The sequence below is a fragment of the Loxodonta africana genome, chromosome 10 (assembly GCF_030014295.1).
Source record: "Loxodonta africana isolate mLoxAfr1 chromosome 10, mLoxAfr1.hap2, whole genome shotgun sequence".
Lineage (NCBI taxonomy): Eukaryota > Metazoa > Chordata > Mammalia > Proboscidea > Elephantidae > Loxodonta > Loxodonta africana.
Window position 1 is genome coordinate 43,997,436 of NC_087351.1, and position 144,179 is coordinate 44,141,614.

At 37.8% G+C, this 144,179-nt stretch overlaps 2 protein-coding genes across 5 annotated transcripts; one reads left to right on the forward strand and one right to left on the reverse strand.

Moving 5' to 3' along the window:
* Positions 1-20,546: 20,546 nt before the first annotated feature.
* On the forward strand, positions 20,547-87,133 carry ARHGAP5 (Rho GTPase activating protein 5). Of its 4 annotated transcripts, none has more exons than XM_010588577.3 (7): positions 20,547-20,602; positions 32,615-36,502; positions 59,747-59,894; positions 75,530-75,607; positions 79,228-79,359; positions 79,750-79,855; positions 85,197-87,133. In XM_010588577.3, exons 2-7 carry the CDS (start codon positions 32,783-32,785, stop codon positions 85,522-85,524), a joined length of 4,512 nt encoding a protein of 1,503 aa, XP_010586879.1. In that variant the 5' UTR covers positions 20,547-20,602; positions 32,615-32,782; the 3' UTR covers positions 85,525-87,133. The 4 variants fall into 4 exon arrangements, with proteins under 4 accessions (XP_010586879.1, XP_003408794.1, XP_023401869.1 ...); XM_003408746.4 differs by lacking the exon at positions 20,547-20,602 and adding an exon at positions 20,865-20,981; XM_023546101.2 differs by lacking the exon at positions 20,547-20,602 and adding an exon at positions 20,865-20,981 and having other exon boundaries at positions 59,750-59,894.
* Positions 20,751-27,438, reverse strand: LOC104845781 (uncharacterized). The gene is made up of 2 exons (XM_010588889.2): positions 27,293-27,438; positions 20,751-21,417 (listed from the first exon to the last, which is right to left on the reverse strand). Exons 1-2 carry the CDS (start codon positions 27,436-27,438, stop codon positions 20,751-20,753), a joined length of 813 nt encoding a protein of 270 aa, XP_010587191.2.
* Positions 87,134-144,179: the final 57,046 nt, after the last annotated feature.

The following is a 144,179-nucleotide window of genomic DNA, read 5'->3' on the forward strand; positions in this document are numbered from 1 at the left end:
ATTATTGAATGAAAATTGCTTGTCAAAAATGCAATGTATGTAAGATGGGGCCGTGATTTTGATGGCATGTGTGATTTATGTCAGCAAAATGAGACGCGAATCACCATGTTTCAGAGCTCTCATGTGGCACTTAGAGAATTCTGCCGTCTGCAGTCTACTCACCCTGTGACCTAGTAAAGGTGATTTATCCCAGGTAGAAAGCATGTGTATCATGGCTTTTTAGTGACAAGCTTGACAGATATTATGAAATGATACAATCTGTACAGCATAAAGATGCAATGCATACCAATCAGAGATGTTGTGCTTTTGGGTTACATATTTCCGTGTTCGAAAATATCTGATACTGAGAAAGGAACAAGAAGCTGCTACCAATATAGTTTTAAGCCTTCAAACAGCCTTCCTTCTATTACCCCTTCTCCAATGTTCTATGGCCCCCAATTTTCTTAATTTTGGGTTTTTGCTGCTGTTGTTCTTTTCTCTTGGTTAACAATTGATGCATACTGTTTTTTTTTTTTTAATTTTTGAGAAGTTTTAATCATAAAAATTTAAACAACATAAAAGCATGAGAAGTAATGCATTCCTCTTTGCCATCTCCTTACCCCCTTCCCTTGCACTCCACCCACTTGCCTCCTCAGGTATGCACCCATCCAAACCTTCTCTCGTATAGTAGATTACAGATACGTGTGCATGTACATGCATCTATATTTTTTCATGTAAATGGGATCGAACTGTATGCATTATTAAGTAAATACTGTTTTCACTTAATCACTTAATAATACATCTTGAATATCTTTTCATATTCGTACACATGGATGAACCTCATTCTTTCTAAAGGTTGCATAGCATTCCGTGCCGTGGTTCTAATATAAAGTAGTTAACCATTTCCCTTTTAATCAGCATTAAGTTCGTTTTCCTTTTTTCACTAATATAAACAGTGTAGCAATGGAATGGACATGCTTGTATATTTACCTTTCCATAGGATAGAGTCCTAGTAGTGGAATTGCTACATTAAACAGCATATACCATTTTTTAGTGCCATTTAGAATGATCTATTAGAAAGCTTAGTAATCATTCCTCTTTGGTTATTCTTCCCTGTTAAACTCGGTCCAGTTTAACTGATCCTTTTTTCAGATACGTTGAGATGTCAGTATAAAGAAACGTTAACTTCTCAAATAGAGGGGAGGGAGAGGGGGGAAAAAAATAGTGTCCCACTTAATTTAATGAGAAAATATTAATAATGTCTTAATATTTGGGTTCTCACCATAACAAGATATTTTTTTAAGTTTAGTTCTGTTTAAATTTTATAGTTATTCCCTTTTGAACTGCATCCAAGGGGAAATTTAACTATTTAAATGGGGTAGTCCTTTAAAAAATTATCTCACAGCTCAGATTTGAGGGGGCAGACAGACTCACAAGGCAAATATGTAATGGAATGCTTCTAAGTGGATTAAACAATTATACTCTAGTTCTAGTGAAGCACCATAAAATTTCCTGATAGCTTCTAGATTTAATGTACATTTTCTGATTGTTCTTTTTTTTTTTTTTTCCTTCAGCAAACATTTCCATTAGTTCCTCGGTATTGAAGGAAGGGAGGCATCCACAAATTCTGAATTTTCAGCATTAAAAATAAGAAATTTAGGCTAGAACTATAAGAGTCATGTCATGATTTACATTGTTAAGTGACCACAGGGATTTCTAAGAACAGGAATATATCACAGCCTCTTAGACAGAAAGTTACAACTTCTAGAACAGTGGATTAAAGTTTAAAGCAGGCTGAGGAACCAGGGCTGTAGAGTTTTGGAAGACTATCAAATGATGGCTTAAGTTACAGGCCATTTGGCCATGCCTCTTAGACTCCCTCCTGTGTTCTCCCCTTAGGCTCCCACACTTATCATTTCTACCATGATGAAAAGTGAAAGTTGGTTTGTTTATCAACTTTGTCATTAAACCTATGCCGCAACTTCAAAAATCAGAAAATTCTAAAATTGAAAAGGGCTACTTAGAGACCACTGACTCCCTTCCCTTGTCCTCAAGCAATAAAACTATGAGTTGGGTTCTACTGTAATCACAGGTCATCTGTCTTTCCCAAATGATTCCTATTGACTTTCTCTTACCTTTTTTTCTTTTTTTTTTTTTCATTTAAAAAAAATTGATGGATAATGACAGCATGAAATGAAAAAAACTCAAATCCTAATCAATTTCCCCCCTCTATACACCCTCTGTGCATGTACTCCCTGTACCCCCGACTCCATCCCGTACTGTAGCTCCTTCTTCAAGACCCTGGTTAGTCATCAACTCCTCAAAGAAGCCTTCCCTTACACAGCTTCACTCCCATAAAGTCTTCTGCATTCTTTTATCATATTTATCACTACAATTTGATTTTTTTTTCCTGTTTGTCTCTCCCTTTAAGTGAGGGTAGGAGATTTGAGTTGTCTTTTATTTTCGTATCTTCAGTACGAAGCACATCTAAACCAAAAAAAAAAAAAAACACCAAACCTGTTGCTGTTGAGGAAACCCTGGTGGCGTAGTGGTTAAGTGCCTCGGCTGCCAAAAGGTTGGCAGTTCGAGTCCTCCAGGCGCTCCTTGGGAACTCTATGGAGCAGTTCTACTCTGTCCTATACTGTCACTATGAGTCGGAATCGACTCGACGGCAGTGGGTTTGGTTTTTGGTTTGGGTTGCTGTTGAGTCGATTCCTACTCAGAGAGACCCTATGGGACAGAGTAAAACTGCCCCATAGAGTTTCCAAGGAGCACTTGGTGGATTCAAATTGCCAACCTTTTGGTTAGCAGCTGTAGCTCTTAACCACCACTCCACCAGGGTTTCCAAGCACATCTAGCACTATGTAAATGTTTGGTTAAATGAATGGATAAATGAACAATTGACTGAATAAATCAGTTGGACAAACGGTCCTCTCAGATGTCGTAAGTGTATTTCAATCTAGAGGAAGAAGTTTGGATCAGAGGTTCCTTTCAACTTTATGAGTCCATAGAGTCATTTTACTTAGACTCTTTAAAATCTGTGTGTAAGGATGATAACTACTTGCTTTGGCAAATGAGTACTATGTGATCTGGTAGTTGTTGCTATGCCAAAAGGCATCATGACAGCAATTGTCCATCTATTATTTGGTAATTCACTGGATTCAGACTGAGCTCATGGAAGTGATTCTAGAGATTTGTTGCAGGACCCTCTGCTCAACTGGACTAGATCAAACTGATTTGTAAAACTTTGGATTTTTCTGGGACGATTGTACCAAGAAGCATTCCAAAATTCATATGTTACTGTGTTTCAGTTTAATTGCCTTTTTTGTTGTTGTTGTTAGGATAAGAGCAAGAATAAGACCTGTATCAAAACAAAATATGCTGTGAAAACTGTTAAACATTGGCATTTGGGAAACATAGTTAAGTGTACGTGCTTCTGTAAAAGTGATTAAACTGAAACAGGATTAGCAAAAATTTAGGGTTCAAGATTAGCATAGAAATTAATTTCTGAACAAGCAGATTGTCTTGTTTCATTTAATTGCTTGCTGTGTGATTATGTAAAGCTGAAATTAATTTCTGGGCTTTTTTTTTTTTTTAGCGTTGAAAACTATAGTAGCACTTCTCAACTTTTTGTTTGTGGCTGTGTCTAGAATTCCATTTGGTGTCCCCCATCATGCAGTGACAAATTAAGGGGCTGTTTATACTTTTGTGAGTTTCTGACTTGTTCCTACTGACGCTACTAATCCTATGCAGCACTTTGCAGTTTTTGTCTGAACCATTCCTGACTCAGGATGTTTTTGAGGAAGATTTTCCCCTTCTGCTCCTTCCCCACCCCCAAGCAATCCTGGAAAAGCCTCATCAAGAGACTACTCAGCAACCTTGAACCTGCAAGTGCTTACTCAGGGTACAAAAGCCTGCTCTGGCTTGGCGAGTCAGTTTCCATGAATGCATTTATATCCACACAGCATAGAGACTGTGAAAGGGACTGTGATAGCTAAGATTGTGTGTCAACTTGGCTGGGCCTTGATTCTCAGTGTTTATATGTGCTTGCTCTGATGATGGGATCGTCTATGAGTAGGCAATCAGTTGAAAGGGAGTTTCCTTGAGGGTATGGCCTGCATCTGAATTTATGCAGTTGTTCTGGCTTTTTGCTCTCTCTGGATCCTGCGGCTCCTCCTGTTCATCTAACCTCTGATTCTTGGGACTTGAGCTATCAGCTTGCCAGCCAGTCTTGGGATTTGTTGATCTTCATAGCCTGTGAGCAAGAGCCCTGCTCTCCAACCTGCCAGTCCTGGGTTCGCCAGCCTCTCAGCTACATGAACTGGGAGAAGCCTCTATTCTGATCCATGGACTTGAGAAGTTCCAGCCTCTACAATCACATGAGCTGTTTCCTTGATATAAATCTCTCAATATATATATTTATATGCTTTACGGGTTTTGCTTCTCTAGAGAACCCAGCCTAAGACAGGGGCCAACCCCTTATTGACATCTGCAGTGTAGCCCACTCATTCCTACTTCATTCAGCAATGAGACAAATGAAAAAGAAGAAATAGTTGAGGTGATGAGGTCTAGATGCTATATTCCTTGGCTCTGTGGAAATTTTCTGGGCTTAAGCTCCCTGTGTTTCAGGTTCTATTTTTCTCCTTGCTGCTGACAGCTAAACCATTGGACCTCTATTACGCTTATCTTGCCTTGACATGACTCCTCTTAGATCAATGTAATTTTTTATACTTGGGAGAAATGTGAACATACTAACCCATAAACTCATTGCCATCAAGTCAATTCCAACTCATAGTGACCGTATAGGACAGGGTAGAATAGGGTTTCCAAGGAGCAACTGGTGGATTCGAATTGCCGACCTTTTAGTTAGCAGCCACAGCTCTTAACCACTGCACCACCAGGGCTCTCTTGTTAAACTGGTATTGGTGTGTCCTGGACAGTAGTTCCGTTGCCCCCAAACTGAAAGCTACTCTTCTTGCCAGTATATCAGGTGCGTAGTTGCTCTGCAAACATTAGCTATCCCAAGTTTCTTAGAGTAGAAATTTCTCTATTTCTAGACTTTCAGTATTTAAAAACAAAAATGTTTTCCTATAACTAGGTTTTAAAATGATGATATACTACGAATAAATGTTATTCCTACAGTCACCTGAAATATTCATTAAAGTTTAAAATGGTCAAGAAAAGGAAGAGATATACTCATAGCATTTAAAGATTTTATGTGTGTGCATGCGTACGTATGTGTGTGTACAAAGTTATGGTAGCTTTGTACATAAACTCACTTTTGGGAAAATGTGCTCAGAAATGTAAGATAGTAGAGTCTGGGGTCTTAAAGCTTGTGAGCAGCCATCTAAGATACATCTACTGGCCTCACCCTGTCTGGAGCACGGGAGAATAAAGAAAACCAAATACACAAGGGAAAGATTAGTCCAAAGGACTAATGGACAACAATTACCACAGCCTCCACCAGACTGAGTCCAACACAACTAGATGGTACACAGCTACCACCAACAACTGCTCTGACAGGGATCACAAAAGAGGGTTCCAGACAGAGCGGGTCTGGGAGAAAAATGTAGAACAAAATTCCAACTCTCAGAAAAAGATCAGACTTACTGGTCTGACAGAGACTGGAGAAATCCTGAGAGTATGGCCCCCAGACACCCTTTTAAGTCACTTCTGAGGTTCACCCTTCATCCAAAGGTTAGGCAGGCCTGTAAAACAAACAATATCACAAGTAGTTAGCCATGAGAAACTAAATGGGCATACCAGCCCAGGGGCAAGGACAGGAAGGCAGGAGGGGACAGGAAAACTGGATGAATGGAAACGGGGAATCCAAGGTCAAGAAGGGAAGATTGTTGACATGTTGTGGGTTGGCAACAAATGTCACAAAACAATATGTGTATTAGTTGTTTAATGAGAAACTAATTTGCTCTATAAACTTGCACCTAAAGAAAAAAAAAAGGAAAAAACTGTAAAATAAATGGTGTAGATTATGCTAGAATCAGATTACTGAAGAATAAGCATATCAAATAGATCTAAACTATGAAAGTTAAAATGTGACTTGATATTTTAGAATTAAGCAACACAATTTATTGAAATTTACTAAGAATAGCACTTATTAGAATTTTACTAACTCATTCACTCTAAAAAGTTTCCTGAAAATGCTAATTACATAAGCAATAATATTATAATAATGTTAATATTAAATATTTTAAAGTATAGTTCAACTTCAACATTTAAAAACATACACAAACACTGATATGGCAGCATTATAATCTTTTAATCATTAAAATCAAACCACATAAACTAGAAAAATGCAGAGTTAATAGTCATCAGTAATTAGGAGAGTGATAATTTTGGAGAAGGAAATCACCTACACTGATTAATTATTTCAATAGCTTACTCATTACTATGAAGAGAACATAAACAGATTCTTTTATATTCTTTGCAGAAATCATCTCCTAATGAGAGCTCCATTCTAAACTCTGTCACTAACTTACTATGTGACCCTTGTGACCCTTTGGACAGACTTATCAGGGTAAAAATGTTGAGACCTAATGTTTAAAATAAATTGACTAAGTGAAATACAGAAGATAAAACATTGCTTAAGAATGCCCATGACAGATATTTATAATGGGTTTACTAAACATAAAGGAGCCCAAATGGTGCAGTGGTTAAGGGCTCGGCTGCTAACCCAAAGGTTGGTGGTTTGAACCCACCAGACGCTCTGCAGGAGAAAGATGTGGCAGCCTACTTCCGTAAAGACTACAACCTTGGAAGCCCTGTGGGGCAATTCTACTCTGTCCTACAGGGTTGCTGTGAGTTGCAGTCATCTCGATGGCAGTGGGTACTAAACACAAATGTATAGGAATATTGACAAATTTTTATAAGAACAACTTTCCTAGCATGAAAAGCATATTAATATTGCCACACATATGACATTTAAATCCAGTTGTGTTATGGTTGCTAGGTAAAGAACCCGATATAATCAAAGAAGTTTTAGAGCTCAAAGGATTTTCAGAAAGTACCTAGTCTAACCACCTTATTTTATGGATGATAAAATTAAGGTTCAAAAAAGAGAAGTCATTTGCCCATGCATTTAATGCGTTACTGCAGATCCAGGTCTCCTGGGCCTCAGCCAATGTTTCCAACTTGTGGGCCCAAATCCATCGGAGGGTTGACTTTGTTGTTGTTGTTGAGAATATACACAGCAAAATATACACCAATTCAACAGTTTCTACATGTACCATTTAGTGACGTTGATTATATTCTTCGAGTTGTGGAAACATTCTCACCCTTCTCTTCTGAGTTGTTCCTCCTCCATTAATACAAACTCACTGCTCCCTGAAGTTCCTACCTAAACTTTCAAGTTGCTGTTATCAATTTGATCCCATATAGATAGTTCTTAAAAGAGCATAATGCTCAAGGCAGAAATTTTTTACTAGTTAATCTAAACTATTGTTTGGTTTTAAGAAGAATCTTGGTTTAAGGTTTAAAGATCATCTCAGGGCAATACTCTCAGGGGTTCTTCCAACCCTCATGGCTCCAGGAAGTCTGGAGTCCATGAGAATTTGAAATTCTGTTCTGCACTTCCCCCCTTGTATCAGAAGTCTTCTATAGAATCTTCACACAAAATGTTCAGTAATGGTAGCCAGGGAACCATCCAGTTCTTCTGGTCTCATGGCAAAAGTGGCAGTTATTCATGGGGGCAATTAGCCACACATCCATATCCTCCTTCTACTCCTGACCCTGAGAGGGTCGATTTTTGCTGGAGACCCTTGAGTTTGCATATCAAGCATTGTTTGGAGGCTTAATACATAATGTGTCACACAGTATTTTTCAAATGTTTATATAAATGTCACTGGAATTAACAAAATATATGCATTTTAAAATGATAAGAATTTCACGGTAGTTTTTTTTCTTTTTTTAGTATTTTCAATTTGTCCTGTTGTTGTTAGTTGCTGTTGAGTCGATTCCAACACATGGTGACCCCATGTGTGCAGAGTAGAACTGTTCCACAGGGTTTTCAAGGCTGTGACCTTTTGGAAGTGGATCACCAGGCCTGTCTTCCAAGTTGTCTCTGGGTGGGTTTGAACTGCCAACCTATCGGCTAGTAGCCAAGCGCTTAACCATCTGGACCACGCAGGGACTCCACATTTGTCCTAGAGTCTCAAAATACAAAATATCACGTGAAAAAACACTGAGATATTTTCAAGTGAATATGAAGAGCCTGGGAACCATGGCACAATATCACTTCTCCAGCTATCCATTTAGTAAAACTTTGGATGATTCAAAATGCCACAAATATTGGAAAGAGATGATGATTTAAGCCCTCATGTATTATTATTGGAAACCCTGGTGGCATAGTGGTTAAGTGCTACAACTGCTAACCAAAAGGTCGGCAGTTTGAATCTACCAAGTGCTTCTTGGAAACTCTATGGGGCAGTTCTACTCTGTCCTATAGGGTCACTATGAGTCTGAATCGACTGAAGGGCAATGGGTTTGGTTTTGGTATTATTATTATTATTAACTATGGCCCGGTTTGGGATGGGAACAGAGGGCCAATAGTACTCGTGCAAGAACCCAAATAAGTAATCTGATGATAGCAATACAACACGGTGAGTGTTCTGATAGTGGGATGTACAATATGCCACTGGACTGTTACTTATCATGTGCTTATACCAAAAGAAAGGTAATCTCCTTGCTTTGTAGGCATATTAGGAAACATGAAATGTTTTATTTTAATGGCATTTTTTTCACTTAACAAGAAAGGTATCACAAGAACAGCTACTACCTAGTTCTCTACCTTGTCTTAGCAGCAGCACACCTAACTCTGTCTGTTTTTTAAACACCTCTGGAGAAGACCACAAAATCTATGATACCTAATTTTTAAAACTAGCACTGTCGGGACATCCGTCCGTTTTACTAACCTTACAGCAGTTTAAGCTTATTTCCTTTTGTTCGTTCTTCGCTGTATCCCTTTATTTGCTTAAAAATAGTTTTCCTTTTCCCAAGCAAAAGAATCCAAGTCGCTTCAGCTCTTATGAAGCTTATTTCCCGTAGATTAGCGTGCTCAGACATATTTGTATTAAATTGCGCTCCGTGAGTAGACAGTGAGCAGCGTATCACTAGAACAAAACATTCTGCCATGAATCTGCACAAAGACAGGGTTTGGAGAAATGTGCAGAGGCTTTCCCAAATGAAATGAGGGCCTGGAACACAACCCTTATTACCATTCAACAAACCAACCAACCAGTCAGAACATCCTTAGTATCTCCTCTGCTATTAAATTCTGTGGGTTCTGTGCGCTCCTTGATGTATGCGCCTCATCCCCATTAACTTTAATGAGTTTTACCTGCACGTCAGAAGAAATTGACCCTGTGTGTTGGGGAACTGCCATTTGCTGTATTTCCCAGGAAACCAGATGCCACAGGAGTATTCTTACATCAGAATACAGCCAAGTTCTTCCTTAAGGCCTTGTCTCCCTAGCAGAATCTCTCCCTCTCAATTTCTCTTTGCATTTAAAATGCTTGGCGTCCAGACAAATTTTACGTGTCAATGAAAAACGAAAACTTTTGGGCTAAAAGTGTGGCGACCCCTAAAACCTATTTTTGTTCAAGCAATGTGGGAAATAGTACACGTTGCTTAAGAATTGTGAAAACTATTTGTGTTGAATACAACTAATACTGGTATAAAATGCTGATGTTTTTAATTCTGGAATTTTCTGAATTTGTTTAGTTAATGTTGTGTTTAGCTATATTGTTTTCTGTACGGCTATTACTAGTGCTTCCGCTGCTACTACTATTAATACAGCCAAGAGGACTTACTAAGAGCTGTGTTTTGCTTTTCTTTAAACACCTCCCTTCATCACTTTTCTTGGAATGCCCTGCTAAAATTTAGTTACACTGAAGGAAATGGAAACAGTATATGAAAACGGGATGGCTTTTATGAGATGGAATTTGTGGAATGTCCTTATTTTGGATGAGTTGCAGACTTCCAAATTCCACACAAACCCAAATAAAAACAGTTATATGCCAGTTAAAACAAGAGTTCATTTGGTCTCAGAATGGCTTTTGTGTCATTTGGTGGCATGGAGCTAATCTAATGCCTACAAAAAACAAAACCACCAGACTAAAAATTGTACAAAAGAAGGGTGAAATGAGTGAGTTGATTCAAAATGCCTTTAACAGTCAGAATGTGAGTTCTGAAAATACCCTGCTCACAAAAGTAATTCAAGCAAGTTCCTTGGTTAGTTTGATTAAGAAGAAATTATAGTGACTTAAATTTGTCCCTCTCCAAAAGACACACACATACACACAAATTTTATCAGGATTGTCATGTTTAAAACGAGAAATTGTAAATGAAGAAGCTAGTGTAGTATAACAGTAATGGGAAGACTTATTTGCTCTTCACTAAAAGATGTTTTTTTTAAAAAAGATGGAATCTGTGGGCCCACTTCTTGGTTAAGACTGAGTCGTGAACCCGTCGCCATAGAGTTGATTCCGAGTCATAGGGACCCCACAGGACAGAGTAGAACTGACTCATAGTTTCCAAGGAGCACCCGGTAGATTCGAACTGCCGACGTTTGGTTAGCAGCCATAGCGCTTAACTATTACACCACCAGGATTTCTGATTCAATTGTAGGAAATGAAAATGAGCTCGTTGCAAGCAGGAACCATACCTTTCATCTTTATATTTCTGACTTAAGGACAGCTTTTGGCACACAGTGGGTGCAAATTCGTAGTTGTTGAATGAGTAAGTGTCTCAAAGTAGTGCTCCAAAGGAATAGCCTACCTAAGATTCAAAACACTTGTTGATTGTACTGTGCCAATCAGTGTAACTTTAAGGAATGTTGGGAATGAGAAGACACGATTAGTATGTGCAGCTTTAAGAAATCTTCTTTTTTAAATTTTAAGAAAGGATTAGGTACATAAGAAAGTATATAATATGAATATATAAAAAAGCATATAAGATGAATATATAAGAAAGTATATAAGATGAATATACAAGAAAGTATATGAGATGAATATACTGTATAATCGTATTACTCAGAGATAGCCATTTTAATATTTTGACATATTTCCTTCTAGGCTATTTAACTATTCATATTTTTTTATTTGTACAAATTTGGTATTATATTGAATTTTCAGAACATATAAACCCCAAATAGATCTCATATCTAAAACATCCAGAGTAAATTAAAAATAATTAACCCTATAACCAGCTTATTGTTAAGGCATATATCACTTTTAAGCAGCGAGAGTTTGGAACAAATTAAATTAAAAACAGAAACTAATCAAGATTTGCATCAATATAGGAGAAGTCCCACTCAAGGACTTGGAGACTGAGAAGAATTCCTGAGTCTCTAGGTTGTCAGAATTCCTGAAGTGTTTCTACTCTGTAGGAAGATTCTTTACATTTTCAAATGATGACTCTTCCCCCTAGCAACTTAAAAAAAAAAAAAGCTAAATCAAACCCATAGTCATAGAGCTGATTCCGACTCGTCGCAACCTTAGTAACTTAAAAAAAAGAAAAAACTACAGAGTATTTATTCTCTATGTCATAAGAGACTGATACACCAATGTTCCCTGTAAACTGCAGATGTACATAGGGGCACCTGATCATAATATGCCTTTGCGAATACCTATTATTGTGAACACCTAAACTTAACATTGTGATGATTTAGCTAAAACTGTTTATCTGAGTGGTGGGCTCTGGGCAGCTGACTGTAGTGAGTCAGCCATGAAATGACTGAAGAGGGTGAAGAGTTTTACCCTCAGGTAAATTCAAAGAGTTGTCAGCAGCTTGTTCAGTTACAAGGCAAACATACAGAACACTGTCAAACCTGGAGCTCCCTTATTAGAATTAGGATGACACTTGGGACGCATACCACAGTAACATGAACCCACAGGCCACCCAGTGGATGTACACACCGTAAATCAGAAGTGAATATCCAACCTGCAGCAGCTTCTTTTTTTCCTAATCCCTAAATCACTGTGGCACTTGATTTCTTTAGGGCCAGGAAGTTGCCTTGCACTGTAAAATATTAAAATGCATTTTGAGGTATCAAATGAAAAGATCACTTTGAAGTGCTCTGAAATTGTACTCCCTTGGCTTAAAAGAGTTAACTCACTTTACAGAACACTTACCAACCAAAAATCAATTTAGGCACCAAGGAGAAGAAGGTTGGTTGTAGTCACTCGCTTTTGATTGATACACCGCCAAAGTTCTGCTCAAGGCTCATGTTATTGACACACACACACACACACACACACAAAACCCGCTGCAGTTGAGTGGTTAACAGCCAAGTGCTTTAACCACTGTACCGCCAGGGCTCCTGTTATTGAAATAGAGATCCTAATTGTTGTAGATCGGGGAGCATATTGCTCACTTTCACCCAGATTTGCTGATAGAATGAGTGTTCTGTTTCTACTACAAAATCAAATAGTGTATCTGGCATAAAGCTATCCTGTTTGAGCAATGAGAAATGATGAAAATCAGTCCAAACTAGGCATTGCCAGTAAATTAGACCGGCTGTAAGAAGGTCAAAAGCAGAAGAGAAAGAGAGTACATTACTCAATGGCATTGTCTTTTACAAATTTGTTCAAGTGTGGAAAAAGAAGTGCTATAAATATGCAAGGAAATGAAGTATTTCTACTCTGTAAAAAGATTCTTTTCATGGGAGGTGTTGCAGGGAAAATAGTAAAAATGAAAGCCATCACTGCATTAAGAAAAATTTTTAAGAATTTTTTTCCAAAATTTGTTTTGAAAATTTCAAATCCAATGAGGCTCAACTCAATTATAAGAAGACTATTGGCCCCATTAAATAATGGGCAAAAGATCTGAATAGATCTTACTGAAGAAGAGATCCAAATGGCTAGCAAGCACTGCAAAGATGCTTAACATCATAGTCACTGGGGAACTGTAAATTCAAAGTACGATGAGATACCACTTTGAATCCACTAGAATGGCTATAATAAAAAAAGACAGACCATGACAAGTGTTGGTCAGGACGTGAAGAAACTAGAACCCTCACAAGTTTCTGGTGGGAATGTAAAATAGCACAGCCATTTGGAAAGTCGGTTTGACAGTTGCTTGTAAGGTTAAATATAAATTTACCGTATGACCCATCAGTTCTTCCCACAGGTGTCTACTCCAGAGAAATGAAAACATATGTCCACACAAAGGCTTGCATGTGGATGTTCATAGAAGGATTATCAATAATAGCTAAAAAAAGGGAAACAATCTAAATGTCAGGTGGTGAATGGATAAACAAAATGTGGCATAGAATACTATTCAGCAATAAAAGGGAGAAGCTACTGATACGTGCTAAAAGATAGATGAACCTCAAAAATATTATGCTAAGTAAAAGAAACCAGACACACAAGAAAACACTGTATGATCCTCTTTATATGAAATGTCCAGAATAGGTAAATCCTTAGAGGCAGAAAGTGGATTAGTGGTTGTCTGGGCTGAGGGTGGAAATGGGACTGACTGTAAATCGGTACAAGGATGAAAAGACATGGGGGAAGCTATGAATAGATTACTAAATAGGTAATTCTGAAAAGTTACCAACCAGGATCATGGGGGTTCCAGACAGACTCTGGATGTACTGCTCAATGGGCAAAGTGATGAATAAATTTTGGGAGTATAGAGAACTTAGGAAGCATAAAGCAACCTTTTGTAAAGAAGAATCAGAGCAGCTGACATAACAAGGATAGGGTCGACTTGTTCTGGGAAAGCCACAGGTCCAAACTTAACAAAATAGATTTCAGTGTGTGGGCTTGGAAAAGTGCAAATCAACTTAGTTTCAGAAGGATGAAAAATTTTTTTCTTCTCTCTTAGGGGTTTGGAGGGGAGAGGTGGTAAGGGCCCCAGATAAAACCAACAGAAAAGCTGAGAGAAACTGCTTGGTTGTGGATATGGTGGCGGGCATGGGTAGGTATCAAATTAAGTGTGAGCCAGGAAGAAATGAAGCCCGCTGTATGTGCTAACCCTGCAAAATAACTTCAAAATAAATAATGCTACAGTGGCACAGGGACCATTTTATGGGGGAGGAAACAAGCTCAAAGAGATTCAATGACTTCTTAAAGTCACACTGTAAGCAGAACCTGAGGAAAAAAATCAGGTCTCTTGATTCCTAGCTCAGTGGTCTTTCCACCACAGACTATTTAATTTGAACATAATTTGTGCTCCAGCATTCCTTTGCATTGTTGTAAGATCATTTTTACCTTTTCTTTAAACTGGTGATTGATTGTGCTGTTCTGAGGAGGATATAATGGAGGAAGAGCTGTACAACAGAAATGCCCCAGCTTGGAAAAGCAGCCCCCAGTTCCGTGGGGTAGTGGAAGCCAACAGTAACCCAAGTGTCAGCAAATTCAGATGAGAAACGATCCAAATGGAACACATTTTATCATAAACCTTGTGGCCCCAAAGGGAAAGACCAGAGCACGTGGAAAGCTCAGCTCAGCTTTATCAGCCTTAGAGAAAGGCTCTATTGTCCATACCTGAAAGCTTTTGAACAGCAGAGTCATAGTGCAGAAACAGAGTTTAAAAATAGAATCAGTGCTATAAGACCAGCAGCAATATAGGCAATGGTACTGGCAGATTGACATAATTAAAAATAAAAAGAGAGTCATTGATATAAAAAGTATATATTCTTTGCTTGACATGGTGCCTCAAGTCTGATCCTTAAGAACTTTAAAAAAATGTCACCAAAGACAATACAATCCAGCGGTGGCAATAATATGTTTGCTTAGACTGTTTCATTCCATTACATCAGAGATTGCTACCTGCGGAACCAGGCAATGCCCAAGGTGGCCTGTAAAAGGCCCAAGAGATAACTGAGAGAATAAACAGAAGATGGAGCATAAGTAAAAAGAAAGAAATGAGGACGAAACATCTAAACTAAAAGTAATTATGAAAAAAAGGAGAAAAGAAAAGGGATGAGAAAAAAAAGAAAGAAATATGTAGTAGGCAGTTCAATTGCTTTAAGATGGTTTACTTTATCCTGTTGCACACAATTGTCTCTCAATTTTCAACCCCACTATAATTCAAATTTCTATTGCACAAGAAATTATATGTTCATAGCAGAAAAAATACAGAAAAGTAGAAAAATAAACATTAGCTTAATCCTACCATCTAGATTAAATCTCTGTTAACATGTTCCTCAGTAATAGTATGTTTTAAAAAATTTTGTTTTTACGAAAATGGAATCATACAGCTTTTACTGCTTTATAAACTAATTTTTTTCTATATTTAAAATATTACATATATTTTTTCTTACTTAATAAGGAGCCCTGGTCACACAGTGGTTAAGAGCCCAGCTGCTAATTCAAAGGTTGGCAGTTCGAATCCAATAGCTGCTCCTTGGAAACCTTATGGGGCAGTTCGACCTTGCTTTGTAGGGTGGCTATGAGTTGAAATCAACTTCTACGGCAGTGGGTTTGGTTTTGGTTTGGGTCTACCTAAATAAATATACTTACAAAATATCATTGAAAATAATTGACTACATTTAAATTTCATTTTATAAGAATTTGATTTGTAGGATGTATGTATATATATACATAATATATGTATTATATATATATATCTTCACTTTTACTTAGCTAACATGTTTTTAAAATATCAGAATTCCTAATGTAAATACTTTTTTTGGGAAAGGACAAAAAATAGTTATTTAATTTCTATTCCTGTAGGAACTAGAGCTAGAAACAAATGAAGTGTATGATACAGCTCTGCCCTGGTCTGTGCTGAAGAAGGTTGGGAAGTCTAGTTGGGGAAAGACAATGAATATTATTAGACCTTAGATGTGTGTGAAGGAAGCTGTGTGTTCATTAGAAAAACCAACTTATGTGAGAAGTTTTTTGAGGAAAATGCAGAAGCATTTACCATCTATTGTACTTCATAATAATAGGGAAAACTGATAAAGCCTTAACTGTGAAGTGATTAGCCAACTTATTATTAATTTTCAGAAACTCTTTTGACATACCAGTTCTTTAGAATGTTCCCTGATATTCCAGACCCATACTTACTTGTTGTTAGTAACTCACATTTACTTATTAGAGATGCTATATGAGAAGAGTGGGTTGTATTTGGAAAGGATATCTAACTCAACTTTCACGGGACAGTTTGTATTTTCTAAAGTGATTACCTCAGCCAGCACTTCAAAATATAATCTAGAGCCTTCTGTTACCAATAAATCCACAGAAGTCCATAAAACCTAGTTTCATATTAGTATCAAACATTTACTGGTATTTCTACTAATGATCTTCTAGTTATTGCACAGGGCCAAAGATTCATTTGGCCCTGTGCAATAACTAGAGGGGCTCTCCATCTAAATAGGGCCCAAAGAGATGGAAAATTCAGAACAAATTATATTCATGTGGTTAAATAGTCAAGCAGTACAAGTTCCTGTTTCCCATTGTAATGATTTGCAAATGTCACTGGTAACAATCTCAAAGAGAGAATCCAAATCCTTCATTTAGCAACCTTTACAATTATTTTTTAGCTTTATGGGGTTAACCTTATCGGTGCTGATTAAATCCAAGCTGTGATCTTTCATAAAAACTCAATGGAGGGTCCAGATGGCCCAACAATACCTCCTTTTGTGAGAGGAAAAAACTTGAAGATTTTTGCCTAATTAAAGTATTTGTGCTGGTGGGACCTGAATGGTTATTCCTTTAAAAAGAGTCTGCATTACAATCTTTATAAAATACTAATTATTCAAAAATAAAGTGCTATTTTCACTATCCCGTTATGTCCTAGGGCTGGAGCGTCAACAGCATGAGATTTTGAAGTGAGACTCTGACACCATCTTTGGGATTTTCGCCTGAAAATACAATTCTGGAAAATCAACAGAACAAGGCTCTGTGGAAGAAAATGCCAGGAAGGTCAATGGATTACTCTCCTCCTGTTCCAGTCCCATGCTCACAATTACCTTAACTCTTGTCAAAATATTTTCTGTGGTAACAGCCAAGACATAATGAGCAACTTTTCATCACACTGAAAATATCAGTGATAGTCATAAAACAAATTTGGGGAAAGCCCTCAAGCACCTTAAGTTAACTCAGCAAATGGTTACTGTGGCTATCGATGTGCCATATTTGCCTATTAGCTGAAATACCACCCAATCTTACCTCCCCCCACATCCTACGGCTAAGAGTCATAGCTGTATGAAATAGGGAGAAAGTGGGAAGGGAGGGTGAGGCAGGGGATGAGGGGAGTTGGAAAGGAGTTGCAAAATTCAGTGGGAAATTAGACAATAAACTATCTTTTGGTGCCGTGGTTAGTTATTTGCCGTCGATATTCTCCAGCTTGCTTGTGTACTTTGTCTGTAATCAAGGTGAAATTCTAAGGTAGTTTGTTCTGCAAAAGCCTGTCTTGTATCAGGCAGGCAAAGGTACTGGTCAATTTTGTCCTGAGGGGAAAGGCTCTTTATTTGGCTTTTCATGTGTTCTTGTTTAAGGCTACAAAACCAAAGTTGTCATGATCAGAGATTTCCAGCAGGGGGTGCAGCTGCTTCTACAGGGTAAGTTCTTTTGAAGCCACAGCACATCCAGCATCCGATGGTAGAAGCTGAAATTATGATAACATTTTTCAGGACTGTCATCTCTTTTGATCCTAAAAAGACCATACAAATTAATATTTCATTAGGATGTGTTGAAGAACTACAATTTGTGGAGAAGAATATTTAAATAAAAAACCTAAAATGCCTGACTGAAATCTTATTCTGCTAATTTTCTCCCAAAGTAAGTGAAGAACAAAGCTTTGGGTGGTTTTAATTATCCAGCGCAGCAGAACAAGGGCTTAAATTTTTTATGTTAGATAAGAAAACTGGTTGATCTGAGTGGGCTTGGTAATATGTATTATATCTTTTTCATATATATATATAAATATAAGTTCCTTATTTTCTCAAAATTTCCACTTTTGGGTGGGGAGGGTCGGTGTGTAAAGAGTTTCTCTGAAGGATGGCTCCTGATCAGTTTCTAAAAGATGCCATCTCATCCTTTAGTTTTTGTTTTATTTTCTATTCTTTATTGCCTTTTATTTGTAGGTATCTAATCGTTTTTTTAACCTTTTCAACCACAGAGTTTTAGCCCTCAATTCTCATTTTTAGATTTCTTTTTGTATGGCAAACTATGTATTTTATTTTTTAAGAAGAGCAAATAACATAAAAACAGTAAAAGTGGTTACTTAATTGTCCTGGCAAGCAGTTTGAGACTATTGGTATTAATAAAGAACAAAGTCCTAAAATTCCAGAATTCCTAAATCAAAATGCCTGATGTAAAACTAAAAATAATGTCAGCTATGAATATAATAATAATGAATATTATCATTTGATAATCATGGCTTTTTTCCATTTTCTGGTGTGAAAATGAAATTTCAATTTTTTTTTTTAATATAGCATCCCGTAACTGAAAATCATACCTTCTTCACATTAATATTTCCCTTAAAAACCCTAATTTATTTGACTTTGGCTTATGTTAACATATTCCTTTCCCTATAAAATTTCTGATTATTCAGGAAAATAATTTTTAAGTATCTTCAGGGTGGACACCGTATAGTACATAAACATTTCACTCAATAAATAGGACTTTAAAGTAACTGTGTATTTTTAAGGGCTTTTAGTACAAAGATGAAGAAATGCATTTAAATGCGTGAACTTTCCAATCTATACAAGTGGTGTTAGTATCTGCGGCATTAGTACCACATTTTAATGGTTCCACCCCCTCTTCCCCAATTTTCTTTTTTCCTCCTTTGCCCTCCTTCTGTGCTTACTTCCTTTGCAAATTTCCACAATATCCTTCTTCCCTGCCTATGGTTTGTAACTGAGAGAAAGAAGTACCTACAGATCTTACTTAACCTCCTTGGTAGCATTCAGGTGTAAGGAAGTGGATGGGGTAAGGAATTTTAGTCATACTCCTTTTTTTAAAATGAGTAAGAGACATACAGAGAAATTAGAAATGTCTCTTTTGCTTTTGTATACTAAGCTTACTTTTGAGAAATGTGGAAAGTAGAGGGGCAGGAGGATGGAACAAACGAACAGAACTTCTGCTGGAATATTGTGACAGATCTACTGACAAATATTTTCCAACAGATTTCTACCAACAGGCAGTTTTTGTTTTTCTTTACTGACAGACCGTAAATGTACTTCTGGTTGGCAGCAGCTGCATCATTCTAAGTCTAAAAAGCAACCCTGGCTAACTTCAGTACCTTATGTAACATAAGAAATAAAAAAACAACTTGAATTTAGAAGGCTTTTTATATGTCTACTGATGAACTGTTTTCAATGCAGGAAATAAATCTTTTCCCAGAAAAGAAATTCTCTCCAAATTATTATTATTTTTTTAGACTTAACAAATTGGAATAGATTTGTGTTTTGCTCATGCTTTTTTCTACTGGCAACTATTTTAAGGCCTTTATATAAGACTGATTCTGGTGACCTTGGGAAAATCACAGGACATCAGGCTCCTCAACTGTAAAACGAAAGGCAGTGGTTTCTCCGGTCCTTTCTAGCTCCACCATTCAATGTCAAATGCTCAGATGAGAAACACACCAGAAGCCCAGTGTACCCCCAAACTTGGGAAATTTCTAGAATTTCCAAAAATACTGAGTATATTTAAAGCAGCAAAATAAAACTGAAGTGGCCGATGGTTCCTAAAGTTTGGCTCGTAGCGTTGAGAGCAGGGGTCTTTGGGGCCGCCCTAAAATCCTTCCCGAGTCTTGCCATCTTGTTTAACTTCCATAAAAACGGACTGAATCAAGAGCCTGTGTCCCGGTGCTGTGTCCACGGAGAAATGGACTCCTTTTAGCTCCCCGGTGGAGTTTTGCCTTCTGGGTGAGTATGGCACCACGTCCCGGGCAGGTGATGCCTGTAGCTGGCGAGCGATCCCCAGGCAGAAAACTGGCTGCACACCCACGTTCCTGCTAACAAGCCTGGGCGCGTATTTTCCTCCCTTGAATTCTTTAATGCTCAGAGGTCGTAGGGGGTTTATCGAGAAGCAGTGAGCGCCCATGCCGTTTTGCAACGGCTAACACAATATTAGGCTCCTTTGCAGTATTGTCGGTTGCTCTGAGTTGCGGCCAGAAACAGGAACAGAAGGAAAGGGAAGGCTCGGAGATAACCGTGCTCCGCGCTGCACGGTATGCAGCTTCCAAAGCGTGGAGGATGGGACCGAGAAGCAGCAAAATACGGAGAAAGGAGAAAGCGGAGGAAAAATACTCACGCCAATGGGTAAAAGGGAAAAGGTGAGAAGGAATGGAGTAGGAGAGAGAACCAATAGATGGAAGAGGGGAAGGAAGAGAGGGGAGGGGCAAAAACCAATGAGGGAGCGGCGACGCGGGCGAGGACGCGGCCCCGCGCGCTCGCTTCGCTCCCTCTGGCTGGAACGCTCGCTCCTTCCCATGCTCCTGGGAGACGAGAGCAGGGGCGGGGCCGAGCCGGGCGCGCGGCGAGGGAGGCGTCGCGAGGTGAGGGCGGTGGGGGCGGGGGATTGTGGGACGGGCAGCGCGGGGACGCGCGCGCGCCCCCGCCGAGGCTGCGCCGCCGCTCCGCCCCCGGCCGGGTGTGTGGCTGTGCGCGCGCACGTGCGTTCCGGCGGTGCGCGCCCGGGGAGATGCTGAGGTAAAGTTCGGGAGAGAGGGAGAGAGATCCGTCAGCGCGAGGGAGCTTGAGTGGCCGCCATTACTGAGCCCGGCACCGCGGCGGCGGGAGTAGGGGAAGGGGGGAGGGACGGGGCCGCCGCTGGTGGCGGGGAGGGAGGGAGGGTGGGTTACCAAGCAGCGGGCGCCGTAGGGCTTGAGGTTTCGGGGCGTGTGTGTTGGGGGTGGGGGGAGGCGGCTGAAGGGACGCGGAGCTCGGTGAGCGCGCCGGGGAAGACAGGCGAGCAGAGAGTGGAGGAGGAGGCGGCGGCGGCGGGAGCGCTCCCCAGGAATGTCGCTGCCGCCGCCACCGCCGGGGCCGCTGCCGTTGAGGAGGAGACGGAGGAGACCGACGGTGTTAGGTAGGACCTTGCGACCCCCTGCAGTTCCGGGCCTGCCTGCTCGCCCCCTCTCCTCACTGTTAGAGACCCTCCCTCCGCCGGCTGCCCCGCTCGGTCGCAGCCGCGGTTAGTAACCAGTTCAAGGGGGCTGGGGCCCCGCGGCCGCCGAGGGGAACCTGGCGCCGTGCTCCATCCTCCTCGCAGGCCGGGCGGGGAGCGGCTGGGGCGGGGTGGGGGGGATACGGTCGGCTTGAAGGGCACAGAGGCCGGGGGAGGGGGCGTTTTCGCCACAGGTGATGGGGCCGGGGTCGGAGGAGGCCTAGTGGCGGGCGATCGCGTCGGCCCGGGCCGGCGTTCGCACTCGTTCGCTGCCCTCACTTGCCCTGGTCTGGGGTGGTAAGTGGGGGAAGGAAGGTTGCGGTGTGTTTGCTGGGTTGCTGCTGTTAACGAGTTCCACCTGGAAGGGGGAGACAGGGTGGGTGCATATTCGCAGAAACACTATCTCGGTTGCAAACTTAAATGCCTTTCAAGAGGATCGGCCCTTTCACTTTTTCCATATCTCCCTTGCTTCTCCGGGGGTTCTCTTCACCAGTTTCCCATCTGCTGCTAAAGCTCGGCGTAGGGTGAGAGAAGTTGCACTGCGCAACCAGAACACGAGCCTTTTATCGGTTGACTGCGACTGGGGTGAGGCTTTGATACTGAGTTTTCGCTAGAATAACCTCTAGATTTTCCCTGTTGCCTCTAAAGAAAAGTCTCTCGGGGTGGGGGTGGGGAACCGCGCGGGAGCGCGCGCTCACTTATCCACACACAAATACGCTCACTCCCTCACACCCTGCCTCTACAGTTTTATTAGAAATGTAAGGGAGGTGGAGGCTCTTGGTGTAGCTCAGGCTGAAAGATGCTCAAAGTAAAACCAAACTTAGGACGGTTAGTGAAATTCCAATAAAGTTGTGGGGGAGACGCTTATACTTTTAGCATATGATAAAAATCTAGTTTGAGGGGATGCTTAATAAATAGAAATTTAAATGTTTTAAATTTACACCAGAATAGGCATATAGGTGCGTGTATGCGCGCGTTTTTGAGTTTGAATTCTCATCGATAATTCGCTTTTTCTTTTGTGATAGGTGAGAAACAATATGCTCAGGAATAAAACAGTGAAATGCGTCGCTGCATTTACTAATGTTTGCTTGTGATACTTTCTACAGGTGTTCGTGGTTGGAGTGGGGAGTGCTAGCTCCACTTAAAAGAGAAATCTAAAACCAGTATTCAGTTTGTACAGCATATTAAGGAGTGCTAGATATCTGAATTAAGGATCTCATTCACGTCAGGGAAGTGAAGATTTATCCGTATATAAAATGGTTCTTTTTACAAAAATTTCAAGTGCAGCTATTCAGAAAAAAAATTAACATAAGATCTATTACTTGGAAATGTTTTATTGTCATTTCCAGTGTGTTTCTACTTTAATATGATAGAACGATACTCTTATTTAGTCTTTATACATACACATACTAACCATAACTGTAGCCTACTAGACATTTTCCAGATTAAGGTTTTGCTTCCATTTTAAATTACTCTCTTAGTTTCGCTCTTTATTCTTTGTAATTGACTCAAGTTTCTTGTGTCTGTAGTACATAGAGCAGAGGAAGAGAGTGCTAAGTGTCTGTCACAAAAAAAAACCCTGAAAATATATATCTCCAAGAGCACCAAAATGGTTACTGTATGATTGAATAAACTGGATTAAAAGACTGTACACCTATACTTTTAACTTCCAAGAAATAGGGTTATTGATCTGATTGACTCAAAGCAGAATCAGTTAGAACAATATTGATGATTAAGGTAACAGTGCATTTGGTTGTCATGTGTAAGCTACTTTTTTTTTTTTTTAAGTCCAGGTCATCAAGTCTTATTTTGCTATTCCTTGTGCTTTAATTATTAAGCCTGTAGGCAAGTGGAGTATGTCACTTTGACGTAAGAAAGAATTTTCAGAAAATTCTGGTGTTTTTATCCATTTTTAAATTTCTCTCTCCCTCTCCATGTCTAAAATACTTTAGTAATTTAAAGTATGTATTGCAGAATTTTTATCTTAATTGTGTCACATGGTACTTATCCCAAATGTTTTGAAAACTGTTCTGTCCCCTCCCCCCCCCTTTTTTTTGCTTGAAAGTCAGATTTAGTATACATATTGTTTTGGAGAATGTGACTTATTTTGACCTTAGAAGTTAAGATTTTTAAGGAATAAAATATTTTATTTGCATTAGTTGTTTGGAGTTGAAATTGTGTACAGTTTAGCATAATAGTTTTGTAATTTCACTTTTTTAGTTAGGGAAAAAGTCACATCTCATGAAGACTGTACAAAACATTTACTTTTTCAACCTTAGCAAGGCTTTAGGTAAGTGTTGCCTTTGGTATTCACTTCTTAAATACGAAATAGCACAAGAGAAAATTTCTTGGTAGCTACAGAATAAGTTTTAATTGTCACGACTTTAGTTTCCATAGACACTATTTTTAAGAACTATTTGGCCTGTAAGATCCATGATGATTTCTTGCACACCAAGAAGATATATAGATAATGATATAATTGACTCAAAAAACATTGTGTAGTATTCTGTTTTAGTAATAGCTATGTTCCTAAAACTTGAACATATACCAAGGGCATTTGATTTCTAAAAGAACTGTCAAGAAACTTTGATAAAGTGAATAATCATTTGGTAACTTGAGTAATCAGGCTTTAATTTGTTTAAGTGAAGGCTTTGCCCATTTGATCAAACTAGGGAAAACCATATTAGAAGTTAAAAAAAAAAAAACAACTTGACACTGAGAATTTTAAATATGAATTTTGAGTTAGTTTTCAAACTCTGTTCCTTGGGTATTTTTCCTAGATGCCTTGAGATGTACTCTGACAGCGCACCCTCCCAAACCAGGGCAGCTTTTATTTTTATCTGTTAAATGTATTGTACTTAAATATAAAATTTCTTTGGGAAAAGGGATCATTTTCATAGAAAAATTGAAAACCTCTGATTGGTTATTCATTAACTCAGATTACCCTTATTTAGTGCCTACCATGTACCTGGCCTTGGGGATACCAAGATAATAAGACCTGGTGTATGTCATACTTTAGTTGGAGAGGTAGTCACAAAGGTAGTAACTATAAAGGAGTAAATAGTTACAATTCATAAGCAATGCAGAAAAAGTGAACAAACATTTCTGTCAGTCTCTTTGGGAATCCTTTTCAGAGGAAAAAGTATTTTAATTTGGGTGTTTTAACTGCAAGTATAAGTTTGAATGTAAGAGAGACCGTAAGCAAAGGTGGTTATTTTTTCACTGTTTTAGAGGTTGACTGTCCATACTGCCTTAAATTTGTAGTGAAATGAAACTAGTTGTTTTCGTTTGATTGTGTCTGTGTATTTTACTCCTTAGAGTTAAAATTTACTTGGGAAAAGAAGAGTTACGTGTAACTTAGATTTCGGGGTTAAAATATGACTAGTATGTGTCAGTTACCTAGATTCTCAAGCTTTTCATCTTGAAGAGGTAATGGTGAAAGTGAATTTTCATTTTTTTTTTTAGCTTCGCATTAGATTTAGCCTGTTTTATTATCCCTAACCACTATTTTTATTGAGCCAGGTAGGTACTTAGTGATACAAGGAAGTATATAAAATATTGCTTCCTGCTTTAGAAAAGGTTATAGCTTTGATGGGGAGAGGAGCCCTGGTGGCACCCTGGTTAAGAGATCAGCTGCTAAGCAAAAGGTCAGCAGTTTGAATCTACCAGCTGCCCCTTGGAAACCTTATGGGGCACTTCTACTCTGTCCTGTAGGGTCACTATGACTTGGAAACCACTCAACGGCAACGGTTTTTTAACAAATAGTTAAATGCCAGATGAAGACAGAATAGAAAAGCTATATACAAGGTAGTACAAACTGATGTTAAAAAATCTGTTTGGGGAATTTAGGTAAAGGAGATATCACTTGAAAGTTCAGTAGAATTGGGATAAGTGAGGCAAGAAGACATTTAGGTAAGCTAATGGCAGTGTGGAGAGTCCCTGGATGTGTCAAATGGTTAAGCACTTCACTACTTGCTGAAAGGTTGATGGTTCGAACCCACCCAGAGGTGCCTTGGAAGACAGGTCTGGTGATCTGCTTCCAAAAGATCACAGACTTGAAAACCCTGTGGAGCAGTTCTGCTCTGCACGCGTGGGATTACCATGATTCAGAATCAACTCGATAGCAACTAGCAACAATAGTGACAGTGTAGACCAAGAGCATAGGGATGTGCTAGGTGGATTGATGGGTGAGGAGGAAATTAAAGGTAAAAATATGAAAGTATCCATTTGTACCTTATGAGCCAAATTGAAAGATTTGGGGAAAAGTATTAATGCTAGAGTAATAGAAAGGATTATGGGGAAATAAAAATGAATACGTTGGAATTGCTGTTTATCATAACTGCTGCGTTTGACATTATTAAACAGCCTTGGAAAAACTTTTAGTTTAACTTCTGATATGATACAGTTTGTTCATCTTCTTCCTGTTGATCATGTCCTGTTTCTGATCCAAAATTCTATATTTACCTTTTCAGGGCCAAGATAACACTTTTCTTTTTTGGTTCACTGTTAAGAGAACTAGTAGAAAATTAATCTTCCTATGGCCTGGGGACTCGAAAGGCCCGGATTTCTTTTCTCTATTAACTATATTTCTTTATAAAATATGTAAGTATAAAAATATAAAATAAGTATTAAATGATCTCTTAGATGATTTTCTAAAGTTCTATGCTTGTTTGATCTTAAAAATTATATTAGTGATCTTGGGCTTGCTTCATTTCATTACTGAATATTCGTTTGTTTTTGGAAATGGTTCAGGTGAAACTCAGGTGATAACACCATCTGCTGCTGAAACTGGCTAGTTTTTTGTCTATCGTAGGGGTCTGCAAACTGTGGTCCATGGGCCAAATGAAGCATGCTACCTCTCTTTTGTATAATGACTTTTTATGCTTTGAAATGGAAAAAAATGAAAGAAATTTCTGTAATATGTAGAAATTATATGAAATTCAAATTTCAGGGTCCGTAAATAACGTTTTATTGGAACACAGCCATTATCATTCAAGTATTGTCTATGGCTTCTTTTGTGCTATAATGGCATAGTTGAGTAGTTGCAACAGAGACCATATGGTCCATGAATCCTATATTTACTATCTGGCTCTTTTCAGAAAAAGTTTGCCAAATTCTGATCTATTCTAACTTCTACTGATCTTTTATTTATTTGAATTCCTGTTGCATTTATTAGTTCCGTGGTATAGCATATTGTCTTTTTCTCCTCAGCTATAGTGCTATGTTGTTATTAGTTGACATCAAGTCAGTTATATGGTACTATAATGCTGGTTAGAAGTGGCGGGGACAGTGTTTTTAGCCTTCTGTTTTATTTTAATCCATTCCTTCTTTTAAGTCTGTACCTTTCCTAAGACCCTTAATTCTATTAATGTCTGTATTACCAAGTGTTTCCAACACTAAGAAAATTGTTAAACATTACCTATTGCAGTTTATATGATGAAAATAGTGGTTCCCCTCTTGTATAAAAACCAAAAACCAAACCCAGTTGCTGTCAAGTTGGTTCCGACTTGTAGCGACCCAATAAGACAGAGTAGAACTGCACCAAGGAGCGGCTGGTGAGTTCAAACTGCCAACCTTTTGGTTAGTAGTCGAGCTCTTAACCACTACGTTATCAGAGCTCTCGCGTCCTGTAATGAGTGTCAGATTACACCTTTCTCCCAACTTCTCTCCAGTTTTTGATAATGGGAAGACATATACAGGAAGGGAGGTGAGCATATCAGTAGTAGCACTAGCTTAGTGAACTTCCCTATACATACCTTTGTACCTTCAAAACCTTGACATAAAGCTAAACAGAGTAGCTAAGCACAGTAAATACTAGCTTGGTGTAAATGAGATGACCTTTGATTCTGTTTTCACCACAGAATAAGGAAATGGACTGAGAAGATATTAGAATAACTTTCAGCCATGACTTCAGCGACATAATATGTTGGGGAAGAGTTGTAGATTAAATAGTAGAGTAGGCAATCAGCTTGTTTGAAGTAGTTTAGATCATAGTTTACAAATAATTTCAGCAGTGAAACTTTTTTCAAACAATAATTACTTGAAATATCAAAAAATAAAAATGGGTAAACGTAGAATTACCATTACTAAGAGCATTTAGGGAGTTCCCAGACTAATGCCTACTTGGGCCGTTTTGGAAGTGTATCCATCAAACCTTCAGGTTTACTGTTTTAAAACCCAAGCACATGTGAAAAAAACTGAATTTTTTGGTATACCAGAGTATTCTGCTATACCAGACTTCATGGGCCCACAGCAGTATGGGAGTTTTGTACATTATGACAGCAAAAGTAGCTTCAGGATTGCCTAGTGGTTTTTGAGCTGAATGTTCTGAGTCTGGAGATTGATTCATTTTTTCACGAAATATTAATCGAGAACTCATGTCCCAGGCACATAGTAATTCTGGTTGCTGGAATTACGGTAAAGAACAGAACAAATAGAAAATCCCTGTCCAAACAGTGTAATTCTGAGTCCTGCCAAGGTATGCTTCCAGAGTATTTCTCTATCACTGCATAAATTGTTGAAATTTTTAACAAGTTCTCTTTTCGTTCACCTGATTATATCTTGTGTAAAGATGAATTCATAGGAATGATGGCTCTGTAGGGACTTATATGGTAGAAAACTTAGTTCAAAGGTAAAATAAATTAGTACGGAATATGACTGGCTCTCGAACAGGTCTAATTATTTAGCTATCTTATTATATGTTAAAAATTGCTTTTTCATTTTTTCTTCTAACTTTCCATCTTGCTGATGAGTTTGTAATTGAGAATTAACAACCTCAAGAAAAGTAACATCAATATTATACTCTATTCCTCTTTACCCAGATATGCAGTTTTTTTAATTTTTAAACTGTTGTGGACAAATTTGCCTAAGATGGTAGAGTACATGACAATCTTTGGACTTGGATTTGTCTTCTCTTTTGAATATTTGGAAACCCTGGTAGCATAGTGGTTAAGTGCTAAGGCTGCTAACCAAAAGGTGTAGGCAGTTCGAATCTGCCAGGTGCTCCTTGGAAACTGTTGGGCAGTTCTACTCTGTCCTATACAGTCTCTATGAGTCAGAATCGACTCGCCGGCAGTGGGTTTTTTGAATATTTGTTGATATAAAGGGTATTTTATTTATTTAACATAAGATGGAGCACTTAAAATTTCAAAGCTCCTATGTAATTAGGTTTTGAAAATGTAATTTTCTGTAAGAAATAATTGTGATTGTAAAATGTTTTAAAGTCTTTAAGCAACCAGATATTATTTTGAATCTACTCTATATTTGGGATTATACTCTTCATTTTTTAAAATTAGTGTTTTAAATGTCATAAAATTAGGTTACTCTGGCTGAATACATTATTATAGATCACAGTTAGCGTTCATTCTGGTGGCTTAATTTTTGATTAAATTGTTGGAACATTGAAATACATATTTCCCCCATAAGTAGCTTTAGAAAAGCTTTCAATGAATAAATTACAGCATTTACTTAGTAGACATGATATGCTTTATTTCCTTATGCCAAAGAGTTAAAAACATTTTTATTTTAATATTTGTTAAGATTTGTGCATTTATCAAGTATTTTACTGAGTAGTTATTTTGTGGGAGACACTATTCTAGTGTCTTGGAATATATTGGTGAAGTAAACAAAGGTCTTTTTCCTTGTGATTCCTTTATTAAACCTGGAGTGGGTTGGGGAGAGAGATTATGTTAATGACAGATAATAAGAGAAGTTGTATAGTAAGTTAGGAGGTAATACGTTAGCAATGGGTTTTTCTTTTTTTGAGAATTGGAAAAACTAAGTGCAAAGGCAGAAGCATGCTTAGCATGTTGAGGGACAGTTCAGTGTTCCTAAGTGTAGCTGGAGCAGAATGAGGAGAATAGGTAGTATTTAGGCCATTGAAAGAACTTGGCTTTTTTACTTTTAGGAGCCACTGGAGAGTTTTCAGTAGAATAATGGGAGACTCTGACTTAAATTGAAAAGTAACACCCTGACTGGTATTAGTAGACTGGGGAAGGGGAGCAGGAATGGAAGCAGGGACACTAGTTTAGAAAACTTTGGTGTAGTAGTCTAGAGTCAGAGATGTTGGTGGATGGAATCAGGGTTATAGGAGTAAAGATAGTGAGTAGTAGTAAATTCTAGATATAAATTTGAAGGCCAGCAGGAATTTCCTGATATAATACAATTATTTAAAAGCATAAAATATTTTTTAATTATACCTTTTATTAATGAATGCAGTATAGAAAGGTATAAAACTAAAAAATTTTAGTTCTGTAGAATTTTTTTTCACATTTCATGTTACTATAAATCCATTAAAAGAAGCATGTTTGTGTTTACATGGCTTAGTAAAATTTCTTAGAAACTTATTTTTACAGGTAGCTTCATTTTGACATACAATTAATTGGGGGATAGTTTCACCCAAATACATGTATTATTAACTTCTATAAACATGCTTATCTAAGTATTTCCTTGAAACAAAATACAAGTTTATAAGAATCGTAAAGGCAAATGAGAGACTGTGTTGCAGACTATTAAAAGCAGCACTGTTGTGTGGGAAGAAAGCAAAAGATTGGGCAAGAGACTTTTGTCCTAACCCTATAACTTCGAGTAGGTCATTGCTGCTTTTATCTTGACTTGTTCATCAGTAAATACAAGCATGGTGATGGATGTTATGAGAAAATGAGAACAAGTTACATGAAAATAAGGTTATATCAAAAGTAGAAAAGATATTCTTGGGCTGATAATCAAATATTCCCTTTGAACATATTTGAAAGGAAAAAATTCTCAGATTAGATCAAACAGCCCACATGTAGTTGAGGACATCGGCCATTAGCTTATTAGTAGAAGCAAGAAAACAGATTATTTTCTCACCACTGGGTGGGGGTGGTGGGAGTAACCACCTTGGTTATTTGTTAATAGAAGACAGTTTTGACCTGGATGTCGGGGGTCAGTGGATAACTCATGTTTATATAAACTATCCTAGTGTGTGAAGTTCCCTTGTAACTTGTTAAGCCAACGTCATGAGATTTATCCTACGCCCACCCCACCCCAATAAAGTGGTAATACCATACTCACCCAAATAAAAGACAAAATCCTTTTGGGAGCAGATGATGACAATTTTTTTTTCTAGCCCAGAGTTTCTAGGACTTTTTTTTAAATCTGCAAACACTTTTTTTTCAAACAAAGGCTTATGAATTTAAAAACAACAACAAAAACCCCATACCTATTGCCTTCGAGTTCATTCCGACTTAAATATTGCAGAGTAGAACTCCGTAGAGTTTTCTTGGCTGTAACCTTGATGGAAGCAGTTCACCAGGCCTTTCTTCCGTAGACCCACTAGGTGGGTTCAAACCCAGCCTTTAGGTTAGCAATCGATTACAAACAACTTGTGCCCCTGGAGGCACTGCTCTGGTAAGAGAGAAGGAGAGGGCAACTATTTGCCCACCACCCTTCTTCCTCACCTCTAGGTCAAAAACTTCCCCCGTAGTTTGAAAATCACTGTACGATGACTCCTGACATAAGCTTTGGAGCTGACTTCAAAATACCAGTAGGTAACTTGCCTGAGAGCATTATTAGAAAGAAGGACGTGGATGTTCCTCGCTGTATCTAATTGGCATGTTTACTGTAAATTAGTGTGAAAACCAGAAGTGTCACGTGAGACTATTTTTAATTTAAGCTTTAATATTCATTATTCAGAGATGGTCACTATCAAATTAATTAGGATGTATTGAAGCCTCAGTATTAAAACTTAAACTCAGTGTAATAATAGAGTTTTATTTCTAATATAGATAAAAAGCTTTCCTGTTTTTAGTGACCATTGAAGGGTGGTGACTTCGTGCCTCCATTCGTCCTCATTTAATTCTAAGACCTTTTTCTTGAAACTCTAAAACTTTTAAGTGGATTTTATGTTAGGGTGTTTTCATTTCTGCTCTTTTTATGTCGTGATATAGAGTGTATCTCAGTATTTTGGGGTTTATGCTCTAGGAGAGTAGAAGTGATTCTCTTAATGTATAATGGTATCTAGAATTACATTATGTTTGCGTAAACCTATAGGAAATATTAATAAAGATGTGACTGTTATGATGAGAATTAGGTTTGTAGTTGATAATTTTCTATAATAACTCAGGTCCTGTTAACCAGTTTGTCTCTTCAAGTGGAGAGGGGGGTACAGTCTTCCACATCTTTGAATTACTCTTAATTTTCAGAGTAGTATTTGTCACATAGTACTGGATTCAATAAATGTTTAATAAAGAGCTGTATTTTATTATGTAGCTCTAGCAGTGTTCATACTGCTGAAAGTAAAAATTCCCCAAAGCAATCACTAGATAAATTTTCTCTTGATGTGCATTTTAAAGTAAGTTCTTTTCAGTTTTTTCCTTGTTAGCTATGGAATTAATGTATTTGATTTTTTATTCTACAGTTTTTCTCCTGCTCTGTCCAGGTCCTGATTTAGTTCTTAAATGAGTTCTATTTACTAATGGTTTCTACTTCTTGTGTTGCTGCCTCAACACAATAATATTTTATTTTTGTTGAAGTGAAGCTAATACACATTTGTTTTGAATATCAGATGGCTGGTTGTTAAAAGTAATACTTAGTTGAGACTAGAACTGAATAGTACCATGATAGAATAAACTTATATAATTCAAAAATAAATCTGAAATTTTATTTCTAAGAATTACTATAATTTTACCAGAATTAATAGTCAAAAGTTTATAAGAATAATTTCTTAGCACCATTTAACTGCTGGTATAGCAAATGTGTAGTATAATCTAAATGCATATTTACTTGAAACTAAGGTCAGTGGAGAAGCCAGGTATTTGAGGTAGGGATAGGGGAGATTCTCATTTTTGTTACCTTTTTTTCCTTCATGTTTCGTATGGTCTTTATTGTGTCTGGAGTGAAGATAATTTTCACATATGTTGATGTACCACTTTGGATTTTTTTCCCCCAATCTTGTGGAATTTTGAGGGAGTTTTGGAAAACTTTTTGAAAACTTGAAAATATTTTTAAATTCATATGAAATTCTATTTCAGGGAACAAGTTTTGAGGAACCATGTAATAGAAGGCAGGTCGTTTTATATATTTTAAAAGTTATGAGGGAGTTGCTAAAGCAGCTGGTACATTTTAGTTATCACCAAACATAGCCTCCAGTCATAGAAGGCAGAAAAGTAAGAAGAGGAAAGAACAAGTTGTTTCTTGTAACTCACAGGAAGCAGTAATTAGAAGCAGAGTGCACATTTGGTTGGTAGGGATTTATTTTAAAGTTTGTGAAACATTCATTTTATATTTAATTATTGTAATTTTTATAGTTAATTGTAAACATTCATTAGGTTTGCCTTAAGTTTTGAGGTGATTTGTAATGATAAATCATAAATTTATGGTGATTTCTTAAAATACGTGTAGCATAGTAAGGTCATTTATAATGATAAATCAAACTTAATAGTGATCTCTTAAAATACATGTAACATAGAAAGTTATTAACTTATATAGTACTTTGATATGAGCATCTTTAATATGTGTAATTCAGTGTGTATAATTCATGATTAAGATTTGTCCTTTTTTTTCCCCTTTTCTAGGAAGATGATGCATATGATTTTGAAGACCTTTCTGCACAGAAATGAGGGAAATACAAAGAACCAAATACAGTTCTGAAATTTGGGATCTGTATGTTGAGGTGATTTTATCTTCAGAATGAGAAGCATATCTGGTTATACTTATGAATGTAGAGACATGAGAAGAGAGTTATGATGGCAAAAAACAGAGAGCCTCGTCCCCCATCCTATACTATCAGTGTAGTTGGACTTTCTGGGACTGAAAAAGACAAAGGTAACTGTGGAGTTGGAAAATCTTGTTTGTGCAATAGATTTGTACGCTCAAAGGCAGATGAGTATTATCCAGAGCATACTTCTGTGCTTAGCACGATTGACTTTGGAGGACGAGTAGTGAACAATGACCACTTTTTGTACTGGGGTGACATAACACAAAATGGTGAAGATGGAATAGAATGCAAAATTCATGTCGTTGAACAGACAGAGTTCATTGATGACCAGACTTTCTTGCCTCATCGGAGTACGAATTTGCAACCATATATAAAACGTGCAGCTGCCACTAAATTGCAGTCAGCTGAAAAACTGATGTACATTTGCACTGATCAACTAGGCTTGGAACAAGACTTTGAACAGAAGCAAATGCCTGAAGGAAAGCTCAATGTGGATGGATTTTTATTGTGCATTGATGTAAGTCAGGGATGCAATAGGAAGTTTGATGATCAACTTAAATTTGTGAATAACCTTTTTGTCCAGCTATCAAAATCAAAAAAACCTGTAATAATAGCAGCAACTAAATGTGATGAATGTGTGGATCATTATCTGAGAGAAGTTCAGGCATTTGCTTCCAACAAAAAGAACCTTCTTGTTGTGGAAACATCAGCACGATTTAATGTCAACGTTGAGACGTGTTTCACTGCACTGGTACAAATGTTGGATAAAACTCGTGGCAAGCCTAAAATTATTCCTTATCTGGATGCTTATAAAACACAGAGACAACTTGTTGTTACAGCAACAGATAAGTTTGAAAAACTTGTGCAAACTGTGAGAGATTATCATGCAACTTGGAAAACTGTTAGTAATAAATTAAAAAATCATCCTGACTATGAAGAATACATCAACTTAGAGGGAACTAAAAAGGCCAGAAATACATTTTCAAAACATATAGAGCAACTTAAACAGGAACATATAAGAAAAAGGAGAGAAGAATATATAAATACTTTACCAAGAGCTTTTAACACCCTTTTGCCAAATCTAGAAGAGATTGAACATTTAAATTGGTCAGAAGCTTTGAAGTTAATGGAAAAGAGAGCAGATTTCCAGTTATGTTTTGTGGTGCTAGAAAAAACACCTTGGGATGAAACTGACCATATAGACAAAATTAATGATAGACGGATTCCATTTGACCTCCTGAGCACTTTAGAAGCTGAAAAAGTCTATCAGAACCATGTTCAACATCTAATATCGGAGAAGAGGAGGGTAGAAATGAAGGAAAAATTCAAAAAGACTTTGGAAAAAATTCAGTTCATTTCACCTGGACAGCCATGGGAGGAAGTTATGTGCTTTGTTATGGAGGATGAAGCCTTTAAATATATCACTGAGGCTGATAGTAAAGAGGTATATGGTAGGCATCAGCGAGAAATAGTTGAAAAAGCCAAAGAAGAGTTTCAGGAAATGCTTTTTGAGCATTCTGAACTTTTTTACGATTTAGATCTTAATGCAACACCTAGTTCAGATAAAATGAGTGAAATTCATACAGTTCTGAGTGAAGAACCTAGATATAAAGCTTTACAGAAACTTGCACCTGATAGGGAATCTCTTCTACTTAAGCACATAGGGTTTGTTTATCACCCAACTAAAGAAACATGTCTTAGTGTCCAAAATTGCACTGACATTAAAGTGGAGCAGTTACTTGCCCGTAGTCTTTTGCAGTTGGATCATGGCCGCTTACGGTTGTATCATGATAGTACCAATATAGATAAAGTTAACCTTTTCATTTTAGGAAAAGATGGCCTTGCCCAAGAACTAGCAAATGAGATAAGGACACAGTCTACTGATGATGAGTATGCCTTAGATGGAAAAATTTATGAACTTGATCTTCTGCCAGTTGATGCCAAATCGCCTTACTTTTTAAGTCAGTTATGGACTGCCGCCTTTAAACCACATGGGTGCTTCTGTGTATTTAATTCCATTGAGTCACTGAATTTTATTGGGGAATTTATTGGAAAAATAAGAACTGAAGCTTCTCAGATCAGAAAAGATAAATATATGGCTAATCTTCCATTTACATTAATTCTGGCTAATCAGAGAGATTCTATTTGTAAGAATCTACCAATTCTCAGGCACCAAGGGCAGCAATTGGCAAATAAATTACAGTGTCCTTTTGTAGATGTACCGGCTGGTACATACCCTCGTAAATTTAATGAAACCCAAATAAAGCAAGCGCTAAGAGGAGTACTGGAATCAGTTAAACATAATTTAGATGTGGTGAACCCAGTTCCCACCAACAAGGATGTATCAGAAGCTGACTTGAGAATTGTCATGTGTGCCATGTGCGGTGATCCATTTAGCGTGGATCTTATTCTTTCACCTTTCCTTGATTCTCATTCTTGCAGCGCTGCTCAAGCTGGACAGAATAATTCCCTAATGCTTGATAAAATTATTGGTGAAAAAAGGAGGCGAATACAGATCACAATATTATCGTATCATTCCTCAATTGGGGTAAGGAAAGATGAACTGGTTCATGGTTATATATTAGTTTACTCTGCCAGGCGGAAAGCATCAATGGGAATGCTTCGAGCATTTCTATCAGAAGTTCAGGATACCATTCCTGTACAGCTGGTGGCAGTTACCGACAGCCAAGCAGATTTTTTTGAGAATGAGGCCATCAAGGAGTTAATGACTGAAGGAGAACACATAGCAACTGAGATCACTGCTAAGTTTACTGCGTTGTATTCTTTATCTCAGTACCATCGGCAGACTGAGGTCTTTACTCTGTTTTTCAGCGATGTTCTAGAGAAAAAAAATATGATAGAAAATTCCTATTTGTCTGATAATACAAGGGAGTCAACACATCAAAGTGAAGATGTTTTTCTACCATCTCCCAGGGACTGTTTTCCGTATAACAACTACCCTGATTCAGATGATGACACAGAAGCACCTCCTCCTTATAGTCCAATTGGGGATGATGTGCAGTTGCTCCCACCAGCTCCTGACCGATCGAGATATAGATTAGATTTGGAAGGAAATGAATATCCTATTCATAGCACCCCAAACTGTCATGACCATGAACGCAACCATAAAGTGCCTCCACCTATTAAACCTAAACCAGTTGTACCTAAGACAAATGTGAAGAAACTGGATCCAAACCTTCTGAAAACAATCGAAGCTGGTATTGGTAAAAATCCAAGAAAGCAGACTTCCCGGGTGCCCTTGGCACATCCAGAAGAGACGGATCCTTCAGATAACTATGCGGAACCCATGGACACGATTTTCAAACAGAAGGGCTATTCTGATGACATTTATGTTGTTCCAGATGATAGTCAGAATCGTATTATTAAAATCCAAAACTCATTTGTCAATAACACCCAAGGAGATGAAGAAAACGGATTTTCTGATAGAACCTCAAAAAGCCATGGGGAGCGGAGGCCTTCGAAATACAAATATAAATCTAAAACTTTGTTTAGCAAAGCCAAATCATACTATAGAAGAACACATTCAGATGCAAGTGATGATGAGGCTTTCACTACTTCTAAAACAAAAAGAAAAGGAAGACATCGTGGAAGTGAAGAAGATCCACTTCTCTCTCCTGTTGAAACTTGGAAAGGTGGTATTGATAATCCTGCAATCACTTCAGACCAGGAGTTGGATGATAAGAAAATGAAGAAGAAAACCCACAAAATAAAAGAAGATAAAAAGGTAAGTTAAATTTGTGGACAGTGATGTTTATAAAGATGTTTGTTTTTGCCTTTTTAAATTTTTACTGATAGTGGATCATCAGTGAGAACTTAAGCTGTCTTATGTCTAGTTTAATAAAAATAATTGGCAGTTCCTTTTTGACTTATCTGATAATTTTGTGAGGACAAATTATTTTTGGTTGCTCATTGACTTACTTATACTTTATGTTATTTGGGGTAGAAGCTGATTTCACATTCTTTAGCATAAAAATTTGAGTTGTATGTGTTTATTCTTTTTACAGAAAACCAGTATGGATTTTTTTTCTGTTTGTCTAAAAGCATCCTTTTGCCTATTTTTCTCTTTTTACCTACCGGTTTTGCAATATTAATTTGCTGTGCCTGTCTTACTCAAGGTTATTAATAATAGCAATAAAGCGGTAATAATTTGTAGCCCTGGAAATGTCATAGGTTTTCTAGGCATTATCTTTGTGGTTGGTGGTATACTGCCTGAAGACATGCAGAAAGGTTTCTAAAATTTATAGAATTCTGACAAAATAGCAAGATTTCATCTTTTACACTTCAAACATTTATTTATCCGATGATAATTAAGCATTAGGAACCTAAATATATATGCTAAATGAATATGTATTAAAGTTCTATTTAATAATTTTTATTTAATCTTTTTCACGGTGGCATCTTAGCAATTTGACTTATAATACCTTTTGGCACATGATTGTACAGAAGCTTTTATTCAAAGATTTTATTATCGTAAGAGAGCATCCAGTAGGCTTTTATTCTAATATTGATAATTTCTTCATCAGTTAATTCCATAGTTTTATAAATTATCAATGTCTTTGCTACAGCTGACTGCTGTTGATCAAACCTAATTAAAGATCTGGATATTTTGAGTAAGCTTAGTATAGATAATTTTCCTATGTATAGCCAGTGTCTGCCTATATTATTGTCTAAGTCTAAGCTGAAGATTTCCTTATTTTATCATTAACTATTAAGCATTGGCATGTACGCTGTGTTTAAATAAGACTCATCTAGATTTATAACACATTCTTAACTCACTACACATGCTACTCATAGTAAGTATCTGTGGCATGTTTTCTCACTTACCCTGTTATCACCAGTCCCATCTATACATGTTACCACTGCCCGAAGACTTTGTCTTAGTATGTTTATAACATTAAAACTACCTGACACCTAGCACTTAATAACAAAACAACCACAGTCCTTTAAGTTGCTTTTGTTTTTTTTGTGTTATCTTCCCATTTCTGTCACAGATCTACCTAATTGTTTGGTAAGTTTTTATTTTTATATAATCAGAAGAATAATAAAAGGAACTGTATTCTTTACCCACATTTATCATTGTTTACATTTTGCCCCATTTGCTTTAGCAGGGTTGTGCGCGTGTATTGTTTGCTTTTGTCCGAGCCTTTTGAGAATGATCTGGAGGCCTTGAACTTTTTTTTTTTTTTTTTGCCACTGAGTACTCCACTGTGTATTTTTTAAGAACAAGAACATTCTGTTACATAGCCACATTACAGTTACCAAAATTAGAAAATGTAAGTTTTTACGTTATTTAAATCCACAGACCGTGTTCAAATTTTGTCATTTGTTCCAATGATGTCCTTTAAATGTTTGTTTGTTGTTTATTGTATTTGAGGTGAGAGTTTACACGGCCAATTAGGTTCCCATTTAACAATTTCTACACAGATTATTCAGTGATAATGGTTACATTTTTCACAGCGTGTTGTCATTTTCATTCATTCTGTTCTTGTTGTACCTTTTCCAGTGCTCTAGTTTCCCCACCCCCTTACCTTCTCATCTTTAGAGTAATTTTTGACAATTTGGCCTCCTATAGATGATTTTTTAAAAGAGTTCATTACTCCTGGGTGGTATTCTTTATTTTATAAGCCAGCTGTTATTTAGCTAGTAGGTAATCTCAAAGAATAATTTTGGTTTAAGATTTAGAGTATCTCGGGGTGATAGTCTCAGGAAGTCCTATAGTCTCAACCAGTCTGGACTTTATAAGAATTTGAGTTTTGTTCCACATTTTTCTCCCCTTCTGTCAGAATCCGTCTATTGTGGTCCTGATCAGAATGGTCAGTAGTGGTAGCTGCGTACCATCTAGTTCTTCTGGCCTCAGGATAGGTGAGCTGTGGTGCATGTAGACTGTTAGACCTATAGGCTCTTTTCTCCTGAGTCTTTGGTTTCCTTCTTTCTCTTTTGCTCCAGACAAGTAGAGACCAATAGTTTTATCTTAGATGGCTGCTCTTCAGCTTTTAAGACCCCAGATACTACTTATCACATTGAGATGTAGAACGTATACTTTATGAACTATATTATTCCAATTAGCTGAGTTACCCCATGAGACTGTGGTCCTAAGCCTTCAAACCCAGAAAACTAATCTTGTGAGGTATTTGGTCATATCTAGGAAGTATGCATAACTGTGTCCCCGTATGGTTTATTACATATATGAATATACATACATGTACACACATATCTGTATGTACATATGCTTATAGATATGTCTGTGCACACATTTGTATCCACACATTCATACTCATAATCATATGTGCCTGTATACGTATTTTTATAACCACACACATTTTTTTGGTTATCGTTGATGTGTCCTTTAAATCTTCACCCCAGTTTTACCTAAGTTTTTATTTCGTGCCCTGGTGCTGCAACAGTTAAGCTCTCAACTGCTATCCAAAAGGTTGGCTGTTGGATCCTACCCAGAGACTCCACAAGAAAAAGACCTGACAGTGTGCACCTGTAAAGATTGTTGTTGTGTGCCGTTGAGACCATTCTGTCTCAGCGACTCTGTAGAACAGAGTAGAACTGTCCCATAGGGTTTCCTAGACAGCAGTCTTTATGGGAGCAGATCACCAGGTCTTTTCCCCTGTGGAGCTGCTTGTTGAGTTCAAACTGCAGACCTTTCCGTTAGCAGCTGAGTACTGAACCATTGTGCCACCAGGGCTCCTAGAAACCCCTTTCAGACAGTTCTACTCTCACATGAGGTCGCTATGAGTCAAAAATTGACTTGCTGGCACCTAACAACAGTAATGCACATATATTTCTTCTGTATTTTTTTACAGTCAAGCATTTTTCTGTATTGCTACATAGTCTTCCAAATAAAATTTTAGCTATCACGTAGTTTACCGTTTAGCAAATATATCAAAATTGGATGATTAGGTTTCCAAGTTTTTAATTCTGCTGTCATTTTACTGCAGTGACCAATTTGCATTAAAGTTTGTTCCTTTTGGGTTGTTTGTGATTAATGTACAACAATGGAATAACTTGATTCAAAAGGCAGAGTATTTCAGCGACTCAGTATTTACTATTTCTACTGCTCTTTTAGTGTTAAGCTCTTGACTATCAGCACCTTAAGGGAAAGGAAAATGCCAAATTTATACTTTGAAATTTTCGCATAGTCCCTAATTCCAGTTGGGTTGTTAATGATAATGCTGCCTGTATTAAACATTAATCGTGCTAGAATTGAATTCAATTTCCTCACCCCTGGTTTGTCCTACCTAGTCACTTACTATATTTCATTGATTCTAAATTCATTTTTTAGCTCTTATTTCTGAAATCTGGATGTGTCTGACAATAGATGGCATATCATAACTTAAGTGGCAGAGTGTTTTTTTTTTTCTTCCAGTGGTTCAGAAAATACTGATGCCTTTTGTTATCACTGGTATCTTAGATTCACTGAAATATAGTAATTTGTCTTCTATTTTTAGTATTCCTAGCCGCAGAGACAAGTGGGAATTAAACCAGACCTAGATTCTCTTTCTCCATGCTAATATATTTGATTCCGCTCTACACTGTGTACTCACACAGTCATACTTCGTTTGATGTCAGTCTTTCTTCATTTGCACTAAAGTCAGTTGCCTTTGAGTCATATGCTTTTTAATCTTTCAGTTGATTTAACTCACAGTAGTCTGATAGTTCTATGGGGCAGTTCTACTCTGTCCTGTAGGGTCGCTATGAGGCAGAATCAACTCGATGGCACTGGGTTTTTTTTTTTTTTTTCAGTCTGATAACTGTGTTTTAGAGCTGCTTCAGAATTGCCTTGCTTTATAGAACATTGTTTTGATTATTGGATCCACGCTTTATGATGTTTGAACTCTGCAAGAAAATTGGAGAAATGGTATTTTAGAAGCTTTTAGATCTGTATGTAGCTTTTCAATCTGGCGTTATTCAAATGTTTGATTTCTAGACCTATTAAAAAGATTCATAGGTATAGTTTTATATCAGAGTTACAGTTTAGGGCTTTGTATTTATGTATGCACAGTGAAATGCCTTGGATCTCTTCAGGGCTAATTGTTTATAGAACAATTATCCATGATTTAATTTTTTAAGCAGTGCAGGATGACTGGAACACTCTATGTAGCTTAGTTCGCCTAAAAATTCTTTTCATAGCGTAAGCTAGGCTTGAGCCATTGAAGTTGTCTTACATTTCAGTTAAATAAGATTCAGTAAGAACCTGCTACATGTTTAAGTCTGTACAAAAAGCTACGGAAGAGTATAGGAATTTGAAGACTTTGTATCCCTTAAAGAACTTAAATGTTAGTCTGGGAAAGAAACAATACCTTGTGGGACAGAGTTAAGAAAAGTAGTATTACTAGAGCAGTTGAAGGAAGCGTAATGTATTATAGAGCATTACATGGTCTAGAGCCAGACTTCTGGGGTTTGAATCTAGACTCTGCTACTTACTAGCTGTGTAACTAATATATACCTTGATTTCCTCATCTGTAAAATGAAGATAATAATCATACTACTCAACGCTGTTTTGATAAATAGGTAAGTATTTATTTGGAACAGTGCCTGGCACATGGTGAGTTTGTTCAGTAAAAAATAAGCATGTACACTATTTTGTGATAAACCAAAAAAAACCAAACCTGTTGGCCATCGAGTCCTTTCTGACTCATAGCGACCCTACAGGACAGAGTAGAACTGCCCCACAGGGTTTCCAGGGAGTGCCTGATAGATTCGAACTGCCGACCTTTTGGTTAGCAGCAGCAGCAGCACTTAACCACTACACCACCAGGGTATCATTTTGTTTTAGTATACTTCAAATATAAATGTTAAGGGAATATTTTTAGGTTGGGAAAATAAGTTGTACAGAGTTAGTACATACAAGTAACTAAAAAAAAAAAAAAACTATAAGCAAGGTGTAAAATATAAGCTGTCTAAATGAGGGAATATTGTAAAATAGCATTACATTGGTAAGGGTGTTTGCTAAACTGAAGAGCTAGTTTAAATCCAAAAGTAGTTAGTTAAGCAGGGTCTGAGCAGAAAGGAAAATTATATTGGACTTCAGATTGCAAATAGGGAAGGGATGGGCATCAGATAGTCTGGTTGGCAGGCAGATGTTAGACATTCAGTTGTCAAGTAATACAGTACAAAAACCAAATGAGAAATCAACAAAACTAAAAGTTAATTCTCTAAAAAGAGGGAAATACATAAGCCTCTGGCAAGATTGATCACAAACAAAAGGCATAAACGTTGTGACGAAAAAGGGAGACATAACTACAGATAAAAATTTAAAGGCAATAGAGAATACTGTCAACAATTTTATGCCAACAAGTCTGAAAATTTAAACAAAATTAACAGATTCCTAGAAAAATGTAATTTACCTAGATAAGAAAGCCTGGAATAGTCTTCTAAACGAACTATAGTTAAATCTTCCCACAAAGAAAATACCAGACCCAGATAATTTTATAGATTTTTCAAGGAACGGTTCATGCTAATCTTATAAAAACTGTTCTAGAGAATAGAAAGCAGGGGAATATGCTTTTCAATTCATTCTCTCAAGTTTTTTATTCTTAATTTCAGAACCAGACAAGGATGGTATAAGAAAAGAAAAATTTTGTCCCTTTCTATTCATGGAGTATACAATCAGAAATCCTAAATAAAATGCAAGGATTTCAGGATCCACAGATCATTAACTACAATTTTGAAATCCAGTAATCTCCAAAAATGAAAAGCTTTTTTAGAATTTGTCAGCAAAACTGATCTGACGTGTAAGTGGCAGAACGTGACCTGAACTGATGTGGCAGTATTTATAATCATTATTTATCCGGCTCAGAGTGAATATTCATAAATTTCATTGCAGAAATATTAAAATGTTTGAGAACAGGGTGCTGTTCATTGTGCCCCACGATCTGGTGGGGTTGTTAAATAGCTTTTGTGTCATATGTTATTGCTGTCAACTAAAACTTGCTGAATTATAAAACATTCTGCTCCAAGGGTTTTAGATAAGCTATTGTGAATCTGTAATAACCAAATACATACATACATGTCCAACAGTGTATAAAAGAAAAATCATATTCAAGTTGGGTTTATACCAGATATGCCAGAATGGCTTACTATCAGAAAATTTACCCATGTAGTTCCCTCCATGAACAGATTAAAAGAGAAAAAAAAAATCATAATGCAATAGATGTAGAAAAAGCACTTGTTTAAAAATTTAACAAATTCATGGGGGAAAACTAGTAAATTAGGAACACATGAGAACCTCTTTTAACTTAAAATCTATGATAAAACATCATCCCTAATCCTAAATGGGGAATGTTAGAAGTATTCCCTTTTTAATGAGGAACAAGGCAAAATGTACACACTATCACCACTTCCATTAAGTATTATACAGTGGTCCTAGCCAAAGCAATAAGGTAAGAACAAGAAATTAAAAGCATGAGTATTGGAGAAGAAAAAACAAAATTGTCATTATCGGCTGTTAGAATTGCCTACATAAAAAACCAAAAAGGATCTGCAAGTAAATTATTAGTATTAAAGAGTTTAGCAGAGTAGCTTGACACAAGATTGGTAATCAAATTTAATTGCATTTCTTATGCATAAGCAGTAAAAAACCAGAAACAGTAATTAAAGAGAAGAGTCCATTTGCAAAAGCATGGCAGATTATCAAGTCTCAGGGAATAATTATAGCATCATATGTACAAACCGCTGTGGAGGGAAGTATAAAAATTTTTGAAAGACATTGAAGAAGACCTAAATAAATGGGTGAGGTATGCTTTCCCTTCCATGAGTATGTCATATTCTAAAGAGGTTAGTGTTCTCCAGACTGATCTCTAGAGTTACTGCTGTTTTATTCAGAACCTCAAAGGTTTTCAAGGAATTTCACAAGGCAATTCTAATACGTGGAAATACAAGCGAAAATTATGTAGAATAGCCAGGATGCTTCTGAAGAAGAAAAGTGGTGCTGGTGGTGGTAGTATGCGTATTCTGTCAGATAATAGAAAACTTTAATGTTCAAGACAGTGATATTGGTATAGAAATAGGCACACTGACCAACAGATAGTTGAACACAGACCCTTGATTTAGAGCCGTCTGTCCAACATGGTAGTCAGTAGCCACATGAGGCTACTCAGCATTTGAAATGCGACTATGCTGAATTAAGATGTACTGGCTAGAAGGTAAGGAAAGACCTCCTCGAGAAGTGTCTTTTACAGTCAAATCTGATAAATGAATTGGAGTTCACTAGGGGGAGGATGTGTTGGACAGTAGAGTATTTAATGCTGAGTGAATTTCTGTGCATGTGGTGGAAGGGAGCATAGAATGTTCTTAAAGGAGGTCACTATGGCTGGTTTCTTACTGATTTAGGGCAGGAATTGTCAAACTTTGCCAAACAGATAGTATATATTTTAGGCTTTGAGGGCCACGGAGCCTCTGTTGTAACTGCTCAGCTATGTTATAGTGCAAAAGCAGTCACTTCTGCTACAATATGTAAATGAATAGGTTTGGCTGTGTTCTAATAAAACTATTTTGAAAAACTGGTGGTAGGCTACATTCGGTTCACATGCTATAGGTTGTTACTACCACTCTCCCCCTTCCCCCACAACTAAGGAAGACTTAAGAGCAGAGACCGGACTCTATGAGACCTTGTAGGCAATGTTATGAATTTTGGTATTTAGCCTTAGAGTAATTTGAAACTGGAGAGTGGCTGGATTTGTTCTTTGAGATCACCAGGCTGCTGTATGGAGAATGGGTTGGTACTGAGAGCTGGAGAGGATGTGGAAGACCAGTTAGAGTATTACAGTAATCTAATGCTAACCATAGTGAAGACTTGGAGTAATTGGGGTGGGGAGGGAAAGTGGTGGCAGTGGAAAGCGTGGAATGGATTTGAGACATACTTAGGGTCACTCTGAGTCGGAATCAACACAACGGCAACCGGTTTGGTTTTTTGGTTAGGACGTAAAATCCCTTGGATTTGATGATGTATTGGTGGGGAGCGGGGGGGAGGCGGTGTGAGGGTAATGATAGGAAAGATACCAGATAGATTTCTAGCTTAGGCAACTTCATCAACAGTAATGCTATTCATGAGGTAGGACATTAGAAGTTTACCAGGTATGGATTTTGGGGGGTGTGGAAATAATTACTTTGGTTTTAGAGTTCAAGTGGAGATCTCAAGTAGGCAGCTAGATATGTAAGTCTTCAGAGGAGAGGTCTAAGTTGTAGACATATTTAGGGAACACTGGAGAAGGCAATGGATGAAATCACCTGGGGGTAAATACAGAGGAGTGCCTAATAGCCTGGTCAAATAGCAAAGATGATTCTTGAAAACAGTAGGCAGAGAATAAGAGTAAACCACTTATCCTTTCTTAGCTGGTTTCCTCAGCTATAAATTGGGAATTACAATAATTCCCTTAGAGTATTGGTAAAATTTGAAAATAATGTGTATCAAGTTAAATGCTACTGTAGTGTATATCAGGCCTGAAATATCCTGTGTACTCTGTATTTCAAAACAGCCCTTTGCCCCTTTACTGGATTAATTTTCTGATTCATTTTTAAATTAAATACTCTTAGGATTTCTGTTCCTGAGTTTATGTATTTCTTGGCTTTTTCTTCCAAGAGAAAAGGTTGTCATTCTGTTTTACTTTCATTGTATGATTTCAGGGTAGGAACTGTAGTTTAAATTTTTCTTAGATTCCTTGATACCTGGAAAATCATAACTTCTAGTATTAATGTCATCTAAGTAAGTGTCAGAGATCTGCTTCTCTTAACGTGGACTTAGTTATCGTTTCTGCCAGTCAGAGAAGTCTTCATGCTTGATTGTCTTTTGTTCTATACTTCAAAATGAATTTGCAATTAGTTAAGAGAATAAAACCTCTAAGACATTCTTGATTGCAACCAGCAATGAGGATTATTTTTTTAAATCATGACCCATTATCCACATTAATATTTATATATAACAAATGAAATTTAACCACATGATACTTACTCTAACTACATGCATTTTGATTTTCTAGTCTATTACAGTGAAAAATAAATGCTGGTTGTGACCTACTGGATTGATTCCATAACCTACCTGTGTTTAAAAAGCAGTGTACTTTCCTAAAAGCCTGTGCACCCTGGCTTAAGAATCCCTGTTATAAGATGGTAGGGGAGGAGGAAGACACTGAAATTGTTCTCTTTCTTTACTGATGCTCTGACTGGCAATTGTTAGAGTAACAGAAAGCTTTGCTTTCCATGGAAAGCGAAGGGAGCAACAGTGGTTCTAAGAATGAAATGCAAGGTATAATATAAAATTTTTTATTTGAATACACTTGAAGATATACATTTGGGGAAGCTGGGCAGAAGTCCACCCACTCCCTTGAATACTAGGTGTTTTGCTAAGATCCTCTCCAAGGTTTATTTTTTATTATTCTTAGCTAAGTTGTTAATGGCAAAATACCTACCAGATAAATAATATATGTTGAAATGCTTTATAGGAGGATACCATCTTAGAAGATAAAGTTTTCTGAATCAAGGCTAGAATGACTTTATGTGATAAGTGTATACAAGAACCCAAACTATACTTATTTACCCTCAATTATATTCTCTTACCTATTTCACCAAGTGTCGCAGGGTATGAGAGAGCCTTCATAACATCCCGGTTTTCCAAAAGTGTTTGGACTTTCAGCCAGCATCTACAGTTTTTATAGGCTTTTAAAAAATGATTAAATAAACCTACATAGAGTCTTGGCTCCCACTAAAGGCTTCTTTCTTACTGATGTGTTATTCTATGATATAATACTTCTTCCTTCTATCTAAAGTAAATGCTTTATATTGTAATTTAATACATGTGGTATTTCTCTCACTGCATTGTAAACTTTAGAGGACAGTTATGATTATATCATTCATCTTTGTGTAACCTGCAGTAATGTTTCTCAATCTTAAATAATGTATGGACCTTTTTTAAAGTTAAAATTCTCAGAGCTCCCAGGAATATGTTTGTAGCCATTTCCCAAATTTGGGTTCTTAGCTCTTGTTTTTACTACCTAGCACAGTGGTTTTCAACCAGGGACAATTTTTCCCTCCAGGGGACATTTGGCAATGTCTGGAGACATTTTTGAATGTCTCAACTGGGATTGGGGGTTGCTACTGGCGTCTAGTGGGTAGAGGTCAGGATGCCGCTAAACATCCTACAATGCACAGATTATCACCTGCAATGAAGGATTGATTATACAGCCCGAAATGTGAATAATGCTAAAGGTGAGTTGATGGTCTGTTCCACAGTCGGCTCCTGGCCTCGTTCTGACTGATGATATTGAGCTTTTCCATCATCTCTTTCCACAGATAGTCAGTTTGATTTCTGTGTGTTCCATCTGGCGAGGTCCATGTGTATAGTCACGTTTATGTTGGTGAAAGAAGATATTTGTGATGAAGAAGTCGTTGGTCTTGAAAAATTCTATCATTCGGTCTCCGGCATTGTTTCTATCACCAAGGCCATATTTTCCAACTACTAATCCTTCTTCTTTGTTTCCAACTTTCGCATTCCAATCGCCAGTAATTATCAATGCATCTTGATTGCATGTTCGATCAATTTCAGACTGCAGCAGCTAATGAAAACCTTCTATTTCTTCATCTTTGGCCCTAGTGGTTGGTGTGTAAAATTGAATAATAGTCGTATTAACTGGTCTTCCTTGTAGGCGTATGGATATTGTCCTATCACTGATAACGCTGTACTTCAGGATAGATCTTGAAACATTCTTTTTGACAATGAATGCAACACCATTCCTCTTCGAGTTGTCATTCCCAGCATAGTAGACTGTATGATTGTCTGATTCAAAATGGCCAATACCGGTCCATTTCAGCTCACTAATGCTTAGGATGTCGATATTTATGCATTCCATTTCATTGAAGAAAATCAGAGCAAGTCCATGGGAGCCAAAATATGACTTTGAGTATATCGCATCTGAATTCAGAGACCATCTCAAGAATAGATTTGACACATTGAACACTAGTGACCGAAGACCAGACGAGTTGTGGAATGACATCAAGGACATCATCCATGAAGAAAGCAAGATGTCACTGAAAAGACAGGAAAGAAAGAAAAGACCAAGATGGATGTCAGAGGAGACTCTGAAACTTGCTCTTGAGCGTCGAGCAGCTAAAGCAAAAGGAAGAATTGATGAAGTAAAAGAACTGAACAGAAGATTTCAAAGAGCCTCTTGAGAAGACAAAATAAAGTGTTGTAATGACATGTGCAAAGAGCTGGAGATGGAAAACCAAAAGGGAAGAACACGCTCAGCGTTTCTCAAGCTGAAAGAACTGAAGAAAAAATTGAAGCCTCGAGTTGCAATAGTGAAGGATTCCGTGGGGAAAATATTACATGACGCAGGAAGCATCAAAAGAAGATGGAACGAATACAGTCATTATACCAAAAAGAATTAGTCTATGTTCAACCATTTCAAGAGGTGGCATATGACCAGGAACCGATGGTACTGAAGGAAGAAGTCCAAGCTGCTCTGAAGGCATTGGTGAAAAACAAGGCTCCAGGAATTGATGGAATATCAATTGAGATGTTTCAACAAACAGATGCAGTGCTGCAGGTGCTCACTCATCTATGCCAAGAAATATGGAAGACATCTTCCTGCCCAACTGACTGGAAGAGATCCGTATTTATGCCTATTCTGAAGAAGAGTGATCCAACCCAATGTGGAAATTATAGAACAATATCATTAATATCACACACAAACAAAATTTTGCTGAAGATTGTTCAAAAACGGCTGCAGCAGTATATCAACAGGGAACTGCCAGAAATTCAGGCAGGTTTCAGAAGAGGACATGGAACCAGGGATATCATTGCCGATGTCAGATGGATCCTAGCTGAAAGCAGAGAATACCAGAAGGATGTTTACCTGTGTTTTATTGACTATGCAAAGCATTTGACCATGTGGATTATAACAAACTATGGATAACACTGCAAAGAATAGGATTTCCAGAACATTTAATTGTGCTCATGAGGAACCTTTACATAGATCAAGAGGCAGTCGTTCGGACAGAACCGGGGGATACTGATTGCTTTAAAGTCAGGGAAGGTGTGGGTCAGGGTTGTATTCTTTCACCATACCTGTTTAATCTGTATGCTGAACAAATACAAGAAGCTGGACTATATGAAGAAGAACAGGGCATCAGGATTGGAGGAAGACCTATTAACAACCGCATTATGCAGATGACACAACCTTGCTTGCTGAAAGTGGAGAGGACTTGAAGCACTTACTAATGAAGATCAAAGATCACAGCCTTCAGTATGGATTACACCTCAACATAAAGAAAACAAAAATCCTCAGAACAGGACCAATGAGCAACATCATGATAAACAGAGAAAAGATTGAAGTTGTCAAGGATTTCATTTTACTTGGATCCACAATCAACAGCCATGGAAGCAGCAGTCAAGAAATCAAAAGACGCGTTGCATTGGGTAAATCTGCTGCAAAGGACCCCCTCAAAGTGTTGAAGAGCAAAGATGTCACCCTGAGGCCTAAGGTGCGCCTGACCCAGGCCATGGTATTTTCAATCCCATCATATGCATGTGAAAGCGGGACAATGAATAAGGACGACCGAAGAAGGGTTGACGCCTTTGAGTTGTGGTGTTGGCGAAGAGTATTGAATATAGCATGGACGGCCAAAAGAACGAACAAATCTGTCTTGGAAGAAGTGCGGCCAGAATGCTCCTTAGAGGCAAGGATGGTGAGACTGCGTCTTACATACTTTGGACATGTTGTCAGGAGGGATGAGTCCCTGGAGATGGACATCATGCTTGGCAGAGTACAGGGTCAGCGGAAAAGAGGAAGACCCTCAACGAGGTGGATTGATACAGTGGCTGCAACAATGAGCTCGAGCATAACAATGATTGTAAGGATGGCTCAGGACCGGGCAGTGTTTCGTTCTGTTGTGCCTAGGGTCGCTATGAGTCGGAACCGACTCGACGGCACCTAACAGCAATGACAAAGGTGAATAACTTTGGAATAGGAGAATGGTCTTTAAGGAAATTCCTATCAAGTTCTAGAAGTCAGTCATACAAGGTATGTTTGGTCAATAAGGAAGGCAAGTTTTTCCTCAGTGGTCATAATTTTAACTTCCCTGTCCTGAATGTGATTGGGTAAGAATATATTGTATTTTGAGGAAGATGCTGTTGTGGGCAAAAGCTACATTCTATTCTGTTTTTCATACTTGATTCTGCTGTAAAACTTATTGCTTCCATTCCATTCTGACAATCTTAGTTGAGGTGGTCATTATTTACCTAGATTACCGTAATAATCTTTTTTTTTTTTTTTTAGATAATTGTAGATTCAAACGCAGCCGTAAGAAATAATGCAGATAGATTGCATATACCCTTTGCCCTGTTTACCCCAACGGTAAAATCTTGCAAAAGTGTAGTGCAATATCATAACCAGTGTATTGATATTAATATAATCCACCGATCTTATTCAGATTTCCCGTTTTTCTTGTACTCATTTGTGTGTGTTTATTTAGGTCTACGCAGTTTTATCACAAGTATAGATTTTTGCGTATACCACCAGTAAAGATGTAAAACAGTTCCATCACTGTAGGGATCCCCTGCATTGTTCTTTTATAACCACACACTCCCTCCTCCTTGTTCCGGTCCCCTCTCCCCATCCTTAACTCATTCTTGTTGTGTGCCACTGAATTGATTTTGAGTCATAGCAACCATATAGGACAGAGTAGAACTGTCCAATAGGGTTTCCTAGACTGTAATCTGGATAGGAGCAGATCTCTGGTTCTTTTCTCTCGGGGAGAGCCGGTGTGTGGCTTCCAACAGCAGACCTTTTGGTTAGCAACAGAGCTCTTAACTACTGCACCACCAGAGCTCCTTTCTTTAACTTCTGGCAACCACTAATCTGTTCTCCATTTCTATAATTTTGCTATTTTAAGTAGGTTATGTAACATTTTTTTTCTTTCTGAGATTGACATTTTTCATTCGGCACAATTCCTTTTAGATTCATCCAGGTTATTGCATGTATCAATAGTTTATTCCTTTTTATTGCTGAGTAATATTCCATGATACGGATATGCCTGGTTTTTTAACCGACTGGAGGACATCTGAGTGGTTGCCAATTTTTGGCTATTACGAATAAAGTTGCTGTGAACATTTGAGTATAGGTTTTTATGTGAGAGTTGCAGTGAGTCGAAAATGACTCCACGGCACACAACAAGTTCCATTTCTCTGGGGTTAAATGTCCAAGAGTACAATAACTGGATCATATGGTAATTTATGCTTATAAGAAACTTCCAAACTGTTTTCCATAGGGTCTGTACCATTTTTCCCATCATCAGTGTGTGGTGGATTCAGTTTCTCAACCTTCTCACCAGCATTTGGTGTGGTGCAGTGACCTTTTAAGGAGCCCTGGTGGTGCAATGGTTATGAGCTCAGCTGATAACCAAAAGTTTGGTGGTTCCAACCCATCAGCCGCTCCACGAAAGATGTAGTAGTCTGCTTGCTACCTTAAAGATTAAAAACCAAAAAACCAAACCTGGTGCCATCAATTCATAGCAACCTTTTAGCACAGAGTAGAACCGTCCCATAGTTTCCAAGGAACAGCTGGTGGATTTGAACTGCTGACGTTTTGGTTAACAGTTAGCTCCTAACTGCTGCGCCTCCAGGGCTGCCCATAAAGGTTACAACCTTGGAAACCCTGTGGAGCAGTTTTCCACTTCCCTGTTGGGTGACTATGAGTTGGTATCACCTCTACAGCAGTGGGTCGGATTGGTTCAGTAATGACCTTTTGTCTCTCTGTCTTCTATTCACCCTTACTTCAAACTGTTCTTTATGTTTGTTAACATTGTTTTCTGAGAGGTAGTGCTAAAATAGAAGTGTCTGATCCTTTCCTGCTTAAAATCTGCGTGTAGCTTTTTGTATAAAGTTCAAGTTCCTTAATTGGACACCAAAAACTGTTTGCGGTTTGACTCTGATCTACTTTTCCACCCTAAATATTCACTCGTACGTATACTCAAATTCCAGGTGTGTCAAAAAGGATACATCTCTTCAAATATGCAATTTTAAGCCTCTGTATTTTAGTTACACTGTTCCTCTGCTGAAATGTTTTTCCCCTTCTCTAGGCTAATTTTGAGGAGCCTTTAAGACTCCTCAAAGCACTACCCCTCTGTCTTAGTTTACTAGTGCTACTGTAACAAATACCAGAAGTGAGTTGTTTTAAAGAACAAATTTATTTTCTCACAGTTAGGAATCTCAAAGTCTGAATTCAGGGCACTGGCTTTTGGGGAAGGCTCTCTGTCATCTCTAGGGGAAGATCTCTTAAGTTTCTGTAAACTTGGCATTCCTTGATTCCATGCCTGTTTTCACCTGGCCTGTGTCCTTCCGTTTGTGCTTGCTTCTCTGCCTAACCTGCTCTTCTTAATTTCAACGGTGAGTAGGTTAAGATAACCTTCACTGATATGGCCTCATTAACATAACAAAGAAAACACTGTTACCAAATGGGATTACACCACAGGTATAAGAGCTAGGATTCTAATGCATATTCTTAGGATATGTATTTTGGGGTCACAATTCAGTCTATAATACTTTTTCCAGAAGCGTTACCTGAGCCCTCAGCCAGAGTTTAAATACCGGTCTTCTGGGTTCCTGGGCTTGATCTTGATCATTAAGATACTGTACATGTTGTTTCTTTTTCCTTCCCATCTCTATTTCTGTCTCTCTTTCTCTCTTTCTTAGGATGTTGTTTCTTCATCTCTCTCTAGTAGATTGCACTGGAATTTATTATTTAGATGGGTTGCTAATCCCTTTTCCTAATCTGTAAAATGACAATAAATAATAATGGTAGCTATAACAGAGCTGTTACGAAGATTAAAATTATGCATGCAGAGTATTAATTTACCTAATGTTATTGACTAGTAAACAGTCAGTAAATGGCAGCTTCTAAAGATTTCGGAATCCTTAGCATGATGTAAAGCAGGCCTCTAAATGTTTAGATGTGTAAATAATAGACTAGAGCCGTTCTAAATTCCTGAAATGTCCCCTAACTTAACTCTTCCTGTATAAATCCTTCTACCTTTTGAAACCTGGGTTTAAGTCTTAAAAAAAAAAGTCTTACATCTGATTATTTTGACACTTGATCACGTGCTGTTTTGTATTATGCTATTAACTAAATGATAAAAAAAATATATATATATATGTTTTTTCTTCATACTAGACCATATATTTCTTGAGAGCGGTAACTTTGCTTCCACTGATTTTTGTATCCTTTATAATACCTAGCATGATGTTATGCACATAGTAAGCATTCAGTTCATATACACACTGTTGAAAGTACATCTCACCTTGTGTCCAAATGAGTTCACATGGAGTGGGCTGTTTAATGCTTTTAATTTTATGATAAACTGTTGCCGTCAAGTCGATGCTGACTCATAGTGACACTATAGAACAGAGTAGAACTGCCATATAGAGTTGCCAGGGAGTGCCTGGTGGATTCCAGCTGCTGACCTTTTGGTTAGCAGCCATAGCACTTAACCACTATACCACCAGGGTTTCCAAGTATAAATTCTGCTTTTATTAAAATAGGATGCTTGAGCTTATAAAAACTTGTTAGTCTCAAGTCGATTCCAACTCATAGCGGCCCTGTAGGACAGAGTAGAACTGCCCTATAGGGTTTTCAAGGAGTGGCTGGTGGATTCAAACTGCTGACCTTTCAGTTAGCAGCTATGCTTTTAACCACTGCACCACCAGGGCTCCCTGCCTGAGCTTAGGCACATCTATAAATACAGTGAATTTGGTGACTCCTATAGGAATGAAAAATTTATAATGAAACTGGTAAATAAATTGATGGACTTTGTATTTATACATGGTAAAGCCTTTCTCTGGTTTTTGTTTATAGTTTTGTTTGGTCTGTCAGTGTTTTCTGAGCATCTACTATGTGCTAGGTATTGTGTCAATAATAAAAAAGAAAAAGTGGACAGATTCTAGACAGTATTTTGGAAGTAACACAAACACGGCTTCTGATACATTCACATGGAGCGTAAATAAAAAGGGAAAATCAGAGTTGGCTCGTAGACTTATGGTTTATGCAACTGGTTAGGTTTACTGAGATAAGGACTGCTAGAGGTGAAAGGCTTCAGACAAAGGGAATCTAGATATCTGTTCTGTGTATTTTATGTTATATTAAAAATATCTGTGTTGACCTATAATTAGAAAAGTCAAATAGGCTAAAAGTAAGATGTGTAAGTCTGATATTCAGAGGAAGAGTTATCAGCATGTAAAAGGATTTAAAGCTATGGGATTAGATAAATTCACATAAGGGCAGAATGCTGGTAAAGAAGAAAAGGGGGCCCAGAACTAAGTTTGGGTAGAAGAGGAGGAATTGTTGGCAGATGAGACTGAGAGAGAAATCCTTGGTAAGAAAAGGGGAAAACTGAGAGTAGTGAAATAGGAAATGAGAGCAAGTGTTTTAAGGAGGAAGTACGACTCAACGGCACTGGGTTTTTGGAGTCAAGAAAGAATGCTGATGAGAACTCAAGAGAAAAGTTTCCTTTGAATTTAATAGCATGGAAGTATCTGATCTAGACAAGCAGTTTAGTGGAATGGTAGGAAAAGCCAGATGGAAGTGGCTTAAAAAGAGTGAACGGGAAGTGAAAAGTAGAGACTGGGTGTAGATATCATGTCTGAGAAGTTTTGCAGTGAAGGAGATTGGAAAATAGTGGCAGTAACTCGAGGGCAATGTGGGTTTGCAATTTTTAATAGTCTGTGAAGGCCTCATTGAAAATGTAAAGGGAGTCATCAACACAAAGGTCCTAACACAGGAGCGTGCTGGCATGTTAAGATAGCAAGGAAGCCATGTGGCTGGAGCAGTGAAATAAATGATTAGGAAAATAGAGAGAAATAAGATCAGAATGTAAAGGAAGTGAACCCAAGGCACACATATTGTATAGGCCATTGTTTGTGGAGCCAGCGGCGTAGCTGCTCTGCTGAGAATGGTCTGTAGGTGATGGTGATGGAAGCAGGGGATTAATTAAGCAGTTGATGTAGTAATCCAGATGTAAAAAATGATAGCCTTATGGACCAGGGAGTTCGCCTTGAAGATGGCAGGAAGTAGTTAGACTCTGTATCTAATACATTTGCTTAATGGTTGGCAGTAGGATGTGAGGAAAAAAAAAAAAGAGGGGGTGAGGATGACCTCAGCATCTTTAGCCTGAGCAACTGAAAGGGTGAAATTGCCAACAACTGAGGTGGAGAAGGCTACTGGTAGAGCACATTTTAAGGGAAGCCTCAGGAGCTTGATTTTGGACATGGAAAGAAATGTCTCATAGACATTCAAGACGAGGTGTCAGGTAGGCTGTTTCACATGAGTCTACAGTTCAGAAGAAAGAGCTCAGCAGGAAGTATTTGAAATGAAATTACCAAGGGAGTGAGTACAGATGGAGAAAAGAAGACAATCAGAGACCGAGACCTGGGATACTCACAACTTTACAAGGTTGAAGAGAGGAGCGACCGCAAAGGAGACTAACAAGGGGAGAACCAGTGAAATAATAGACTTGGTGTCCTGAAAGTCCAGTGAAGACAGTTACTACTGAAGGTCAAGTAAGATGAGTAGTGAGAACCACTGCAAAACAATCCTTGGTGACCCTAATAAGGGCCGTTTTTGGTGGTACAATTGAGAGTAATAGACTAATTTGAGAGCATTTAGAGGGAATAGAAGGAGAGGAGTTGGAGACCGCTAATAGTATAGAGCAGCCCTGGTGGCGCAATGGTTAAGAGCTATGGTTGCCAACCAAAAGATGGGCAGTTCAAATCCACCAGCCACTTGGAAACTGTGTAGGGCGGTTCTACTCTGTCTTGTAGGGTCACTGAGTCAGAATTGACTGGATGGCAGTGGGGTTAATAATATAGATGACTTCTGCAATTTGTATGTAAAGGTGTTACGGAGCAGGAGCTGGGAGTAAGATTAAGACCATTTATTTAACGAGAGCAAAATAGCGTTTGTGTGTATGAGAGAGATAGCTGTGATGGAAAGGACACCTCTGATCATCTTTTCTGTTTTATTCTCATCTTTCCTGCTTCTAAAGAGGTTTTCATTTCTGTAATGGGTTTTTTCTTCAGTGTCCTTATATTTCCACTTCTGTTGTCTCTTGTTTGATCTTTTATTTCAAAAATCCCACCTTCTCTTTAAGTCCAAAGTTTTTTGTTTCTTAGATTGGTTCTTTGAAAGCTTAGTCAGTTGACTTTGATTGCTAAAGTGTTGTTCCTTTTGTTAGTTACAAATGAGGAATTGTTTGTTGTCTTGATGTTATTGCCTAGAGTATTTACTTGAGGATGTTGCTTAGATGACTGTGGTACTGCTTCTATTACTAAAGTGGGAGGAGCAGTTTCTCAAAAGAGCTATTTATATTCTTCCTGGTTCTGTTTGCTTACATGGATGAGAGTTTTGTTTTAATGTCTTTTTGAAACTTAATTGGTGACATTGTTTACATCATTTGTGAGTGGAACGTTTGTTTTACCACGGTCATAACTTTTGCAGGCAGTAGATTTATTTAAGTGACGAGAAACAAAACCTTGGGTATTTGCATTTAGGCAGAAATTAAATTATGTATGAATGTAGTAATCAGTCAAAAGTTAGAGTATCGTTAATCAGATTTTGTTTTCCCAATGGTACAATTATTTAATTGGGGATTCCATTTCTAACAAAAGAGTTCTCAAAAAAGCCGTATAAACAATACCTTACCTCATCTTTCCCTTGCATTTGTGAGAACCTTGATGGCATTGGTTTAATTTGTGAAATAGATTTTAAATTATATTAATCATTTAAAATTGATATAGTTTGTAGGTATAGATCAGCAACTTTTACCCAAGGGGTCAATACCAGAATTATGTGGAGAATTTTTCAAAATTTGCATGTTTTTTGAAAGAACTGCCTGAAGTAATTCTGATGTGTACCCTTGATTAAGAGCCATCACTATAGAAAAAAAGGAAAATTTTCATTTTTATTCATCATAAAAGCTAATGTTGTAAACGTCCTCAGCTGCTAACTGAAAGGTTGGAGGTTTGAGTTACTCAGAGGCACTTCAGAAGAAAGGCTTAATGATCTACTTCCGAAAGATCACAGCCTTTGAAAACCCTACGGAGCACAGCTCTACTCTGACACACGTGGAGTCACCATGAGTCAGTCAACAGCAACTGGTGGTAATATAAAACTTCTACGGAGGAATTTTTTTTTAATAGCAATGTCAGTTAATAGAAAAGTTAGTATGCTTTTTATCCTTTTTTTACTTATACCTGTGGATTATAACTTGACTCTAAGGGCAGTTCTGTGTCAGTAAGTTACCCCTTTAGAAGTTGCCCAAATTTTTTGCTATAAGCCATTTGACCTTTTAGTACCTTAGATTGCTAGCCGTGAATTTTGATGTAGCTGCAGAATTTCGTTAGCTTGCCCTTGTAACTTTGTGGACCTTGTAACTTTAGGGATATTCACTGGGTATAAGCCAGAGACTCTACTTTGTTCTGCTTCTTGCCTCATCCCCCAATTTTAGTTGAGTATTCAGGGCTTCCTGAAGATACTCAGGTTTAGACTTTACTTTTTTTGTCCTGAGAGTGAGGATGGAAGGATTACAAAGTCATCTTATGTTTAGGTTGGCTCCTAAAGGGTAGTTAAATGAGTAATTTTTTTATAAGGACCAGCACAGAGCTGGTTCCTATGAGGCAGAGGTTAAAGATGTCCCAAGTGTCCAACTTTTCCAAACTGCTGTACCACTCCATCATCTCTAACATCAACTACTCCTCCCCTCAGTACTCTACCTCCCGTCTTTGGGTTCTGTAATTTGCTGCAACGTCTCATAGAACTAATGAACTGTACTTAGGATTGTTTATTAGGGAAGTAACAGAGTATGCAACTTGGGGCCAGGAACGACTCAGAAGTAGCAGGAACAACTCAGAATACAGTTCTTGGTTGAGACAGCTTCTTGCCCTGTGCTGCTGGGCCCTGCTTAGGGTCTTCTTGGGCAAGTGTTCCAACTTCTAGCTCTGTGGATCGGCAAGCCCCACCATAGTAATCTTGCACTGGTCTGCTGCCACCTCATGCTGATGTTGCACTTGATGCTGCTGCACCACTGTCTCTCGTGGTCTTCCATGTTATACCTCCTCCCTCTCTTTCTACTTGTTTCCCTTTAACCCTCAATTTCCTTTAAATATCGTAAGTACGGTTCAGAACTGACCAGTCCCCTTGTTAGGGTTCCATACACCTTATCTACATGGTCGCATCCCTAAGAGGCTGCCAAGCACCTTACTTGCGTAGTTCCCCACCCCACCCCCCCACCCCTGTCACTGGCAGGAGTTACAAGACCATGGCAAGAAAGGCTGTATGAAAGCTATCCATCACACTGCTGTGATGTTAAAAGGGGGTTTCATCTTTTTCATCCCTATATTTTTTTCTCTCTCAAAAAAAGTTGTCTTTGCCTCAGTTTTCACCTTTTCTAATCAATTAAATAGGGCAGCTAGTAGTTGGCAGGCTAGAAAGTACCTTAGTGCTCCTGAGAAAGAAGAGAATTCAGTCACTGTGTACTTCTACCTCAGCCTGGAGGTTATGGCCTCTTTATTTCTACTTCCTTGTACAGTGTTCTTTTTTCGTGGTGGTGGTAGTGAAGGGATGATTTAAGAGAAGTAACCATTTGGTTGTTGGCTCTCGAGCCAGATCAACACTCTAGGGCCCTGTTATCAATATTCCAGACATCTAGTAATGTCGTATGTAATTTGTAGCCCTGGAAAGTGCTAGTATATAAGGACTTAGAAGATGAGTTTCATGAGTTCTGACAGTTTGCTAGGTGGAGCCACACGAAATTAAAATGAAGAAAAGAGTTAGTTAAGTATTCAAGGTATCTAGAGACTTGGAAGAGTACATTGAGGGATCCTTCCAAAGGAGAGACTCCTCCAGAAAGAATGGTAAACTAAGATGAGGACTGTTGCTTTAGGTTAGGTATCAAGGGCCCTGCCTGTGTCCCCTTCCCTGCCTACACACACATTTCTGATTGGAAATATTATGTTTTTGTCCTATTTGTAAGCCAGTAATGATACTTATGACATAATATAAATAGGTTTGTGATATACTTATGCCAGAGGAAATAAAAGTTTATAAATAAAATTAGAATGAAAAAGGAAACAGACTGTCAATAAAAGTACTCTAAAGTCCTCTTTGAATTTGTGAAAATGTTCTTAACCTTCTACTTCAGAGATTCTCGTCTGGGGTTGGGGCACACCATAGAATCATCTGTGGAAGGCTTGCTACATCCTACTCGAGAGACTGAATCAGAATCTCTTCAAGGGTTGGACTCCAGAGAAAAACTTCATAGATTTTTTAGATGTTTACTCTCTGGTTAAAAACATAGTTTCTCTCTAATGCGAGATTGACATTAAACTGAAAATTCTTACTTCATTTTGTTTTTTACTATTGGGAAAATGTTTTGTACGTTATGTATGAAAATTACCTTAGTACTTAAGAGAGAGTTGGTAGGTAGGAAGAAAATGGGGGAAAAAGTAAAGAGACAATGGAACTAAAAGTTCATGGAATTACGTAGCTTTATTTTATGATAAATGTTTTATTCTTAAGTTATGCATAAAAACCTCACTTGGACCTACCTCAAAGACCAAATAAAACTAACAGCTCACACATAAACTAAATTGTGTATCACTTACTCCTAGCATGTTCCTTGTGTTGGCCTTGAAAGTGATCTTTCTTGTCCAGTCTTACCTTCTGTTATTTCCTAAAGGGAACATTTTCTTCTAGTCAGCCGTTTCTTTTCTGCTTTTTTTTTTTCTTCTTCTTTTTTTGCTATTGCTTCTTCTAGCAGAATTTATTTAATGAATCCCATATCAATGGACGGTTACATTGGATATGATTTTTAAATATTTTTTTTTACCCAAAATGTGTATTTGCATTGCTGAATACTAATGTTATTCTGAAGGAAATTAATTTTAAGAGTTTAATTTGAATGTGTTTTCTCATAGCAGAAAAAGAAAACTAAGAACTTTAATCCACCAACACGTAGAAATTGGGAAAGTAATTACTTTGGGATGCCTCTCCAGGATCTGATTACAGCTGAGAAGCCCATACCACTATTTGTTGAAAAATGTGTGGAGTTTATTGAAGATACAGGTAGGATGGAAGTAACATTACAGAGATTCACATTGCTGCATTGCAGTTTCCCAAATGTTTCTGATTCATTATGAAAGAGATTTATAGTTGTCATTGTTAAGATTGATTGTGTTTAGTATTAACTTTACAAGTAACTAGCTGATAACTGAAAGAGGCTTTATTGTTGGCCAATACTGCTTTTGTTGAACTTCTGTTTGAACTTAGTAAATGACTAAGTTGAGTGCTAAAATGTTAAATTTACCTTATTCTGCAATCTAAAATAACTTGGCTGTTCATTTATACTACTGTTTAATCAAGAGGTAGTTATAGTTTGATAATGTGAAAGTTTTCAATGTATTTTAAGTCTAATACTATTTTTTTGTATTAGGCATTTTATACAGGGATTTTTTCTTTTAAAACTCAGTGATATTTACAGATGTCTGAAAGTTACCTTGTTCTGTTTGTGATGTTACTATTTTTCAACAGCACTAGCTTTATGTGATATATGTGGTTTGAGTTATATTTTTAAGGGATGTATAGATATCCTCACTATTTTAGAAACAAGCCTGCTCTTATGTTTACTTTGTGCAATGTAGTATGTGAAGATTGGGCCAGTCAGGTGGAGAATAGAGGCAGAAGGTTATCATGTTTATGAGTGTATTTAAAATGAACAATAGTTAACCTTGAAATCTTAGTAAATGAATGGACTACAAAATTTAATGGTTTGAAAACATGAGCTAGTTCAGTTTTGACTGTTCTTAATGATCTCCTTTTATATACAAGTTGTTTTTTTTGTTGTTGTTGTTAAGAGAAAGCTAGGATGCCCATATCCCATCTAAAAAATCATGATCATCATTACTTAGATATGTCCTTTACCCTCTAGTCTGATTAAGAGCCCTGGTGGCGTAGTGGTTTAAGAGCTTGGCTGCTAACCAAAAGATGGGCAGTTCGAATCCACCAGCTGCTTCTTGAACCCTATGGGGCAGTTCTACTCTGTCCTGTAAGGTCGCTGTGAGTGGGAATTTACTTGATGGCAACAGGTTAGTCTGATTTTATCAGCTAAGTTCTTCACATACTGGGTTGCCTGTCTGGTAAGAAATGCTGATTTTCAGACGTACTTTAGCACAGTTATAATACGGGGGTGGAATATAGAGAGATGTCTGTTACACACTAGTATTATAACTGAAATCGCATGTATCTGTCCCCTTGTAGTTGATAAGTGATAATTCATAGAGCCTACATTTTTATATGCCCTTAAAATCATTTTTTTCCAACAGATATTTGAAAAGTATGTATTAGGACAAATTCCTATCTATATTTCTGTCCATCTATTTTTATAAATAAATAAATAAAAATAAGGAGCCCTGTTGGTACAGTGGTTAAGAGCTACAGCTGCAGACCAAAAGGTTGGCAGTTGGAATCTAACCAGCTATTTCTTAGAAACCTATGCATCAGTTCTACTCTGTCCTTTGAGGTTGCTATGAGTCGGAATTGGCTCTACGGCAGTGGGTTTGTTTTGTTTTTCTGTATAACATAGTAGAAATGCTGATATTCTTACAGTATTAGCTTCCTGCTTTGGGTTTAAAGAATTCTTGTTTTCTCTTGTAATATAATTAGGCCTTAAGGATATGACTGAGCAGTTAGAAAATAATGTTCTTGAGTGAATTGAAAATAATAATAAATAACAGATTAGCTTTTTGTATGTTTATTTTTATAATAAAAAATTGCCACTTTTTGAATATACTAGTTGAGTGATTTAGAGGACAATGAATAAATTCCAAGTGTAAGATAAAATGAAATTCAGTCCAATTCTTAGTATACTTGAATTAGTTCAGGTCAATTGACAAATAATATATGTAAGTACTTTGGTAGATGTATAATGAGGTAGGGTTAAAGCAATTTTGTTATTTTAGTATATTATTTTTATTTTATTACTGATTGAGCAGTTTTAGCAGAAGCTGAGTTCCTTAAGAGTTCAGCTTAGACTTCTCAATGTGGACTGTAGCACAACTATCTTGTATTTAATATTCAGCATGTAAATGTAAATATATTGCAGATACCCATTATTTAAAAATTTTACGTTGCTGTTTATAGAGCCTTTGACATAATGATATAAATGATCAGTAGTTTTGTTATTGTTATAATCAGTCCCTTTGTTTAAAAGGCTAAATTTTAACAACCTTAAAGAAAGCGTTATGGTGATTTTTTTTTTTTTTAATATTGTGTTTCTGGTCAAAGCTTTCTCAATAAATTAGGTTCCCATTTGACAATTTATTTACAGACTTTTCAGTGACAAGCAGTTACATTTTTCACAAGGTGTCAACATTCTCTTTGTGTTCTGGTTGTTCCATTTCCGGTACTCTAGTTTCTCTGCCCTCTTATCGCCTCCTCTTCATTTTATAATAAATGTTGACCCTTTGGCCCCATATAGATGGTTTATTAGTAGCGCACCATACTTATGAGTAATATTTTGTGTGCCACTCTGTTTATTTCACTAAAAGGTATTCTCAGGATAGTTGTGGTTCAGGGTTTAAAAAGTATCTCAGATAATCTCAGAGAGTCCTCTGGTCTTAACTGGTGCAGTAAGTCTGGTCTTTCTTAAGAATGTGAGTTTTGGCCTACATTTTTCTCCCATTCTGTCTGGGGCCATCTATTGTGACCTTGGTCAGAATGGTCGATAGTGGTATCCAGGCACCATCTAGTTCTTCTGGTCTTGGGGTAGATGAGGCCATATGGCTTCTGTAGGTTATTAGCCCTGTAGACTTGTTGTTTTTTTTTTTTTGAGATTTTGGTTTCCTTTTTACTCTTTTGCTCCTGACTAGTAGAGACCAATAGTTATATCTTAGATGGCCACTCACGAACTTTTAAGAACCTAGATGCCACTCACTTCACTAGGCTGTAGAATATGAACTTCTTGAGCTATATATTATGCCAACTGACTGAATTGTCCCATGAGACTATGGTCTTAAGCCTTCAAAGCTAGAAAACCAGTCTTTCAAGGTGCTTGGTGGTGTCTAAGAAGTATCTGTAATTGTGTCTTCCGTGAATATGTACATCTGTACACACATACCTATCCTTACAGATACATGTAGATACTTGTATCTGTGCACACATATGTATACACCTATAGGGCAGTTCTACTCTGTCCTCCTGGGTCGCTATGAGTTGGAATCGACTCGACAGCACTGGGTTTGGCTTTTTTTGGGGGGGGATACCTGCTTGTATACCTGTATGCCTGTACACATACTCACATGATCATACACTCGTTTTTTGGTCATTGTTGGTGTTGTTGCTAAGTTATATATGTCAGATTTCTATAGTACAAGCATCCTTTTCTCTTGGGCACTTCTTAAACCGAAACCAAACCCATTGCCGTTGAGTCAATTCTGACTCATAGTGACCCTAAAGGACAGAGTAGAATTTACCCATAGGGTTTCCAAGTAGCGCCTAGAGGATTCAAACTGCCAACCTTTTGGTTAGCAGGTGTACCTCTTACCCGCTATGCTACCACGATTTCCAAGCACTTCTTAGTGACATCATTTACTTTGGTCAAGCTATGCTCACTACACCCACATTTGGTTTCACTTTTCCCATAAGTTATGGTAGTTTTTTAAAGTCAGCTTTATTGATAGAACTTACATATAATAAAATTCACGAATTTTAATTGTACTGTATGAGTTTTGATAAATCTATTGTCACGTAACCACCACTACAATCAAGAATAAAATATTTCCATCACCCTCAAAAAGTTCCACCTGGCTCTCCTTCACAGCTAATCAGATCCCCTCTGCTCACAGCCTCTGGCAGCCACTGATTTGCCTTCTGTCACTATAGTTTTGGCTTTGCTGTAATTTCATATAAAGGAGATTGTATGATACATAGTCTTTTTGTCTGTCTTCTTTCACTTGGAGTCCTGGTGACACAGTGGTTAAGTCCTATGCCTGCTAACCTAAAGGTCAGCAGTTCGAATCTACCAGCTACTTTGTGGGGCAGTTCTACTCTGTTCTATAGGGTTGTCATGAGTTTGAATTAACTCAGCAGCAGTGGGTTTGGGTTTTTTGCTTTGTTTTCACTTCGCATAATGCTTTTGAGATTTATTCATGTTATTGAATCAGTAGTTTATTAATTTTAATGCATATTATATTGTATTATATGGGAATACCATCATTTGTTTATCCATTCCCCTGCTAATGGACATTTGGATGGATACAGGTTTTCACTATTATGAATACAGTTACTATGAATATTTTTGCACAAGCCTTTGTGTGGACATATGTTTTCATATGCCTTGGGTAAATACCTAGGAGTGGGATTGCTGGATTATATAGTAAATGAATGTTTAAATTTATAATTCTAAACTGTTTTCCATTTTGCATTTTCACCAGCAGTGCGTGAGAGTTCTAGTTATTCCACATCTTTTCAAACACTTGGTATTGTCAGGCTTTTTAATTTTAGTTATTTTAGTAGGTGTGTAGTGGTATGTCATTAATTTGCATATCTTTAATAGCTAACGATGTTGAACATCTGTTCATAAGTTTATTGGCCATTGGTGTGTCGTTTGTGAAGTTGCTTAACCCAAGGTCAAAACTTTCCACTTTGTTTTCTTTTTTAGAAGTTTTATAGTTTTAGCTTTAATTTTTGGGTATACTATGAAGCAAGGATTGAATTTCAGTTTTTTTTATATGCCTATCCAGTTGTTTCTTTACCATTTGCCAAAAAGACTTCTTTTCCCATTATATTACCTTGGCATCTTTGTCAAAAATCAAATGACCACATGTGGATCTGTTTCTCCATAGTGTTGACTTCCACAGTAAATCTTGATATGAGTTAGTGTAAGTGCTCCAACTCTGTTCTTCTTTTTAAAAGTTGCTATGGCTATTCTAGGTGATTTGCATGTTGTATAGTTTGTCAGTTTCTTCAAAAAAACCTGGGATTTTGGCTGAGATTATGTTGAATCTATAGATTAATTTGGGGAGAAATGACATTTTAACAATGGTATATTGCTCTGTTTATTTAGACCTTTAATTTCTCTCAACAGTATTATGTAGTTTTCAGTGTACAGGTCTTGCGCATATTTTATATATGTTTATCCCTAAGTATGTTTCTGGATGCTATTGTAAATGCTGCTTTTTTTTTCCTTTTTTTTTTTTCCTTTTTCATTTCATTTTCCAGTTGAACATTGTTAGTATATAGCAAAACATTTGACTTTGTATCCTGCAACTTTTTGAAATTCACATATTCATTCAAGTATTTTTTTTTTAGTAAATTCTTTAGAATTTTGTACATAGGTGATCATGTCATCCATGAATAAAGTGGTTTTTTTTTTTCTTTTTTTCTAACCTGTTTGCCTTTTATTTCTTTTTCTTGCTTTATTGCAATGCTAGGACCTCAGTACAATATTCAGTAGACATGATGAAAAGCAAACATCTTTGCCTTGTTTCCAGTCTTAGGGAGAAAGCATCTAGTCGTATCATTAAATGTGATGCTAGCTGTTGGTTTTTTGTGGATGCTCTTTATCTGGTTGAGAAAGTACCCTTCTATTACTGCTTTGTTGAGAGTTTTTATCCAAGATAAGTGTTGGTTATGTCACGTGGTTTTTCGACATTTGTTGAGGTGATCATATGGTTCTTTTATAGTCTGTTTATGTGGTTGATTATATTCCTTGGTTTTCAGATGTTACGCTAATCTTACATTCCTGGAATAAACCCCACTTGGTTTTTTGGTTATAGTGTACGAATTACCCTTTTTATATATTGCTGGGTTCAATTTGCTAATATGTTAAGGATTTCTGCATCTGTACCCAAGGGATATTGGTCTGTATCCTTTCTTCAAACATCTTTAGTTTTGATACCAAGGTAAAGCTGAATTTGTTTTCTGGAAGAGTTTATATAGAATTGGTAATATTGGGGCCTGGAATTTTCTTTGTGAGGAAATGTTTAACTCTAAGTTAAATTCCTTTAATAGATGTAGAATTATTCAGATTTTTTACTTCTTCTTGAGTGAGCATTGGTTGTTTGTGTCTTTTGAGGAATTTATCCATTTCATCTTAGTTGACATAAGGTTATAAAAATCCTTATTATCCTCTTAACACATGTAGCATCTCTAGTAATGTGTGCTCTTTCTTTCCTGATACTACTAATGTGTATCTTCTTTCTGTCCCCCCACCCCAAGCAATCTGCTTAAGGATTTATCAATTTTATTGAACTTTACAAAGAGCCAGTTTTTGGTTTTATTGATTTTCCGCTTTTTTGTCTATTTGCTAATTTGAATTCTACTTTTTATTTCCTTCTTTCTGTTTTGTTTGGTTTCTTTATATTTTTTTAAAGTAGAAGTCTGCTTCCCCTCTCCCATCCCTTATTCTGTTGTTAAACATTTTAATTCTACAATGTATTTCAAACATAATAATATATTTTTCTGTTTGATAATTTGCTAGAACAACTTACTTAGGAAAGTGCTCTACTTAGGATTATAGTTTTATTATAGCAAAAAGGATACAAATGAACAGATGCATAAGGCAAGGTCTAGGAGGGTCCCAGTATGGAACTTTCACATCTCCAAAAAGGGAAGCGTGTCCCTCCCAAGCACAGATGTCTTTCATCAACCAGGAAGCTCATGGAAATAAAGTATCTAGAGCTTTTATATTGGGGTCTCGTTACATAGGCATCATTGAATGCATCATTGCCCACATGGTTGAACCCAATCACCAGCCTCCCTTCCCATGGGTTAGGCAGACATATCACACGGTGAGTCTTCTGGCCTGGCCAGCTCCTACAACAAGTGTCACTTCATTAGCATAACCTGTTAGGTAGATGTGGTCTGGAACCTTCATAGATAACAAAGATACTTCAATCACTGGGAAAATTCTAAGGTTTTAGAGGTTATCTCTTAGGAGTCAAGGCCAAAGACCAAATTCTTTGGGTAATTTGAATTGTAGGAGCCTTGGTGATGTAGTGGTTAAGCACTCAGCTGCTAACTGAAAGGTTGGTGTTCAAACCCACCAGCTGCTCCACAGGAGAAAGATGTGGTAGTCTGCTTCCATAAATATTTACAGCCTTGAAAACCCTCTGGGGCAATTCTGCTCTGTCCTATAGGGTTGCTATAAATCAAAATTGACTCTGTAGCAATGGGCTTATGGGTAAAGTTAATTGTAAACCCCACAAATTCCCTTGGGTATACACCCAGGAGTTGAATGGCAGGGTCATATGGTAACTTCTTCTTTAACCTTCCAAGGAATTCCCAGACTGGTTTTTTCTCAGGGATCACAGTTACTCAGTGTCTGAAAACTGCCTGTTATATTCATTGTCTGAAAATTGTTGTTTCGTATAATTTGTCCAGCTTGTAATGTTTATAGTGAGAGAGCAATTTCTGTAGCAATTAATCCTTCATAGTGGATTCAGATGTCCCTATAGCGTTTTTTTTTTTAATAGTGCTTTAAGTGCGTTTACAATTCAAGTCAGTTTCTCGCACAAAAACTCAGACACACATCATTATGTGACCCTAGTTGCTCACCCTATAATGTGACAGCACACTCCTTCTCTCCACCTTGTATTTCCTGTGTCCATCAGCCAGCTCCGGTCCCCCTCTGCCTTCTCATCTCGCCTCCAGACAGGAGCTGCCCACATAGTCTCGTGTCTACTTCAACACACTCCTCACCAGTATCGTTTTATGTTTTATAGTCCAGTCTAATCTTTGTCTGAAGAGTTTGCTTCAGGAATGGTTTTAGTTTTGGGATAACAGAGAATCCAGGGACCATGACTTCTGGGGCCCTCCAGTCTCAGTCAGACCATTAAGTCTGGTCTTTTTACTAGAATTTGAGATCTGCATACCACTTTTCTCCTGCTCTATCAGGGATTCTCTGTTGTGTTCCCCGTCAGGGCAGCCTTTGGTGGTCGCTGGGCACCATCTAGTTCTTCTGGTTTCAGGCTGATGGAGTTTCTGGCTTATGTGGCCCTTTCTGTTTCGTGGGTTCATATTTTCCTTGTGTCTTTGGTGTTTTTCATTGTCCTTTGCTCCAGGTGAATTGAGACCAACTGATGCGTCTTAGATGGCAGCTTGTTAGTTTTGGAGACCCCAGATGCCACTCACCAAAGTGGGTTGCAGAACGCTTTCTTAATACATTTTCTTATGCCAGTTGACCTAGATGCCCCCTGAAACCATGGTCCCCAGATCCCTGCCTCTACTACTCTGTCCCTCGAAGTGTTTGATTGTATTTCAGACAACTTCTTAGCTTTTGGTTTATTCCAGTAGTGCTAACTTCCTGTGTAATGTGTGCTCTCCTTCCCTTCACCTAAAATAATTCTTGTCTACTATCTGATTAGTGGATACCTCTCCCTTGCCCTCCCCACTCTAATAACCATCAAAGAATGTTTTCTTCTGTGTTTAAACCTTTTCTTGAGTTCTTAAATTTGTGGTCTCATACAATATTGTCCTTTTGCAACTGACTAATTTCACTCAGCATAATGCCTCCCAGATTCCTCCATGTTCTGAGATGTTTGACGGATTCATCATCATTTATCTTTGCATATTATTCCATTGCGTGAATATACTATAATCTGTTTATCCAGTTGATGGGCACCTTGACTGTTTCCATCTTTTTGCTATTGTAAACAGTGCTCCAGTGAACATGGGTGTGCTTATATCCATTCATGTGAGGGTTATTTCTCTAGGATATATTCTAAGCAGTGGGATTGCTGGGTCGTATGATAGGTCTATTTCTAGCTTTTTAAGGAAGGGCCAGATGGATTTCCAAAGTGATTGTACCATTTTACATTCCCACCAGCAGTGTATAAGTGTTCCAATCTCTCCACAGCCTCTCCAACATTTCTTGTTTTGTGTTTTTTGGATTAATGCCAGCCTTGCTGAGGTGAGATGGTATCCCCTTGTAGTTTTTATTTGCATTTCTCTAATGGCTAACAGTCGTGAGCATTTCCTCATGAATCTGTTAGCCGCCTGAATGTCTTCTTTGCTGAAGTACCTGTTCATATCCTTTGCCCATTTTTAACTGGTTTATTTGTCTTTTTGTTGTTGAGGTTTTGCATTATCTTACAGATTTTAGGGATTAGATGCTGATCAAATTTGTTGTAGCCAAAAATTTTTTCCCAGTCTGTAGGTAGTCTTTTTACTCTTTTGGTAAAGTCTTCGGATGAGCCTAAATGTTTGATTTTTAGGAGCTCTCAATTACCTAGTTTCTTTTCTGGTGTTTGTGCATTGTTAGTAATGTTTTGTATACTGTTTATGCCATGTATTAGGGCTCCTAGCATTGTCCCTATTTTTTCTTCCATGATCTTTATCATTTTAGATTTTATATTTAGGTCTTTGACCCATTTTGAGTTAGTTTTTGTGCATGGCTTGAGGTGTGGGTCTTGTTTCATTTTTTTGCAGATGGATGGTCAGTTATGCCAGCACTATGTCTTAAAGAGACTATCTTTTCCCTATTTAACAGACTTTGAGCCTTTGTCAAATATCAGCTGCTCATAGGTAGATAAATTTATGTGGGGATTCTCAATTCTGTTCCACTGGTCTGTGTATGTGTTCTTGTACCAGTACCAGGCTGTTCTGACTACTGCGGCAGTATAGTAGATTCTAAAATCAGGTAGTGTGAGGCCTTTGTTCTTCTTTTTCAGTAATGCTTTACTTATCCGGGTCCTCTCCATCTCATTAAAAAATGTAGTTGAAATTTGTATCAGGATTGCATTGCATCTGTAGATAGCTTTGGGTAGAATAGACATTTTCACAACGTTGAGTCTTCCTATCCATGAACAAGGTATGTTTTTCTACTTATGTGGGTCTCTTGGTTTCTTGCGTAGTGTCTTGTAGTGTTCTTTGTATAGGTCTTTTACATCTCTAGTTAGATTTATTCCTAAGTATGTTATCTTCTTGGGGGCTATTGTAAATGGCATTGATTTGGTGATTTCCTCTTTGACGTTCTTTGTTGGTGTAGGGGAATCCAGCTGATTTTTGTATGTTTATCTTGTATCCATATACCCTGCTGAACTCATCTCTTAGCTCCAAGAGTTTTCTTATGGATTCGTTAGGATTTTCTGTGTATAAGATCATATCATCTGCAAATAGGGATACTCGTACTTCTTCCCTACCAATTTAGATGCCCTTTTTTTAATTTTTTTTAGCTTAAATGCTCTCACTAGGGCCTCCAGCACAATGTTGAATAACAGTGGTGTTGAATGGGCATCCTTGTCTGGTAGCTGTTCTCAGAGGGAGTGCTTTCAGACTCTCTCCATTTAGGATGATATTGGCTGTTGACTTTGTATAAAGGCCCTTTATTATGTTGAGAAATTTCCCTTCTATTCCTATTTTGCTGAGAGTTTTTATCATGAATGGGTGTTAGACTTTGTCAAATACATTTTCTGCATCAATTGATAAGATCATGTGGTTCTATTCTTTTGCTTTATTTATGTGATGGATTACATTGATTGTTTTTCTAATGTTAAACCATCCCTGCATTGCTGTTGTTTTTCTTAAGTGCCATCTAGTCTTAGTTGGTTCCTACTCATAGATACTCTATATACCAGAGAACAAAACACTGCCCGGTCCTGTGCCATCCCCACAATCATTGTTATGCCTGAGCCCACTGTGTCAATCTATCTCTTTGAGGGTCTTCGTCTTTCCTCTGACCCTGTGCTTTACCAAGCATGATGTCCTTCCCCAGGGACTGACCCTCCTGTGTCCAAAGTATGTGAGACGAGGTCTCATCATTCTTGCTTCTAAGGAGCGTTCTGGTTGTACTTCTTCCAAGATAGGTTTGTTTGTTCTTTTGGCAGTCCATGGTATATTCAATATTCTTCACCAGCACCACAACTCAAAGGCGTCGGTTCTTCTTAGGTCTTCCTTATGCATTGTCCAGCTTTCACATGCATATGATGCAATTGAAAATACCATGGCTTGGGTCAGGTGCACCTTAGTCTTCAGGGTGACAGCTTTGCTTTTCAACGCTTTAAAGAGGTCCTTTGCAGCAGATTTGCCCAGTGCAATGTGTCTTTTGATTTCCTGACTGCTGCTTCCATGGGTGTTGATTGTGGGTTCACGTAAAATGAAATCCTTGACAACTTCAGTCTTTTTTCCGTTTATCATGATGTGGCTTATTGGTCCAGTTGTGAGGATTTCTGTTTTCTTTAGGTTGAGGTGTAATCCATACTGAAGGCTGTGGTCTTTGATCTTCATCAGTAAAGTGCCTCATGTACTCTTCACTTTCGGCAAGCAAGGTTGTGTCATCTGCATAACACAAGTTGTTAATGAGTCTTCTTCCAATCCTGATGCCCCATTCTTCTTCATATAATCAAGCTTCTTGGATTATTTGCTCAGCATACAGATTGAATAGGTGTGGTGAAGGGATACAACCCTGGTGCACACTTCTCCTGACTTTAAACCACTCAGTGTCCCCTCGTTCTGTCTAAACAACTGCCTCTTGATCAGTGCACAGTGAGCACAATTAAGTGTTCTGGAATTCCCATTCTTTGCGGTGTTATCCATGATTTGTTATGATCCACACAGCCGAATGCCTTTGCATAGTCGATAAAACACAGGTAAACATCCTCCTGGTATTCTCTGCTTTCAGCCAGGTTCCGTCTGACATCAGCAGTGATATCCCTGGTTCCACATCCTCTTCTGAAACTGGCCTGAATTTCTGGCGGTTCCTGTCGATACACTGCTGCAGCTGCTTTTGAATGATCTTTGGCAAGATTTCGCTTGCACGTGATATTGATGATATTGTTCGATAATTTCCGCGTTCTATTGGATCACGTTTCTTGGGAATAGGCCTAAATATCTCTTCCAGTCAGTTGGCCAGGTAGCTGTCTTCAAAATTTTTTGTCATACAGGACTAAGCACTTCCAGCACTGCATCCGTTTCTTGAAATATCTCAGTGGATATTCCGTCAATTCCTGGAGGCTTGTTTTTTGCCAGTGCCTTCATTGCAGCTTGGAATTCTTCTTCAGTACCATCGGTTCCTGATCATATGCTGCTTCTTGAAATGGTTGAACGTTGACTAATTCTTTTTGGTATAATGACTCTGTGTATTCCTTCCATCTTCTTTTGATGCTTTCAGAGTCATTTAATATTTTCCCCGCGACATCATTCCTCTTCAAGTTGTCATTCCCGGCATAGTAGACTATATGGATGTCCGATTCAAAATGGCCAGTCCCAGCCCATTTCAGCTCACAAATGCCTATGCCATGGATATTTATGCATTCCATTTCTTTTTTGATGATTTCTAATTTTCCTGGATTCATACTTCTTACATTCCAGGTTCCTATTATTAATGGATGTGTGCAGCTGTTTCTTCTCGAGTTGTGCCACATCAGCAAATGAAGGTCTCGAAAGCTTTACTCCATCCACGTCATTAAGGTTGAGTCTACTTTGAGGAGGCAGCTCTTCCCCAGTGGTCTTTTGAGTGCCTTCCAACCTGCAGGGGGCTCCTCTTCTGGCAGTATATCAGACAGTGTTCCACTGCTATTCATAAGGTTTTCACTGGCTAATTCTTTTCAGAAGAGACTGCCTGGTCCTTCTTCCTAGTGTGTCTTAGTCCGGAAGCTCAGCTGAAACCTGTCCTCCGTTGGTGACCCTGCTGGGGGCAGTTCTGCCTACCTGGTATGAATCCCACCTGGTCATGGTGAATTATTTTTTTGGTATGTTATTGAATTCTGTTGGCTGGACTTTTGTTGGGGATTTTTACATCTAAGTTCATGAGGGATCTTAGTGTGTCATTTTCTTTTTTTGTTATGTCTTTACCTGGTTTTGGTTATAGGGTTCTGCTGGCTGCATAGAATGAGTTCAGGAGAATTCCATCCTTTTCTATGCTCTGAAATACCTTTAGTAGTAGTGGTGTTAACTATTCTCTGCAAGTTTGGTAGAATTCTCCAGTGAAGCCGTCAGGGCCAGTACTTCTTTTTGTTGGGAGTTTTTTAATTACCTTTTCAATGCCTTCTTTTGTTATAGGTTTATTTAGTTCTCTCTGTTTGTGTTAGTTTTGGTAGGTAGTGTGTTTCTATAAACTTGTCCATTTCCTCTAGGTTTTCAGATTTGTTAGAGTACAATTTTTCATAGTGTTCTGTTATGATTCTTTTAATTTCAGTTGGATCTGTTGCAGTATCGTCCATCTCATTTCTTATTCGAGTTATTTGCCTCTTCTGTTTTTGTTTTGTCAGTTTTGCAAATGGTTTATTGATTTTGTTGATCTTTTCAAACAACCAGCTTTTGATAACTCTTTGAATTGTTTTCCTGTTCTCTATTTCATTTAACTTTGTGCTAACTTTTATTATTTGCTTTCTTCTGGTGCCCGAGAGCTTCTTTTGCTGCACTCTATTTGTTAGAGTTGTAGGGATAATTCTTTGATTTTGGCCCTTTCTTCTTTTTGTATATGTATATTTATTGGCTATAAATTGACCTCTGAGCACTGCTTTTGCTGTGTCCCAAGGGTTCTGGCAGGAAGTGTTTTCATTCTCATTTGATTCTGTGAATTTCTTTATTCCATCCTTAATTTCTTCTATAACCCAGTAGTTTTTGAGCAAGGTGTTGTTCAATTTCTGTGTGTTTGATTTCTTTCCTTGCTTATTCTGTTACTGATTTCCCCTTTTACGGCTTTATGGTCAGAAAAGATGCTTTGTAATATTTTGATGTGTTGGATTCTGTTAAGGCAATTCTAGAGAATATTCCGTGTGCCTTGGAAAAGAAAGTATACTTGGCTGCCATTGAGTGGAGTGTTCTGTATATGTCTATGAGGTCAGGTTATCATATTGTGACATTTAGATATTCCATGTCTTTATTGTGCTTCTTTCTAGATATTCTGTCCTTCACTGAAAGTGGTGTGTTGAAGTCGGCTACTATTATTGTGGAGCTGTCTGTCTCTTCAATGCCGTTAGAGTTTGTTTTATGTATTTTGGAGCCCTTTCGTTGGGTGCATAAATATTTATTGTGGTTATATCCTCCTGGTATATTGACCCTGTAATCATTATATAGTGCCTTTCCTTACCCTCTGTGGTGAATTTTACTTTAAAGCCTATTTTGTCAGAAATAATACTGCCACTCCTGCTCTTTTTGATTGTTGTTGGTTTGATATATTTTTTCCATCCTTTGAGCTTTAGTTTGTTTGTGTCTTTAAGTCTAAGGTATGTCTCTTATAGGCAGCATATAGACGGATCATGTTTTTTAATCCATTCTGCCACTCTGTCTCTTTATTGGTGCATTTAGTCCATTTACATTCAGTGTAATAAAAAAAAAAATTTTTTTTATTATGAGTTTCGTGCTGTCATTTTAATGTCTTTTTTGTGTGTTGTTGACAGTTCCTTTTTTCTGCTTCATTTTCTGTGTTGTTGTTTTTTCATTGTTGTTGATTTTGTGTTTGCTGAGTCTTTGTTTCTCTTGTTTTATTTTGATGTGTAGGTTTGTTAGTTTCCTTTGTAGTGACCTTAGTATTTACCCCTATTTTTCTAAGTTTAATCCAAACTTTTATCTCTGTATATCTCCCTTACTTCCTCTCCATGTGAAAGCTGTATGACATTTTTAGTCCTTTTTTGATTTAATGTTGTCAGCTTTTACATAATGATATCTGTATCGCTGTTTTGTGTTCTTGGAGTAATGCTAGCCTTGTTGAGGTGAGATGGTATCTCATTGTAGTTTGAATTTGCATTTATCCTTTTGGATGCTATTATAAATGGAACTGTTTTTTGATTTCATTTTTGTATTGTTCATTGCTAGTATATAGAAATTCCTGTGGTTTTTGTATGTTAATCTCGTATCTTGCAACTTTCCTGAATTCATTGTTTAGCTCTAATAGCTTTCTTGTGGATTCTTTGAGATTTTCTATATATAAGATTATGTCACGTGCCTTGTTACAGCCAGGTGGAAGTAAAGTCCTCATTCAGCTTCTACTGATCTCTGCTCACCTCTACAAGGCAGAGAAGAGTAGGGTGCTTCTTTACTTGGGAATGATGGTAGAAGTTCAGGCTTCCACTCAGCCTCTGCTGATGTTCTTAGGAGGACCAAGAATGGGTACCTTGTTACTTCTGGTCAGGGATGGAAGTCCAGGCTCCCTGGCCTCCACTGACAGGGTGAGAAGGATTCCATGGTGTTTGGCTAGAGTAGGGTGGTTATTAAAAATGTTTTCTCTTGCTGGGCTGCATGTTTTTAGTCTGTTGACTAGAAAGAGTAGGTTTTTCTTGTTGTTACTCTTGTTCATATTGGTTTTTTTTTCCTATGCTCAGGTACGTTTCTGGCTTGTGAGTTTCTCCATTGCCAAGGACGGGAATGTATAGGAGGCAAATAGGAAACCCAAGGAACTCACTGTAGTGTTGCTTAAGTTCCAGGGTCCCTAGCCAATCGACTTTCTCTGCTCAACCATTCAGAGTTTTCTTATGTTTGTTTTTTATATGTTACATTCATGGTTTTTAAGCTGTATTTAGCAGGAGGAATAGGGATAAATGTGTCTATTCATCTTGTCTGGGACTGGTTATCTTAAAAGGTTTAAAATAAAAAGTCCATCAAGAACTTATTTTAAAAATGAAATGCCTGAAAATATTCTTCAAAATACATTACCACCATATTATTGGAACTTACTAAGCTGTACTTAGTTCTACTTTAAGTACATTCTTTGTTATAGGTACATATGTATGTATAAAAGCATGTTTATCTCTTTATTTTCTTAGGGTTATGTACTGAAGGACTCTACCGTGTTAGCGGGAACAAAACTGATCAAGACAATATTCAGAAGCAGTTTGATCAAGGTAAAAAGATAATTATATAAAATAATTGTTTCTTTTTTTTCCTTATTGGCCATTTCATGGTGGGACGATTAATTTTAATTTGAAAATCTCCTAAGGCATATGGGTAGTAAGGGGATAGAATTTTGAAGTGGGATTAGAAATATTTAATAAACAGTATTGTCAAGGAACCCAAGAGCTAAGAAAAGCCTATTAACTTTACACTAGAAGGAAAGCGAGTACTTTAGAGCTGTTTGTTTTCAGTTTAGGAGCTGAGTAGAAGTGTGGGTAGTAGTATAAAAATGGAAATAGGTGATACTGAAACTTCTTTTGCAATAGGAGAAAAAAATGGAAGATAGTAACAAAAAGAGGCAGTTTGGTAAAGAAAATACAATACCATATATATTTTTGAATGTAAGTGTAAAATTGGAAGAGGAGCAAGTAAATAAGGAATGAGGTACAGAAGAATGCTATTCAGTATTCAAGCAAAGCCCAGAGGAATGGAATGAAGAGACTAATTTTGTTTTAGAAATGATAAGCTCTCTCTTACCCTGAGACTGCAGGGAATAGTTGAAAACATATATTTGAAGTAAAATTGATTATTTTATGGCCCATATGCCTTTGCTCTGTTTCTTCCTATAGTTCATATCCTTAACCCATAAGTTATCTCACAAATAAAAGACTGTAATTGAATCCATAGCAGTCTGTCATTAGACTTAGAAAAGCAATAAATTGACTTATTATGGATTAGCATCTTTGTATTACCAAGGATAGTGTTTACTTAAATTTATATTTATGATATTGGAACTTTATATAAATAGATTTATTATTATAAAATCTTTGCTCTCATATAGAATTTACTTTAATATGAGATCAAAAATTTAAGTGTAGATGAGCAGATAATTTTATAATCTTTAGAGTAGCAAAAGGCTTAAACTTAGTATGAAACCTAGAAAGCTTGAACAAGATGATAAACTGGCTGCTTAAAAATGTAGAAATTCCATATGAGAGGGTAGGAAAAACAAATAAAGAGACAAACTATTGACTTAGAAGAATATGGACTACTTATGCTAGATTAACCAGTTCACATCAGAAGAAACTGGCTAACAAAATACATGAAAAGGTGCTCAGCCTCTATCAATTTAAAAATTAAAATGAGACAATTGTGCATTTATTTATTACTAAAGATTTTTGGGTAGGGTGAAGGTAAACAGGTATTTATATACTGTTGGTTGAGGGTGCCTTTTGAAAGGCAGTTTGAGAATGTCTATTAAAATTCAGATTAGTTTTGCTAGAGAAAATCCATTTCTAAGAATTTATGTCATAGAAGTCTTTGCACAGGCATACCAAGGTATATGTAAAAAAGCATTCATTGCAGCATTGTTTATAATTTTAAAAATAGGGGGAACTACCCATGTGTCTATGAGTAGAATACTTGTTAGTCATGTAAAATAATTACATGGAAGATTTATGTGTGTCGAATTGCAAAAATGGTTGTTGAGTGGTATATATGCCTAGCTGCAGAAAAGCATTATACACTTACTCCTCACTTATTGACTGTCTCATTATCTGACATTTTGCATTTACAACAACAGTAAAAAATCTACTTTCTGACTATTTTGCATGTTAATGACATGTCTAGCAGTAATGAATGCCAAGGTGTGCAAGGCAGGAGTAACACTGGCTGTGATGATTATGTGTCATCTTGCCTAGGTCATAATTTTCAGTGGTTTGGCAGTTATGTATTGATGTAATTTGTCAGTTATGTAATGATATAGTCATCCTCCATTTTGTGATCTGATGTAGTGGTTGTCCCTCATTTTCATGTAATGCCACTTTTCACAAAACGACCTGGTCTTCGAAACCTAACCATGTCAATAAGTGAGAAGTGGTGTAGTCTATTACCCCATTTTTTAAAAATCTTATTAGAAAAATGGTTTCAACTTTATAACACCATATTGGTACAGTTTCACTTCCTGTAATGAAGACAGGATAGTAGTAAATACCAAAAACCAAACCTGTTGCTGTCAAGTCAGTTCCAACTCATGGTGGCCCCATGTGTGTCAGAATAGAACTGCTCAATGTGGTTATCTTGGCTATAATCTTTATGGAAGCAGGTTGCCAGGCCTTTTTTCCATGACACCATTGGGTGGGTTCGAATCGGCAACCTTTAGATTGGTAGCCGAGAGCAAACTGTTCACAACACCCAAGGACCTAGTTAATATCAGGGTCTCTTGAGTTAGACTTCCTGGTTTTGTTTCCTTTTTCTGCCACTTAGGATCTTTGTACCCCAGGCTAATTAGTCTCTCTAAATCTCAATTTCGTCATCTCTAGAATGGGGATGGTAAGAATAACTATGAGGAATAATGAGATAATACTTAATGGAGTTTTCTAGTCAGGCATCATATTAAATGTTCATTGGGTGACTATTATTACAAGAAATGTAACCTAAGGAAATAAGTTTTAATATATAAAAGTGTTTATTGTAACATCTTTGTAATATTTTAAAAATGAAATAAGTCTTAATGTTCAGTAATATAATATGTAAATTGTTACATCAGGAAATATTTTGTAGCCATTAAAACTGTTTATGTCAAAATGTTAATTGTTGATTCTGGCTTAATACATGTGAGTTCTTAAATACTATTCTTTCAACTTTTACGCAAATTTGAAATTATATTACAGTGAGCTACCCAGTAAAAAGAAAATGTTTTTCAAAGTTGCTTCTGAAATTTTAATAACCTTGCATAGTGCTTTAAAGAAATCTGATATAAAATGTATATATGATTTTTATGTATATAATGAGCAGAAAAAGGTTCAAAAGAAAAATGTCAAAATGTAAACAATGATTATCTCTGGATGATGGGGTAATTTTTTTTTTCTTTTTGTTGGTAAATATTTTAAAAACATTTTGTAATAAGCAAATTACATTTATAATAAAAACCAAACCAAACCCATTGCTGTCGAGTCAATTCCAACTCACAGCGACCGTATAGGACAGAGTAGAACTGCCCCATAGGATTTCCAGGGAGCACCTGGTGTGTTCCAACTGCTGACCTTTTGGTTAGCAGCTGTAGCTCTTAACCACCGGGGTTTCCCTGCATTTATAGTAAGAAAAGAAAATGACTTTTTAATATCAAAATAACCTCATGATACACTTCTGTTGTGTTCCAGTCTTGTTTTTAAGTCAGAACTTCAATAAAAATAGTTTAAACTATTTCATATAAGTAGTTAAGTATAAAGTTGGAAGTTCCAAATTAGAATTTTATGTATATAATTTGTATCTTTTGTCTGTTTCTTTGTGGCTTCATTTAAATGGCTTATGTAAACAAAAGACAATGGGCATTAGTAAATGTTAAAGTTCTTTTATATACTAATAAGCCTAAGAGCATTTTTATTGTAACAGAATGCTTCTTGTTTTGTTCTAGCCTCTTTGTATGGGTTACTAGAAATTTGTGGGTTTGTCAGGCAAACTTACGTTAAAACAGTGGGGGAAGGATTTCTTTACACCTGTAAAGAAAGGTGTTTAAGAGAAGATTTAAATATCTTTGGATCTAACAACACCTGTTTGGCTTATTTCTCCTATAATAAATGAAAATTTATTATAAATATCATAAATTAAAATTTTAATGTTTGTTTTGTAGATCATAATATCAATCTAGTATCAATGGAAGTAACAGTAAATGCTGTAGCTGGAGCTCTTAAAGCATTCTTTGCAGACCTGCCAGATCCTTTAATTCCATATTCTCTTCATCCAGAGCTGTTGGAAGCAGCAAGTAAGTATAAATCTCCTTTTTTTGAGGGGATGTTAGCTGCGGTTCTTGGATAATGATTGCTAAGTGTTAAAATAAGTCGTGCTCTAGATTACATAAAAAATAGAAAATGCAGCTTGCTAGAACTGTGTTTCCTGAAGGCATATTCCCCTAAATCTAAAAATCAGAATCTCTGGGGGCAGTACCTGAGAATATTGAGTTTTACCTAGCTTCCCAGGTGATTCAGATGCTTTTAGAAATTTGGGAATCCTTGTTTTTGCTTACCCTTCCTAATATTCTTCAAATATATTCTTGATAGTCTCTTATAGTAAGCATAGCACAAAGCATTATCAAATGTTTATTAATTTTTTTAATTTATGATTTTCATAAAAATTTTCAACACTAATCTTACAGAAATCCCGGATAAGACAGAACGTCTTCATGCATTGAAAGAAATTGTTAAGAAATTCCATCCTGTAAACTATGATGTATTCAGATACGTAATAACACATCTAAACAGGTATTTTTGTTTTGTTTTGGTTTTGCAAATAAAACTCCCTATGCATTCCAAATGCGTCATTTTATAAATTGAATAATTATATTTTTTTAAGGTTTAGATTTTTTAATGTACAGGATTGTTTTAGTATATGTAATGATTATGTAAATAGTAAACGTGGTAAGTACATTTTTTTATCACACAAATTTTTTGACAACTCCTTTATTTAGAATCTTAGAATTTTAAGTGAGAAATGACACATCATTAACCATATCAACTTGTTTGCAGCTGGAAAAATTGAAGCTTAAAGAGAAATGATAACGCTTAAAGTCACACAATAAGTGACATCTATGAAGTGCAATTTGCTTTTCTTATTACACATGAAATTTTATGAAAAACTTGAATTTTATTACTAGCTAACCTATTACCTAAAATGCAGGACACTAATCCTTGCATTATAGCCTGAAATGTGTTGACCTTAAAGTTTATGCTTTTTTCTAAAAAGATATGCCTCTTTACCCTTGCTAATCCTAATTTTCTCAACTGTAAAATGAGAGGAATAACACCTTATAAAGTTGTTCTCAGGGCTAAACTCAAAAACCAAATCTGTTGTCATCGAGTTGATTCCAACTCATAGCAACCCTACAGGAAAGAGTAGAGCTGCCCCATAGGGGCAGTTCTTTAGATGAAGGTTTTTAGAGCAAATTAGTTTCTCATTAAGCAGTAAATACACATATTGTTTTGTGACATTGGTTGTCAACCCTACCACATATCAACACTCTCTCCTTCTCCCACTACCAGCTTTCTTGTCCCCTCCTGTCTTCCCGTCCCGGCCCCTGGGCAGGTGTGCCCATTTAGTCTCATTTTGTCTTATGGGCCTGTCCGATCTTTGACTGAAGGGTGAACCTCAGGAGTGACTTCATTACTGAGTTAAAAGAATGCTTAGGAGCCACACTCTTGGGGTTTCTCCAATCTCTGTCAGACCAGTAAGTGTGGTCTCTGAGAGTTTGAATTTTGTTCTACGTTTTGCTCCTCCTCAGTCTGGGACCCTCTATTATAATCCTTGTCAGAGCAGTAGGTGGTGGTCGCTGGGTACCATCTAGTTGTGCTGGCCTCAGCCTGGTGGAGGCTGTGGTAGTTACGGTCCATTAGCCCTTTGGACTAATCTTTCCCTTGTGTCTTTGGTTTTCTTCATTCTCCCTTGCTCCAGACAGGGTGGGACAAGGGAGTATCTTAGATGGCCACTCACAAGCTATTAAGACCCCAGACGCTGCTCACCAAAGTAGGATGTAGAACATTTTCTTTATCAACTATATCATCCCAATTGCTAAATGTTCCCCAAGACCATGACCAATGCGGTAATCTTTACTACGAAAGCAGACTGCCCTATCTTTCTCCTGAAGAGCAGCTGATGGGTTCGAACTGCCGACCTTTTGGTTAGCAGTGGAGCACTTAATCACTGTACCACCAGGGCTCCTTTTCACCGAACTAAACGGGATTATTTGTATTTATAATTTTTTTTTTTTAAGTCTACCCTTTATAACGTTTTCTATTGCTATTTTAATGAACTGAAGTTCTTGTTTTTAACTAATGATGCCAAGGCCCAAGCCTACCAAGGCCCAAGCCAACTGCATTTTAGTTGGCACCTCTTAAAAAGAATATTAGCCGATGTTTAAAATTTTATTGTTGCTGTACAGTGGTTAAGAGCTTCTCTGCTAACCAGAAGGTCAGCAGTTTGAATCTACCAGCCACTCCTTGGAAACATTATGGGGCAGTTCTAGTCTCTCCTATAGGGTCACTATGAGTTGGAATTGACTCCACGGCAACAGATATCAATGTAGTATAAAATCATATATTAGTATTTTTCATAACCCTTCTCACAAAATCTGCCTTCCTGAGAAATTACCAGCATACATAATACTGAAGTGTAATTAGTGAAAAAAAAAATTTTTTGATTTCCGTACTAGTTGTTGGTGTTACAAGAAAAAAATGTGCATATGGTGCTATAGGAGACCTTACCTAATGTGGGGTGTAGTAATGGTTTACGGCCACATTAAACACTGTGTTCCAGGAAAGGAGCCCTGGTGGTGCAGTGGTTAAGCGCTCGGCTGTGGCAGTTCAAACTTACCAGCTGCCCTGCAGGAGAAAGATGTGGTGGTCTGCTTCTGTAAAGATTGCCATTGCCATCCAGTCTATTACAACTCATAGTAAGCCTTTAGGACATATTAGAACTGCGCCATAGGGTTTCCAAGGCTGTAAATATTTACAGAAGCATACTGCCACATCTTTCTTCTGCAGAGCAGCCAGTGGATTTGAACCACAACCTTTCGGTTAGCAGACAAGTGCTTTAACCACCAGGAGCCTGTAAAGATTACAGCCTTGGAAACCTTAGGGGAGCCCAGTGACACAGTGGTTAAGAGCTCAGCTACTAACCAAAAGGTTGGCAATTAGAATTCATCATCTGCTGCTTGGAAACCCTATGGGGCAGTTCTGCTCCTTCCTATAGTGTCACTACAAGTTGGAATAGACTCCATGGCGATGCGTTGTGTGGTGTTCCAGGCCTGTGTTAGGCTCTGGGGAAATAACAGTGAACAACAGACAAAAGCATATTTGATGCATTGAGGAATAGCAGAGAGGCCTGTGAAATTGGAGCCGAGTGAAGGATGGGCAGAATAAAGAGATGAGGTCAAAAAAGGGAGGCGGGACAGTGCCAGATCATACAGTACTACTCAGAGTGTGGTGTGTTGACTGGCTTTAGTTTTCAAAATGTTTTACTGACGAGATAGGAGTTCGCTTTAGAATATAAATCACCTATGTCGCTAAGCACACTGTTGAGCTCAGCTGGCTTTTTTTTTTCTTTTGTGAAAGAAGGGTTGCATGATTTACATTCTGCCTGTTACTCGGTGTTATATGTGGGGCCAGTGGAGGTTTGAGCAGAGAAGTAACGTGATCAGACTTAAATTTTGAAAGGAGTACTCAACCAGACTGAAGGAGGGATAAGATCCCCCTAAGTGCTAGGGATACAGCAGTGACAAAAATCATCCACTTCATGGAGTTCACATTCTAGTATAGGAGATTAATCATAAATAAACATATAACGGGTAATTGACAAATTGCAGAAACTATGAAACTAATCCATGGAGTTACTCTTTAGTTATTCTCCATACCTAGCAGTTTATTGAGCCAAGTTAGGTTTTTTTCCCCTAATTGCCGTTAGGTGCCATTGAGTCAGTTCCAACTCATAGTGCAACAGAAAGAAACGCTGCTTGGTCATGCACCACCTTCGTAATCATTGCTATGCTTTAGGCCATCGTTGCACCCACTGTGTCAGCCCTTCTTGTTGAGGATCTTCCTCTCTTTCACTCACCCTCTGCATTACCAAGCATGATGCCCTTCTGCAGGGAATGGTCCCTCCTGATAGCATGTCCAAAGTATGTAAGATGAAATCTCACCATCCTTGCTTCTAAGGAGCATTCTGGCTGTATTTCTTCCAAGACAGATTTCTTCATTTTTCTGGCCATCCATCATATATTCAGTATTCTTGGCCAAAACCATAATCCAACAATTATAATTTTGCCTAATTAGCTTTCCATTTTCTTACTTTTCTCTGCTACTGTTTTAGTTCATGCTTTTATTATTTCTCTTTTAGAGAACTCCTGTTTCTTTCTAATTGTGTTTTCTCTCCCTGCCAACTTTTCCTCCTAATCTTTCCTTGATCCTGCTGCTAGAGTGGTCTTTGTAAAAGAGCCTTCTGTAATAATTACTCTAATTAAATTAATAACATTTTATTTTCTTGGGATCAGATCCAGACTATCTTAACATTAAGTGGTCTTATTCTGACTTATATCTCCTTTCCTTTCCTCCCATATACATACCAGGTAAGCTCCAACTGTATTGAATTATTACCAGTTTAAAAAAAAAAAAAAATTTTTTTTTTAACCAAAAGTATCAAGTCATACCTAGTTCTCATTACATATTAATACAACTGCCTCAGTGGTTCTCAAAATGTGATTCCCAAACTGTCAGGCCCCACTCCAGACATAATGAATGAGAACCTCTGAGTAGTTCCAGCAGTCTTTGTTTTAACAAGCCCTTCAGGAGGCTCTGGTATATGAGAACCACTGTTTTGAATGAATTACCCTTCTGCTGTTCTTCCTACTCTAATCAGTCTTGACTTAACTTAAACATTACCTCTTCGAGGAAACCTTCCCTGGCTACCCATAGCTCTAATTGATTTGGTACCTTTCCTTTGTACTTTTTGACTCTTCTGTTAGACTAGATGCACATACAACATGTCCTTCAACTTTGCAAATATTTCCAGAATCTTGCACTTGCTTACTACATAGAAAAACAAACTGGGCCACTATATATTAACAAAAGGTTGATTTTATTCTGGATATTTTAATTTAGGCTTTTTTTTACAAATAGTAATGACTTTTACTACAGAACATGTATTTTTAGGCCATATTTTTCATATCAGACTTGCACCTTCTGTATTTAGGGGGGTTCCTTTGCTTCGGATTAAAACTGGTTTTTGATCTGCAAATTTAAGTATAAGATTTTCTTGCTACCCTGCATACTTTTGGGCTGTTTGTTTTTAATGTGTGAAATGAGGGGATGGGATAAATTCTTTAGACCCCCTCCCAGTTTAACGATTTTGAGTTATAAAGCAAGATTTTCAAGTTATAATCCAAAAATATATTCCTTGTTTATTACTGAGGATGGTAGAGGTTGCTTGCTCACATATTCAAAGGACCAGATGTAAATAAGTTAATAATATATGATCATTTGTAAATTACTTTTAAATCATAAAAGAATTTTAATGTGCAGTGTATTTTTTTGAGCTACTGTTTTTCAAATGATATTTGTAACAGTGTGAAGATAATGTTAAAAAGATTGTTTTTGGAATACTAGAAACTAATGTTTTTTAAAAGTTGAAATGTCTGGTGGTAGGATGTGATGAAGTAAATTTTCCAAAACTGGTTTGGTTGAAAGACTGTCTCAGTATAGTCAGTGCATTTGGATATGCAGTTAGAATTTTGTTTTCTGTTGCTGGAAACTCATTAAAACTTGTCACATGACCTTCTCATTCTGAGGGAAACACTTCTTTTTCACATAAACTAAGATAGCTTCCATACGTAAATTATGAAACGCTAGGGTGCAACTTTTTAAAAAGACTCTTTGATTCTCATAAAGAATGAGTTTTTATTGCTGACTTCTGTTACTAGAATGTAATACAATGCATGAGAAGAAAAATGTTTAAATTTAAAGATGTAAAGCTAAATAATCACTTCCAACTCTAGGATTCTATAATTGTAATGAGTTTCAATTGATTTCTAAGTGTTTCTTCCTTTCTTAATTTCAGGGTTAGTCAGCAAAATAAAATCAACCTAATGACAGCAGACAACTTATCCATCTGTTTTTGGCCAACCTTGATGAGACCAGATTTTGAAAATAGAGAGTTTCTGTCTACCACTAAGATCCATCAGTCTGTTGTTGAAACTTTCATTCAACAGTGTCAGTTTTTCTTTTACAATGGAGAAATTGTAGAAACTGCAAATACTGTGGCTCCTCCACCCCCTTCAAACCCAGGACAGTTGGTGGAACCAATGGTACCACTTCAGTTACCGCCACCATTGCAACCTCAGCTGATACAACCACAATTACAGACGGATCCTCTTGGTATTATATAAGTAGGAAGTCATAGCAGACAGCCTGAAATCGGACAGAAAGCAGATCTAGACATGCATGTTTCAGGGTCCAGTAGTATACTTCATGATTCTTACAGATAATTAACATTCAAAATGATGAGACATTTTCTCTTCGGACTATATGGTATTCCTTATTCATTTACATTACAGATCTAAGACCATGTGATAAGCATGACTGGAGAAGTTTAATTTTTATAAACAAAATATAGCTATAAAATACCAAGCTGCTGCTGCATGCAACTTTATTGCAATCAGTGTATCATTCCTGTGGCAATTTCTGTCACATTATATTGTGAATAAAATTTTTCTATAGCAATTAAATGATTTAAAAACCCACGTATATGAAACATTTAATGCTTTCACCCTGCTTTATGGCCGGTTTTGTTATTTGATGTGCTAATTTGGCTATTTAATTTACATTCTAGCAGTCTGTGTAGATAACTTAAAAGCCCAGTTATGTATTTTATAATTTCAGGCTGCTTAATTTTATGCCATGCTTGGGATGTTATTTGAAAGAAAGAAAAAAATATATACTTGATGTATTTCATATTTCTGCGCCTTCATCTTTACTTCTACTAAGCCTGTGGATGATTTGATGAGGGGTAAACAAACATATTTCTTGTACACACATACCAAGGACATGCTTGTGGCTTAAGTGAGTTGATAATGTTGTGCAAAGATAGCTGTCACCAACTCATTTCTTTTTGACCCACAATGAAATAAACATTTTGTATACTGTTAATTCTGTAAACAAATGCATGTTCAAAAGATCTTTGATGGTCTTGTAATCTTAATCTAATATATTTTAGATATTTTAATTTTTTCCCTCTTGGGGAATACATGTAGTGTAGAAAATAGTTCATGACATTTTCATATAAGGTTATCTAACTTTTCATACATAAACATGAAGTTTGTTGTAGAAAATTCTTTAAACCAAACGTTTTAATCTAGGACTTCAATTTAATCTGTTCCTTGAATCTATTTTTGTGTGGCCCTTAAAAACATATCCAAAAATCCATTGCTAATATAGCAATAAAAATACTTTGGGTACTGACAGCCTCTTTGGAGTGTGTATATATATAATTACAAACATGTATCCATATTTTTTTCTGTGATATGTTGTACTAAAATCCAAAATGGCTTTTGCACCATTTTGTAAACCACTATTTTCTTTTAATGTTGGTACCAGATTTGTTATAAACGACTGCTGCTTTGAGGATTAAACATTTTGTTAGTGAAGATACAACCAGAACACTAAATTATGGATAAAGTTTTCAGAATAGATGGCATATAGGTAAATTGTTTTGTTAGACTTTATTCAAAATTTTTTGATTATTAAGCCATTCCCCCCCCCCCCCCGCTTTTTTTTTCTTTTTCTGGAAAGGAAAAAAATGGCCTGTTTTTCATTGCTAGGTTATATTTTGTATAGTAAAGAAAAAATGATTTGGTCATTGTTGTGATACCTTCACTCATAACACAATTTCAAGGTTGTCTTATGTGTATTATAGTAAATAGATGATTTTGAGATTCAAGGCTCCTAAGAGTTTGATTTGCTACATTTTTTCCTGAAATAAATACTGACTTGCCCAACCGTTATGTCCTAGATATTATACTTCTAATTTTATCTTCAAAATCAAGATAGCAACATGAATCAGGCTGCTGTTAAAGTACATATATATTATAAATTATCTTATTTGTGTTAATACTCTTACATGTTATTATCTTTTTTAAGAAAACAAAGCCCCTATTATTCCTATTGCGAAGCACACAGGAATTAAGAAAGTACAGTAATTTAAAAAAAAAAAATCCGGTAAATGTAGTATTCTTAACGTGTTCTATATTACTTATACCTGTTGTCTATATAGCTTTAATTTATAGCTGTCAGTTTAACATTGGCATGTCCGGCAAAGAAAATTAAACTTTAAGAGTTTTATAAACTGTTTCTAGGTTGCTAAAGAATTTATTTTTCTACTATATATGGTATAGACAAAGCATCAAACTATGTACAGGAGAAAAGCCTGACTATTTCTATTGGAAGTAAGCTGAAAAGAGAATTTTCAGAACTGTTGGTGTCTTCAGTTCATTTTGTCATAACTTTGCTATTGTAGTATGTGAAGCCCAGTTTATTTAAGCTATTCTCTTTTATATATATTAATTTAACTTTCATCTGCATATAGTACCATTTTTGTGTTAGAACAAGCACTTACCATTTTCCACATTAACCATGTGACACCTACCCCAAAACTTATCTTTTCTATATTTGCTGTCATTGATTTGACATATTTTATAGTAAGTCATTTAAATATTCTACATTTGGTTCATTTAACCAGTAGATTACAATTATTGAAGATTAAAGTACAGTTTTAAGCTCAGCCTGTTACACTATTGATTGTTTTCGCCAAGGGTTTAGATGTGTTTTAGAATATTAGAAAAATAATTCTAAGAGCAGAATGATATAATTTTTTTTCTGGTAAGCTACTGGAAGATTTCGCTGTTTAAAGGCATGTATATGAGACTTCTTAAAGGATTAAAAGAATATTAGTCTCATAGTTACGGGAAAACATTTTACAATATTAAATAAATGCCATCTACACACACATTGCTGTTGTTCATTTAAGGTTCAGTGCTTGTAATTAATACAATATTGGACTTAACAGTATCTAGATTAGCAATATAAAGAAGCATAGTGGTACTCTGTTTCAAACTTCAGTAGATTTATTGGAAGTCAAATTATATTCAACAGACACTTATTAGGATATACAATTTAAGAACGAAATTTCCAGCACAATATATTTCCTTTTAAATGGTATTTGTTAGTGCTTTTTTTTGTTCAACATTTACAATGTATATACTGTAGGTAACAGCAATCTAACTTAGCTGAAAAGCAGCTTTTATTTTCCATACTGTATGTAAATAATGTAGACTTTTTTTTTTTTTTTTTAAGGTACTGGAATTTAACTTCTAATATCTCTTAGATAAAAAGAAAAGGGAACACTTGGAAAAAGAATTTAGGCCTTAGCTTCCATGGTGATTTTTAGTTTTTTATACAGTAATAATTGTGATGCTTTTTGTCAACTGGATATAAATATATATAATTTTAAAAAGTCAAAAATGCTTTGTTTCTTTGTTTTACAATTAATGTAATTTTGTGCTTCACCCACAGGATGCTGCAGTGAATATCAGTGAAGCTTATTCTGTATAAAGATGCTATGAATAAAACATAAAGAAGCTGTATAATTTTTAAGTTCTAGTTGCCTCTATTTTTACCATTTCATTGGTAAAAATCAGCTAATTTTTCTCAAGTAAATATGAGAAATGAAAATAATTGAAATGTATATCAATATGAAGAAAATTAGGGAGATACATTATTGAGCTTTCACTGTGCCATGAAAGGAGATCCAAAATTCATTCAGGCCATATATAGATGAAAATTCGATGTTTCAAATGGCGAGTAAAACAAGATAGTGGAGCACATATTTTAAGACTCAACTGTTACCTTGATCTGAATTTTAGCTGTGGCTAGACAATGTTCGGAGCCACTAGAAAAAATATTTTGAAACCTATTCTGGTTATAGTAGAGCTGTTAATGTGAAGAATATAAAATTTTTGCCTTCTCCCTTTATGGTTTGTGACTATTAAGCCAAATTTTATGGGTATATATTATCAGATTCTTTGGGTCTTGTGAGGTCTATTTGACTTGAATCTTTGTGTTTATCTTGAATTTAATCATTTTTAATTTTAATTAAGTAATTCTTAGGCTGATCAATTTCTAATTTGTTTCAACACTTAAGAATTTTTACATATGGGACATGTTTCATTTTTTATTTGAATTCCAGAAATTCTCAGCAACCTTTTCAGGTTAAATAGCTGAGAATAAAATTTTCTAAGGTTTGATAAGGGAAGGGACTATTCTTCAAAATCCTTTTTTCTTATGTTAACATCTGTGTGGCTGAAAAGACTGTACTGTACAAACATTCCAATATTATTCAGTCATTAGATGTTAGCCAAAAGTAGGTAAAATCTGCTGATTAATAATTTGGGGAATCTTCAGTATTCAACAGAACCTAGTCATTCTGTAATGAGCATAGTTCCATCTTTTCTCCACCATATTAGTTTTATCTCTTTGTAGGGCAGGAGATCCACAATTCTCACACTGTACACACCTTAATTAAATTGTTTAACTTATAGTAGTTTTGCAAGCAGTAAGAATGATTTTGAAAGGCTAATTAATGATAGTCAATAAAGTTAACGTTTTAGTTATAACTGTAATAGGCTAAAAAAAAAGCCTTGAAATTAACATAGTCATTGCAGTTCTGGTTTAGTTATTTTTATCAGTGGTTAGGAGTGCTAAGACCTGCAATAAATGTGTTTTGATTATGAGTAGCTATCAAGGAATTTGTAGTTGAGAAATAATCGGTACTTGTTAACTGTATTTTTACACAAATAACGCACATCTCCATTTGTTTGCTAACCACTCCCTCCCCATGAAGAATTTTTGTAAGCATGCTATGCCAGTTTTTTTCACAGCAACATTTTTTTTAAAAATTGGCATAATAGTGCTTACAAAAATAAGCGCTCGCAGGGGAGGGAGCGGTTGGCAAGCAAACATAGCAAAAAAAAAAAAAAGTAGCGGGTGCACATTACTTGCATAAAACTACAGTGTTCCCATAGTGCAGATTTATTTTCAATTTCGTTTGTCTCAAATGGTAAAAATTACTGTGGATGATTTGGTAATGGGCCTCATATTCTAATCGTTTGCCTCATGTTAAGATTCTTAGTGTTTTAACCTATTCTTTTCAAATTTATTTTTGTGTTAAATCTTTAATACAAATGATGTGGGTTTAGGATTGACCTGTTTATTCATTGGCTCATCAGTTGCATCCAAATTAGTTTTGATTATGTATCTGTACTTGCTCACTAGATCATTTTCTTGTGATCTTGAACTGAGAATGTTTTATCCTGAGCATTTAATATGTTCTAGGTATTCTCCTCCAGTTCTTAAAGTATCTTATCAGCTTTAAATTTGGAGCTCTTAATTTGCTTTTTCTCCAGATTCTGAGTATTTCGTTTTATCCAAGTAAATGTCAGTATAGGTGTTCAGTGAAGCTGACTTTCATTTAATTCCCTAAAATGATAAGTAAAATCAGAAGCTATTACCCTTATTATTTTTATAGGATTTGGGTTATTTTTAAGTGTGTAGGTGGAAGGATGAAAAACACATAACTACCTCAGAGAACACAGTCCTTTAGATACCCTCTCAGATTTACTTCTTGGAAATTTCATTTCCAGATTTTTCATCTCATTGACAGAAGGATAGCTGCTGAATGTTTTTGGTTATAGTGTTTGAAGTGAGAGAAATCATTACCAGCAGTGTACTTTAAAATACAAGCTAAATCCATTTTGCTCGGTATTTCAATTACAGAATGTCTTTTAAGTTAACTTAAAATTCACTTAACCCTTTTGTGTCTGGCGGTGCATATACAGACCATGAACTTTTTCAGTATCTGGCACTTACTGGGAAGCTGCTGTACTGTGGATAGTGAGTGCTGCTGCAAGGCTGGAGCTTTTAATACTGAAAAAACAGGCATGTGGCACAAATTACTGTTTTTACAGGGTATTGTATCAGGTATCTGAATTTTTGGTAGGAAAAATAGAGAGTTTGAAAATATTTGTTACACATTGCACTGGGATGTACCAGTAGACTCTGGGGTATAATTAATGATATGTCATATGTACCAAGGGACACTAAGGGCAGGCTTGTGAGGAGGGAGAGGATCCATACTATCTATCAAAAATTCAGACACACTCAGTGATTCAGCATGCTCTGTGATTCATCCATTAATGAAAACAAATTCAAAGCAGAAAACAGTTGGATTGCTAAAGGGTTAAATAATTATTCCTGTGGCATAGACCAGGGATGGGCAAATTTTATGAAGGGCCAGATAGTAAATGTTAGGCTTTGCAGGCCGTATGATCTTTCACACTACTCTTAACAGGACAAAAGCAGCCACAGACACTATATAAATGAGTGAATGTAACTATGTTCCAATAAAATCTTGTTTACAAAAAACAGATTTGGCCCATAGGTTATAGTTCGCTAATCCCTGATACAGCTTACTAGTAAATCTTCCAAGTTTTATCCATGTGTAATAATTTATAGTAGATTAATTAAAAATAGTAAAAGTTTTACAAAGGGTGATGATAATTACCCTTTATTCTTTTAGCCTTTTTTTCCCCCAAAGGAAATAGTCTTTAGTAATAAGTTGGAGATCTGTGTGAAACCGTTAATTCTTTTGGAAGATTTTATTAAATTATTAAAGCAGAAGGTAGACTGGTAATATAATTATATACATTAGAACTAAATGATTTTCACAGTGATTTCTTAAGGATAACTTAAAGATTTTGAGGGTAGTGATTGTATCTCCATATACTATAAGCATGATAGTAAATTACCTTAAGTATTTTAATAAATTGTGACAGTGAACTGATTAATATGCATACACTATTAAGCCTAAAATACTAGAATTATGTCTATAATGAATCCAAAAGTATGTGGCTTATTTAATGGATGGCCTCTCCATGGTGTAGGTCTCCCTGCTTATGAAAGTTTTTGGCCATTTTTAGCCTTTATGCTTAGGTGCTATATGAAGCTTAGAGATGGAAGATCTTATCAGATTCAGGCCCAATTCAAACAAGTTCTATTGGCTAAAAGTAACCTTAGAAGTTTTAAGAATGTGCAGGCCTTTTGAGCATTTTTCTGTTGATAGTAGTGATTTCCAACCATCAAGATCACTTGTGGGAGCTTTTAAAAATCAAGCTATCCAGGAGCCATCCCAATACACAAATCTCTGAGGTACAAGAATAAAATATTTATTCCCAAATACGTTCTTATATTGCATCTCTGGAGGACAAAATGGAATTTCTGGGGGGAAAATATCATGTGCTAAGTGCTAATTGTTGTTATTATGTGCCGTTGAGTCAGTTTGGACTCATAGCAAACCAATGTGACAGAACTGCCCTATAGGGTTATGTAGGCTGTAATCTTCATGGGAGCAGATCACCAGGCTTTTTTCCTGCGGAGCAGCTGGTGGGTTCAAGCAGCTGACCTTTTAGTTAGCACCCAAGCACTTAAGCATTGCACCACCAGGGCTTCTTAAGGGCTAATTATATAGAAAGTAATGTGGAATTCAAATCTGAACTCTATCATATCAATATGTGTAGACTTGATAGTTAACTGAACAATTCCATAAATTTCAATAAGTTATTCAAAATAAAACTTAATGGCAGCAGCCAGGACATACTGATAAAATTGTTATTTCCTAGAAAATTAACTTCCTTTAACTCTTTACAATTCCTTCCTTAATCCCATCCATTAACTCCTATGAATAAGAGGTTCTATCAAAGAAATAGGAAATGGAAGACAGGAGACAATAATAATAAAAATAAGGAATCAGATGAAGAGAGTCATTTGCATTGTGGAGTGTTTGTTAGTATTCTAATATTAACTTCCTACATGCCGATTTCCCAAGTCACTATTTTCATTTTCTACCACTTTTCTGTCCTACAAAACACACTGTAGGTGTTCTAATTTCACATGGGATGTGGTAGGTCACAGGAGGCCAACAACCTTTCTGACAGCATCTAAGAGGAGAATGAATTTCAATCACCCACCCCCCCCCCTTTTTTTTAACAAAGGTATCAATGTGATGTGGAAATGTTGACTAGATAAACTATCCCAGATGGGAGAACTTCTCAGAAGTTAGTGGATGATCAGAAGCTTTTTTTTCTCTGAGGACATTTGTAGAATCTGCTTAGTCTGGGATCTGGACTTGGCCCAGGTGCAGAGAGGGGTCACGTTAAGGGAAAGAGAAGATAACAATGCTCTTAGTAGTTGCATAGGGCTAGGGTGACAAAATTGAAGACTTAGATCTTCAAAAGAAAGTTCAGTCTTCCTGTCAAGTTGTTAGGTGCTGTGGAGTTGGCTGCACCTCAGCAACCTCGTGTATAATGGAACGAAAAGTTGCCTGTTCTGCACAATTCTGTCAAAATATTTGTTAGATGTTGAATCTTTAGTGAGGCTCGAAGCTAAAAAGCTAAGCTGAAAATCTTGGAAATAAGCAGGTCTGAATCCCCTTGCAATCTTTCAAGGCTGAGGAAACGAAGATCCAGGTCCTTGATTAAAAATTTCTAAGGTTATGGCCTAAAAACAGCGATGAATCAGAAATAAGCTAAATTAAATTTTACCAAAACTATTTGCACAACAGAGGAAAGGGGAGCTCTCTTCAGAGGAAGATACCAGGAGCCTCTACAGCTGTTTCACAATGTCTAGCATACAAGCAAAAGTTACTAGATACGTGAAGAGGCAAAACCATGTGAAGGGGGAAAAGTTGAGTCAAAATGATCCAGACTGTGGAATTAGTAGATAAGGACTTTAAAATAATTATGACTTATATATATATGTAAAAAAAAAAAAAACAAACAACTACAATGAGATTCCATCTCCAACAAGGCTGGCGTTAATCCAAAAAACAGAATAATAAATGTTGGAGAGGTTGTGGAGAGACTGGAACACTTATACGCTACTGTTGGGAATGTAAAATGGTACAACCACTTTGGAAATAGATTTGGCACTTCCCTAAAAAGCTAGAAATAGAACTACCACACGATCCAGCAATCCCACCCCTTGGAATATTATATCCTAGAGAAGTAAGAGCCGTCACACAGATATATGCACACCCATGTTGATTGCGGCACTGTTTACAATAGCAAAAAGGTGGAAGCAACCAAGGTGCCCATCAATGGATGAATGGATAAATAAATCATGGTATATTCACACAATGGAATACTATGCATCGATAACAACGATGAATCTGTGAAACATAACATGGAGGAACCTGGAAGGCACTATGCTGAGTGAAATTAGATGCAAAAGGACAAATATTGTATGAGCCTACTACTATAAGAACTCAAGAAATAGTCTAAACAGAGAAGAAAATATTCTTTCATGGTTACGAGAGAGGGGAGGAAGGGAGATGGGGTCTCACTAATTAGATAGTAGACAAGAACTAATTTAGGTGAAGGGATGGACAACACACGATACAGGAGAGATCAGCACAACTGCACTATACCAAAAGCAAGTTTCCTGAATAAACTGCTTCAAAGGCCAGAGTAGCAGGGGCCGGGGATTGGGGACCATGGTTTCAGAGGACATCTAGGTCAATTGGTATAATAAAAACTAAAAAGAAAACATTCTGCATCCCATTTTGGAGAGTGGCATCTGGGGCCTTAAATACTAGCAAGTGGCTAAGATGCAACACCTGGAGCAAAGGAACATGAAGAACACCAAAGACACAAGGTTAAGTATGAGCCCGAGAGTCAAAATGGGCTACATAAAGACTACATCAGCCTGAGACCAGAACTAGATTGTTCCCAGCTACAAGCGATGACTGCTATGACAGGGAACAAAACAGAATCTCTGAAGGAGCGGGAGAGCAGTGGGATGCAGATCCCAAATTCTAGTAAAAAGACCAGACTTAATGGTCTGCCTGAGACCAGACAGATCCTGGAGGTCATGGTCCCCAGACCTTCTGTTAGCCCAAGACGGGAACCATTCTTGAAGCCAACTCGCCAGACAAGGATTGGACTGGACTACAAGATAGAAAATGATACTGTTAAGGAGTGAGCTTCTTGGATCAAGTAGACACATGAAACTATGTGGGCAGCTCCTGTCTGGAGGGGAGATGTGAAGGCTGAGGGGGAGAGAAGCTGGCTGAACGGACACGGAAACACAGGGTGGAGGGAAGGAATGTGCTATCTCATTAGGGGGAGAGCAACGAGGAGTGTATAGCAAGGTGTATATAAGGTTTTGTATGAGAGACTGACTTGATGTGTAAACTTTCACTTAAAAAGGATGAAAAAAAAAAACACCATGAGCTAGTAGATGAAAGTGAAAATTTTCAACAGAATTAGTCTTATTTTAAAAGGACATTCTAGAGCTAAAAATCAAAGAACTCCCTAGATGAGGTAACATTATATGCAACAGAAAAGGAGGTTATTGAACTTGAAGACAGGTCAGTAGATAATACTAAACAATGAACAGAAGAAAATGGGGGGAAAACAGCATAAGAGAATTTGGGATGTGTTCAAAATGTCTAATAATCATCTAGTTACAGTCTTAGAGAAGAGAGAATGGGACAGAAGCAGTATTCAATGAGATTATGACCAAGATTTTCCAAAATGGATGAAAAATAACAACCTACTGGTTAGAAAAGTTTAGCCAGTGCCAGGCAAGCAGAATAATTAAAAGAACATCTAGACACCCATAGCAAAAACTGAAATTTAAACATTTTTTAAAAAAACAGCCAGAGAAAAGACACACTACATTCAATGAAGCACCAATAAAGCATCTGATTCCTCAGTAGAAATGGACAGAAGACCATTTAATGGAATAGCATTAAAGTGCTGAAATGGATAAAAATAAAAATGTATGTAAGAAACAAAGGTGTAATAAAGATGTTTCCAGACAAAAGCTGAAGTACTTCATCACCAGCAGGCCTGCACTGAAAGACTAAAGAAAAGCAGAAATGGTCCTCAGACAATTTCACTACTGTTGTTATGAGGCTTCTAACACTTTAGTGCCTAAGGCACATTGAGCATTAAACACTTCAACTTCCCTCTAAAACCCACAAGTTTTAGGTGTTTGGGGTAAAGAAACAGATGAGGCTGTAAGAACCTTCCTTCAGTCTCTGATCTGCCTCTTCCACATACCTGATTGAAACTTAAAGATAGCCATCCAGCTTCGGGCTCTTGCAAAAAGTAGGGTTGAAAACATGAGAGAACAGCTAAAGTGAATAAAATGGGAATAGCTACATTCACCAGTCAGTATTCAGGCTCATTTGGAGAATTCACATAAGAGAGAAACCCTGTATGTGTACTGAGAGTGGGCAAGCCTTCATCCAGGGGACACAATTGAACATCAGAGAATTAATATTGGTGAGAAGCATAAATATAGTAACTGGGAAATTCTTTTCTTCCAAGTCACAACTCAGAATCTGCATTCAGGAAACAAAATATATGTGCTAAATATGGGAAGGCCTTCACTAAAAGATCATTTATGTTTGTACACCATAGTCCTCATACTGAAGACCTATGAATGCAGAGAATTTGAAAATGCCTTCACCTATAAGTCGAGCTTCCTTACACATGCCATATAAATGCAGTGACCACAGAAAATCCTTCACCCAGAAGTCACACCTCAATGTACAGCAGAATTTCATGCTGGAGAGAGACATTATATGCTGAGTGTGGAAAGGCTATCAACCACAAGTCAAACTCGTTTATTGAGTGCTAGCTAGCCTTCAAGATGGTCCCGACTCTTGATATTCGTATCTTTGCATTGTCTCCACTTTATTGTACCAAGATTGGCCCATGTGCCCAATAGCATGCAACAGAACTGATGCAATGTCATGACCAGGGCTTCAGACTGGTTCTTCCTGGTTCAGTCAGGGCCAAGAAGATGACACCAGAACAGACTCAAGTTTTTTAAATTTGGGTGAACTGGAATGGAAAAAATACAGGTTCTAACCTCCTTAGAAAACAAAGACAGCGTATGCATTGCATAGCAACCAAATTTTTTGCCCTTCGATTCTGAACAGAGTTGGAAACAGCGATGGCAGCTGACTATGCCAATTTGAATATGTGTTGTTTTCCACAGTCTTGCCAATAACCCAATCTCACGCATCAGGCTCCTGACAGTTCTCACTACACCTCTTCCGAGTTTTCCACTCCAGGTCTCCTACCCATAATTTTTCCCATTCGGGTTACTGTTCGGATCACGCAAATTGTGAAAAACTCAGATCTGGTTCTGCTTTGTCGACAATGACTGAACTGGTTTGAACCAGTTCAAAACCCTAGTCATAACCGATACTAAGTTATAAAAGACTGGTTTCCTTTTTGGGTACCCTGTTGTTCTATGACCTCTTGCTCTAGAGAAGCAAATTGCCATGTTGTGGGTAGCCCTCTAGAGTCCCACACAGTAAAGTCTCCAGCCAGCAGCCCCCAAGGAACTGAGGCCTATCAATAATACTGGGACTGATTTTCCAGCCCCAGTGGAGCTTGGATGTGATTACAGTCCCATCTAACAGCTTGAATACAACACCATGAAAGAACCTGAACCGAAACTACTCAGCTTAGCTGCTTTCACATACCTGACCACCAAAATTGAGATAATGTTGATTTAAGCTTCTGGTTTTTGAAATAATTTACGTACCAATAGACATACAATTGTACATCGATTATGCCATTTCTTTCACTTCCAAGTCACAACTCCATGTACTGTATATCAGCAAGTTCACAAAGGGAAAGAAATATGTATGTACTTACTGGGAAAACATTATGTAGTAGATTAAATCTCACTGAATGTTAAAAAAACTCATTGTTGCTAGGTGCCATCAAGTCAATTTTCAACTCATAGCGATCTCATGTGACTTGAGTAGAATTACCCCATAGGGTTTTCTATGCTGTAAACTTTACAAAAGCAGATCACCAGGTCTTTCTCCCTTGAGCCCCTCGGTAAGTTTAAACTGTTGGCCTTTCTGTTGGCAGCCAAGTGCTTAACTATTGCACCACCAGGGGACCTTCAGGGAGAAATTTCTCTGGAATACATAGAGAATTTATACTAGAGAGAAATTTTATTAATGTACTGACTGGGAACTCCTTCACCAAGAAATACTAACTCCAAGTGGCGTATGGGGTCTTAAACACTAGCAAGTAGCCATCTGAGATGCATCAATTGGTCTCAACCCACCTGGAGCAAAGGAGACTGAAGAACACCAAAGGCACAAGGTAATTATGAGCCCAGGAGACAGAAAGGGCCACATAAACCAAAGACTACATCAGCCTGAGACCAGAAGAACTAGATGGTGCCCGGGTAACTGGTGACTGCCCTGACAGGGAACACAACAAAGCATCCCTGAAGGAGAAGGGGAGCAGTGGGATGCAGACCTCAAATTCTCATAAACAGACCAGACTTAATGGTCTGACTGAGACTGGAAGGACCCTGGAGGTCATGGTTCCCAGACCTGTTAGCCTAAGACTGGAACCATTCCCAAAGCCAACTCTTGAGACAGGGTTTGGACTGGACTATAAGATAGAAAATGATACTGGTGAGGAGTGAGCTTCTTGGATCAAGTAGACACGCGAGACTATGTGGGCAGCTCCTGTCTGGAGGGGAGATGAGAAGGCAGAGGGGGACAGAAGCTGGCTGAATGGAACGGAAATACAGGGTGGAGAGAAGGAGTGTACTGTCTCATTATGGGGAGAGCAACTAGGAGTATACAGCAAGATGTATATAACTTTTTGTATGAGAGACTGACTTGATTTGTAAACTTTCACTTAAAGCACAATAAAAATTAAAAAAAAAAAAATTCCAGTAGCATCAGCAAATTCACAAAGGAGAGAAACCATTTACATGTGTGTATATATAGGAAGGCCATCACCAACTGTAAGTTTAAATATGACTAGAGTACTCATAGTTGAGTCACTATTAATGCAGTGACTGTGGGAAAGGCCTTAGAATCAGTTCCAAGAGTCATCAAAGGATTCATAAGTGAAAGAAAATCTGTTTCTTAAAAGTGAAACTTTTCACAGAAGTCAGATGAAATTGCACATTATAGATTTCATAGAGCAGGGAAATTATATGAATATATTCATGAGATTCAGGAGAGAATGTCCAAGAATGCATTGAGGAGAGGGCATCTTATTGCACTTTTTTTATTAGTACCAATTCATACTGAGGAAGGACCTGTCAGATTTGAGTATTAGTTAATGGGTTATGAAACATTTGTTAAAAAAAAAAAGGGGGGGCCAGATGGTAAATGTTATATGGATATTAAGCTTTTTATATTGATACTTATATAATGAGAGAAAACAAATGTCCACAAAATATTGACAAAAATAATGTTTTTTGTAATATAGTCCTAATGAGAAAAAAATTTTAAGGGGAATTTTGAAGGGGGAGAATATTTTGTTTAGTAAGTTATTTTGTATTGAGTTGCCTGCTCTTCCTCCACCCCCATAAGAGTTGATTCTACCCACTGTACCTGTAAATATGACCCTGCTTGGGATAAAAGTTTTCTTATGTTAATAAAGTCATACCAGAGTAGAGTGGACCCTAACCCTACCTCTGAGTTATAAAAAGCAGAGTAAACACAGACACAGGTTGAAGACAGATGAGGAATGCCAAGGATCACCAGCAGACGCCAAAAACTTGTTAGGTGGTGTCGAGTTGCTTCCGACTCATAGTGACCCTGTGTACAATAGAACAAAACGCTGCCAGCTCCTGTGCCATCCTCACAATCATTATGCTTGAGCCCGTTGTTGGAGCCACTGTGTCATTCCATGTCGCTGAGGGTCTTCCTCTTTTTTGATGACCTTCTAACAAGCATGATGTCCTTCTCCAGAGACTGGATCCTCCTGATAACATGTCCAAAGTATGTAAGATGAAGACTTGCCATCCTTGTTTCTAAGGAGCATTCTGGCTGTACTTCTTCCGAGACAGATTTGTTCATTCTGTGGCAGCCCATTCAATATTCTTTGCCAACACCATAATTCAAAGGCATCAATTCTTCAATCTCCCATATTCATTGTCCAGCTTTCACATGCATATGAGGCAATTGATAACACCGTGACTGACTTGGATCAGGCACACCTTAGCCCTTGAAGTGACATCTTTGCTTTTTAACACTTTAAAGAGGTCTTTTGCAGTAGATTTGCCCAATGCAATGCATCATTTGATTTCTTGACTGCTGCTTCCATGGGCACTGATTGTGGATCCAAGTAAAATGAAATCCTTAACAGCTTCAATCTTTCCACCATTTATCATGATGTTGCTTATTTGTCCAGTTGTGAGGATTTTTTTTTCTTTATGTTGAGATGTAATCCATACTGAAGGCTGCAGTCTTTGATCTTCATCAGTAAGTGCTTCAAGTTCTCTTCACTTTCAGCAAGCAAGGCTGTGTCATCTGCGTATTGCAGCGTGTTAATGAGTCTTCCTCCAATCCTGATTCCCTGTTCTTCATATAGTCCAGCTTCTCAGATTATATGCTCAGCATACAGATTAAATAAGTATGGTGAAAGGATACAACCTTAACACACACTTTTCCTGACTTTGAACCACGAGGTATCCCTTTGTTCTGTTGGAATGACTGTCTCTTGGTGTATGTACAGGTTCCTCTTGAGCACAATTAAGTGTTGTGGAATTCCCATTCTTCACAATGTTATCCGTAATTTGTTATGAGCCACACAGTCGAATGCCTTTGCATAGCTGATAAAACAAAGGTAAGCATCTTTCTGATATTCTCAGCTTTCAGCCAAGATTCATCTGACATCAGCAGTGATATCCCTCAATCCACATCCTTTTCTGAATCTGGCTTGAATTTCTGGCAGTTTCCTGTTGATGTACTGCTGTGGCTGTTTTTGGGATGATCTTCAGCAAAATTTTACTTATGTGTGATATTAATGATATTGTTCGATATTTTCTGCAATCTGTTGGATCACCTTTCTTTGGAATGGGCACAAATATGGATCTCTTCTAGTCAGTTGGCCAGGTAGCTGTCTTCCAAATTTCTTGACATAGATGAGTGAGCACTTACTGTATCCATTTGTTGAAGCATCTCAATTGATATTCTGTCAATTCCTAGAGCTTTGTTTTTTGCCAGTGCCTTCAGTGCTGCTTGAACTTCTTCCTTCAGTACCATCGATTCTTGATCATTTTCTACCTCCTGAAATGGTTGAACGTCAACCAATTCTTTCTGGTACAGCGACACTGTATATTCCTTCCATCTTTCGATGCTTCTTGTGTTGTTCAATATTTTGCCTATAGAATCCTTCAATATTGCAATTCAAGGCTTGAATTTTTTTCTTCAGTTCTTTCAGCTTGAGAAATGCTAAGCATGTTCTTCCCTTTTGATTTTCTAACTTCAGGTCTTTGCACATTTCCTTGTAATACTTTGTCTTCTCAAGCTGCCCTTTGAAATCTCCTGTTCATCTCCTTTACTTCATCATTTCTTCCTTTCTCTTTAGCTATTCTATGTTGAAGAGCAAGTTTCAGAGTCTTCTGATATACATTTTGGTCTTTTCTTTCTTTCCTAACTCTTTAATGACTTTTTGCTTTCTTCATGTATGACATCCTTGGTGTCATTCCACAACTCTTCTCGTCTTCAGTCATTAGTATTCAGTGCATCAAATCTGTTCTTGAGATGGTCTCTAAATTCAGGTGGGATATACTCAAGGTCATACTTTGGCTTCCATGGACTTGTTCTAATTTTCTTCAGCTTCAATTCAAACTTGCATATGAGCAATTGATGTCCTGTTCCGAAGTCGGACCCTGCCCTTGTTCCGACTGATGATGTTGAGCTTCTCCATCGTCTCTTTCCACAGATGTAGCCAATTTGATTCCTGTGTATTCCGTCTGACGAGGTCCATGTATATAGACGCCATTTATGTTATCTAGAAGGGTATTTGCAATGAAGAAGTCATTGGTCTTGCAAAATTTCTATCATGCAATCTCCTGCATCATTTCAGCCACCAAGGCCATATTTTCCAATGACTGTTCCTTCTTTGTTTCCAACTTTCACATTCTGATCATCAGTAATTATCAATGTATCTTGATTACACGTTTGATCTATTTCAGACAGCAGAAGTTGGTAAAAAAAAATCTTCAATTTCTTCATCTTTGGCCTTAGTGGTTGGTGTATAAATTTGAATAATAGTCAATTAACTGGTCTTCCTTTAGGCATATGGATATTATCCGATCACTGACAGCATTGTACTTCAGGATAGATCTTGAAACGTTCTTTTTGACAATGAATGCAATGCCATTCCTCTTCAATTTGTCATTCCTGGCATAGCAGACCATATGATTTTGATTCAAAATGGCCACTACCAGCCCATTTCAACTCACTAATGCCTAGGGTATTGATGTTTATGCATTCCATTTCATTTTCGATGATTTCCAATTTTCCTGGATTCATACATACTTCATACATTCCATGTTCTTATTATTAATGGATGTTTGCCGTTGTTTCTTATTTTGAGTCGTGCCACGTGAGCATATGAAGGTCCCAAAAGCTGGACTCCATCCACATCATTAAGGTTGACTCTACTTTGAGGAGGCAGCTCTTTCCCAGTCGTATTTTCAGTGCCTTCCAACCTGAGAGCCTCATCTTCCAGCACTATATCACACAGTGTTCTGCTACTGTTTATAAGGTTTTCACTGGTTGTTGTTTTTCAGAAGTAGACTGCCAAGCCCTTCTTCCTAGTCTGTCTTAGTCTGGAAGCTCCTCTGAAACTTGTCCACCATGGGTGATCCTGCTGGTATTTGAAATACCAGTGGTATAACTTCCAGCATCGAAGCAACTTGCAAGCCACCACAGTATACAAACTGACATGTGGGGACCGAGAAACTTAGAGCCTCACAAAAGGAATCAATATGGCCAAGATGATGATTTGACTTTAAACTGCCAGAGCTGTGAGAAAAAGAATTTCTATTCTTTAAATCCACCCACTTATGATATATCTGTTATGACAGTGCCAGATAACTTAAGACTGAAGGTTCAAAGTCAGTATTCCCTATCATCAGAGTCACTTGCAAATGCTCATCTGTTACTTCTGATCTTTAATGAGTTTTTTATATTTCATCTTTGAAAAAGTCTAGTCATATTGGTAGTACCAAAACCTGGGAACCCAATGAAAACAACCTGGGTGCATGATAATAAAAGAAGATTACGAATCACTAGCCTTTATGAACATAGACACAAAAATTCTTTAAACTTTTTTAGCAACTCAGATAACATATAAAAAGGATAATACATCATGGCCAAGTGGTACTTATTCATGTCGTTAGGTGCTGTCGAATTGATTTTGACTCATTGTGGCCCCATGTGACAGAGTAGAGCTGCCCCATTCCTCCTCTCCCCCACCACAGAGCTGCTGGGGAGGTCTGAATTACCAACCTTGCAGTTAGTAAGCTGAGCACTTAACCATTGCACCGCCAGAGCCTGTTATTTTAGCTGAGCATATCCATTGCCTAGGAGGTATTTATAGAATTCTAATAGATTTTTTTAATTGACATTTGCCTGTTTTTGCAGGATACTACATTACAAATTAATCAATTCTAACTGAGGTTTACACGTAAACGCCACAATTGCATTGGATTTTTGAAATATAGAAATTACCTTTGCAATTTCATCAAAGTCCAAAAAAGGATATACTGATGAATAATAATGAATAACCAAAGGCTTTAAACCTTACATTTTAAAAAGTTTTATAAATTTGCCTAACTAAGCCTCTTTGCCTCATATTTTTACCACTATCACTTGTAACACCTCAGATTCCACTTTTTGTAGTACTATTTTCTCAACCTCACTGAAAATATTCTCCCTTTATTTGTTCCACAGGGACTATTCATTAAGGCTAATTATTGTGTAAAAACAGTGTGGGGGCAGTGTCTGACCTCCTCTAACACAAGGGGGAAAGATAATCAAGATCAACAGCCCAAGGCTAATTCCTATGAGGCAGAGGTCAGACATGCCGCCTTTCTCTGCCATCTTTACCAATTCTGATACCAACCGTCCCTCCAACGGCACTCTCTACTTCTCTGCTGGGCTCAATAATTTATTGCAATGGCCGCACAGAACTCACAGATAATACTTACAGTTATGGGGTGTATTAGGGAAGTAACAGTTACAATTCAGGCTCAGGAACACGCAGGATACAGTTCTTCCATCAGGACAGCATTTTCCTGGGTGTGCTCGTGAGCATACCTCTCCCTGGCCCTAGGCCTCTGGCCCAAAGGCACTCAGCTTTTTCTTCCCTTGGGCCGCAAAGCCCACTGCACATTCTCCTGTGGGTCTCTCCTGCCAGTCTTTCCTTCCTTAGAGTTGGCGGGCTCTTCTCTTTCCTGCCTCTCAGGTGGCTCATTTCAAGTTCACTGGGATGGCAAAACAGACCAATCCCTTTGGTGGGCCACAATTATCCTATCACACAGTCCCACCCAATCACTTGGGTGGGAGTTACAAGACCATGGCTAGAAAGGCCACACAAAAGCGGTCCATCACACCATATTTTGTCACCTCAAACTCAGCATTAACTCAAATAAACCACCAAGCAGTATTAGTAATATCTGTGAACTCATCAAGAGTTAAGGAAAACTACATGAAATCATCTACCTTTTTTTTTAATTGATAATGTTATTCCCAATGTTTTCAACTCTGAGCAATTGTTCTTATCAAAAGCTTAACAGTCTTAAATTTCTTTTCAAAGGACACATTTCTTTAGTTGCTGCAAACATGATTTAAATAACTCACAAAAGAATAATTTTAATTTCTTAGGGCTGCCATAAAAAAAAAAAAATTACCACCAAGTGGATAGCTTTAAAGAACAGAAATTTATATTCTCACAGTTCTGGAGGGTAGAAGTCCAAATCAGCATATCAGCCTTGCTAATTCCTTCTGAGGGCTTTGAGAGGAATGCTTCCATGCCTCTCTCCTACTTTCTGGCAGCTACTAGCAATCCTTAATTTTTTTTTTTTTTGCATCTACCTCTGTCACTACATGGTGTCTGTCTTTCCCTTGTGTGATATTATGTTTGTCCTTTTTTATAAAACACCACTCAAAAAGGATTAGGATTAGGACCCACCCTACTACATACAGTATGACTGTTAATTAATACCTGCAAAGAAAAACTGTTTCCTCAAAAAGCTCATATTCACCATTGAAGGGTTAGGACTTGAACATATCTTTTTAGGGGACACAATTCAATCCTAACAAGGAAATACTTGCCAACTCATTCTATAAGGCCAGTGTTACCCTGATATAAAGCCAGGGAAGAATATTACAACAAAACTACAGACCAATATGCTTCATGAATATAGATTTTTAAACACATCTTAGCAAATTGAATCTAACAATATATAAAGAGGACAATAAATCATGACCAAGTAATGGGGTGGTTTAACATTAAAAAAGTAATTACTCCAAGTGACATCAGTGAAAAGGGTGGAGTAGGTAGCTCCAAAGGTCTGTTTCAGTTTCAGAAAAACTGAAAAATTGAGCAAAAACTGTCAGAATCAACTTTCAGAACTCTGAAAAATAGCCTCAACAAATAGTTGAGGCTTACAGCAACCAAGCCAATGTTAAATTTTAAAAAAGGCAACTTAAAAAAGATAAGAAAGCTTTGTAGTGATTTTGCTTGCTCTTGTTCCACCCACCTCCCTAGCTGAGTGGCAGTATTGATGACAGTCTGTGTTCCCAGTGTGAGTAGCCCTGGTGGTGCACTGGTTAAAAGTTCTCACTGCTAACCAAAAGTTTGGCGGTTTGAACCCACTATCTGCTCTGTGGGAGAAAGAAGTGGCAGTCTGCTTCCGTAAAGATTTATAGCCTTTGAAACACTATGGGACAGTTCTACTCTGTTCTACAGGGTCACTGAGTTGGAATCAATCAACTTAATGGCAGCAGGTTTGGTGGGTTTGGGTTCCCAGTGCAAGACCTGGTCCCTGGTTCCAAAGGAAGCAGAACTGACCTTATTCTCAAACAATTGTCCGACTCTTCGGACCTGTTTCAGGGCTACCTGGAAGACTGGTGCAAGAAGTTTGCCTTTGTTTAGTCTAACATGAAACTTTCTAGGAGCATGAAAGTGACTACATATTGGTCATTTATCAAAAACATTGTAAGGCAGAGGCGAAGCCAAGAAGACAGAATAGACAGATGCTTCCAGCGAACGCTCTTTACAACAAAGACCCAAAAAAACAAGTGAAACGAGTATATTTATGACAAGCTAGGAACTCTGAGCATCAAAGGCAAGCTTAGAAAATGAACAGAGGGGCAGGGGGAGGAAGAGACGGTTCAGAAGTGGAGAGGAGTTACCGGACCTGAATCGCGGAGAGCCCTCACGCACCATTCCCAGAGTGGCGGTGGCGGGCTGCTACTAGCATTCAGCCTCAGTTTCCTCAGGGAAAAGCAGCCAGCCACACAGCCTACTCACTCCGCCAGAACCAGAGAAGAACGGCACTCTCAGCAAAAGCTAAGTACTTGCGTATGTTTTACTACTCCCCCCCACCCCCAAGCCGGCTTCAGCGGCTGAATTCCCTGGGCCTGAGATAGGCACTGTTGAGCGCCTAGAGCCATCCTCCCGGCCTTGGAGAAGGAAAAAATTTACAAGTAGGGGAGAAGATAATTTGCCAGCTCCACTAACTGGGGGAGCTCAGGACAGAAGCAGCTCCTGTCCAGGCATAAACGGCCCAGGGACTTTGAGCACTTTTCCCATCTGCATGGACCTGTGTCGGACTATTTCAGGAGAATAGGCCCTGATTGGCAGACTTCAACAATTTCAGCTGTGCGGGGGAGAGGTGGGTGTTTGATGTTTGATGTTGCTTTGCCTATTAAACAGATCCTCACCTACCCCACATTAGGGGCCTAAGGACTAGTAGCTCCACTCAGGTCACCCAGCCACCCATGACAGGAGTCCGAGGATAACTGGTACCTCCCACTCCTTACAACCAAAAACATTGGGTGCCCGTAGTCCATCTGCAGAACCCACCCACCTGCACGCTCTAGGTGACAGGGCCGTACTTTCCACAGAGACACTTGGGGGTCGGTTCTCAGCCTCCTGCCTTATTCAGAGCATGACTCCCTGCTGCAATCAGATACCAGTACATACACCAATCACCCCTGCCCCTCTAAGATTGTACAGCAGAGCCTGTACCACATATTGATGATCAGCTACCTGGACACCTGAGCTGAATTCATACAAGAAAAGTGAATGGACTCCTAGACTGCTATACCTGAAAACAGCTCTAGCCAGCTGGGGACACGACGTCAGAGCTCCAAACGTGAAAATAATCAAGCTAGCTCACTCAAGCAACCCATGTGGGCATATCAAAACAAAAGAAAGCAAGAAGCTATGACGCAGTAAGTAAGCATAAACAAATACAATAACTTATAGATGGCTCGGAGACAACAGTCAATATCAAGTCACAAAGAAACAGACCATGATCACCTCAACGAGCTCTCAAAACAAAGAATCCATGGATCTTGTAGATGAAAGTGCATTCCTGGAATTACCAGAGGCAGAATACTAAAGATTAATATACAGAACCCTTCAAGACATCAGGAAGGAAATAAGGCAATATGCAGAACAAGCCAAGGAGCACACAGATAAAGCAACTGAAGAAATTAGAAAGATTATTCAGGAACATGATGGAAAATTTAATAAGCTAGAAAAATCCATAGACAGCAATCAGAAATTCAGAACATTAACGATAAAATTACAGAAGCAGACAACTCAATAGAAAGTCAGATGAGCAGAATTGAGCAAATAGAAGCCAGAATTTCTGAGCTTGAAGATAAATCACTTGGCACTAATATATTTGAAGAAAAATCAGATACAAGAATTTTAAAAAATGAAGAAACCTTAAGAATCATGTGGGAGTCTATCAAGAGAAATAACCAGAACAAGGAGGGATAACAGAAAATACAGAAGGAATTGTTGAAGATTTGTTGGCAGAAAACTTTCCTGATATCGTGAAAGATGAGAAGATATCTAGCCAAGATGCTCATTGAACTCCACGTAAGGAAGATGTTAAAAGAAAGTCACCAAGACATATTATAATCAAAGTTGTCAAAACCAAAGATAAAGAATTTTAAATGCAGCTAGGGATAAACAAAAAGTCACCTACGAAGGAGAGCCAATAAGAATAAGCTCGGACTACTCGGGAGAAACCACACAGGCAAGAAGCCAATGGGATGACTTATTTAAAAAACTGAAGGAAAAACATTGCCAGCCAAGAATCATATATCCAGCAAAACTCTTAAATATGAAGGTGAAATTAGGACATTTCCAGACAAACAGAAGTTCAGGAAATTCGTAAAAACCAAACCAAAACTACAAGGAATACTAAAGGGAGTTCTTTGGTTAGGAAATCAATAATATCCACCCAAGACTAGAATACTGGGCAGTGCAATCAGAAGTAAACCCAGACAGGGAAATAAAAAAAACAAAGCAAGATTTAAAAAAAAAAAAACAGTTCAAAACAGGGTAACAGCAATGTTATTATGTAAAAGAAGACAGCATTAAAACAATAAAGAGGGACTAAGAAATGTAATCTTAGATCTTCCATATGGAGAGGAAGATATGGAGATACAAAGAAATAAAAGTTAGGTTTAAATTTAGAAAAATAGGGGTAAATAATAAGGTAACCACGAAGGAGACAAACTATCCTTCTCATTAAAATAAAATACAAGAAAAGAATACTCAGCAGAAACAAAACAACATATATGACAAAAGGACAATATATAAAGATAATATACTCTGCTCATAAAATTAAGTGGGAAAAAGAAACTGTCAACAACACACAAAAAAAGACATCAAAATGATAGCACTAAATTCACACCTATCCATAATTATGATGAATGTAAATGGACCAAATGCACCAATAAAGAGAGAGTGGCACAATGGATTAAAAAACACAATCTGTCTATATGCTGCCTACAAGAGACACACCTTAGACTTACAGACACGAACAAACTAAAACTCAAAGGATGGAAAAAAATATATCAAGCAAACAACAATCAAAAAAAGCAGGAGTGGCAATATTAATTCCTGACAAAAGAGACTTTGAAGTTAAATCCATCATAAAGGATAATGAAAGACATTACATAATGATTAAAGGGACAGTACACCTAGAAGATAAAACTACATTAAATATTTATGCATCCAATGACAGGGCTGCAAGATACATAAACTGTATCAACATTGAAAAGTGAGATAGACAGCTCCACAATTACAGTAGGAGACTTCAACACACCACTTTCAGTGAAGGACAGGACGTCCAGAAAGAAGCTCAATAAAGACATAGAAGATCTAATAGCCACAGTCAACCAAACTGACCTCATAGACATATACAGAACACTCCACCCAACAGCAACCAAGTGTACTTTCTTTTCTAGTGCACATGGAACATTCTCTAGAATAGACCACATATTAGGTCATAAAGCAAGCCTTAGCAGAATCCAAAACATTGACATATTACAAAGCATCTTCTCTGATCATAAGGCCATAAAAGTAGAAATCACTAACAGAAAAAGCAGGGAAAAGAAATCAAACACTTGGAAACTGAACAATACCCTGCTCAAAAAAGACTGGGTTATAGAAGACATTAAGGATGGAATAAAGAAATTCACAGAATCCAGTGAGAATGAAAACACTTCCTATCAGAACCTTTGGGACACCGCAAAAGCAGTGCTCAGAGGTCAATTTATATCAATAAATGCACACATACAAAAAGAAGAAAGAGCCAAATCAAAGAATTATGCCTACAACTTGAACAAATAGAGCAACAAAAGAAACCCTCAGGCACCAGAAGAAAACAAATAATAAAAATTAGAGCAGAACTAAATGAAAAAGAAAACAGAAAAACAGTTGAAAGAACAAGACCAAAAGCTGGTTCTTTGAAAAAATCAACAAAATTGATAAACCATTGTGCAAACTGACAGAAGAATAACAGGAGAGGAAGCAAACGACCCAAATAAGAAATGAGACAGGTGATATTGCAACAGGCCCAACTGAAATCAAAAGAATCATATCAGATTACTATGAAAAATTGTACTCAAATTTGAAAACCTAGAAGAAATGATGAATTCCTAGAAACACACTACCTACCTAAACTAACACAAACAGAGGAAGAACAACTAAATAGACACATAATAAAAGAAGAGATTGAAAAGGTAATCAAAAAACTCCCAACAAAAAAAAGCCCTGGCCTGGACAGCTTCACTGCAGATTTTACCAAACTTTCAGAGAAGAGTTAACACCACTACTACTAAAGGTATTTCAGACCATAGAAAAGGATGGAATACTACCAAACTCATTCTATGAAGCCACCATATCCTTGATACCAAAACCAGGTAAAGACACCATAAAAAAAGAAAATTACAGACCTATATATCCCTCATGAATGTATATGCAGAAATCCTCAACAATATTCTACCCAATAGAATTCAACAACATATCAAAAAAATAATTCACCATGGCCAAGTGGGATTCATACCAGGTATGCAGGGATGGTTTAGCATTAGAAAGACAATTAATGTAGTTCATCACATAAATAAAACAAAAGACAAGAATCACATGATTTTATCAATCGATGCAGGAAAGGCATTTGAGAAAGTTCAACACTCATTCATGATAAAAACTCTCAGCAAAATAGGAATAGAAGGAAAATTCCTCAACATAACAAAGAGCATTTATACAACACCAACAGCCAACATCATCCTGAATGGAGAGAGTCTGAAAGCATTCCCCTTGAGATTGGGAAGCAGACAAGGATGCCCTTTATCACCTCTCTTATACAACATTGTGCTGGAGGTCCTAGCCAGAGCAATTAGGCGAGACAAAGAAACAAAGGGCATCCGGATTGGCAAGGAAGAAGTGAAATTATCTCTATTTGCAGACGACATGATCTTATACACAGAAAACCCTAAGGAATCCTCCAGAAAACTACTGAAACTAGTAGAAGAGTTCAGCTTCCTTAAAAAGCTAGAAATACAACTACCATAGGATCCAGCAATCCCACTCCTTGGAATATATCCTAGAGAAATAAGAGCCTTTACACAAACAGATATATGCAGACCCATGTTCATTGCAGCACTGTTTACAATAGCAAAAAATGGAAGCAACCAAGGTGCCCATCAGCAGATGAATGGATAAATAAATTACAGTGTACTTACACAAGGGAATACTATGCATCAATAAAGAACAGTGATGAACCTGTGAAACATTTCATAACATGGAGGAATCTGGAAGGCATTATACTGAGTGAAATAAGTCAGTTGCAAAAGGATAAATATCGTATAAGACCACTATTATAAGAACTTGAGAAATAGTTTAAACAGAGAAGAAAATATTCCTTCACGGTTATGAGAGCGGGGAGGGAGGGAGTAGATAAGAACTACTTTAGGTGACGGGAAAGACAAAACACGATACAGGCGAGGTCAGCACAACTGGACTAAACCAAAAGCAAAGAAGTTTCTGGAATAAACTGAATGTTTCGAAGGCCAGCATACCAGGGGCAGGGGGTTGGGGGGCCATGGTTTCAGGGGACATCTAAGTCAATTGGCATAGTAAAATCTATTAAGAAAACATTCTGCATCCCACCTTAGAGGGAGGCGCCTGGAGTCTTAAACGCTAGCAAGCGGCCATCTAAGATGCATCAATTGGTCTCAACCCACCTGGATCAAAGGAGAATGAAGAACACCAAGGATGCAAGGTAATTACAAGCCCAAGAGACAGAAAGGGCCACATAAACCAGAGACTACATCATCCTGAGACCAGAAGAGCTAGATGGTGCCTGGCTACGACTGTTGACTGCCCTAACAGGGAATACAACAGAGAACCCCTGAGGGAGCAGGAGAGCAGTGGGATGCAGACCCCAAATTCTCATAAAAAGACCAGACTTAATGGTCTGACTGAGACTAGAAGGACCCTGGTGGTCATGGCCCCCAGACCTTCTGTTGGCTCAGGACAGGAACCATTCCCAAAGCCAACTCTTCAGACATGGATTGGACTGGACCATGGGTTGGAGAGAGATGCTGGTGAGGAGTGAGCTTCTTGGATCAGGTGGACACTTGAGACTATGTTGGCATCTCCTGCCTGGAGGGGAGATGAGAGGGTGGAGGGGGTTAGAAGCTGGCGAAATGGACACGAAAAGAGAGAGTGGAGGGAGGGAGCGGGCTGTCTCATTAGGGGAAGAGCAACTGGGAGTATGTAGCAAGGTGTATATAAGTTTTTGTGTGAGAGACTGACTTGATTTGTAAATTTTCACTTAAAGGACAGTAAAAATAAAAACATTGTAAGGCAAATGAACAACCTACTGCTACTTGAGGCAAACAATAGAATGGATAGAAAGCCTGGGAGAAAAAGCTGGGGAGCAAGTTTTGTTTTGTTTTAAATTAGGGCATTGAAAGGCACCTGCGTACCATGATGGATTTAGAAAACCAAACACACAGACAGGGCAGAAGACATGCTTAGAGCCGAGAAGACCCTAAGCTTTCATCTTTTTTTTTTTTTTTTTTAAATAACTTTTATTAAGCTTCAAGTGAACGTTTACAAATCCAATCAGTCTGTCACATATAAGTTTACATACATCTCACTCCCTACTCCCACTTGCTCTCCCCCTCTTGAATCAGCCCTTTCAGTCTCTCCTTTCTTGACAATTTTGCCTGCTTCCCTCTCTCTCTATCCTCCCATCCCCCCTCCAGACAAGAGTTGCCAACACAATCTCAAGTGTCCACCTGATATAATTAGCTCACTCTTCATCAGCGTCTCTCTCCCACCCGCTGACCAGTCCCTTTCATTTCTGATGAGTTGTCTTCGGGGATGGTTCCTGTCCTGTGCCAACAGAAGGTCTGGGGAGCATGGCCGCCGGGATTCCTCCAGTCTCAGTCAGACCATTAAGTTTGGTCTTTTTATGAGAATTTGGGGTCTGTATCCCACTGATCTCCTGTTCCCTCAGGGGTCCTCTGCTGTGCTCCCTGTCAGGGCAGTCATCGATTGTGGCCGGGCACCAACTAGTTCTCCTGGTCTCAGGATAATGTAGGTCTCTGGTTCATGTGGCCCTTTCTGTCTCTTGGGCTCTTAGTTGTCGTGTGGCCTTGGTGTTCTTCATTTTCCTTTGCTCCAGGTGGGTTGAGACCAATTGCTGCATCTTAGATGGCCGCTTGTTAGCATTTAAGACCCCAGACGCCACATTTCAAAGTGGGATGCAGAATGATTTCATAATAGAATTATTTTGCCAATTGACTTAGAAGTCCCCTCAAACCATGTTCCCCAGACCCCCGCGCTTGCTCCGCTGACCTTTGAAGCATTCATTTTATCCCAGAAACTTCTTTGCTTTTGGTCCAGTCCAATTGAGGTGACCTTCCATGTATTGAGTGTTGTCTTTCCCTTCACCTAAAGCAGTTCTTATCTACTGATTAATCAATAAAAAACCCTCTCCCACCCTCCCTCCCTCCCCCCCTCGTAACCACAAAAGTATGTGTTCTTCTCAGGTTTACTATTTCTCAAGATCTTATAATAGTGGTCTTATACAATATTTGTCCTTTTGCCTCTGACTAATTTCGCTCAGCATAATGCCTTCCAGGTTCCTCCATGTTATGAAATGTTTCAGAGATTCGTCACTGTTCTTTATCGATGCGTAGTATTCCATTGTGTGAATATACCACAATTTATTTACCCATTCATCCGTTGATGGACACCTTGGTTGCTTCCAGCTTTTTGCTATTGTAAACAGAGCTGCAATAAACATGGGTGTGCATATATCTGTTGTATGAAGGCTCTTGTATCTCTAGGGTATATTCCTATGAGTGGGATTTCTGGGTTGTATGGTAGTTCTATTTCTAACTGTTTAAGATAACGCCAGATAGATTTCCAAAGTGGTTGTACCATTTGACATTCCCACCAGCAGTGTATGAGAGTTCCAATCTCTCCGCAGCCTCTCCAACATTTATTATTTTGTGTTTTTTGGATTAATGCCAGCCTTGCTGGTGTGAGATGGAATCTCATCGTAGTTTTAATTTGCATTTCTCTAATGGCTAATGATCGAGAGCATTTTCTCATGTATCTGTTGGCTGCCTGAATATCTTCTTTAGTGAAATGTGTGTTCATATCCTTTGTCCACTTCTTGATTGGGTTGTTTGTCTTTTTGTGGTTGAGTTTTGACAGAATCATGTAGATTTTAGAGATCAGGCGCTGGTCGGAGATGTCATAGCTGAAAATTCTTTCCCAGTCTGTAGGTGGTCTTTTTACTCTTTTGGAGAAGTCTTTAGATGAGCATAGGTGTTTGATTTTTAGGAGCTCCCAGTTATCTGTTTTCTCTTCATCATTTTTGGTAATGTTTTGTACTCTGTTTATACCTTGTATTAGGGCTCCTAATGTTGTCCCTATTTTTTCTTCCATGATCTTTATCGTTTTAGTCTTTATGTTTAGGTCTTTGATCCACTTGGAGTTAGTTTTTGTGCATGGTGTGAGGTATGGGTCCTGTTTCATTTTTTTGCAAAGGGATATCCAGTTATGCCAGCACCATTTGTTAAAAAGGCTATCTTTTCCCCAGTTAATTGACACTGGTCCTTTGTCAAATATCAGCTGCTCATACGTGGATGGATCTATGTCTGGGTTCTCAATTCTGTTCCATTGGTCTATGTGTCTGTTGTTGTACCAATACCAGGCTGTTTTGACTACTGTGGCTGTATAGTAGGTTCTGAAGTCAGGTAGGGTGAGGCCTCCCACTTTCTTCTTCTTTTTCAGTAGTGCTTTGCTTATCCGGGGCTTCTTTCCCTTCCATATGAAATTGGTGATTTGTTTCTCTATCCCCTTAAAATATGACATTGGAATTTGGATCGGAAGTGCGTTAAATGTATAGATGGCTTTTGGTAGAATAGACATTTTTACTATGTTAAGTCTTCCTATCTATGAGCAGGGTATGTTTTTCCACTTAAGCATGTCCTTTTGAATTTCTTGTAGTAGAGCTTTGTAGTTTTCTTTGTATAGGTCTTTTACATCCTTGGTAAGATTTATTCCTAAGTATCTTATCTTCTTGGGGGCTACTGTGAATGGTATTGATTTGGTTATTTCCTCTTCGGTGTTCTTTTTGTTGATGTAGAGGAATCCAAGTGATTTTTGTATGTTTATTTTATAACCTGAGATTCTGCCAAACTCTTCTATTAGTTTCAGTAGTTTTCTGGAGGATTCCTTAGGGTTTTCTGTGTATATAATCATGTCATCTGCAAATAGTGATAACTTTACTTCTTCCTTGCCAATCCAGATACCTTTTATTTCTTTGTCTAGCCTAATTGCCCTGGCTAAGACTTCCAACACGATGTTGAATAAGAGCGGTGATAAAGGGCATCCTTGTCTGGTTCCCATTCTCAAGGGAAATGCTTTCAGGTTCTCTCCATTTAGAGTGATATTGGCTGTTGGCTTTGCATAGATGCCCTGTATTATGTTGAGGAATTTTCCTTCAATTCCTATTTTGGTAAGAGTTTTTATCATGAATGGGTGTTGGACTTTGTCAAATGCCTTTTCTGCATCAATTGATAAGATCATGTGGTTTTTGTCTTTTGTTTTATTTATGTGATGGATTACATTAATGGTCTTTCTGATATTAAACCAGCCTTGCATACCTGGTATAAATCCCACTTGATCATGGTGAATTATTTTTTTGATGTGTTGTTGGATTCTATTGGCTAGAATTTTGTTGAGGATTTTTGCATCAATGTTCATGAGGGATATAGGTCTATAATTTTCTTTTTTTGTAATGTCTTTACCTGGTTTTGGTATCAGGGAGATGGTGGCTTCATAGAATGAGTTGGGTAGTATTCCGTCATTTTCTATGCTTTGGAATAGCTTTAGTAGTATTGGTGTTAACTCTTCTCTGAAAGTTTGGTAGAACTCTGCAGTGAAGCCGTCCGGGCCAGGGCTTTTTTTTGTTGGGAGTTTTTAAATTACCGTTTCAATCTCTTTTTTTGTTATGGGTCTATTTAGTTGTTCTACTTTTGAATGTTTTAGTTTAGGTAGGTAGTGTTTTTCCAGGAATTCATCCATTTCTTCTAGGTTTTCAAATTTGTTAGAGTACAATTTTTCATAATAATCTGAAATGATTCTTTTCATTTCATTTGGTTCTGTTGTGATGTGGTCCTTCTCATTTCTTATTTGGGTTATTTGTTTCCTTTCCTGTATTTGTTTAGTCAGTCTAGCCAATGGTTTATCAATTTTGTTAATTTTTTCAAAGAACCAGCTTTTGGCTTTGTTAATTCTTTCGATTGTTTTTCTGTTCTCTAATTCATTTAGTTCAGCTCTAATTTTTATTATTTGTTTTCTTCTGGTGCCTGATGGATTCTTTTGTTGCTCACTTTCTATTTGTTCAAGTTGTAGGGACAGTTCTCTGATTTTGGCTCTTTCTTCTTTTTGTATGTGTGCATTTATTGATATAAATTGGCCTCTGAGCACTGCTTTTGCTGTGTCCCAGAGGTTTTGATAGGAAGTATTTTCAGTCTCGTTGCTTTCTATGAATTTCCTTATTCCCTCCTTGATGTCTTCTATAACCCAGTCTTTTTTCAGGAGGGTATTGTTCATTTTCCAAGTATTTGATTTCTTTTCCCTAGTTTTTCTGTTATTGATCTCTAGTTTTATTGCCTTGTGGTCTGAGAAGATGCTTTGTAATATTTCGATGTTTTGGAGTCTGCAAAGGTTTGTTTTATGACCTAATATGTGGTCTATTCTAGAGAATGTTCCATGTGCACTAGAAAAAAAGTATATTTTGCAGCAGTTGGGTGGAGAGTTCTGTATAAGTCAATGAGGTCAAGTTGGTTGATTGTTGTAATTAGATCTTCCGTGTCTCTGTTGAGCTTCTTACTGGATGTCCTGTCGTTCTCCGAAAGTGGTGTGTTGAAGTCTCCTACTATAATTGTGGAGGTATCTATCTCGCTTTTCAATTCTGTTAAAATTTGATTTATGTATCTTGCAGCCCTGTCATTGGTAAGCTTTCATCTTTGACTGTTCTTTAGGTTCAGCACAAGCAGGAAGTGAAAGTTCAGGCAGAATTGTAAATGGCCCAGCTATCCTTTGAAAGAGGGATCTAACAAAGAACCAATTTGCAAAGACTGAGAGAGGAATTTTGCCCACCTGCCTGCCTTTCTTTTTCTCTCATTCTCTGTCTCTCTCTCCCTTCTTTCTTTGCTCTAGGTGTTCAAGAAAATCTCTGTCAAAATACTGCCTGAACATAAGCTAAAAGAACAGATTTCAGAGACCACACAGGAATATATGGGCTTTACAAAATTTTAGAAAGGTCACTAAAAACAAACATACTGTGATGGTTAAGACTGTGTGTCAACTTGGCTGGGCCATGATTCTCAGTGTTTTGACAGTTATAGAATGTGATCACTTCTCTATTGAGATTTGGTACATGATCATCTCCATGACGGGATTTGTAGTAAGTGGTACCAGCGGGGGTGGGGTCTTTGGCTGCTTACTGCCCACTCAGCCTTATCTCTCTGCCTTCCTCAGCCTAGTCCTTCCTGCTCTCCTTGCTGGGGGTTTTGCTTGTTCTGGATCCTGCAGCTGAGTCCTGTTCATCTAATTTCCAATTCTTGGGACTTGAGCTAGCAGCTTACCTGCAGCCTTGCCTGCCAATCTTGAGATTCATTGATATCCACAGCCTGTAAGCAACAGCCCTGCTCTCCTGCCTGCCAGTCTTGGGTTTGCCAGTCCTGCAGCAATATGAGTAAAGAGAAGCTTCTTTTCTGCCCCATGGACCTGGGACGTTGCGGCCTCTAAAGACCATGTGAGTCATTTCTTTGATATAAATCTCTCTCTCTCTCTGTATATATATTTATACACTTTACTGGTTTTGCTTCTCTAGAGAACCCAGCCTAAGAGATATATATTGCACAGCAAGTAGGAAAAACAAACTTGAAGGGGAGGGAAAAAATGATTTCCAGAGTTACTACATTATAATATTCAAAATATCCAGTTTTTAACCAAAAAAAATTATTAATCATGTAAAGAAACAAATTATGACCAATTTATATGTGAAATGAACAGAAACTGTCCCAAGAAAGCACAGACACTGGGCTTACTAGACAAAGACTTTAAATCAGCTGTCTTAAATATTATCAAAGATCTAAAAGAAACCAGGAGAACAGTATTTAAATAGAGAATACCAATACAGACATAGACATTATAGAAAGGAATCAAACAAATTCTGGAGCTGATAAGTATAAGAATTGAAATAAAAAATTCACTAGAGGATTTCAACATCAGATTTGAGCAAGCGGAAGAACAGATTAGCAAACATGGAGAGAGACCAATTGAAATTATTCAGTCTGAAGAGCAGAAAGGAAAAAAGAATAAAGAAAAAGAAATAGAACCTAAGATACTTGTAATCAAATTGTCAAAAGCCAAGGATAAAGAATCTTAAAAACAAGAAGAGAGAAGCAACTCATTGTATACAAGGGATCCTCAATAAGTTTGACAGACAATTTCTCATCACCGTGGAGGACAGAGCAGAGGGGGAGAACATTTTTAAAGTGCTTAAAAAACAAAACAAAAGAAAAAAAAAAAAACCTATCAACCAAGAATTCTATATCTGGCAAAACAATTCTTTGAAAATGAAGGAGAAATTAGGACATTTGCAGAGAAACAAAAGCTGAGGGAGTTCATCACTAGTAGGCCTGCCCTACAAAAAAATGGTGAGGGAAGTCCTCTAGGCTGAAATGAAAGGACACTAGACAGTAACTTGAAGCAATATGAAGAAATAACATTAGTAAAAGTAACTACTGAGGTAAATACAAAAGCCAATATTATTATATTTTTTGTTTTGGAACTCCTTTTTCCTATATGATTTAGAAGACAAATGAATAAAAAATAAGTATAAATGTATTTTAATGGCATAAAGATACACATGTAATTTAATGGTATAATCTATAAATCTATTTTAATGGTATAAAGATATAATTTGTGATAATACAAAAGGGGAGTAACATCTCTGTATAGAAGCATAGTTTGTGTATACACCTGAAGCTAAGGTGGTATTAATTTAGAGTGTTGTAAGTTTAAGAGGTTAGTTGCAATGCCCAGGGTAACTACTAAGAAAACAAATGAAAAATACACTGAAAAGGAAATGAGAAAGTCAGTAAAACCAAAGAGACCCAACTCATAGCAACCCTATAGGACAGAGTAGAACTGCCCCATATAGTTTCCAAGGAGCACCTGGTGGATTCAAACTGCCGAACTTTTGCTTAGCAGACAGCTCTTAACCACTGTGCCACCAGGGTTTCCCAGAAAGTCAAGTCAATAGAGTACAAAAAATTAAATCAGTAACAGAGGTATTAAAGGACTATATATATATATGAAATACAGAAAACAAATGACAAATTGTAGAAATAACCCCTACCTTATCAATAATTACTTTAAATATAAATAGATTAAACTCTCCAATTAAAAGACAGAGATTGACAAAATGGATTAAAAAAATAATAATTCAACTATATGCTGTCTACAAGAGACTCCCTTTAGATCCAAAACCAACAGGTTGAAAGTGCAAAGATAGAAAAAGATATTCCATGCAGATGGTAACTAAAAGAGAGTTGGGATAGCTATAGTGATAACAGACAAAATAAAAACTAAGACAAACCAGTCTTAGAAGAAATACAGCTCAAATGCTCTTTAGAAGTGAGGATGGTGAGACTTCAGCTTAGCAACTTTGGACATGTCATCGGGAAAGATCAATCGTTATAAAGGGGCATCATGGTTGATGAATTAGAGGGTCAGTGAAAAGAAGGGAAACCCTCGATGGGATGGATTGGCACAATAGCTGTAACAATTGACTCAAACATACTAATAATCATGAATATGGCACAGGATCAGGAAATATTTCACTTCGTTAAAATAAGTTTCCCATGAGTTGGAACCAACTCAGTGGCAACTAACAAAAACAGTTAAGTTGGAAACTTAAATGTCCCACTTTCAATAATGAACAGAAAAAATGAGGCTGAAGACCAATAAGTAGAAAATTTGAACAATACTATAAACCAACTAGACCTAACAAATACATACAGAGCACTCCACCCAAAAGTTTCTTTTTTCTTAAGGGCACGTGGAACATTCTCTAGGATTGACCATATGTTAGGCCAGAAAACAAGTCTCAAAAAATAGAAATCATACAAAGTATCTTCTCCTAACACAATGCAATGAAAGTAGAAATCAATAATAGAAGGAAAACAAAAATTTGCAAATATGTGCAAATCAAACAACCAATCAGACAAAGAAGTCAGCTACAGCAGAACACCTCTACAATCAGAACAGTACAGCAGTGGGACCATGGTTTGTCTACTAACCTTCTTCTTACAAGTCTTCCTCCGGAAAACAGGCCCACCAGAAACCAGAAATAGGTGCTCCTAGAACTTCAAGTGTATTCGAACTGTACAAGAGGTGGTCTATAGTGGATGCTATGCCCCACTGCCCAGATCCCCCCTACAGCAATAAAAGGCTTAACCCTTCGGCTTCGAAGAATGATGCTGGATGACAGTCCTCAGCTGTTAAACTTCTCTGGAAATTACCCCTGATTATCATTCGACCACTTTGTCCAATGTTGTGCCTTCTTTCCTAAGGGTAGCCTGTATCCAGTAATAGAGTGTAAGGCTTAACCCCCTCACCCTAACTTAGGACAACTCTGAAGGTCCGTGTCAGCTCCAGAGCTCCTCATGGAGTTGCCTGAGACTTTTGTTGTGATTGTGTCACAGCCCACCTTCTCCTGTCTAATCCTACTTTCTACTTTTCCACCATTGACAGTCGTGTGTTGCAGCTGGCTTGTTCTAGATCGTGGGAACCAATTGTTAAATGTGCAGGAATTTTGCAAGCTCTTTGATGCCGTGTTGGTAGTAGCTTGAAATCAGTCATGGTGGAAGTGTTTATACCATGGACACTACAAATTAGGACTTTTCCTCCCCTAGAGAACAAGTTGGTTAAACATTTACCAGCATGCCACTGTCCACAGGCATTGATCCCAAGAGCACTCCTTAAATAAAATTCCTACATGCTAATCTGTGTCTGAGTCTGTTTCCAAGAGAATCTGATCTGCAACACACATACTCAAGTAGCAATAGATCCTTAATTTATATCTATAACTTACTACAAAGGAATAAGGCACAAGAAATACTTAAATTAAGGTACACATTAATATACATTATACACATAGGCGGTAATCTATTCATCCTGGTTTGCTTGGTACTCTCCTGGCTTTAGCATTGAAATTCCCAAGTCCCAGGAACCCCTCAGTCCCTGGCAAACAAACACTAATAGGCAAGTAGGCAATCTAGAGAAGCGTTATGGTTAATGTTATGTCAGCTTGGCTAGGCCATGATTCCCAGTAGTTTGGCAGACATTATATAGTCAGATCTGATGTTAGCAGTTAATCAGTTGGAAGGGGAGTTTCTTTGCGGGTGTGGCCTGAAACCAACATACAGGTAGTCCCCAATTTACAAAGTATTCCAGTTACTCAAGTTAGGAAGAACCATACTTAAAACTGTCCATTTTTTGTTTCTTCGTACATCTTGTTAGTAATTTTACAGTGAAAGGATTAACTGAAAATTTTTTCTGAACTAAATCAAGGGCTTCATTGCTTGAAATCACAGCCCCAAACACTGATGGTGGTGGTAGCTTTGCTAAATTCAATAGGCAGAGTCAGGAAGCAGTGAGATGTTACTGTGAAATGTATGAAGAAAAAAAGAAAACGACCATACAGACAACTCTCATCAATTTTCTGACTAGAAACACCACCCCCATTCCCAGGGAAAATGCAGATGATCCAGAACCTTCCACAAATGGAGTTATAACTGCACCTGACAAAATGCCAACATTGTCCAACTTTTTTTCATCGTTGGAGTAAATGTTTATGATTTTTGTTTTATGTACGCATGTATTAAAGTATATCTGTAAGTTTATATGTAATGATTCTAATCCCCAAAAACACATAAAGATAGAATTTATAAAAATATTCATAATAAAAGGCAATAATAATAAAAACTAAAAAGAAAAAAGGTATTTGTATGCGATGTTCTAGCAAAGCTCACACCCTTTTTTTTTTTTAATAATTTTTGTTGTGCTTTAAGTGAAAGTTTACAAATTAAGTCAGTCTGTCACACATAAGCTTATATACACCTTAATACATACTCCCATTTACTCTCCCCCTAATTTTTTTTTTTTAATGAGTCAGCCCGCTCCCTTATTCCAGTCTCTCGTTTCCTGACCGTTTTGCCAGCTTCTAACCCTCTCTACCCTGCCATCTCCCCTCCAGACAGGAGATGCCAACACAGTGTCAAGTGTCCACCTGATACAAGTAGCTCACTCTTCATCAGCATCTCTCTACAGACCATTATCCAGTCCCTTCCATGTCTGATGAGTAGTCTTTGGGAATGGTTCCTGTCCTGGGCCAACAGAAGGTTTGGGGACCATGACTGCCAGTATTCTTCTAGTCTCAGTCAGACCATTAAGTCTGGTCTTTTTATGAGAATTTGGGGTCTGCATCCCACTGTTCTCCTGCTCCCTCAGGAGTTCTCTGTTGTGTTCCCTGTCAGGGCAGTCATCGGTTGTGGCCAGGCACCATCTAGTTCTTCTGGTTCAGGATGATGTAAGTCTGTGGTTCATGTGGCCCTTTCTGTCTCGGGCTTATAGTTATCTTGTGACCTTGGTGTTCTTCATTCTCCTTTGACCCAGATGGTTTGAGACCAATCGATGCATCTTAGATGGCCGCTTGTTAGCGTTTAAGGCCCCAGATGCCACACTTCAAAGTGGGATGCGGAATGTTTTCGTAATAGAGTGTATTATGCCAATTGACTTAGAAGTCCCCTTAAGCCATAGTCCCCAAACCCCCGCCCTTGCTCCACTGACCTTTGAAGCATTCAGTTTATCCCAGAAACTTCTTTGATATTGGTCCAGTCCAGCTGAGCTGACCTTCCCTGTATTGAGTATTGTCCTTCCCTTCACCTAAAGTAGTTCTTATCTGCTGACTAATCAGTAAATAACTTTCTCCCATCCTCCCTCCCTCCCCCCTCTCGTAACCACAAAAGAATGTGTTCTTCTCAGTTTATACTATTTCTCAAGATCTTATAACAGTGGTCTTATACAGTATTTGTCCTTTTGCATCTGACTAATTTCACTCAGCGTAATGCCTTCCAGGTTCCTCCATGTTATGAAATGTTTCACAGATTCGTCACTGTTCTTTATCGATGCATAGTATTCCATTGTGTGAATGTACCATAATTTATTTAACCATTCATCTATTGATGGACACCTTGGTTGCTTCCAGCTTTTTGCTATCGTAAATAGTGCTGCAATAAACATGGGCGTGCTTATATCTGTTCCTTTTTTCTCTAGGGTATATTCCGAGGAGTGGGATTTCTGGGTTTTTTGGTAGTTCTATTTCTAACTTTTTAAGGAAATGCCAGATAGATTTCCAAAGTGGTTGTACCATTTTACATTCCCACCAGCAGTGTATAAGAGTTCCAATCTCTCCGCAGCCCCTCCAACATTTATTATTTTGTGTGTTTTGGATTAATGCCAGCCTTGTTGGAGTGAGATGGAATCTCATCATAGTTTTAATTTGTGTTTCTCTAATGGCTAATGATCGAGAGCATTTTCTCATGTGTCTGTTAGCCTCCTGAATATCTTCTTTAGTGAATTGCGTGTTCATATCCTTTGCCCACTTTTTGATTGGGTTGTTTGTCTTTTTGTGGTTGAGTTTTAACAGAATCATATAGATTTTAGAGATCAGGTGCTAGTCAGAGTTGTCATAGCTGAAAATTCTTTCCCAATCTGTTGGTGGTCTTTTTACTCTTTTGGCGAAGTCTTTAGATGAGCATAGGTGTTTGATTTTTAGGAGCCCCCAATTATCTGGTTTCTCTTCGTCATTTTTAGTAATGTTTTGTATTCTGTTTATGCCTTGAATTAGGGCTCCTAACGTTGTCCCTATTTTTTCTGCCACAATCTTTATCGTTTTAGTCTTTATGTTTAGGTCTTTGATCCACTTGGAGTTAGTTTTTGTGCATGGTGTGAGGTATGGGTCCTGTTTCATTTTTTTGCAAATGGATATCCAGTTATGCCAGCACCATTTGTTAAAAAGACTGTCTTTTCCCCAATTAACTGACACTGGGCCTTTGTCAAATATCAGCTGCTCATATGTGGATGGATTTATATCTGGGTTCTCAATTCTGTTCTATTGGTCTATGTGCCTGTTGTTGTACCAATACCAGGCTGTTTTGACTACTGTGGCTGTATAATATGTTCTAAAATCAGGTAGAGTGAGGCCTCTCACTTTCTTCTTCTTTTTCAGTAATGCTTTACTTATCCGGGGCTTCTTTTCCTTCCATATGAAGTTGGTGATTTGTTTCTCCATCACATTAAAAAATGTCATTGGAATTTGGATCGGAAGTGCATTGTATGTATAGATGGCTTTTGGTAGAATAGACATTTTTACTTTGTTAAGTCTTCCTATTCATGAGCAAGGTATGTTTTTCCACTTATGTAGGTCCCTTTTAGTTTCTTGCACTAGTACTTCATAGTTTTCTTTGTATAGGTCTTTTACATCTTTGGTAAGATTTATTCCTAAGTATTTTATCTTCTTAGGGGCTACTGTGAATGGTATTGATTTGGTGATTTCCTCTTCGATGTTCTTTTTGTTGATGTAGAGGAATCCAAGTGATTTTTGTATGTTTATCTCGTAACCTGAGACTCTGCCAGACTCTTCTATTAGTTTCAGTAGTTTTCTGGAGGATTCCTTAGAGTTTTCTGTGTATAAGATCATGTCATCTGCAAATAGAGATAATTTTACTTCTTCCTTGCCAATCCGGATGCCCTTTATTTCTTTACCTACCCTAATTACTCTGGCTAGGACCTCTAGCACAATGTTGAATAAGAGCGGTGATAAAGGGCATCCTTGTCTGGTTCCTGTTCTCAAGGGAAATGCTTTCAGGCTCTCTCCATTTAGAGTGATGTTGGCTGTTGGCTTTGTATAGATGCCCTGTATTATGTTGAGGAATTTTCCTTCAAATCCTATTTTGGTGAGAGTTTTTATCATGAATGGGTGTTGGACTTTGTCAAATGCCTTTTCTGCATCAATTGGTAAGATCATGTGGTTTTTGTCTTTTGTTTTATTTATATGGTGGATTACATTAATAGTTTTTCTAGTATTAAACCAACGTTGCATACCTGGTATAAATCCCACTTGGTCGTGGTGGATTATTTTTTTGATATGTTGTTGAATTCTATTGGCTAGAATTTTGTTGAGGATTTTTGCATCTATGTTCATGAGGGATATAGGTCTGTAATTTTCTTTTTTTGTGATGTCTTTACCTGGTTTTGGTATCAGGGATATGGTGGCTTCATAGAATGAGTTAGGTAGTATTCCATCATTTTCTATGCTTTGAAATAGCTTTAGTAGTAGTGGTGTTAACTCTTCTCTGAAAGTTTGGTAGAACTCTGCAGTAAAGCCATCCTGGCCAGGGCTTTTTTTTTCTTGGGAGCTTTTTGATTACCTTATCAATCTCTTTTTTTGTTATGGGTCTATTTAGTTGTTCTACTTCTGATTGTGTTAGTTTAGGTAGGTAGTGTTTTTCTAGGAATTCATCCATTTCTTCTAGGTTTGCAAATTTGTTAGAGTACAATTTTTCGTAATAATCTGATATGATTCTTTTAATTTCAGTTGGGTCTGTTGTGATATGGCCCATCTTGTCTCTTATTCGGGTTATTTGTTTCCTTTCCTGTATTTCTTTAGTCAGTCTGGCCAATGGTTTATCAATTTTGTTAATTTTTTCAAAGAACCAGCTTTTGACTTTGTTAATTCTTTCAATTGTTTTCCTGTTCTCTACTTCATTTAGTTCAGCTCTAATTTTTATTATTTGTTTTCTTCTGGTGCCTGATGGATTCTTTTGTTGCTCACTTTCTATTTGTTCAAGTTGTAGGGACAGTTCTCTGATTTTGGCTCTTTCTTCTTTTTGTATGTGTGCATTTATCGATATAAATTGACCTCTGATCACTTCTTTTGCTGTGTCCCAGAGGTTTTGATAGGAAGTGTTTTCATTCTTGTGCATTCTATGAATTTCTTTACTCCCTCCTTAATGTCTTCTATAACCCAGTCTTTTTTCAGCAGGGTTATTGTTCAGTTTCCAAGTATTTGATTTCTTTTCCCTGATTTTTCTGTTATTGATTTCCACTTTTATGGCCTTGTGGTCTGAGAAGATGCTTTGTAATATTTCGATGTTTTGGAGTCTGCAAAGGTTTGTTTTATGACCTAATATGTGATCTATTCTAGAGAATGTTCCATGTGCACTAGAAAAAAAAGTATATTTTGCAGGTGTTGGGTGGAGTGTTCTGTATAAGTCAATGAGGTCAAGTTGGTTGATTGTAGCAATTAGGTCTTCTGTGTCTCTATTGAGCTTCTTACTGGAAGTCCTATCATTCTCTGAAAGTAGTGTATTGACGTCTCTTCCTATAATTGCGGAGGTGTCTATCTCACTTTTCAGTTCTGTTAAAGTGTGTTTTATGTATCTTGCAGCCCTGTCATTGGGTGCATAAATATTTAATATGGTCATATCTTCCTGGTCAATTGTCCCTTTAATCATTATGTAGTGTCCTTCTTTATCCTTTGTGGTGGATTTAACTTTGAAGTCTATTTTGTCAGAAATTAATATTGCTACTCCTGCTTTTTTGATTGTTGTTCGCTTGATATATTTTTTTCCATCCTTTGAGTTTTAGTTAGTTCGTGTCTCTAAGTCTAAGGTGTGTCTCTTGTAGGCAGCGTATAGACGGATCGTGTTTCTTTATCCAGTCTGAGACTCTCTGTTGCTTTATTGGTGCGTTTAGTCCATTTACAGTCAGTGTAATTTTAGATAAGAATGTGTTTAGTGCTGTCATTTTGATGCCTTTTTGTGTGTGTTGTTGACAATTTCATTTTTCCACTTACTTTTTTGTGCTGAGACGTTTTTCTTTGTAACTTGTGTGTTCCTCATTTTCATAGTAGCCGAATTTATGTTTGCTGAGTTGTTACGTTTTCCTTGGTTTTTATTTTGAGTTATGGAATTGTTAGACCTCTTTGTGGTTACCTTAATATTTGCCCCTATTTTTCTAAGTAAAAATCTAACTTGTATTGTCCTGTATCGCCTTGTTTTCCTCTACATATGGCAGTTCTACGCCTCCTGTGTTTAGTCCCTCTTTTTGATTATTGCGATCTTTTATATAATGACTTCAATGATTCCCTGTTTTGAGCATTTTTTTCTTTTTGAAATTAATCTTAATTTGTTTTTGTGATTTCCTTATTTGAGTTGATATCGCGATGTTCTGTTCTGTGTCTTTGTGTTGTGTTATCTGATGTTATTGATTTTCTGACCAAAGAATTTTCTTTAGTATTTCTTGTAGCTTTGGTTTGGTTTTTGCAAATTCTCTAAGCTTGTGTTTATCTGTAAATATTTTAATTTTACCTTCATATTTGAGAGAGAGTTTTGCTGGATAAATGATCGTTGGCTGGCAGTTTTTCTCCTTCAGTGCTCTATATATGTCATCCCATTGCCTTCTTGACTGCATGGTTTCTGCTGAGTAGTCTGAACTTATCGATTCTCCTTTGTAGGAGACCTTTGTTTTATCCCTGGCTGCTTTTAAAATTTTCTCTTGATCTTTGGTTTTGGCAAGTTTGATGATAATATGTCATGGTGACTTTCTTTTTGGATCAATCTTATATGGGGTTCGATGAGCATCTTGGATAGATATGCTTTTATCTTTCATGATGTCAGGGAAGTTTTCCGCCAACAGATCTTCAACTATTCTCTCTGTATTTTCTGTTATCCCTCCTTGTTCTGGAACTCCAATCACACACAAGTTATTCTTCTTGATAGAGTCCCACATGATTCTTAGGGTTTCTTCATTTTTTTTAATTCTTTTATCTGATTTTTCTTCAGCTATATTGGTGTCAATTGCTTTATCCTCCACCTCCCCCACTCTGCATTCCAATTCCTCGATTCTGCTCCTCTGACTTCCTACTGAGTTGTCTAATTCTGTAATTTTACTGTTAATCTTTTGGATTTCTGAATGCTGTCTCTCTATGGATTCTTGTAGCTTATTAATTTTTCCACTATGTTCTTGAACAACCTTTTTGATTTCTTCAACTGCTTTATCAGTGTGTTCCTTGGTTTTTTGTGTAGATTGCCTTATTTCATTTTTGAGGTCATCCCTGATGTCTTGAAGCATTCTGTAAATTAGTTTTTTATATTCTGCATCTGGCAATTCCAGGATTGTATCTTCATTTGGGAAAGATTTTGATTCATTAATTTGGGGAGTTTTAGAAGCAATCATGGTCTGCTTCTTTATGTGGTTTGATATCGACTGTTGTCTCTGAGCCATGTATAAGATATTGTAATGATTTATTTTATATTTGCTCACTGAGTCTTATCTTGTTTTGTTTTCTTTCAATATACGTAGATGGGCTGCTAGATTGTGTTGTAGGCTTTGAATCATTTATGTTCTCCTACCAGCTGGTTTGGGCCGGTACCAGAAATATAAGCCTAAGAGTCCATTCACTATTCTTGAGTAGAATCTGATTTTGGGTCACCAAGTGTGTGGGGTAGACTGTCACCTATTCGCTTAGAGGAGTAGTGGTGATAGTTGTGTGCACCAGGTTCTAGTAGCAGCAGGGGGTCACATTCCGGGGGGGCAGGATGCTGACAGCCTTCCCCCAAGTGCCAGTGAGGTAGGTGTGTCTCTATTCCTAAAGCACTTTGGTGGGTGGGCTCTGCGGCTGTACCTTAGGCACCCAATGCATGTACCTCTACAGACTGGTAGATGTCACTATCCTCAGACCCCTATGGCAGGAGGTTAGGTGGTTTGGATGGGGCTTCAGCCCTCAGTTCCCTGTTGTGGGTCAGTGAGGGCTCTGTTGAATATGCAGAGATATCAGACCTGGGAAACTTGTTTTTCCAGTAATCCGCTAAAACGATTACAGTCAGATCACTATCAGAATTGCCTTTGCATTATAAAGCCACCTTGTTCCCTGTAGGGATGAAAGCCCAAGACTGTGGATCACAAATGCTTGGCTGGAGCTGGTTCTGTATTTTTAGTCCAATTTGGGGAAGTCAGGGAAGGGTTCTTGGTCCCTGGGTTTTTTGTAGCTGCTTCTCTCAGGCCAGGAGAATGGGTTAGGAAAAGACAAAACAAACAAACAAAGAGAAAAAAATCTCAGAGCACTTCACTCTCTGGCCCAGGAAATTCCAATGTTAATGAAGCCGCCTGGGAAGGGGAGGAGAGGGATCAGATAGATAGGAGAGAGTACACCCAGGAATATAGACAAAGTTAGTCATCTTGCTTGGGATGACTGTTTTATCTGAGATTCCCGAGGGGCTTGTCGACTGTGTGTGCTGGCTGGGTAGAGATTGCCCCCGAGGGTCAGACCCTCGTCCTTTGCTTGTGCTGTCCCAGAAGCCGTGGTTAGTTCCTCCGCTCCCAGTCCAAAGCCCAGCGCCAAGGTTCCCCGGCTAGGATGCTGCACTCACCGCTCCAAATCAGTCGCTGCCTCCCAGTGATTTCTCCTCGTGTCACCTGCGTCGCTGCACTGCCTGCGTGCACTGGCTGGGCTTCCCCCGGGGTCACTTCAGGGGGCTAGGGATGACCCCATGTTTGTGCTGTCTCAGGATGCCGTGATCAGCTCCCCTGTACCCAGTCCAAAGCCCGGCGCCAAGGTTTTCTGACTGGGACGCTGGCTCCAGGCTCCAAAAACAGTTGCTGCTTCCCCGTGGTTGTTCTTTCTCTCGTTAGCCCCATCAGTTTTCAGCCTGCTTCTGCTGGCTGAGTCTCTACAGAGGTTACCCCAGGGGGCTAGGGGTTAGGGCTGTGCCCCGCCTAAGCAAGCTGCAATCAGCCCCGCCACTCGGTACCAGGGAACCACAGGGGCTCAAGGCTGTGGGGTTGGTCACGGGTTCCAGAAGTGGTTGCTGGTTCAGGGCGCAGCTTTTCGCTCACCTGTCACTCAGGTCAACTCTTTAGATCTGTGTTTGATGGTCAGGGTTCGTAGATGGTCATGTATGTGATCGATTCACTTGTTTTTCCGTGTCTTTGTTGCAAGAGGGATCCGAGGTAGCATCTGCCTAGTCAGCTGTCTTGGCCCCACCTCTCACACTCTCTCTTGATCCTTCATTCATCTTGTCATCCTCTGACCTTCAGTTCTTGGAATGTGAGAAGGCTTTAGCCTGCTGCCTGACCTGTAGATTTAGGATTCAATAGCTCCGGCAATCTTGAGAGCCAGTAGCCTGCTGCGTTTTCTGCAGATTTGGGGTTTTTCATCCTTGGCAATCACGTGAGTCAGGAGAAGCCTCCAGCCTGCTGCCTGACCCAGTGATTCGGGACCTGCCAGCCTCCACAACTGCATTAGCCATTTCCTTGAAATACGTAAATATACTTATATTGCATACAAAAGTTGGACAATGAATAAGGAAGATCGAAGAATTAAAGCCTTTGAATTGTGGGGTTGATGAAGAATATTGAATATACCATGGACTGCCAAAAGAATGAACAAATCTGTCTTGGAAGAAGTACAACCAGAATGCTCCTTAGAAGCAAGGATGGCGAGACTATGTCTCACATACTTTGGACATGTTATCAGGAGGGATCAGTCCCTGGAGAAGGACGTCATGCTTGGTAAAGTAGAGGGTCAACGAAAAAGAGGAAAACCCTCAGTGAGATGGATTGACATAGTGGCTGCAACAATCAGCTCAAGCATAGCAACAATTGTGAGGATGGCGCAGGCCCCGGCAATGTTTCATTTGGTTGCAAATAGGGTCGCTATGAGTTGGAACCAATTCGATGGCACCTAACAACGATAACAACAATATATGTATATATACACTTCTCTGGTTTTCCTCCTCTAACCCAGATTAAGACAAGCAGGGAAGGCTAGGCCTCAGATATTGCACAGACTTTCTGGTTAGGCCAGGAGTAGGCATAGGAAAGATGCATTTGGAGAGACTAGAGATGGTTGTAGGTAGTGGTCTAATCAAGTGGGCCATAAACCTCTAAAAAGAATGCAGTCATGAGTCTGGAACTCAAGGACAGGACTTTAGAACTCTAGAATATTAGCAAGGGTAAGACAGAACCCAAGTCAGGGAGCAGTAGAGCAGGACATGAAAGAAAGGAAACAATGAAGTTATTTAGATACTGGAACTAAAATACAGGCAATGGCTGAATCACAAAGAACCATACTAAGGAACTAGTATGGGCTGAATTTCTAGAAGCTGTGAGAGTTTGGGGTAGGATGATCTGCAAAACTGGCTTAATTCAGAGCTACTGTATGTTAGTCATGGGATTCCTTAATTCATCCATCCGTGAGTCTGGGGCATGGCTGAGCCTACAGGAGAAACCAAAATGACCCTGGCTATAGGGTTTTGATAACTTTGGTAGGTGCTAATGATGGACATTTAAATTCTTTTGTGCAGTGTCCTATGGGCCAAGTGTGGGAGCCCTGGTGGCACAGTGGTTAAATGTTTGGCTGCTAACCAAAAGGTCAGCAGTTTGAATCCAAAAGCTGCTCCTTGGAAACCCTATGGGGCAGTACTACTCTGTCCTATAGGGTTGCTATGAGTTGGAATCAACTCAATGGCAATGGGTTTTTTTATGGGCCAAGTGTACCCAGTCTAGGAGAGTGAAAGCTCAGACCTTGTCTTGGGTAATAGAGTCCTGAGTCAAGGACTCATGTTTGTAAGCAACACAATTCATATAAAAAATCCAAATAAGTCAGCTGTCACAGCGAGGCCATGGTCAAATCAAATGAATTCTCAGTCTTGTAACAAACTCACAGGTATGATTTGTTTACACCATGTGCTCTCCAATAGGAAATACCAGACAGGCTAGAGCCCGGGCAAATTTTTCCTTCATCTTTGTTCTTATCCTCCTCTCTTAGCTTTCCCAACTCCTTGCTAATAAATTTTCATTTTCCCTGTCTAGAATGATTAAACAAATACAAGTCAAATTTTGAAGTGTCAATATCCAGAGGTATTTTATAATGTGATGAAATACCTAAATTGATGATTCTTTATACTAAGCATTAGTCTTGTGAGTCAGAAATATATTTTATCTTGGTGAAAAGAAAACTTCCCTTTCAGAATATTTCTGGGATAGCAAGGAATGAAGAGAACTTAGGAGAGTGGTTGTAGAAAGGGGTTGTATAATGCGCTTCATTTTGAATCTGAGCCATGTTTCAAGAGTAAGCCCTTCAAACACTGTTCTTCGTATTAAGCTCTAGTCCCATAAGCATTAAATGATGGTGTTTTATAGTCACATAATCAGGTCAAGATTAGATTAGAAACTGAATTACAACTTGGTGAGACATAATAAAGAAAGTGCTTAATAAGTGTTGTACATGGGGTCGAGATGAGTTGGAACCGACTCGCCAGCACCTAACAACAACAACATAAATAGCTATCTAGAAAAGCACTTTTATGTATACTCATAATATTAAATTCTATCCAGTTCAAAACACATTCATTTGCTGGCTTAAAAGCATTTTTAAGTATAGTCATAATATTAAATTCTATCTAGTTCAAAACACATTTGTTTGCTGGCTTTTATTTGAAGGGCACCATGATAAGACCTGCAAAGGTAAGCCCCTCAATGAATATCACACAGCCATTCCTTAAGTACCTTATTATGTAAAAGACAGTAGGTAAAATTAAGCCATGAGCCTGACTCGCCATCTCTTCAAGGCCAATAGAGATTCATTGCATATTTTTAGCAGGTAAAAATTTGTTGAAATAAACGCTGCATCAATCTGGGACCTGCCGACAGTTTGAAGTCACTTTAGGTAGTTGGGATTTCTTCCCATCCTACATCCCTTTTCTCCTCCAGCATGTATCTTTGATGTGCAATATCAACCTCACTTACCAACAGTACAAATCGTGGATGATCTTGACTGCCTAAGTGAAGACTTTGTATTTAATCCTATTGGCAGAAGATAACCACCATTTATTTTTCAGTGTTGACGAAGCTGTGATTTACGAAATTTATTTTAGAAGATTACAGTATTTTTATGCAAATGACACACACCTTCTACATTTGTTTGCCACCTGGGGAGGTCACAGTTATTTTTGTAAGTTTGCTGTACTAATATTTTTTTACAGCAACATATTTTAAAAAACTGGCATAGTGGTGGTTATGAAAATACCTCATGGGGGGAGGCCCTGGGTGGCAAACAAATGTGGAAGGTGTGTGTTATTTGCATAAAGATATGGTAATCTGCCAGAAATATAGCAAATGCATTAGGACAAGAAGCAATCTGGAGGTAAGGATATAATAGTCTGGATGAGAGGTAAAAAAGAATCCGAAGGAAAAATGTGGCATTTTTGAGGACCTCTAGTTTTGTAGACATGCATGTATATATGTGATAAGAAAAAATGGTTTATTTTTTATAAATTCCTCACCACCCTCCAGAGAGAGTGCTTCATGAGGATTAGAGGAGTTTGAGCTTATTTGCTTTTTCACTGAGGATGATGTCTAGCGATGGGTTTTGGTAGGCAAAATCTGAGGAACTAAAATGCCCTGCCTCTGAAAAGGAGAGAAGTGGAGAGAAGCCTGAGAGGCCCAGGAGGGAACAGAGAAGATGTAAATAAATGAAACATTGATTATGCACTAGGTGCTTTTACATTTAATCTTTTATAGATGAAAATTATTTATATTTACAGATGAGGAAATGGGATTTGCTGACGGGCTCAATGTCCTAGAGCCAGAGAGTGGGCAGGCTACTCTCATGGCAAAGTTCCCGCTACCCATATTCTCTACTTTGTTGTGGGGAGGAAGGTGGGACATTTAGGGAGATGTTGGATCTCCATGTTAGGAGCAAGAAGAAGTTTTGAAGGTCTTCAACATTTCACCGCTGCTGAGTCTGGAGACATGACTGCTTTAACCAAAGTCATCATCAAGTTAGTGGCAACCAACTTAGGTTCTTCTGTTCCAGGTTAGTGGGGCTCTCATTTCATAAGCTTAAAATGATTGCATTTTCCCCATGGAATACTGTTACCTATCGGTTCTTGGTGTGTTTAGTGCTACCGCTACAGTATATTATAGGTTAAAGGGGCTTTTGTGAGCTGGCTTGGTCTAAGTTCTTCTATTACACAACGCATTCTGAATCTCAAAAAAACTGACTTACAAACAAATTGAACACTGGGAACTGCCTGTTGTGTGTGCAGGTATGTGTGTGAGGAGTGTGTTGTGGGCTTTTCCTTATACCTTTCAGATTTTAGAACCACAGGAGAGAATCTTACCCCTTGTGCTGACTCTGCCCTCCTACGGAGGCTTTCTATCTTAGCCATAGTTTGTGTTTACAAAAACTATTCTATCCCAGGTCAGATTGCCTACAAACGCATGTAACGGAAGATAACCACAGGTCCAGGCAAGAGAGAATGGATAGATCTGTCAAAACTTTCACCCTTAATAGAAAAAGTAGCTTAATAGACACAATGGCTCCTCAGTAGGGCACTTGGAGGTGAATTTAATATGCTGAAAATTAAAAAGAAATTATTTTGTTAGTGCCTCTGACTTCTTTACGTGGAAAAATTTTATCCGTAGATAAGACATCCACCAGTCTAGGACCTAGAAAAAAAACGCTAAAATTAAGAGACACTTTTCAGAACTGGACTGCTAAGAGTTTGTGAATATTCACCTCATGTTAGGACATTATAAAGGAGAGAGCGCAGTTGGTGGAGAAGGGTGAACTGGTAATATTGGCCATTTGGATATCCTCTGCTATAAAGTGTCTGTATGGGTTCTTTGCCCATTTTTTCTATTAGTTGGTCTTTTTTTAAAATTGATTTGCAAGAATTCATTTTATATGAGCCCTTGGTTGGTGATATGTATTGCAAACATCGTCTTGCTTTTTCATTTTCTTAATGTTGACTTTTTGACAAACACAAATTCCTACTTTTATCTTTTCCTTATCAGTTAGTACTTTGTGTCGTGTTTAAGAAAACTTTCCCTACCCAAAAAGCCACAAAGATATTCTCTTATGTTACTATTGTCTAAAAGCTTTACTGTTTGGCTTTCATATTTAAATTTACATTCCAAATGGAAATGATTTTATGGTATGAGGCAGTATCTTTTTAAATTCATATAGATACACAATTGACCCAATATTGTTTATTGAAAAGACCATCCTTTCCCCATGACCCATTAATGCCATCTTTATCATAAGTCAGTGACCTTAAAAGTGTGGGTCTGTTTCTGGACTCTCTTTTCAGTTCTGTTGATATGTTTGTCTATCCGTGTGCCAATCCCACTTAGTTATCTGGTGCTACTATAACAGATATACCACAAGCGGATGGCTTTAACAAAGATAAATTTATTCTCTCACGTCTAGGAGGCTAAAAGTTTGAATTCAGGGTGCCAGTTCCAGGGGAAGCCTTTCCCTTTCTGTCGGCTCTAGGGGGAGGTCCTTGTGGTCCATCTTCACTGGTCAAGGAGCTTCTCAGCACAGGGACCCTCAGTCCGAAGGGCGTGCTATTTTCCTGGCTCTTGTTTCTTGGTGATATGAGGCCCCCCCGTCTCTCTGCTTGCTTCTGTCTTTTATATCGAAAAAGAGATTGCCTTAAAACACAACCTCATCTTGTAGATTGAGTCCTGCCTCATTCCCATAACTGCCACTAACCCCACCTCATTAACATCATAGAGGCAAGATTTACAACACATAGGAAAATCACATTAGATGACAAAATGATGGACAATCACACAATACTGGGAATCGTGGTTTAGCAAAATTTACACACATTTTGGGGGGACATAATTCAATATGTAACACCCACATTGTCTTAATTTAGAATATAGAGCTTTTCGAGAGGCAGAGGAGAGCAGGAGAGGTACTCTAGGGGAGGAAAGATATGACTACAGCAGGAGGAAAGGTGGATTTTCCCTTCCATCTAACCCCTGTGACCTACCTCAGTGGCCTCCTCAGAAACTTGGCTCTGTCAGTGGTCTCCCCTTACCCCTGAATCTTCAATCTCTGCTGTACTCTTTCCCTTCAGCATATAAACAGGGTCAAGTTTCCCTAATCAAAAAAAAAAAAATTCTACTTTTACTTTATATCTGCTTTTATTACTTTCGTTCTCTTTCCAATTTGGCTTATTGAAAGAATGATTTAGTCTTTACTCCATAGCTTCCATGAACTCCACATACCACTGCAATCTGCCTTGCATCTCTACCCCCTCCCCTAGTTGAGGTCCTTGGTATATTTCCTTTTTAGTTCTTATCTTATTCTCCCTCTTGAAATGCCCTCCTTCACTGGGTAGAAAGACATCAAGTTCCTAGTGGTGTAGCTAAAATTGAGATGAAATTAATACCTGTTCTCTATTCATCTTGACCTGGCTAGTTAGGTACGTGGTTGTTTTCACTTATCAAATGTTGTATTATTTTATTTTAGAAGAAAATGGAAAAGATTATCCATGGACTTAGAATACGGAAGGTTTTATTCATTTATTTATTTTTGTTCTTTAGGTGAAAGTTTGCAGCTCAAGTTAATTTCTCAAAGAAAAATTTATACACATATTGTTATGTGGCACTAGTTGCAATCCCTGTAATGTGACAGTACACTCCTTTCCACCCTGGGTTTCCCACGTCCATCCAACCAGCTCCTGTTCCTTCCTGCCTTCTCATCCTGCCTCCAGACAGGAGATGCCCTTTTGGTCTCATGTATCTGCTTGAACTAAGAAGCACACTCTTCAGGAGTATTATTTCATGTCTTATAGTCCAGTCTAATCTTTTTCTGAAGAGTGGGCTTCAGGAATGATTTTAGTTCTGGGTTAACAGTGTCTGGGGGCCATGCTTCAGGGGGTTCCTCCAGTCTCACTCAGGCCATTAAGTCTGGTCTTTTTATGTGAATTTGAGTTCTGCACCACACTTTTCTCCCGCTCCATCAGGGACTCTCTGTTGTGTTCCCTGTCAGGGCGTTTATTGGTGGTAGCTGGGCACCATCTACTTCTTCTGGTCTCAGGCTGATGGAGTCTTTGGTTTATGTGGCCCTTTTGTCTCTTGGACTAATATTTTCCTTGCCTCTTTGGTGTTCTTCATTCTCCTTTGCTCCAAGTGAGTTGGGACCAATTGATGTATCTTAGATGGCTGCTCACTAGCTTTTAAGACCCCGGAAAATGCTACTCACCAAAGTTGGATGCAGGACACTTTCTTGATAAAATTTGTTATGCCAATGGACCTAGATGTCCCCTAAAACCATGGTCCCCAAACCCCAGCCCCAGCTAATCTGTCCCTAGGGAAGGTTATTTTTAGATTAAAAAAAAGAGAGCGAGAGATAGAATTATGTAAAGGAATTAAAGAAAAATTTGAGGTACCGATCTGAAATGGCTAATTTGAGGATTGGGTGCAATTCCCTGTTTGAGGTTCTGTTCTCACCCTAGAGGCAACCATCTTCCATGCTGTTTCTAGGAGAGGAATGTCCATGTAATGATGATGTAATTACACTGCGACCCCTCCCTGTCACATATCTGTGTAATTGCTGTACTGTAATCAGTCTAAGAAAGAGACATATACCCTTTTAAGCCAATTGCCTTACGGAACAGGGCACAGGAAGCCCTGCCTTAAAATGATTGGCTACTAACCGACTAATGCCTTTCTATGATCGAGCCTGTGTTTACCAATCAAGTAATGTCTTTCAATGATCTAAGCTTGTAAATACCAATCGAGTAACGTGTTTCATATTTATTGTTCTATAAAACTTCACTACTGAGTGGGTATTTTGAATTCCTGGTTTCCACCTCCTGGAGTTCAGTTTATTCCAGCTTGAGCTGTCTTTTTCTTACAATAAATCTCTCAGTTTTACGCTAATCAGGGTACAGATGTTTGCTCTATGACACAATCCATAAAGAAAAAATCGACAAGTTTGACTACATGAAAATATATCTTGTGCACACATAAGATACTATGTGCAAAGTTAAAAGATACCACTCCCAAAATAGGAAGAATGAAGTAACCAACATAACTTACAAAGGATTAGTTTTTAGAATACACAGAGTTTTTGCAAATCCATAAGAAACTAACAACTCAAAAAAAGAAAAATGTTTATGAATATGCAGTTCACAATAAACCTATGAAAAATGCTAACTCTCCTAAGTAATCATGGAAATGCAAATACAAAAAAGCAAATGTAAAAAAAATCATAATGAGATATCGTTGCATACCAATCATATTGGCAAAAATTTAAGAGTATGAAATACCATGGGTTAGTGAGTAAATCAGTAGGATTTCTCATGCATTGTTTGTGGTTATGTAAATGGCAATAATCATCTGGAGACCAATATGGCTATGTCTGGTAAAGTTGAAGATTCTTGTACCCTATGGCCCAGTAATTCAGTTTCTGGAAGTATAATGGAGAAACTCTCATGTTTGTGCATGAAGATACATCATTAACAGGGGTCAGTAAATGTATTTTGTAAAGAATCACATAATAAATACTTCAGGCTTTATGGGCTACGTGGTGTGTGTCACAACTACTTGACTCCATTGGATGTGCCATTAGAACAATACATAAATGAATGGACATGACTGTGCTCCAATAAAACTTTATTATTTGAATTTTATTATTTTCATGTGTCACAAAATATTATTTATCTTTTGGTTTTTTCCCGATCATTTAAAAATTTGAAAAGCGTTCTTAGCTCACAGGCCATACAAAAACAGGTAGTGGGTTGGATTTGGCCGACCAGTCATTGTCTGTCAATCTCTGCTCTGTAAAAATGTTTTCAGCAGTCTTGTTCGTACTAGCAAAATAATTGATACAACCTAAGTGTCCTTTTAGTGGATAAATAAATGGTGGCACATCCATGTAAAAAACACTACACAGCAGTGAAAATTAAATAAAGTTCGATGCACCAGCATGGGTAAATACCAAAATACAATTTTGAGCCAAAAGCAAAACAAAAAAAATTGTAGAAGGCTATTATGACACAATTTAAATAAAGTTTAAAAACCTGCAATATGACATTATATGTTGTTTATGTATGCATAAACATGTGGAAAATTATTTTTAAAATTCATGGAAATTGGAATTTGAGGAGAGAAAGAAGAATGAATCTGTGAGGGGTAGACAATAAGTCTAAGGTATATCTGTAATGTGTTTTTTTTTTAATTTTGAAGCAAATTTGACACATATATAAGATTTTGTATATAGGCTTTTCTTATATTACTCGCTACACTTGCTTATATGTTTTAAATACTTCATGATTTAAAAAATTTTTAAGATGTCATTAGTTTGTACCAAATTCACATGACACAAAGTATACATCCTGGTTTGGAAGGAAGTTTGGAGAAGTAGAAAGAACACTAGACACATTAGACCTTAAGCTCTGGGGTTTATCACTGACTAGAAATCTGACCTCAGAGAAGTTGTTTAGCATCTGTGCATCAAATAGAAATCCTTTTTGTTTTATAGTTTGTCATCTGAAAGCATTTTGAGAAGCATAAAACACTAAAAATTCAAGAATAGCTTCTTTATCTGAGATACACACCAAACCAAAAACCAAACCCAGTGCCGTTGAGTTGATTCCGACTGATAGCGACCCTACACGCACACATACCACTTAAGCATTTTCCACAGTAAAATGCACATATACAGAACAGTGCATAAAACATTAACATATCACTTAATTATCATGAAGTCAAATCTTGTAGCCACCACCCAGATCCAGAACACTGCCAGTTCCCAGAAAACCCCCAGAGTGCCCCTCTCACTATGGTAATTGATTCCTTGCTTCCCCCCCGCAAAGAATATTCCTTTTGTTTGTTTGCTTGTTTCAAGTATATATATTTGCACTTTAGATGAAGGTTTACAGCACAAACTAGTTTTTCATCAGTTAGTTCACACATTGTTCTATTACATTGGTTAACAATCCCATGACATGTCAACACTCTCCCATCTCAACACTGGGTTCCCTATTACCAGCTTTCCTGTTCCCTCCTGCCTTCTAGTCCCTGCCCCAGGGCTGGTACGCCCTTTTAGTCTTGTTTTGTTCCATGGGACTGTTCAATCTTCGGCCGAAGGGTGAACCTCACGAGTGATCTCATCACTGAGCTGAAAGGGTATCTGGGGGCCATACTCTCAGGGCTTCTCCAGTCTCTGTCAGGCCAGCAAGTCTGGTCTTTATTTTTGAGTTAGAATTTTGTTCTACATTTTTCTCCAGCTCTGTCTGGGACCCTCTGTTGTGATCCCTGTCAGAGAAGTCAGTGGTAGTAGCTGGGCGCCATCTTGTACTGGACTCAGTCTGGTGGAGGTTGTGGTAGCTGTGGTACATTAGTCAAGGCAATATTCTTGATGAAATTTTCTGTGACCAAAATTCTCACAGCATTTCAAACCAAAGATCTTTATGATCAGGACTCAGGGAGAAGGGGATTGGGAGATTCCTGAGTAGGGAAAACTCCCTTTTCTCCTATGGACTGGGAGGTCTATGTTTAGGCTGTGCCTTGAATGGCAATACTGGCTACCATGACTCAAGCTGTACTACTGTGTAGTAGGCACTATGTTGGGTATTGTGTATACTTAATTCTCAAAACAGCCCTGTGAGAAAGGCATTACTTTCCGTCTTTTACAGCTGAGAAAACTGAGTTTCTCTAAGGTCAAAGAGCCACACGTGAAGCTAAAGAAAAGGAAAGTTGCACTTAATTCATACATTTTGCTATCAAAATTGCACTAGTAATTTATTTACATTTTTCCCCAAGGTAAAATGCACAAAGCATGGCCCAAGTGGGTTATTTTTCCATTTATGCCTGCTTCTTCAAAGTGTCTTTATAATTGCCATTTGGTTTATTTCTGGAGAACTTGAAAAGATCAGTCTCCTTGGACATATTTAAGGACCAGTGAAATTATTAGGGCATCCCTGGGTGGTACAAACAGTTAATGTGATCAACTGCTAACTGAAATGTTGGCGGTTTGAGTCCACCCAGAGGTGCTTGAAAGAAAGGCCTGGCAATCTACTTTCGAAATATCAGCCATTGAAAACTCTATGTAGCACAGTTCTACTCTGACACACATGGGATCACCATGAGTTTGAGTTGACTCAGTAGCAGCTGATTAAAATTATTATGAGTTTTATTAAAAAAGGTACATCTACACACGGTCATCAGTGCCCTACATCTGCCATTATGACTAATGGATGTTTAGCTGACAAAAGGTGGAATAGTTTTGGTGATTCGCTTCTCGGGCTCCTCCCATTTCACCGGAAAATTCATCTAAACATGCATATTACAAACTAATTCAGGAAAAAAGCAAAGCCTCAGCTGAATTGCAAAAACAGACAGCACTATCAAACCTTAGGAAGACTCTGCCTGCTTGAAATAAAAGGCTATCAGCCTAAGTGAATGCTCCAGAAAGACTCTTCTAAAAATAACTTGGCATTTCCAGTGCAGTTTTATTTCATTAAATTGCTGAGTGTATGCTGAGTTGCAAGAAATAAAATTCAATATACAGTTTCCAAATGTCTACTCTGTTTCAGGCACTATGCAAGGCGCTTCAGGTACCACAAAGATGAATAAGCTACCATTCCCACCATTAAAGAGGTTATAGTCTAATGAGTGGTAAAAGATAACTGCACAGATAACTAATTATACACGGTAATGCCTGATAAGACCTGTGAGAAGAAGGAGAGGAGAAATGAACCAATAGTTATTTGACAGTCTTTTATGTGCCAGGCATTGCACCAGTCATGTTTCATACATCATCTTATTTTATTCTTATAATAGCATGATGAGGTAGATTTATTCCCAATTCAAGGAACCTGTGGGCAAGCACAATCAAAGAACTAACCCAGGACCATGCTGGTAAATGGCATAGCTGAGATTCAAATCCAGTGTCATGGATTGAATTGTGTCCCCAAAAAATATGCATATCAATTTGGCTGGGCCATGATTTCCAGTATTGTGTGATTGTTCACCATTTTGTCATCTGATGTGATTTTCCCATGACTGTGGTGTTAACGAGATGGATTAGTGGCAGTTTTTTTTTAATATTGATTTATATTGATGAGGTCTACAAGATTACATTGTGTCTTAAGTCAATCTCTTTTGAGATATAAAAGAGAGAAGTGAGCAGAGACAGGGACCTCATACCACTAAGAATGCAGCACCGGTAGCAGAGTATGTCCTTTGGACCCAGGGTTCTTGCCCAGAGAAGCTCCTCGTCTAGGGGAAGATTGATGAGAAGGACCTTCCTCCAGAGCCGACAGAGAGAGAAAGGCTTCTTCTGGAGCCGACACCCTGAATCTGGACTTTTAGACTACTAGACTGTGAGAAAATAAATTTCTCTTTGTTAAAGCCATCCACTTGTATTTCTGTTATAGCAGCACAAGATGACTAAGACATCCAGATACGTCCTGCCCCAAAGCATATGTTCCTAACAACCCCACAGGTTAAGAGCCATGTGATCTACAGAAAAGAAGTCCTTTCTTGACCATGCATCTTGGAGTGATGAATAAGGACCCAGCAGGATACAACATTTTATGATGATTTTGGACATCATTATGTGTACCACCCAAGGATGATTTGGAATTATTTTCTTAGTCTAGGGTGTGAAATACTTCAGCTGGAAGGTACAGAGCAAGATTTCATCAACAAGTGCTCTCCTGCCCTCACCATCAGCCCCGATCTCTGCCTTTAAAAGATACAGCTAATTGAGTTTTATTATTCATGTAAGCACCAACACTCTGCATATATCCTCAGGGAATAGAAATGAAAAAAAAGAACTCAACTGGGGTCCTAAAAGTTTATAAAGAAAACGTTCTACATCCAACTGTAATGAGTAGTGTCTAGGGTCTTAAAACCCTGTGAGCTGCCATCTAAGATCTATCTGCTGGTCCAATCCCGGCTGGAGCAAAGGAGAATGAGAAAAAACAAAGACATAAGGGAAAAATTAGTCCAAAGGTCTAATGGACCACAGCTACCACTGCCTCCACCAAACTGAGCCTGGAACAACTAGATGGTACCCAGCTACCATCACCGACTAACAGGGATCACAATAGAGGGTCCAAGACAGGGCAGGAGAAAAATGTAGAACAAAATTCTAACTCACAAAAAAAGATCAGACTTACTGGTCTGATAGAGACTGGAGAAACCCAAAGAGTATGGCCCCTGGACACCCTTTTAACTGAGTACTGAAGTCACTCCTGAGGTTCACCGTTCAGCCAAAGATAATGGATATTGGGCAAACAATTTAACACATGTGAGGAATGTGCATGGTAGTTCAATCATGCATACAAGACTAAGTGGGCACACCAGCCCCAAAGGAAAGATAAGAAGGCAGGAAGGGACAGGAAAAATGGACTAATGGAAACAGGGAACCCAAACCCAGGGTGGAGAAGGGGAGAGTGTTGACACAACGTGGAGTTGGCGACCAGTGTCACAAAACAATTTGTGTTTAATTATTTAATGAAAAACTAATTTGTAAACTTTCACCTAAAGCACAATATACATATATATATAAAACCAAAACCAAACCCAGTGCCATCGAGTGGATTCCCACTCATAGTGACCCTGTAGGATAGAGCAGAACTGGCCCATAGAGTTTCCAAGGAGCACCTGGTGGATTTGAACTGCTGACCCTTTGGTTAGCAGCCGTAGCACTTAACTAATATGCCAACTGGGTTGCCATATATATGTGTATATATATATATATATATATATATATACTGAAAAAAGAAAAAAAAAAAGAACTCAGCTTTACTGTAACTATAGGGGTCCATTTTCATTCTTATTAATGTTACTATTTATATAAATGATAATTTTGATTCTTAATTATCTTTTTGTTCAAGTGACTGTAGCCCTAGTTGTCCTTATCTTTAATGGCTTGCTTTAACTTGAATACCTGTTCCATGTTTTCTCAAGAGTGATCATCACTGTCATGTCATTATTTTGCAAGGCAAGTGAACATAAATACAGCCTTTCATCATGCGTAGACTCAGCTGACAATCAACAAAGGTTTCTCTTCCGTATGTGTTGTGTGACAGAGATGACATGCTAGAAGA

Coding starts and splice junctions, on each gene's coding strand:
- LOC104845781 (XM_010588889.2), bottom strand. CDS start 27,438: ATGAGTTCTCGATTAATATTTCGTGAAAAAATGAATCAATCTCCAGAC. Junction 21,418..27,292: donor CTGTGGGCCCATGAAGTCTG/GTATAGCAGAAT, acceptor TCCCCCTTCCAG/GTGGAACTCGTTAACAGCAG.
- ARHGAP5 (XM_010588577.3), top strand. CDS start 32,783: ATGATGGCAAAAAACAGAGAGCCTCGTCCCCCATCCTATACTATCAGT. Junction 59,895..75,529: donor GGAGTTTATTGAAGATACAG/GTAGGATGGAAG, acceptor TTATTTTCTTAG/GGTTATGTACTGAAGGACTC. Junction 79,856..85,196: donor GTAATAACACATCTAAACAG/GTATTTTTGTTT, acceptor TCTTAATTTCAG/GGTTAGTCAGCAAAATAAAA.